Source organism: Daucus carota, chromosome 9, assembly GCF_001625215.2.
Source record: "Daucus carota subsp. sativus chromosome 9, DH1 v3.0, whole genome shotgun sequence".
NCBI classification, from domain to species: Eukaryota; Viridiplantae; Streptophyta; class Magnoliopsida; order Apiales; family Apiaceae; genus Daucus; species Daucus carota.
The window spans coordinates 44,489,808-44,616,577 of NC_030389.2; the positions used below are offsets into that span (position 1 = coordinate 44,489,808).

General features: G+C 35.1%; 23 protein-coding genes and 2 non-coding genes across 35 annotated transcripts; 12 read left to right on the forward strand and 13 right to left on the reverse strand.

The window, feature by feature from the left end:
* The first annotated feature begins 6,913 nt into the window (after positions 1–6,913).
* Positions 6,914–9,410, forward strand: LOC108201965 (aldehyde oxidase GLOX). The gene is made up of 2 exons (XM_017370314.2): positions 6,914–7,855; positions 8,059–9,410. The coding sequence occupies exons 1-2, from the start codon at positions 7,314–7,316 to the stop codon at positions 9,230–9,232; spliced, it is 1,716 nt and encodes a 571-aa protein (XP_017225803.1). The 5' UTR covers positions 6,914–7,313; the 3' UTR covers positions 9,233–9,410.
* Positions 9,411–10,477: 1,067 nt separating this feature from the next.
* On the reverse strand, positions 10,478–14,911 carry LOC108203097 (receptor-like protein EIX1). 7 transcript variants are annotated; one of them, XM_064084552.1, is made up of 5 exons: positions 13,261–14,911; positions 12,152–12,247; positions 11,986–12,078; positions 10,830–11,772; positions 10,478–10,701 (listed from the first exon to the last, which is right to left on the reverse strand). In XM_064084552.1, exons 1-4 carry the CDS (start codon positions 13,556–13,558, stop codon positions 10,844–10,846), a joined length of 1,416 nt encoding a protein of 471 aa, XP_063940622.1. In that variant the 5' UTR covers positions 13,559–14,911; the 3' UTR covers positions 10,478–10,701; positions 10,830–10,843. The 7 variants fall into 7 exon arrangements, with proteins under 7 accessions (XP_063940622.1, XP_017227321.1, XP_017227322.1 ...); XM_017371832.2 differs by having other exon boundaries at positions 10,830–13,110; XM_017371833.2 differs by having other exon boundaries at positions 11,986–14,911.
* Positions 14,912–22,223: 7,312 nt separating this feature from the next.
* Positions 22,224–23,258, reverse strand: LOC108201722 (thioredoxin H2). Its single transcript, XM_017370007.2, has 3 exons — positions 23,038–23,258; positions 22,789–22,911; positions 22,224–22,522 (listed from the first exon to the last, which is right to left on the reverse strand). The coding sequence occupies exons 1-3, from the start codon at positions 23,179–23,181 to the stop codon at positions 22,385–22,387; spliced, it is 405 nt and encodes a 134-aa protein (XP_017225496.2). The 5' UTR covers positions 23,182–23,258; the 3' UTR covers positions 22,224–22,384.
* Positions 23,259–28,168: 4,910 nt separating this feature from the next.
* LOC108202885 (nuclear transport factor 2) lies at positions 28,169–32,634 on the reverse strand. Its single transcript, XM_017371484.2, has 4 exons — positions 31,865–32,634; positions 31,622–31,770; positions 28,782–28,856; positions 28,169–28,703 (listed from the first exon to the last, which is right to left on the reverse strand). The coding sequence occupies exons 1-4, from the start codon at positions 32,529–32,531 to the stop codon at positions 28,338–28,340; spliced, it is 1,257 nt and encodes a 418-aa protein (XP_017226973.1). The 5' UTR covers positions 32,532–32,634; the 3' UTR covers positions 28,169–28,337.
* Positions 32,635–35,659: 3,025 nt separating this feature from the next.
* Positions 35,660–39,594, forward strand: LOC108200510 (protein PTST homolog 2, chloroplastic). 5 transcript variants are annotated; one of them, XR_010287789.1, is made up of 9 exons: positions 35,660–36,606; positions 36,749–36,897; positions 37,244–37,429; positions 37,516–37,730; positions 38,368–38,519; positions 38,612–38,759; positions 38,936–38,994; positions 39,068–39,136; positions 39,220–39,259. XR_010287789.1 is itself a non-coding variant. In XM_017368689.2 (8 exons), the coding sequence occupies exons 1-8, from the start codon at positions 36,044–36,046 to the stop codon at positions 39,313–39,315; spliced, it is 1,581 nt and encodes a 526-aa protein (XP_017224178.1). In that variant the 5' UTR covers positions 35,660–36,043; the 3' UTR covers positions 39,316–39,594. The 5 variants fall into 5 exon arrangements, 2 of the variants coding, with proteins under 2 accessions (XP_017224178.1, XP_017224179.1); XR_001802717.2 differs by having other exon boundaries at positions 38,936–39,136; positions 39,220–39,296; XR_001802718.2 differs by lacking the exon at positions 38,936–38,994 and having other exon boundaries at positions 38,995–39,136; positions 39,220–39,296.
* A 1,016-nt stretch (positions 39,595–40,610) lies between these two features.
* LOC108203047 (ultraviolet-B receptor UVR8) lies at positions 40,611–45,508 on the reverse strand. The gene is made up of 8 exons (XM_017371751.2): positions 45,276–45,508; positions 44,713–44,865; positions 44,447–44,605; positions 42,303–42,470; positions 42,058–42,189; positions 41,637–41,732; positions 41,319–41,417; positions 40,611–41,244 (listed from the first exon to the last, which is right to left on the reverse strand). The coding sequence occupies exons 1-8, from the start codon at positions 45,463–45,465 to the stop codon at positions 41,060–41,062; spliced, it is 1,182 nt and encodes a 393-aa protein (XP_017227240.1). The 5' UTR covers positions 45,466–45,508; the 3' UTR covers positions 40,611–41,059.
* A 463-nt stretch (positions 45,509–45,971) lies between these two features.
* LOC108203048 (uncharacterized protein At1g27050) lies at positions 45,972–49,523 on the reverse strand. Its single transcript, XM_017371752.2, has 2 exons — positions 49,108–49,523; positions 45,972–46,526 (listed from the first exon to the last, which is right to left on the reverse strand). The coding sequence occupies exons 1-2, from the start codon at positions 49,438–49,440 to the stop codon at positions 46,275–46,277; spliced, it is 585 nt and encodes a 194-aa protein (XP_017227241.1). The 5' UTR covers positions 49,441–49,523; the 3' UTR covers positions 45,972–46,274.
* Positions 49,524–56,243: 6,720 nt separating this feature from the next.
* LOC108203183 (homeobox-leucine zipper protein HAT5) lies at positions 56,244–58,329 on the reverse strand. Its single transcript, XM_017371963.2, has 3 exons — positions 57,753–58,329; positions 56,984–57,393; positions 56,244–56,766 (listed from the first exon to the last, which is right to left on the reverse strand). Exons 1-3 carry the CDS (start codon positions 57,871–57,873, stop codon positions 56,341–56,343), a joined length of 957 nt encoding a protein of 318 aa, XP_017227452.1. The 5' UTR covers positions 57,874–58,329; the 3' UTR covers positions 56,244–56,340.
* Positions 58,330–62,150: 3,821 nt separating this feature from the next.
* TRNAN-GUU (transfer RNA asparagine (anticodon GUU)) lies at positions 62,151–62,224 on the reverse strand. Its single transcript has one exon. It is a non-coding gene; the product is annotated as a tRNA-Asn (tRNA).
* A 2,009-nt stretch (positions 62,225–64,233) lies between these two features.
* LOC108201962 (ankyrin repeat-containing protein NPR4-like) lies at positions 64,234–66,688 on the reverse strand. Its single transcript, XM_017370312.2, has 3 exons — positions 66,002–66,688; positions 65,243–65,769; positions 64,234–65,041 (listed from the first exon to the last, which is right to left on the reverse strand). The coding sequence occupies exons 1-3, from the start codon at positions 66,606–66,608 to the stop codon at positions 64,574–64,576; spliced, it is 1,602 nt and encodes a 533-aa protein (XP_017225801.1). The 5' UTR covers positions 66,609–66,688; the 3' UTR covers positions 64,234–64,573.
* A 1,273-nt stretch (positions 66,689–67,961) lies between these two features.
* LOC108202288 (thioredoxin H2) lies at positions 67,962–68,867 on the forward strand. Its single transcript, XM_017370675.2, has 3 exons — positions 67,962–68,179; positions 68,302–68,424; positions 68,511–68,867. Exons 1-3 carry the CDS (start codon positions 68,036–68,038, stop codon positions 68,640–68,642), a joined length of 399 nt encoding a protein of 132 aa, XP_017226164.2. The 5' UTR covers positions 67,962–68,035; the 3' UTR covers positions 68,643–68,867.
* A 2,010-nt stretch (positions 68,868–70,877) lies between these two features.
* Positions 70,878–71,731, forward strand: LOC108201723 (thioredoxin H2). The gene is made up of 3 exons (XM_017370008.2): positions 70,878–71,076; positions 71,195–71,317; positions 71,422–71,731. Exons 1-3 carry the CDS (start codon positions 70,933–70,935, stop codon positions 71,551–71,553), a joined length of 399 nt encoding a protein of 132 aa, XP_017225497.2. The 5' UTR covers positions 70,878–70,932; the 3' UTR covers positions 71,554–71,731.
* Positions 71,732–74,055: 2,324 nt separating this feature from the next.
* Positions 74,056–75,051, forward strand: LOC108202225 (thioredoxin H2). Its single transcript, XM_017370621.2, has 3 exons — positions 74,056–74,251; positions 74,370–74,492; positions 74,672–75,051. The coding sequence occupies exons 1-3, from the start codon at positions 74,108–74,110 to the stop codon at positions 74,801–74,803; spliced, it is 399 nt and encodes a 132-aa protein (XP_017226110.1). The 5' UTR covers positions 74,056–74,107; the 3' UTR covers positions 74,804–75,051.
* A 548-nt stretch (positions 75,052–75,599) lies between these two features.
* Positions 75,600–76,599, reverse strand: LOC108202278 (thioredoxin H1). Its single transcript, XM_017370668.2, has 3 exons — positions 76,389–76,599; positions 76,177–76,299; positions 75,600–76,064 (listed from the first exon to the last, which is right to left on the reverse strand). The coding sequence occupies exons 1-3, from the start codon at positions 76,572–76,574 to the stop codon at positions 75,933–75,935; spliced, it is 441 nt and encodes a 146-aa protein (XP_017226157.1). The 5' UTR covers positions 76,575–76,599; the 3' UTR covers positions 75,600–75,932.
* Positions 76,600–79,056: 2,457 nt separating this feature from the next.
* LOC108202601 (thioredoxin H-type) lies at positions 79,057–80,182 on the forward strand. The gene is made up of 3 exons (XM_017371074.2): positions 79,057–79,427; positions 79,514–79,636; positions 79,840–80,182. Exons 1-3 carry the CDS (start codon positions 79,113–79,115, stop codon positions 79,969–79,971), a joined length of 570 nt encoding a protein of 189 aa, XP_017226563.1. The 5' UTR covers positions 79,057–79,112; the 3' UTR covers positions 79,972–80,182.
* Positions 80,183–80,514: 332 nt separating this feature from the next.
* LOC108202600 (ankyrin repeat-containing protein ITN1) lies at positions 80,515–83,451 on the forward strand. The gene is made up of 3 exons (XM_017371072.2): positions 80,515–81,453; positions 81,576–82,189; positions 82,744–83,451. Exons 1-3 carry the CDS (start codon positions 80,757–80,759, stop codon positions 83,383–83,385), a joined length of 1,953 nt encoding a protein of 650 aa, XP_017226561.1. The 5' UTR covers positions 80,515–80,756; the 3' UTR covers positions 83,386–83,451.
* Positions 83,452–84,107: 656 nt separating this feature from the next.
* Positions 84,108–86,258, forward strand: LOC108202602 (pentatricopeptide repeat-containing protein At1g59720, chloroplastic/mitochondrial). The gene has a single exon (XM_017371075.2). The coding sequence runs from the start codon at positions 84,302–84,304 to the stop codon at positions 86,132–86,134; it is 1,833 nt and encodes a 610-aa protein (XP_017226564.1). The 5' UTR covers positions 84,108–84,301; the 3' UTR covers positions 86,135–86,258.
* A 77-nt stretch (positions 86,259–86,335) lies between these two features.
* Positions 86,336–90,874, reverse strand: LOC108202603 (uncharacterized). The gene is made up of 4 exons (XM_017371076.2): positions 90,051–90,874; positions 87,343–87,939; positions 86,912–87,202; positions 86,336–86,753 (listed from the first exon to the last, which is right to left on the reverse strand). The coding sequence occupies exons 1-3, from the start codon at positions 90,642–90,644 to the stop codon at positions 86,915–86,917; spliced, it is 1,479 nt and encodes a 492-aa protein (XP_017226565.1). The 5' UTR covers positions 90,645–90,874; the 3' UTR covers positions 86,336–86,753; positions 86,912–86,914.
* A 5,603-nt stretch (positions 90,875–96,477) lies between these two features.
* On the forward strand, positions 96,478–99,173 carry LOC108200442 (LEAF RUST 10 DISEASE-RESISTANCE LOCUS RECEPTOR-LIKE PROTEIN KINASE-like 1.5). The gene has a single exon (XM_017368591.2). It carries the CDS (start codon positions 96,807–96,809, stop codon positions 98,748–98,750), a length of 1,944 nt encoding a protein of 647 aa, XP_017224080.1. The 5' UTR covers positions 96,478–96,806; the 3' UTR covers positions 98,751–99,173.
* A 223-nt stretch (positions 99,174–99,396) lies between these two features.
* On the reverse strand, positions 99,397–103,622 carry LOC108200185 (uncharacterized). Its single transcript, XM_017368240.2, has 14 exons — positions 103,460–103,622; positions 103,150–103,305; positions 102,911–103,009; positions 102,078–102,179; positions 101,734–101,877; positions 101,407–101,501; positions 101,198–101,327; positions 101,011–101,115; positions 100,545–100,651; positions 100,412–100,463; positions 100,151–100,240; positions 99,976–100,060; positions 99,831–99,895; positions 99,397–99,736 (listed from the first exon to the last, which is right to left on the reverse strand). Exons 1-14 carry the CDS (start codon positions 103,556–103,558, stop codon positions 99,539–99,541), a joined length of 1,527 nt encoding a protein of 508 aa, XP_017223729.1. The 5' UTR covers positions 103,559–103,622; the 3' UTR covers positions 99,397–99,538.
* Positions 103,623–105,512: 1,890 nt separating this feature from the next.
* On the reverse strand, positions 105,513–107,590 carry LOC108202041 (glutathione S-transferase U17-like). Its single transcript, XM_017370409.2, has 2 exons — positions 106,294–107,590; positions 105,513–105,953 (listed from the first exon to the last, which is right to left on the reverse strand). Exons 1-2 carry the CDS (start codon positions 106,609–106,611, stop codon positions 105,555–105,557), a joined length of 717 nt encoding a protein of 238 aa, XP_017225898.1. The 5' UTR covers positions 106,612–107,590; the 3' UTR covers positions 105,513–105,554.
* Positions 107,591–108,451: 861 nt separating this feature from the next.
* On the reverse strand, positions 108,452–108,522 carry TRNAG-GCC (transfer RNA glycine (anticodon GCC)). Its single transcript has one exon. It is a non-coding gene; the product is annotated as a tRNA-Gly (tRNA).
* Positions 108,523–109,808: 1,286 nt separating this feature from the next.
* On the forward strand, positions 109,809–113,502 carry LOC108202769 (HIPL1 protein). Its single transcript, XM_017371302.2, has 7 exons — positions 109,809–110,168; positions 110,340–110,497; positions 111,135–111,929; positions 112,016–112,232; positions 112,352–112,521; positions 112,630–112,871; positions 112,960–113,502. The coding sequence occupies exons 1-7, from the start codon at positions 110,075–110,077 to the stop codon at positions 113,354–113,356; spliced, it is 2,073 nt and encodes a 690-aa protein (XP_017226791.1). The 5' UTR covers positions 109,809–110,074; the 3' UTR covers positions 113,357–113,502.
* Positions 113,503–113,598: 96 nt separating this feature from the next.
* On the forward strand, positions 113,599–114,816 carry LOC108202770 (uncharacterized). Its single transcript, XM_017371303.2, has one exon. It carries the CDS (start codon positions 113,726–113,728, stop codon positions 114,725–114,727), a length of 1,002 nt encoding a protein of 333 aa, XP_017226792.1. The 5' UTR covers positions 113,599–113,725; the 3' UTR covers positions 114,728–114,816.
* Positions 114,817–123,111: 8,295 nt separating this feature from the next.
* Positions 123,112–125,180, forward strand: LOC108203114 (glycerol-3-phosphate acyltransferase RAM2). Its single transcript, XM_017371861.2, has 2 exons — positions 123,112–123,997; positions 124,174–125,180. The coding sequence occupies exons 1-2, from the start codon at positions 123,386–123,388 to the stop codon at positions 125,065–125,067; spliced, it is 1,506 nt and encodes a 501-aa protein (XP_017227350.1). The 5' UTR covers positions 123,112–123,385; the 3' UTR covers positions 125,068–125,180.
* Positions 125,181–126,770: the final 1,590 nt, after the last annotated feature.

The window sequence follows — 126,770 nt, forward strand, 5'->3', positions numbered from 1 at the left end:
AAATCAGCCGATTAATTTCGACTCACGATCGATTATCTATCAATTGAGATTAATTTGGCTCTTCATATAAGGGTAATTTGGGAAATATGGGCAGGACGGGCAGTGTAATCGATTGGGAAGAGTGGAAAAGGGTGGGCAGCTGGGGCAGGATAGATAGAGGTAAGAGTGGGACCCATGGCATGGTGACGTGTCAGAGCCATTGTGCAAACGCAAACATGCGTCAGGATGATCTTAATGGTGTTTGGGGAATGTAGCTTATGTTGGCCTATTTTTCCTTTTTACTCGTATATTGTTTTGTTTTGGTAATTGCAAAAGTATATACCAAACAGCCCTTTAAGGCTTTTTTGTTCTTTTACTTTATCTTTTTTAGTTTAATATAACTGAAATTAAGTAATAAATATTTATTTATAACTGCACTCATGGGTGTAGTAATAATCGAGTCCGGGCAGTGTTGTAAAAAGCGGGAATCGGACTTAATCAGTGAAGTCACGGTACAAGGATTAATCGGTGATTAATTAAATTGATTGAGGATCAATCGGTGATTAATCAGAGATTTAATCAGTTCGGCGAGCTACAGTATAAGGATTAATCGGTGATTAATCGTGATTAATCACCGACTTTCAGAACAGAGGCCGGGAAGCCTACTAATTTAAAGGGTCGTTTTGGTAAATTTAAAAAAAAATACTTCCTACTTAAAGTAACGAAGTGGAATAAAAGTGAAACGAAATTAAGACTTATAATGATTAAACTGTGGACTAAAAGTGAAAAATAAATTAAAATTTATAAGTGATTAAACTATTTAGAAACAAAATAGAAGTCGTGAAACAAAAGTTAGCATGTAATTTTATAAATATAATTATTTACATGGTTCTTTTTGTGATACAAAACAGTTTTATAAATATTATTTTCACTAAAATCCAAATTCTCGGACTCTTGTTGGTTAGTAATACGATTTATATAATTTACCGACAAAAAATAATATTTATTTAATTTAATTTACGAACAAGAATAATACGGTGAAAAGACAACCCTAATATAGCACGGAATCATAATATTCCGCTCGATTATGTTTAGAAAATGTTGGTGGTATTCTGATAATCCGTACAATATGAGTGGGAATCTGTACTAGAAATTTGTATCAATTTCTTCCTTTTTAAAAGCTAAAACACCAAAGAAATTATTTTACAGTATATTCTTGGTTCTACACATTTAATTGTTAAGTGAACTTGACAATTCCCATATTAGGCATTCGCGCATAAAAACTCAAGATGGCCAAGTCATTTTTGCATTAATAAGTCCATGAATGCAAAAAGAATTTTTTGCAATTACTCCCTCCGTCCCTATTTATCTGTCCACTTTGGAAGTAAAAATTTGTCTCTATTTATCTGTCCATTTATACTTTCAAAACTAATTAATGATAGTTTTTCAAATATATCTCCATAATTTCAATTTTCAAGGCTTGACTTATTTAAAACTTGGTTGAATTAATGTTTGTAGGGGTATTCCACCATTTTCAAGATATTAATTAGAGGTATTTAATGAAAAAGTTTATACAATCAATTATTCCTTGGTATGTGTTTTTTTTTTCCAAAATGCACAGATAAAAAGGGACGGAGGGAGTACTACTCATTGAATCTCAGTTTCTAACATGTTCTTCTCGTTGCATGACCAAGAAATTTTTTTAGGTTCGAGTATGGTGATTGGTGAGGACAAATATGTGTATTAGTATATAAATTTTTCATAATTATTTAATTTTGGATTTTTTTATATATTCAAGTCGATTATCTATTATTTCATCCGTCCTGCACCGTTGTTTATATTAGGGGACAGGAACTCGGCACACATTTGAATTCTCTTATAAAATATATTTTGATAAATTATTTTGAACTTTTTTTCTTCTAAATGAAAGTTTAATATTTTAATTTTTATACAAAAAGAAATTTTTTAGAAAAATATTGAAACTATTTTTTATATGTGTTTTAATATACGAGCCGAACAATTTAAAAAATCTATAAAAAAATGAGAGTGATAAAGAGAGTATTATCATGATTATGGACTTATGGTTGTAGAAATCAGGAACCGGAACTAATGGGTTGACCTGCGGATTCAGGATTTATCAGAGATTTTCTCAATAAATTAAAGTTTTTTAGTCAAATCAGAGTGTAATCAGTAAATTGGTTAAATATTTTATAAAAATAGGGAATTTTTAAAATCTGTTTAATCTCATGGAGATTATATCAAAATCATGTATCATTCAAAATGAATATACTATATTTCCTTTTCAGAATTTTAGTTGTGGAATGGATGGTGATGTTTAATCATCAAGAGAAGTGCAGGAAGGCATTGTTAAAATAAGTGAAAAGGATCGACCATAGAGCACCACGTAAGAGTAGTTTGAGTGTATATCTTTGCTTTAGGGAATAATTCAATTTTTCTACACCAAACTATTAGTTTGACCCTTGACAAAGTGGTGGAGAAGTCGTGTGGTGGATGATAATCATAGAGTCTCTATCGATTGTTTTATAATTAGTAAGAATCTGTGAGAATAGTTGTGATGGGTGACTAGTGTGTTCTGGTCTGCACCAAAAATTTATATGGGATTCACGGCTTCTTAATCCAATAGAACGTGTCAAATAAGACGGATGTGTGAGTATGTTTAATTATAAGAAGAAAAAAATTATACCCGACGTGTCATTTTTGTTTTAGCATCACTGACGGAATTTTATTTTCTGACAGATAAGTTTGTTTAAAATTTTGTTTAATTATGAAAATGGTTTCATTGGCGGAAGTATGCTGACAGATAAGTTTTGTTTAAAATTTCGCTTTCAGAATTTTATTTTCTGGTTCCGCCCCTGGAATGACAGCGAAAATCTGCCAAGTGAGCTGAAAATTCTCATTTGCAGGATATTACTCGAGTTCGGGTGGCTGGTGCAAGGGAGCCCTTCTGCTTCCCCTTGGCTAGTATGTTTTCTGATATTACAATCTGGTTAGTCACCAAGCAATCCACTGCAAGCTACGATGATCCGCGCAAGAGTGATCAGATCAAGAGTGATCCAGTCTATTTTATAGGACAGAATGTCGGGCTCGTAAGAGAAGTCATCTGGACATAATGTGGATAGCATCGATATGCAAGATTGTCTTTGAGTCCTCTTACTGCAGCCTTGCTATTTCTCTAGGATGAGCCGAATAGAGTATCATACTGCGTGTTGTGGCTGATTCCTGAGTTTGTTTGTTTTGCGGAAGATGTGACTATGGTTCATACATGTTTCTGTAATTTGATTACAGGCGACTTGAAAAAGTAATTTTGTTGCAGATTAGAGGATGAATTACTTGTGAAGGGTGACTAGTGCGTTCTGGTTTGCAACATTTACACCGGTTGTGCCCAGGGTCGGAACCAAGGATAAAAAGCCCTCGCTAACCCTCAAAATTTAATAAAAATATTCTTTCATAAACCAAAATTTTTAGGCAAAAATATGTAAAAATCTAGATTTAAACCCCGGCCAACCTTCAAAATTTAATTATATATTGTTTTAGTCGCTGTTATTTCGGAATTCTGGTTCCGCCACCAGTTGTGCCCGTCTTTTTTTTGTCGCAGTGATGGTGTGATGTTCGATGGATGAACATATTACCTCAGATGAATAAGTGTCACCAAAGGTCTATACATTTAAAAATGACAGCAGGAAACTATAATATCCGAAATCTTCAGAGCTGTTGTAGAAATGCGATTTTGTTTGTACTAAGTTCAAGTCATAGGTATCAAGTTCCACACAAGAATGAACAGATATAAATGATTTTTTAAGCAACCTTAAAGAGGCTGTAGAGAAATATAGCCGTAACCTTGTTCTGTACGAGAAATTGAAATTGAGATACTTTAGTTTCTGATTGTACTAAACTTCTTGATGAAGATCCCTCTCAGCAGAAGTTCGTGTTTCAAGTTATCCCCCCTCCCTCGGATCTTCCTGTTCTTTGCCAAGCTGACTTTGCAAAAGAATGCTAGATTTTCAAGTTATCATTTGTGATTTGTGAATGTTAAGTGAGTGGTATTGTCCTTTACTGCACCAAGTTAGATGCGCGATTAGTATTCGCAGACTGATTTTCTGTATCAGCCATCAGGTGTATTAGTCCTCTTACTGCAGCCTTACTATTTTTAAAAATAGGGCCAAGAGAGCTTAATATTGTGAGCTGTGGCTGACTCCTGAATCTGCTTGATTCATATAGGTTGTTTCTGTTATTAGATCCCGGGCGACTTGAGAAACTTTATTGTATTGCAGAACTGACCCATACTTACCAAACATGCCCATTGTGTACGCAAGTCAGCAAGTGATAACAGGTTATCAGTTGGATTTCACCTATTAAATTTGACGTTGACGTATCATGTTATTCATCCAGTGCCAGAATTAAATTTTTTCCAGTGCGTCGCAATTATAATTTCTTCAAATAGGCAGAGCCCGGATCATCAACACAGTTTCAGAGGAATTTATTTGTTTTGATCGCTTATAATATATTTACCTTTGCCTGCTAGAGTATCCTAAATCATAGGATTAGTATCCTATGATTTCTTGTCTGTCTTGGAAATAAAAGGACAGATCTGAAGATAATTTCATAATCACTAGTTGTGCTGCTCCTGCAGACTGTCAAAACCCGAAAGTATAAGAATGAAAAAACTGGGCACGGATGTGTTCTGAGGCAGATCTAGGATTATTCCTTCAGGGTACAAAAAGCAAAATTTCGGAAAAACACATATATATATATATGTTCAAATTTTCTGAGGACACTAATTTTGTAGAATTTAGAATGATGAAAAAATATCAAAAATCAGAAATTAGTGAGGACACATACTCCCATGTCTCTTACTAAATCCGCTCCTGACTATGTTCATGTTCAATCATTGGTTAATATCAGATATGTACTTCTGTTTTTTAGAAACTATGTGTTTTTCATCGGTCATGGCGGCTTATATGCTGGAGTGTCTGCAGAAAATTAACAAGTTGTTTTGGAGTAATCATCAAATTTCACCTATTTGAAATGCTTCTGCCTAGGTCATAATGGTTAACTTAGTAAACTTTTCAACATTTATCTGATTCTTCAAGAGATAATTAAAAATGAATACTCAGTGGACCAATACTCAACAGCATTTGCAGCTTCATGCATTTACATAATTCAAGTCATCTGTAATGAGACAGATCTAAAATAAACGCTCGCTTGAGGTCATAAAATTGCTTCAATGTCAATTGAAACAAAAACGGTGTCACAAATGCAAGCTTCATTCAATATCAGCGGTTAAAATGCATCTAACTCCTGTCTGAAATTATATTTATCTTCGATGAATTTGTCTCCATCTTTGGCATTTCATGAACACAGTCTGTACAATATCTATAGTAGCTTTTGTGCTGATGTACGGATAGCTCAGAATAAAATTTAAAATGGTGACTGAACTTTATCCGTTTTCACATTTTAGTGGCAAAGTTTTCAAATTTACAAATAGATCGCCGACATTGTATACATTCAAAGAAATGGTCAAGGGCCGCTATTCTGAGGAAAAAAATCTATTTTTCTCAAAAAACGGTCCACCAAAATGAAAAAATGGATAAAATCTGGCTACCAGTTTATATTTTACTCGATAGATTATTTGTCTGTGTTCACATAAGGATGCAAACAAAATGAGCTGTCTTAGCAAGAGGAATTGAGTCCAGCTAGTGATGAGGCTTCTTAGCAGATATGCACAAAACTGTTTTAGCAGATGTGCACAAAACTGTTCTGGCAATACTAGCATTTTTCTTCCATGTTCATGTCATCTTTGGAATTTTAAGCTCTTGTTTGTTCGGTTTTCTTGGCCTGATTCTCAACTGAAACGTATGGAAAATAGAAAAAATTGTCCTGTCTTCTGGTTATCTGTTTGTAGATTGTGGGAATTATACTGACTCCGGTAAATTGTAATTTTTAATCAACGCCGACAATAACAATGGAAATACAGAATCAAAACTCAAGTCGAATAACTTCGATATCATGTTAAGTAACCGATTCGTATTTTTATTTTTGGAGGGACAGTTGTCTGATTTAATAGTCCAACTGGGTGTGTACTGAAGAAAAGTTAATGCAGTAGTAATTTATAGTACGTCCTTAAATCAACTGTACAAGTCAATAAGTCATTACTCTGCCCATTTTGGTAGATGTTTACTTTTCCCTTCCCATCTGAAATAATCAAATTATAAATATGTCAAAAAATATGTATTTATCAAACTATTTTCTGAAATTATTTTGTGAAATTATCTCGTATCGGATTCTTCACACGAGCGATAAAGATATGAGTGAATGATGGTAATGGGATACCCTACTTGTTGGGTACCACTCTTTTTTTATATAATTTTTTCATAGCACTCATTTTAAGGATTTTATAAAATATAGTCTTATAATTTATTTTTAAATAAAAATTTTAAAAATTATATTTTTATTCAGAATAAAAAAATTAGCGTTTTTGAAACATATACAATTCCTGCCGTTTGCAACATAGAAACATCAGAGCATGAAGAGTAGTAAATAAAAATCTTGCACATTTAAAATGAAAATTTATAAAAAAAAAAATAAACGTCTAAAATTGAACAACCAACCACCACTAGTGTCCTTTTTCACAAGTCCTGTCGACCAAATTCTCCGCAATTTACTCGTTTAAAAACATCAAAAAATTTAAAATCAACTTTTTTTCACATCTTTGACTTAAAAGTAAAACTAGTAAAAATATTTACTCCGCTAGTTCTTTCTTTAATTTACACGAACACATCTGCCTAGTTACCATGCTGTAGCTGCACATGAATGGCAGCTTCCTTTTTGTCTCAATCATTGTGAATGTAGCTTTTGAGTCGTTTGACCAATAATCTCAACTCGATCTCTGCTTATATCTTCATACGTTGATTGCTATTTACAGTTATGCATCCAAGATTTACCGCGTGCAGTCTTTTATCTCTCTCCCCCATTAAGTCTTTATGTTTCAAGAACTACTCTAGTCTCTCTCTCCCCAATCTCTCTCCCTCTGTCCCTCTGTCCCTCTCCTCTCTCACAATCTCTCTCCCTCTCTCTCTCAGTCTCTCCCAATCTCTCTCCCTCTCTCTCACTCTCTCCCAATCTCTCTCCCTCTCCCTCACTCTCTCCCAATCTCTCTCTCCTCTCTCTCCTAATCTCTTTCTTTTTCTCTCTGCTAATCTCTCTCCTCTGTCTTTATCTATAAATCTCTCCCGTTCTCTGCACACTCTGCATTAATACCTGTCTCTCTCTTTTCAAGAAACCAACAAAACTGCAAGAAAATTAAATCTCTCTCCATGGCATTCAAGAACCTCTCCTACCTCATCATTCTCATCTCTCTCTATCTCTCCCTCTCTCTCTCCAAACCCCACCGCAACACCCACCCTCCCCCCACCCCCTCACCACCCTCTCCCACTTACCCTAACCCCCAAGAAACCTCTCCAGCCCTAGGCCAGTGGGCCCTACTCCAAAAATCCATAGGCATCTCCGCCATGCACATGCAACTCCTCTACAACAACAAGCTCATCATCTTTGACCGCACTGACTTCGGCCTCTCCAACCTCTCCCTCCCCTCCGGCAAATGCCGATACAACGACGAGATCATCGACATCGACTGCACCGCGCACTCGATATCTTACGACGTGGCCTTAAACACCTATAGGCCACTCATGGTGCAAACAGATTTTTGGTGCTCATCTGCCGCCGTGTTCCCCGACGGAACCCTACTTCAGACCGGCGGGTACCTCGCCGGAGCTAAAAAGATCCGGCAGTTCTCCCCGTGCGACGACGAACAATGTGACTGGATTGAACTTGAGCAGAACTTAACCGTGCAAAGATGGTATAATTTAATATTCTTGAATTTATCGTGTTAATCGAATATAATTGCATTATTATTGTGCCTTATTATTTCTTTTTACTTCGTATACTTGAATTTATCGTGTTAATCGAATGTAATTGACTTATTGTCGCTTTTTATTTCGTGTTCTTGAATTTGTTGTGTTAATCGAATATAATTGTCTTATTATTTTATTTTTTGAATAGGTATGCATCGAATCAAATACTCCCGGATGGGAGGATCATAATTGTCGGTGGCAGAAGGGCTTTTAGCTACGAGTTTTTTCCGAAAAATCAAGAAAATGTAACGTTAAATGGAGATTTTTATCTTAAGTTCTTGCGAGAAACTAGTGATTTTCAAGAGGAGAACAATCTTTATCCGTTTTTGCATGTTTTACCGGACGGAAATCTTTTTATTTTCGCGAACCAACGGTCCGTTTTATTGGATTATACGAATCACCGGGTACTTAAAGAGTACCCGGTGATTCCCTTAGCGAAAAGATCGTACCCTGCTACAGGGTCATCAGTTTTGCTGCCCTTGAAGTTAAAGGCAGGAGAGGCTTTCCCTGAAGCTGAGGTCATGATTTGTGGTGGGTCCTACGGTGGGGCCTACTTGAAGGCCCGGGTTGGTGAGTACGTGGCAGCTTCGAATTCTTGTGGGCGGTTAAAAGTTTCGGATCCGGATCCTAAATGGGTCATGGAGGAAATGCCCATGGGGCGGGTTATGCCGGATATGTTGTTGGTCCCTACCGGGGATGTGGTTATTTTAAATGGAGCGGGTCGGGGCACGGCCGGGTGGGAGAGGGCCGAAGATCCGGTTTTGTACCCAATTTTGTTCTCGAATGACGTGGAGGACCCGAAAAAAAGATTTACTGTGCTGAACCCTACTATAATAGCAAGAATGTATCATTCTGCTGCTACATTGTTGCCAGATGGTAGAATTTTGGTAGGTGGTAGTAATCCTCATATTCAGTATAATTTCAGTAATGTGAAGTACCCTACTGAGTTGAGCTTAGAGGCCTTTTCACCCCCTTATCTTGCAGCTGATTTAAGGCACTTGCAGCCCTCGATTATTTCGGTTGAGTATCCGACAGACTATGGTCAGCAGTTTTCTGTGATGTTCTCATTAGGACAGGATGTTAAGACTGGAGTGATCAATGTAGTAATGATAGCACCTTCCTTTACGACGCACTCTTTTGCAATGAATCAGAGGTTGTTAGTGTTGGATTCCTCAGACGTGCAGCAGTTGTCGGATGTTGCTTATAAGGCTACTGTTTCTGCCCCTTCATCGCGGAATGTGGCACCTCCTGGTTATTATATGTTGTTTGTGGTGAATGAGGGTGTTCCGAGTCATTGTGTGTGGATTAAGATGAATGTATAGAGAGGATTAGTCTTCTTTTTGTTGGAAAACTATAGAGTTGAACATAATTTGTACTGCAATAGTGCAATGGATTGAGGTTTGAGTTATCAGTTCATTTAATTATATCTTTATTAATTGCTTGTAATGTATTAATGATGATGTGATGAAGAATCTGTATTATATGGCATTTTACAGTTGATATCTGAACTCTGGAAACTTTAATCCTCTGGCATACAGAGTACGAGGAACAAAATTATTCATATGGTCTCCAGAGAGCCATTGTTGAGTTGAAAATTGAATTTATCAATGTGCTTAGGCAGCATAATGCAAATGAAGCCTGCATTAGTAAAGTAGCTAAAGTAGCCGGAGATCATATGCAATTATTCTGCTAATTAGGTGAATATATCAGCTGTCGGGGGGAAATTACTGGAACGCAATCCAAAAGATTGTTATAGGCAATGCATTGTAGTGTCTGGACCAGAGTTGTTGTCTTGCTTTTGATCTCAACTAACTGCAGCTCCCATTGCAATAACGGAGGGGACTAATCTGTAGCCAGTGCATCATAGATGAGTGATTTCATTTATGTTTCTGGTTTCTGTCGCTCTACGGGTAAATGGAATGATAAATTTAATAGGCAGTGGTCCAAAAATCCTGATGAAGAGGACAAGAAATAGGGAGAGAGGCTGGCGGTACTTTTAATGTCCGAGTATTAATTTTGTTCATTGTAGCCATTTACTAAACTGATTTTGTAGAGACCTGAGCAAATATTGAAAGAATTTTTAGCACAATTTTGGTATCTACCTGATTTCTTAATCATTGCAGTGATTGTAATTTGTAAGCTTGGCCTCTTGCACATTGCTCTGTTCAGATATTCGAGAGTTTCAGATAGGCATTCAATGAATCCTTTAGTTTACTACAGACTTGGGGACATACTTGCAATGACATTTTGTTTTGCCGCTTAGAGCAAGAGCCTAACAGAAGCCTTTCCGGCCCTTGTATGTTATAATGTATGCAAAAATATGAAATCGACGACTTCTGTTATCTTTTTGAATAATAGCTCTTTCTTCTTGGTCATTAAGTCCCTTCTTCCCTTCTGATTTAATGATGCCTTTACATGATTGCATCAAATTTTAGTCACTTGCAGTTGTCTACTATATCAGTTCAGTATCCTACAGACTTTGGTCAGCAGTTTTCTGTGAGATTTGCAGTTTTCAGGCGATCATCACATTATCAACGGCTTCTATTGATGACTTAAGACGCTTCTGATAGACTTTAAGGCATGTGATATCTTATTTCACAGAATTCTTCTCGCCCATTTAGCTATAAATGTTTGGATACATAAACTAGTGAATTTAGCCTGCATAGCGCGGCCTTTTATATGCAATACTCGAGTTACAGGAAACAGAACATAGATAATTAGTAGGGGGTAGAATCATCCTCCTCATGCAAGCCTGCTGCTCGATGGCAACTTGATGACGAATCTGGATTCCCTGCAGGCAGTATATAATTAAGCAGTGCAACATATTCCAACCAATTTATTACTATCAAGTGCTTCTTTGTGTGTGCTTTTGTCGGAGAGGAACTAGTTAGATGAAACCTGGTCAGTTATGGAACTTACTCCGCAGTGCATGACTACCTATATCTTCTCAAGATCCTGTTTGCCAAAATAGAAACATGAATACTAATATTTGAAAAATGCAAAGTGAAACAGAATCCCAAAAAGCCAACTGCGAAACCAGGTCCAAGTCCAGCAAAAATCCACATGTGCTCATCATCTGAATCGAGATCAGAATCAGCTTCATTGTGGTCGTTAACACTATGTGAAGCTGTGTCAGCAGCGCATGGTTTCAAGATAGGAGGGCCACAAAGTTGCTTGTTGCCAGCATAGATGGAGGGATCGTCAAGTGTCTGAAGCTGATATCCAGAGGGTATTCTTCCTGATAAATCATTAAAAGAGAGATTCATTTGGCTTAAAAAGTTTAAATATGACAGGCTGTGTGGAATAGGTCCGTGAAGCTCATTTCTAGAAAGATCAAGGAATATCAAGTTTTCCATTTTTCCAATCTCGTTGGGGATCTTTCCAGATAGATGATTACCCGCCAAATTCAAATTTAGTAAACCATGAAGATCCATCAACTCTTTGGGAATCTCTCCACTGATGTTATTCATTGATAAATCAATGGAAACCAGATACTTGAGTGTAGAGGTGTAATCTTGCTCATATCCTTTGGTCTCATCAACTATTTCAAATTCTTTTGCACCTCTTGTACTATAGTTTAAGAAATTATAAGTGATGAGACCTCTAACCATGGCACTAAAATTACCAAAACAAGAAGGAATGTTTCCTGTGATTTGGTTGTCTGCCAAGTTCAATACTTCAAGTGACTTGTGTTGGCAAAGCTGTGTAGGAATTTCACCATAGAAATTGTTGGACCGGAGTATCAAATACTTGATCTGAGATTGCTCTGCAGTCCAAGTGGGGAGGACATCGCTCAAGTTATTCTTTCCCAAATCAATTGCAATCAGCTGCGAAAAGTTTTGGAAGGTCCGAGGAAGTTTTCCTGAAAACTTGTTGTTGTACAAGTTTAAATATGTGAGACTCCCTAAAGAACCTAAAAAATGAATATTACCCGATAGGCTATTATTCATTAACACCAAATAATTCAGTTGTGTCAAATTTCCTAAGCAGCGGGGAAGCTCTCCAGTGAAGTTATTGTTGGAGAGTTCTAAATAAGCCAAAGCAGTCAGATTGCATAAGAATGCAGGAAATTTACCCGATAAACGATTATTTGAAAGATCCACACTTGTTAAAACATTTGAAGCTCCTGAAATTAGCGATAATTGGTCCCCGTGGATGTCATTGTCACCTAGATCAACATATTCAAGAGATGAGAACAAACTCGAAAACCAACTAACTGGGATGGTATCTGATATGCTTGCATTTGCCAATAGTAAATACTGAATATTTCTTTGCGTGAGAAGCCATTGCGGAAATTTCGGACCCATCTTGAGCGAATGCATATCTACAACTTGAAGCTGAAACGGAGGAACCCATTCAGAACTTATATTAGAAATCAAGTTAGAATCTGAAGAAATGGTAAAGGACAATAGCCTACTGAGGTTAATCAAGTGATACTCTGATACAAAACCCTCCCATGAATTTTCAGTAAGTGACAAATCATTCAGATTTGATAGGTTTCCAATGCATTCAGGAATTTGTCCTGTCAATCGATTGCCTCCGGCATCCAAATGTTCTAATTTTTTCAATTGACAAAATGTTTCAGGCAGACTACCCCTTAGACCCATCATCGCGATGCCGAGGTATCTAAGCTCAGTGAGATTGCCCATGTTTGGTGGAAATGGATTACTTAATCTAGTGACTGACAGATCAAGTTGGGAAAGTGATGTCAAATTTGCAATAGAAAGAGGAATTGTGCCCTGGAATTTATTGTCTGCAAGATCAAGAACAGAAAGAGCAGACAAACTTCCGATAGATTCAGGTAGGAGACCATGAAAATAATTAGACCCGAGAAAAAGATGTTCAAGGTTAGTATTGTTAAGAACCCAGGAAGGGAAAGAAGCGTGAAAACGGTTAGCAGAAAGATCAAGTGAAACAAGAGATGTGAGATTTATAAAAGAAAGATGACGAGGTATATTGCTGGGTAGAGCACAACCAGATAGATGAAGCACCGATATTGATTTAGAAAGCATGTTTATAGACGAGAACCAATCAATGGCGCTAGAAAGATTTACACCAGACAAATCTAAGTGGTGCAACAAAGAAAGCTTGGATAACCACTGGATGCTATCCATCCTCAACTCTTGATAAGAATCTTCATTAGTTTGCAAGTCAAGGTACTGCAACTTTGAAAGATTTCCTAGATGTTGAGGAACCCAACCTTCAAAATTGGAGTTTGAGAGGTTGAGATAAATCAGATCTTTAAAGGACCCAAAAAATTCTGGAATTTGAATACCTTGTGAGCTGCTGATACTCAATTCCAAGTGTGTCAAATATTTCAAATCAAGCAAGGAAGGATGAATTTTCTTACTTGTTAAAAAGACATTTCGAACTTCAAGTTGTGTGACCTGATTGGTTATGTTGTCGCAACCAATCCCCTCCCATGCACAACAATCATCTCCAACCCACGAAGATAAAGAACTCGAGTCATCGACAAGAGAATTCTTAAAGAGTAGTAAAGCTTGTTTCTCACTCTCAACACAACTTCTAGGCAAGTTGCCTCCAGCTACACTCCCAGTACCAAACTCTGAATTTGCCAAAACACCAAATGCACAAACAAGCAGGAGGAAACTGATATAATTTTGCATTGCCATAGCTATAATATACATACAAAGTATTGATGATTCTAATGAAATTTGGGAAGATGCAAAATGATATGAGGGACTAGCCAGAAAGAGAACAGTGAGCGGATGTAGAATGCTTCAACTTCGAATATGTATTTATAATGAAATTGCCAGCCCTAGTTTGAACTTTGAACGGCAAGTAATGTTGAATTAACAGAACACTAGTCTCACACAATGCTTCCTGAAATGTTGGAGACAGAGATACTGCCAACTTTTATTTTTTTGCTAAATAGAGATACTGCCCACTTGAAACTTATAACCAAAATTAGGAAAGCATGAACTTGTCAAATGTTTTCCTTGAATATCTGTCAAACTTGAAATTTGTAATTTATATCGGAACACATTCTCAGCACAAGAACATGGAAGATTTGATGAATTAGCATGCAGGTGGTAGAGATAGGCTCTTCAACTTTGAACACGGCTTTTCCATTAGAGGATAAATTCAATGGAAGACCCCTTGAACAACCGGTCCATTCCATTAGAAGCATATACAGAAGACTGGTTAGAAATTTCCACCTTAAGATTCTCTGTATCCAAATTGCCCAGCATCTTAAATTTTTTACGCTGAACACGGCATTTCAAATTTCAATGTAAAGACCTTGCCACTCTGCTTACCCATGTTCCAGCTTAAGAAAACTTAAAATCACTTAATTAATTGTCTTTTTGAAATTCGGTAAAAATTAAAATCACTTATTTGTAAATCATAAAATCTTAAAAAAAATAGACATTTAACAAAAACTTTAATCACCTATTTGTAAATTTGAAATTAAAAATATCATTTTAAAACTCGATGCAAATTACCAGAGAGAATTTCGGGGCACATCGAGGCGGCGCGGCGAAGGTCAGGAGGAGTGAGGCCAATCGAGTAGAGAAGAGAGATGGTTGATTTGATGGAGGGAATGGGAGTGGAGAGAATGGGCGGGTGGGAGGAGAGGAAGGAGAGGAAATCGATTCCGATGGAATCGAAGTAAATGAGTTTTTGTTGGAAATCGGCATTGGGAGGGGAGGGGGGAATGGAATTGGGGGGATTGGGGGGTGGGGGGAGTTGGGATTTGTGGGGTTTGGGAGGGAGGGAAATGAGGGAGGTGTTTTTGGAGGAGAGGGATGGGAATGAGAGGAGTTTTCTTCGGGGGTTAGAGATGGGGGGTTTGGGGAGGGTGTTTGTGGTGGAGAAGTGGTGACGGTGGGGTGTTTCGAGCATGGTTTGGGTTGGGAGTGTGTGTTACATGGTTTTGGGAGACTGAGGAGGGGAGTGGAAAGATAAGGTGGGTTTGGAGATTGGGTTGCAGCGGAGCAACGTTCTATCTGGAAATCTTCCAACTTTATTTTATGTGTGTCGATGCGTTTATAATGCTATCGTGGACATATATTACTATTCTATGCATGTTATCAAAAGTCACTTAATATTTGGTTGTATATGTATATTTTTATATTTAATTTTATTATATAATGATATATGTTTTGAAATTAAAAATAAATTTGAAATAACTAATAAATATCTAAAATATTTTTTGTGGATGTGTTAAATAAATTTTTTTATTTAATATATTAGATATATTTATTAAGATGACATATATTTATGATTTAGTATAAGTTTTAAAAACAACAATTCAAAAAACAAAGCGAGATTCGATTAGTGAGAGAAGATAAAAGCTTGCCCGAACTATCGATCATGCTCACATATTTTAAGAGTATTGAAATGCGTGTCGATCAGTGAAAAGAAAAGTATAGAATTAAATGGAAAATCCTGATACGATATGCATTGTAAACGAAATTCAACATGTATGGAGCCTTGTCAAAAAGGTTGCAACAATGAAAGAGGAGGGTGGTGCAAGAATAGCGTGTGTCATTGTTATTGTTAACTAGTTGAGAATCCGTGCGTTGCGGCGGCTTATAAAAATTATATTAATGATCCAATATTAATATTTATAGAATAAAATAATTTTATGACTGTCTATAAAAAATATATTAATGTTTCAAGTTAATATTTGTACGATAAAATAAATTTATATTATAAAAATCTTGATGTAATACAAATACTAATATATAAAATTGCAAAATTGGACTATAATTCATGGTGAAAAAATGACAATAAATTTATACACGTAAATAACAATTTAAAGTGTGACGAATCTTAAAATTTTATTTTTTTTGGAAAAGTAATCATGTTCTTACATTGTCACCTTCCTCCAATTTTTTTAGATTGATTGTGCACAAAAACATTTAACTTAAATATAACTACCCTCTTAAAAGTTGCTTGAACGGAGCAAACATATAATGCATGAATAATTTTTTCATGTATACAAAGTAAATAATATAAAAATTAACAACAACAAACATGTCCGATGAACAAAACAAATATTATAAAAGAATTACCAACAAACATACATCATTAATAGTTAATTTATTGACATCAACCATCGATATCCTGTCAAGACTATATTCTTTTCCCGTGTTTGGATTTGTCGACTCTAATATAACGGTCTATAACTCCATTTGCTTGCAACAACCTTTACTGTAACAGCCTTCACTTATCGTTGCAGAATAACGACACCTCCGAGTTAAAAATCGAGCAAGAGAAAGGTATTTCTAATTTTTGATATTTTTCATCCAAAAATTTCAGAAAATTAAAAAATAAAACGGAGCGATGTGAGATGCACCACCTACACGCCCCTCGCTTCTCCTTTAAAATTCGAGTAAGAGAACTATCGGGTAGATTTGTGGTATTGAGAGAGGAGGTTGTGTTTTGATGATCCAAAATACTACGATATATACGGGTATTTATAGGTGGAGAGAGACTTGTTTGCTACTCTTTCCCATAATTAAATAATCTGAACAAAATCAGATTAAAATTTTCAAGCTACTATATTCCATAAATAATCTGTCTTTCCCATAATTGAATAATCTGAAACAAAATCAGATTAAAACTTTCAAGATACTATATTCCATAAATAATCTGAAACAAAATCAGATTCTGAAACTTGCTTCTAATATACCCGAAACTAAAAAAGGTAGTTCTAATTTTTATTTTTCATCCAAAAATTCCAGAAAATTAAAAAAATAAAACGGAGCGATGTGAGAGGCGCCACCTACACGCCCCTCGTTTCTCCTATATATAAGTATATTGATGATTTGCTAATATTTTGCCATATTATCGGCATTGAAACAAGTGTAGTTTGAATAATAAAATTTCATTGAAATAATTTGGAGTCGAGAGGGTACATAATTTTGCAAACAACTGCGTGTAAAAATAATTGTGCACAAGGTGGCACACAATACATTTATAATTTTATAATACATATTTTGTGCCTCCAATACAGAGTCATGTACTCCCTCCGTCCCACCAGGTTCTTTACGTTATTTTTTGGCACGCATTTTAAGGATCCCATAAAGTATACTTACATTATATATTTATTTTTATGTGTCTTGTTTTGATTATTAAGGAGTCAAATTGACTAGACTTTTACCGCAAATTATACATATCATCCGACTCTAAAAGATTAAAAAAATTACTTTATTAGAAAAAATATATTTAATCCCCTTCAAAATCCATTTTTCGGATTTTTAAAATAACTGATAAATTTTTTTTAATTAATAGTCAAAATTTGGTCAAATAGACCATCTAATAGTCAAAAGAGGACACATAATATGAGATGGAGGGAGTATTTGTTAAGCTTTTTTGGACATCCATTTCAAATTTGTGCCGCAAAATCCATAAGTATGATTTTTTCGATTTCTCATCATTTTTACACATTCCAAAAATAGTAATTTTTAATAATATAAAGCAGTTACACTTACTAATTTCTTCCACTATCTCTATTCTATAATAATATAAACACTATTACACTCACTATTTTCTTTTACCGTCTCAAATTCATTATTAAATATAAATGAGTTTCACCACTTTACCCATTTTCAATCTAACTTTATTCATTTTTTACACTTTTATTATCTCTGTGTCCTCACGATCAATTAGAAGAGAGGGAGTAGTTGTATAACTTATTTTTAAAAAAAAAAAATCAAGACCAAGACTATGAAAAATGAGTAAAATTAGATGAAAAGTGGATAAAATGGTGGGACCTATCAATATTTAATACTAGATTTGAGATAGTAGAGGAAAGTAGTGGGTGTAATAGTTGTTTTTATTGTTAAATATGAGATAGTAGGGGAAGATAGTGGGTGTAATGATGAGAAAAACTTACTCCCTCCATTCCAAAATAATAGTCGTTTTGACTTTGTGCACGTATTTTGAGGTGTAAAAAAATCATACTTTTACACATTATTTTTGAAATTTTCTTTTTCTGGATAAAAGTTTAACATTTTTATTTTTATTCAGAAAAAGAAAATTTCAAAAATAACATATAGAAGTATATTTTTTTTGCATCTCAAAATACGTGCACAAAGTCAAAGCGACTATTATTTTGGAATGGAGGGAGTACTATTTATAGTAACGTAAAGAAATGAGAGGGACATCCCAAAATAGTAACCGTAAAGAAATGAGAGGGACAGAAGGAGTATATTGTTAAGAAATTAAGAATAAAATACGATGAATGCCTGAATGATGTGAAAGGAGCAATACATACGGAGTCCAAGCCGAGATTTTATTTATAAAAAAGTTATTAAACTCAAATCCAACTAGGATTTGCTTCCGCCTTCTAAACCCGTTTGTGTAAATAAATAGATACATTTTTAAAAACTTGAGAATGCTAGCTTCTCTCTCAGAATTTTTACTACTTTTTCAAACATTTTATTAACTTATTTATTTCTCACTCTTTATCTACTGCTTATTTAATTTAAGTAAAAAGTCATTTTTCTTAAACTTAGCCAAGCAGCCTCTCTCGTCTGGATTTCTACTTTTGTGCAAGTACCGATCTATAAAGATATGTGAGTTGCTCCCGAATAACTCACGAGCCTGTGTACGTCCTGCATCTCATATTATGTGTCTTGTTTTGATTATTAAGGAGTCAAATTGACTAGATTTTTACCGCAAATTATACATATCATCCGACTCTAAAAGATTAAAAAAATTACTTTATTAGAAAAAATATATTTAATCCCCTTCAAAATCCATTTTTCGGATTTTTAAAATAACTGATAAATTTTTTTTAATTAATAGTCAAAATTTGGTCAAATTGACCATCTAATAGTCAAAAGAGGACACATAATATGAGATGGAGGGAGTATTTGTTAAGCTTTTTTGGACATCCATTTCAAATTGTTGCCGCAAAATCCATAAGTATGATTTTTTCGATTTCTCATCATTTTTACACATTCCAAAAATAGTAATTTTTAATAATATAAAGCACTTACACTTACTAATTTCTTCCACTATCTCTATTTTATAATAATATAAACAGTATTACACTCACTATTTTCTTTTACCGTCTCAAATTCATTATTAAATATAAATGAGTTTCACCACTTTACCCATTTTCAATCTAACTTTATTCGTTTTTTACACTTTTATTATCTCTGGGTCCTCATCAAATGTATACGATCAATTAGAAGAGAGGGAGTAGTTGTATAACTTATTTTAAAAAAAAAAAAATCAGTTTAAATTTGTATTCAGAAAAAAATTAAAAATAAATTATAAAATGAGGACTCGATCAAGAGATCAACTCAAACATTTCATTACATTAAAACATATACACATACCTTTCTTGCCTTCCTTTCAATTCCAACATTTTCTTTTTGAATTCCATGGATTCTGTGTTGTATTATGATGCGAGCATTAAGGATAACATGCATGTCCTTGAGCTGATGGAACACAGTCTTAATCAACTGAAATGCTCGAAATTTCTTTGCTGATCATACAATTTATTTAGTTATTATTATATTACAATGAGAAGAGTTTTATGTAAGGTTAGGATTTTTTAATTTGACGACTATCACGCCAGTAGAATTATATCGTCAACAAAATAAAACTGTTCGTTTTAATTTTTAAAACTCAAACAATTTAATTTATTAAAGAAGTCTATAAAATTGCAGAGGAAAAGAAGGTGGGGTAATTACACTGCCACGACAAACACAAAATTTCTCAATAGCAAAACATAGATTACTAAGATTTTTTGCGCGGATTTTTTTTATATTTAACAAGAAAGAGCTTTGAACTTTCTAATTATATGGCAGTCATTTCAAATATAGAAGTTGGAAGACTATGTTAGTATGTTTGTTCTAAAGGATAGATCCTGTGTAGAAGTTAGCAAATTCGAGACTGCAATGTGATGACAGGGGGTTGCAGGTCGAGGCAGCAACCAACTGCCGAATCTGAGACAGGGGGTATTTTTAGTGAAGGTGTTCCGATTTCTAGATCAATGTCGATTAAGATGAACTTCAGAGCATGACTCTCGTTTATGATATTCATAATTAAAAAGAAGAGCATTCCGTACATATTCTTTTATCGGTTTGGCTAGTGTTTGCCCATGGGCACATGCTAAGCGCGGAAATTTTTGTATTTGGGAGATTACAAAATTTTCCGCGCTTAGCATATGCCCATGGGCACACCATAGAAAAACCGATATAAATTTAGCGCAAGCTGTTACATTCTGGATACATTCTGAGTGTATCTGTCATGACTTGGAACAAGGAGTCTTTTGATTTCTTCCAGGAACTCGGGAAGCTAATCATTTCTTTGTGTTTCGACTAGTTTTCTGCAGGGAAATATTATCTACATAAAAATCAAATTGATTCACACAATTCAAACGCCTAAATCATTGTAAACTAAATACTCCCAATTTATAGGTCCTTTTTGGAAAAAAAAATTGTCTCAAAATATTTGTCCCTCCCTTCTTTCAATACAAATTTATTTATATATTAATTGTGACTTTTTTGAAACTCAACATTATTCTCATTTCTCAATGCACTAAATCCCTATATTTATTGCGATTTTTTTGAAACACAACTCTATTCTCAATTATCAATGCACTAATTAATGTTTCTCAGAATTCATATAAGTAATAAATATATCAGAATAAATACCATATCAAAGTATTAAAGGGGTGTATTGGATTGTAATTTTAATAAATTGAAAAAGAATTTTATTGTATTAAAATCCTAAGAAATCTATATCAACCCCGCGAAATTTTATAAAAAATCCGCACACCATCATAATCACATACAATCCATTAAAATCCATAGATTAAAATCCCAATAAAATACATTGAAAAATCTCACAAAATCCATCATTTATGAAGTCAAAAAAATCCATCAGTATTTGAATACCATCATATATTAAAGGATTTATACAATCCCAATTGAATACCAACAGATATTATAACATAATTTAAAATCCTGATTAAATATCAGCAGATTTTGTAGAAAAATTTGAAATCTCAATTGAATATCTCAAGATTCTGTTACATTTTTCAAATCTCGATTAAATATCTTCGAATTTTAAGAATTCAAAATAATTCATTAAAATCTCAATTTAATACATCCTCGTAGGTGTGTGTTATTCGTGTATATAAACGAGGCTTGTGGCAATTGTCCTCCTACAGCTAAAGCAAAAAAAATCCTTCTAAATATAATTCTGTGTGACACGAAGAAAAAATGGCTGAACTGCGAATCACAGCATTACTAATGGTCGTTTTTCTTGTAATGAGTTCAGGTAGACAATTTTACACGCGCACACACATACTTATAATATCAGACTGCTCTCTCTGTTTTGAAATATAAGTCGTTTGATTTTTTTGCACGCATTTTTAAACCCTTTGACCACATATTAAAAATGGTTAATTTTGAAATTTTCTTTTTTGAATAAGAATATATGATTGATATTAATATTGAGAAAACAAAAATTTCAAAAATAATGATTTTAAACATGCGGTTAAAAAACTTAAAAATACGTGCAAAAAAGTCAAATAATTAGTATTGATTCGGTGGATTAACATGTCTATTTGTATTTTTGTATCAGACGTTGAGCAAGTTACGTCGATTTTGCTGGAAGTCCGATTCAAATAATTCCGAATAAAATTTTATGTTGCAATGACAATCCTAATATGCATTGTGTATCAAATTCAACATGTAATGACCCTTGTCTCCACGGTTGCCACAATGGAAAAGGAGGGTGGTGCAAGAATAAAGTGTGTCATTGTTTTTGTTAATTTACTAATTTTTTTTTCCATATTATCGGCATTGAAACTAGTGTAATTTGAATAATAAAATTTCATCGAAAGAGTGGATTTTTGTTAATGATTAATTTCGTGATTAGTTGAATACTCTATCACTTAACTATCTTATTATCTAATAATTGTGTTACTAAATAATTATATTATAAATTGTTAAGGATATTAGGCTTATATATTTGATTATTTGGTTTTAAATATACATGTAACTCTTGAAATACATGCATAATATATATTTTTAATATATTAATATTTGCCAAGTACCCTGAATCTTCATATTTTTATATATACCGAATTCCCGTATCCACACCCGCACTCATGCTTCATAGTAGGCAGTTGATTAGATAAAGTATGGTGAGACTGATAGGTCAAAGTTCTGGTTTGGTTTTGAGGTTAATTTGTTATGACGGAGTCTGAACTCCAACTTAGTTTGGATTCAGCATTTTGTTTTTCAGTTTATGAAGGTTAGCGAGCCGCTCAAGAACAACTTTACTATATAGGACTGACATGTTGTCAAAATCACTTTGAGAAATGCAAAAATTTACAAAAGGTTATCAAAAGTTGAACTTGGTACATGAGAATCTTATTACAAATCATCGAATATTGGCTTGGTCGGAAGAGATCTTTATTTCAAACAGCACGAATTTCACTCCTCTGCTTATTTTGTGTTTACTTGTAGTTCTATAAACTAGAAGTAGAACATGCACTTCTCAATCTTGTTCTGGAGTGCTGCCTTTTCCGCTCCAGCAACCTTATCAACTGTTTTTCCCTTCTTTATCAGTATGAATGCTGGCAATGCCTGCACAGCATACTCCCGAGCCACTGCCTGCGTGGACAACATGCATTAGCAATCTAGCATCATCATCGTTTAATTTTGTAACAAGGACTTTTAACACAGAGAGAGAGAGAGAGAGCGGGAGGGAGGGAGAGGGAGAGGGAGAGGGAGAGGGAGAGGGAGAGGGAGAGAGAGAGAGAGAGCGAGAGAGAGAGAGAGGGAGGGAGGGAGAGAGAGAGAGGGAGGGAGGGAGAGAGAGAGAGGGAGGGAGTGAGAGAGAGAGAGGGAGGGAGGGAGAGGGAGAGAGAGATGCATACTTCCAGCTCATCTACATCAATCTGGATAAATTCCACACCAACATACTTAGCAGCAAAGTCACGAATGACTGGTTCCATGGTACGACAAGGTCCACACCATGCCGCCGTAAAATGAATGACCATCTGCACAAAAACATAGAATAATACAGATAACAGAATCATCAAGCTCTGATAAATTACACTATTTAAAGTGGAACAACAGAAATTTATCAAACGATGGATACATAAAGACCAGTTTTCCTAACTGACCAGCTTATTTGTTTGTCTGGAGGACTGAAAATGGCTTCTCCATTTAGAAGAGGAATGGAATGTCAAGACCTGCCCGGACTTCTGAGGCGTGAACAATTCATTAGCTTCATTCCTTGCATACACTGCAGACTGATTAGCTCCCATCTTTCGTCTCTGTCTTTTCTTAAATTAGCAAACCGGAAAAATAAGTAACCAGAAAATTTCAAATAAATCTTTTTCTTTCCCAGTTTAGTATGATCATGAAAATGAATGCCAGGCTAATCCTTTTTATAGGATTGACAGCCATAGCGACTAAATTTAATAAATTGTATAATGGAGTAAACGATTCGATACCTTAGTAAAGTCAAAATGAGCAAAATTTGCATCATATGTAACCTTTACATTTTTTTGTCAATGGATCATACAGATTACTGGAATTGCTGGTGCAGGGTACAGGGTGTCTATTCGAACATGTTCTTTATTTCGATTCCTTTGTAACAGAATCAGCATCTGAGTTATAGAAGAATTGCAGGCCGTGAATACATTTCTGAGTACAGTATAACCAACTAAATGTTCTAGAAGATTCCCTCCAAAAATTACACAGCGGCTTCTCTGTAATGCACGATAGATGATGCAATGTACAAAGTGATATTCCATTGAGAAATTCTGGATGTTATACTATTGGTGGATGTGTTCCAGGTTCATCATCCGTTGCCTCAGTTGCTTCGTTGTTTGAGAACATAATTTGAGGTACGTAGCACCAGGCCCGGCCCAGAGGGAGGACATCCAGGTCGACCGCCCAGGGCCCAAAACGTTTAGAGGCCCAAAATTTGTATAATCCATGTATTGTTATTAGTATACATCGGTCCAGTAAGCCTAATTCTATCCTAAGTGACTACGTCCGTACCTAAACTAATAGTTCTATCAATCATGCACTCACACTCACTGATAAATGTCATCAAGCATTTGTTTAGATTTTTTTTACATCCAATACACACACTAAATCGGCAAAATTATTTTTCGTAATTTGTTGTTATTTGCATTATTGTTAAAATTTGAGTGTTTTAAAGTTATTTTCTTACTGAAGTTGACTAAAATTTGAGTTTGCATTGCTACAAGTCATATTTTATCAAATTCAATGAAGTAAAAAAAATTAGGGTCTATTTTCTCCTTTCGCCCCTGGGCCCTCAAAAGGTGTGGAACGGCCCTGCGTAGCACTGCAGCATACTCCGAGGACTATCATCAATTGAGTAAGCAATGAAACAAAGTCATAACACCTTGAACATTAAAGAAAACGTTTCAGCTCAATAAGTTTTATAAAAAAAGAGTATGTAACTTTTCATAAGCGTTAAGTCTGAATAATTTTTGTATATAAACCAGTGATTTGGTCATTGTTCTCCTACACCAGAAGTACAAAAATACATTCTGCATATAATTCTATAACACAAAGCAAAAAATGGCTCTCCGAATCGCGGCATGACTAATGATCGTTTTTCTTGTAATGAGTTCAGGTGAACATTTTTACGCACACATATTGATATTGATAAGTTGATACAGTACCCACCATTTCTTTACACTTTTCTTTTTTAAATATCTCATCTAATAATTTATGTTTCAAAACTTACTAACATAGTAAAATTTTATAATATAAAAATTATATATCCCGTTATCGTTCTCCTCTATATACATTAAATTTTAATCAGTCACATCACTATCCTCACTTTTTTTATTTTTATATATTTTTATAACCTCTATGTCCAACGCAAATATAAATATTTCTCATCCTGTTTTTTCTATTTTAATATATTTTCATATTTTCCGTGTCCAACTGTCGACATCTGATAGATCGACATGTTTATTTGTATTTTTATCATCAGATATTGAGCGAGCTACCTCAGCCGAAGCCGACGACTTCATGGGAAGCCCAACTCAAGTAGTTACGGATACGTATCTACTCCCTCCGTCCCAGTTAATAATATACATTGGGGGACGGGGGTGCGGCACGGACTTTAATGCTTCAATATAGTATAGTTCTGTAAATTATTTTTAAGATTTTCTTTTTTTGTATAAAAGTATAACATTTATATTTTTATACAAAAAAAGAAAATCTTAAAAATAAGTTGTGGAACTATGTTTTATAAGAGCCTTAAAAAGCGTGTCGAGCAGTGAAAAAGAAACGTATACAATTGACTGGGACAGAGGGAGTATGTTGCAAGGACAATCCTCTTCCTCGTGGTGGCTCATGTGACGAATCAAAATGTCTGGTGGCCTGTAATAGGGATTGCGGTAATGGAAAAGGAGCAATGTGCAAGCAAAATAAGTGTCATTGTAAATGTTAATTTTTTAACATTCTTCCATATTATCCATGTCGGAACTATGTAATTTGAATACAAGTTTTATAAAAAATTGTTAATCTCGGATAAATGATACTATTTATGAGGTAAAACAAGAGATATTTAATAACACGACAGATATGTAGATATCAGTTTTTTTTAACTGACCGACTTATTTGCGAGAAAAATCTCAAAATATCACTTATTAATGCCGGATAATCGAGTAGTTTGATTTTTGGAAAAAGAAACACTACATTGTGTTGCGTTCAGGTCTGAAAAATCCTGCAAATTGTCACACGATCTGGCATTTTAATGTGAAACGCTAAATGAAATAGCGTTCAGAGTTTCAAAATGCTAGATGATTTGGCGTTAATTAAGAAGTGAAAGATGGATAAACGCAACATACTCTAACGTGTTGGATTAAAATGTGATATTTGTGATCAGCTTTTCCGATAGAAGTATTTAGCGCCTTATTTTAAAAAATGAAAGATTTGACCAACACCCTTATTTGTCTCTTTGGAAAACTGAAAATAGCCTTTCCATTCAGAGGAGGAATGGAATGTCATTTATCCCACTAGAAGCATACACAAAAGACTGATTAAAATTTTCAAATAAGTTCTCTTTTTTCCGGCTTAATGATTGTGATGATTTGCAAGATTCTGTCCTTAATTAAAACACGGGCTTTTTCTCTCTACTGCATGAAACATAGATATTCCTTTGTTTAAGTACCAGATAAAAAAAAAGATATGCACCTCTTTTCCATAATTCATATCAATTACCAAATATTTCATAATAAATACAAGATCAAAGTATTAAGTATGTGTTATTAGTGTATATAAACCAGGCTTTTGGCCATTGTTTTCCTACCGCTAAAGTAAAAAAATTTCCTTCCACATATAATTAGATATAACACGAAGCAAAAAATGGCTGACCTGCGGATCACTGCATTACTAATAGTCGCTTTTCTCGTAATGAATTCAGGTACACATTTTTACACACAGCACACACATACGGATAATATCATAATACTCCCGCTGTCTCAAAATAGGTGTCAATTTGACTTTTTTCACGTAATTTAAGCTGCACAAAAAACATATTTAGACATAGTATTATTTTTCAAATTTTTTTTTTCTAAATAAAACTTTAACATCTATACTTTTATTCAAAAAAAGTAAATTTGAAAAATAATGTGTCGAAGTATGTTTTTTTAACATCTTAAATGACGTGCAAAAAGTTAAATCGGCACTTATTTTGGGACGGAGGGAGTATTTTAGTAATTAGCCTGGATTTGGTAGATTAACATGTTTATTTGTATTTTTTATCAGACATCGAGCAAGTTACGTCAGCCCGAGTCGACTTAACGAGAAGCCCGGTTCAAATAGTTTCGAATAAAATTCAATGTTGCCATGACAATCCTAACATGCATTGTAATCCAGGTTATAAATCGGAAAAAGATTGTGATAAAGCTTGTCGCGATGGTTGTAGCAATCATAAAGGAGGGTTTTGCAAGAATCATAAGTGTCATTGTAAATGTTAATTTGCTGATATTCTTTCGTATTATCGGCATTGAAACTAGTGTAATTTGAATAAATTTTTCGTCGAAATAATTTTTGAGCGATGAGGGCATACTTTCGCAGACAACTGAATGTAAAAATAATTGTATGGTGGCACACAATACATTTATATAGATATATTATGACTTGGATGCAGAGTATTATTTTTCTCAGGAGTGAATCATTTGTTTGATAATATGAACAGGAACAGAATGTCTGGGTCGTGCATTCTTAATTCTATAATTTATTAAAATAAATTAACAATAAGGTACATGTCGAATTTTAATAGAGTCAGAGCCAAGTTTTGATTTTGGATTTGTTTTCAGAAAATTTATAATATAATTTTAATTGTTCAACAAAAATAATGAACATGTGTATGAGGACGATTCAAAATATTTTGTGTTACTCAGCAGGGAACATAACACTGTCAAATGGAACAGAGTTCATCGGCAGAGGAACCCCCTAATTATTATCTACTTCTTGACAAGAGAGGATTCCCCCCCTAATTATTATCTACTTCTTTACAAGAGTTCATCGGGAGAGGAATGCCCCCTAGTTATTGGGGCCGTTTGGGCAAGCTTAAAAAAAGTGATTCCGTGCTTAAAGTAAAGAAGTGGATGAGAAGTGAGAAGTAAATAAGTTAATAAAGTGTTTGGAAAAGAAGCAGAAGCTGTGAGAGAGAAGCTAGCATTCTCAGCTTCTTAAAAGTGCTTCTACTTATTTAGACAAACAGGTCAAAAGAAGCAGAAGTCAGAAGCAGCTTCTGATTCTTTAAAACAAACAGGCTCATTATCTACTTCTTCGAAGACCAGTTATAGGAAGTTGGCTTCTGCTTTACTTATCCATTTGTGTAAAAAAGCAAAAATACTTTTTAGAAATTATAAATGTTAGCTTTTCTCTCGAAACTTCAGCTTCTTTCCCAAACACTTTAATCACTTCCCCAAACACTTTAATCACTTCTAAGTCTTAACTTGCTTCTAACTTCTACTTCACTTTTTTACTTAATCAAGAAACACTTATTTTAAACTCACCCAAACAGCACCATAAGCTCACATTTTAACGATACGCCATATAGTTTCTTAGTGAGGACAAGGGAACTAGCCACATTTCAAGCAAAATCTCTACGTTGAAGTAACATTCTAACTAGGTTGAACTAACAATCTGGAACCAGTCTACGAAAATTTTGAACTGGGTGTGGCTTTGGTGTGATTTTATCCACCCTTTGACATAATTTTCATAAATCAGACCGAGATGCGATTCTTGCAGTTCAATATAAAGTCATTGCTAAAAAATCTCTTTTACCAAACAAGTCCTCCATTGATTGAACTACACAAAAGGGTCATGAGTGTTACCACTCATCGACAGCAACCCATGTTCGATCCATGTTTCACACAAAAGCAAAACATGTTTCATGACAGAAAAACGAGTAGGAAGGTCAAGATTCTGATGGAACTGCGGGACCATAGTTGGAGTTGGAAGCGGCACCCCTACCGCCTCCCCTGCTGCCTCTATTGCTATAATAATTGTTTCTGGGATAGTAATTTCCAGGCTGGTCGTTGTACTGATTGCGTCCATTCTGGTAAGGCCCGCCTCCCCTGCGAGCACCCCCACCACGGCCATTGGAATAGCCCCTACGAGCACCCCCGCCACGTCCACCTCGTTGGTTTTGGAACTGCCTCCGCGTATTAAACTGTTGCTCCTTTGATTCCACGTCTCTAACATTTTGTTCCCATTCTGGCTGCGGTTGGACCGACTCTGATTGAGCTGGTAGCTCTGTCGAGTTTTCAACCTCATACTCATTCTACAAAAGCAGAAGATTAAAAAAATGGCAAGCACAACACTTCTATGGACACAAATAATTCCGAAACAGAAGCCATACCTTCTGCGATCCATCAACAAGACCACCCTGATTATCAGAAGATCCATTCACTTCATGATTTGCTAATTCTTCATCCTGAAGACATTGACAGGCAAGAAAATAAAAAATCATATATATCAAATATATATATAAATGACAAGCCAAAACAAATTCATAGGCATAATTGTTATTGTCTAATGATATTTATTGCTTTAACATGACACGAATGAATGTCCAACCAGTATAACAGAGGTTGTGGGACAAAATATACGAGCCATAAAACGTAGTGCATATGAGACCAGAATTAAAGAATAGAATCAAGAAGCTGCAGACAATCATCCATTTGTGTACTTAGACTTGTTTTAAGTCTGAAAAGGATTAATAGCTACTGTTGCCTCTGCTAGCAGCGAATGTTAAAAAGGAACAGAAATCCCGAGATAAGCACTATATGCACTATAAAAGAATTAAATTAGATTGCTCATCGGTGTTAACAGGACTTTTGAGATAAGCACTATATAAACCAAATAGTAAGATAAGATTGCTCATTAGTGTAACTATAACCCCCAAAAAAATGCGCAAAGCAAATTCAAATTAAACGATCAAACATATTTAACAGATCCACGGATAATAGCCAGGTAAACACCAAAGAACCAGATGAGATAAAATTAGTATTTGACTGTTTGTATGTTTTAAAGTATTACTCGATGAATGCAGTTATATCAGAGAACATTACTCATGGATTGGGGACTAGCAAGGGCAGACCAGACTGAGGCAAGATGGTAGAGCAAACAGTGGGTCAAAACTAGGCTTAGAGTTTCATACTTTTCCAAATTTATTTCTTCTTCCTCCAGTTCCATCAAGGAAGTACCAAGGAACCAGATGACAATATGACATTGGATCGGTATTTCACTGTTTGTATGTTTCAATGTATGGCTCCATGAATCCAGTTATATAAGAGAACACAACGCATGGATCATGGACTAGCAAGGGTAGACTGGAGTTTAGGCAAGATGGTAGAGCAAACAGTGGGTCAAGACTAGGCTTAGAGTTTTATACTTCTCTAAAGCTCCTCCTTCCTCTTCCATTTCCAGCAAGTTCACCACATCATACATGTATATCGTAATGTTTTCTTGAGATTAATTGATATTACTTAAAAGTCAATTCACAACTACTAATGCTTAGTACAAGAAACAAAATGATGTGAGGGTTTTGCCAAGTTATAAAGGCAGCTCCACCATGACAAAGGTCATGGTTCAATTTCTTTCTAGATCTTCTTATTCTTTTTACATTTCTAACAAGCTTACCACATCATACATATATATACATGCTTAGTACATAATAGCATGAGGTCAAGGGTTTAGCCTACTTGTAAAGGCAGCTCTCCAACATGACAATGGTCATGGTTCATCGATTTCTCGCTACCCGTCGTCCCCTCCCCTTGTATAAAAAAAATATATAACTTACTCAAAAAAACACAGTTTTCAAGTCAGCACCGCAGCAGCTATAAGCAAATTGAGTCTGGATGTAGCTATACAAGTGCAGTCCCAGATTTATGTTAAATACCATTAAACCCACTAAAGCCTCAACAATATATTCAGGCCAACAAAAATACTTATATCAAAAGACAAAAGTCACTCTGAATATTTGTGAAGATAATTGAAATCCAAACTAATGAGAAGAGCAAGAAATAAAAAATACTATAACTTAAGGTGCCAATATACTGTGACTCACTCAAATTAGTGCCATACTCAAGTGAGATATAAAGCAGTCAATAGGCCTCTTGGGGAAATTGCTTTCCCTATCATCGACATAGATACACCCTATATAACTTTTTTTGGGTAACCGTCAGAGTATACAAATATCTCCAAAAAAAAATTCAAGACCGGGATTACAAAAGATTTTGTTAGACCTTGTTTCCTTTAGTTTAGTCAAAATTTGAAGAAGGAAAAAAGATGAGGCCGAAAAAGAAAATGCAAGAGTATGTTTAACAAACAACTAAAAATAGTTTTAAAAAAACATTTCAAATTGTTAGAAGTAACAGGCAAGAAGCTTCATACACATACTACACTACACCCATCAATCAAAAATACTAGTACAAAAGTGCCTTTCAACAATACCCTGTTGTCCTGGCAAAAATGGTGAGGGCTAAGCTAGTATATAATAAGAAAATGAGCAACTGTAGCTACTTCAGCTAGAGCACACACACTGTGATAGTTATAAATCCAAAAACCCAAAAACAGCAACATGGTAGGTCACCTATCTCATTACCTATTAATAATATAAAATAATGGATCCTAGTGAGTCCTAGTGATTTAGAGAATCTATTTTCAGTGTCAACTCCAATAGCAATCCCTATTTTTTTGTTAACTATTATTATTTTAATAATAAATTTGAGAGAAAGAAGGTGAAAAAGGAGGGAAAAGTTAAAGAAAGGAGGGAGACGAATTTTTTATTCATAAATATTTAATAGGTAATGACTAGAGGTTACCTAAAAATAGGTAATGGTTAGAAAATTTGGGGATGTGCTGGTGATTTAGGTAATCACTAGAATAGTGTTGAGAGTAACATTTTTTTGATACATTACCTAAATATGAGTTTTGGAGCACATTTAGGTAACCTATTGTACTTGCTCTACAATTAGCTGCCAGATAGGTTATATTTGTTTAACAAAATTTACTGCTTACGATTTTTTTTTTAAAAAAAAACCTCTTCATACAAAAAAATGTATTAATTACATATAAGTCATTGACCTTCACATGAGAACTATACTAAAAATTCATCTTAATGCACAATTGCACATGTATAACTTCACTTGAGCCAACAAATAACTTTACTTAAATAAACAAGGACAAAGTTGTCACCTTTTGTTGATACTGCACATCAAACCCTTCCCCTTGAGCCTGAAAGGACCCGTAGTTTCCAGCTACCTCAACTTGCGCTTTCATCTCCGGCATTGTTGTAACATAAGGAGAAGCCATAATCTTCACAAGCTTCTCTTTCAACAATGCATCTGCAACAACATCACGCACAATTCATTTCAAACACAAAACACAAATAAAACATTCATCAAAAGAATACGAAAACTAAACCAAATAAAACTTTACATGTCACATCCGAACCCGCCTCAATAGGCTGATCAGCCCCCGAAATCCAAAGCTTAGCATGCTCAACACACTTCTCCAACGCATCCTTATGTGACAAACCTGTCTCAACCGGCCTTGAAACAACCAAACTCCCAACTCTCGAAATCATATCCAAATCCTTCTCCCCAAGCAAATCATTCCCCACATCCTCATCCGTCACATGATCATAACTCAAACAACACCCTCTCTCGTGACTCCGCGTCAACAACAACCTCTCAAAATCACTCAAGCTCTTCACATCAAACAACCCCGCAAAGTAAACCAACTTCAAAACCTCCTCAATCCCAAAATCTTGACCACCCATCTTGCCAGAATCACCAATCCCCTTCTCCTCCACCACATTCTCCTCCCCATTCTTGATCTTGACCCGTATCGCGAGATCGATTTCCTCAGCCACAGCAGCTGCCAACGGCTGCCTCATCTTCTCCAGCTCCTCAATCGCGATAATGACGGAGCTTTTCGACTTGTACACCTCTTCTTGCTCCTTATTCAACGGCTTCTTCTGAGCAATTGCTTCTTCCATTTGGGCGATGCGATTGAGCTTCTTGCGCAGCGCACGGAGGCGTTTGTTGATGAAATTGAGAACTGGGCCGTCGGACACGTCGGAGCTCGTCGCCGTCGCCGCCATTGATTAGGGTTCCGAGACGAATTGAGGAATTAGGGTTTTGAAAATTAGGGTTTGGGGGTCGAAAAGGGGGTTTTGTGATCAGGTGGGGATAAAAGGGGTTTTTTTTATAGAGGGGCTTGGTAATAAAATACTCCCTCCGTCCCATTTTACTTGTCCCTTTTGAAAAAATAACGCATCTTAAGAAAATGTTAGGTGGATATCTTGTTTTCATACATATCCCTAATAAATGTAATAAATTAGATAGAGTTGTGTATATATATCCTAGTCAAACATTGGAAGTTGTTACATTTTGAAAAAACATACAAAAAGTTGCTTTGAAAAGAGAAGTGGACAAGTAATTTGAGACAAAAAAAAATTTCAAAAGGGACATGTAAAAGGGGACGGAGGGAGTATTAGATAACTAGGTGGTGTATACTTCTTGTGGTAATATGAAACGATTGGATTTGCAAATTTATGTTTTGAGAAAAAACACGTCTATTAAGAAAATATAGTTAGTTACATATAGCTAGTTAATAAGTCGCGCGTTACGATAGCTTATAAAAAATTAGTATTTATAAGATAAAATAAATGTGTGACAATCTATAAAAATTATATTAATGATTTAAAATTAATATTTGTAGAATAAAATAAATTTTATATCATAAACATCTCGATGCAATACCAATATATAAAATTACAAAATTGGATTGTAATTCATGAGTGAAAAAATGAAAATAAATTTTTACATATAATTAACGATTTAAAGCATAACATATCTTAATTTTAGTTGTGCTTTTTTAAAAGGAATCATATTAATCACTACTTTTGAAACACTACTTATTAGACATATACATCATTCCCTAAATGTAAAAAGTATATGATTCTTTAACAGAACTGATTGATGACATTTAGCCATATAAATTGACTGACCAATAAAAAAGACAGTAAACTTGCAAGAACATAAGTGCGTAAAAGTCAAAAAAATATTAAGATGCAATTTTGAAACCGACCTCAGTTTTAATATGGATAAATATTATGTTCTAGTTATACGAACATTAATCATGTCGGGACGTTTGAATTCCAATTCATGCAAGTGTATATTATGCAGGTGTATATTAGTGACTCCTTCCTCCAATTTTTTTGAAGTGATTGTCTGCAAAAGCATCAATTTAAATCAATGAGATAGCCGTCTACTCCCACATCCAACAAACACTCTTACTCTTGTCAATCAATAATCTCTATCGCCATTCAAATATCCATCAAACCATATTAATTTTTTTATGTATTAAACCATATAAACATCAAAAATATTAATTAATTATTTGATTTTTATTGCATCAGACTATTCTAGAGTGCACGAAATAGTAGAAAATTTAATCTGTGAAACCACAATTCATATATATATATTTTCATATCATCCGAATTTATGTGTAAATGATGGACATAATCAAAATTCGAGAGTAACATGAAACGCAGACTGCTCCTACCGTACGTAAGGACAGGAGTCAAAGCAATGAGGTCCACTGAATCATTCAGTCATTCAGTCGACCAAGGAGGTGACGAGCTCCACTAATATATTGTAGGCCCATGACACCTGCGAGAAAGAGATGTATGGTTAATGGTTCCACTTTTATCACAATACATTTCTAGTACAACGATTCTATGCCCATTTTTTGAGTTTCTAATCTTTTTCCCTTCCTGTGACAAAACATTTTTAAGGCTAAAGCGTGATTCATGCTAGCCTATTATATGGTAGAATATTAAAATGGTGAGAGAAATATAACGGTATCCTAATAATTTTCTTAAATAATATTGTTATGCAGAATTGTCGAAATATAATAGAAGATTTATTTGAGATCTTTTTTTCTATTTTAAAATTTTAGTTAACTAGTTCTCAACATAATATTAGAGTTCGATGGGATTTTGAGTGATGGAAATATTGAAATATAATAAAGATCCATCTAAAAACCGGTCTAACATATTAAAAATTTAAAATTTTGGACAGACTGGTTTATCTAACCGTCTCTGTAAAACCGGTTTCTATTAAATCTGATTGCATCAATGCAGTTTCTCTGATTTCTAAGAAGGATTACATACACAGTGATCTGGATTGTGTGCTAGTTGACATTAAGTATCTGGTAAATTTGTCGGGATGTAAAAAATTATGTTAAATAGTATTCAACTCATTAAATGTTCAAGAATGACAAACCGATCATTATATGTGGTTTATTTTTCAGCAAAATTGGTTAAAACTTAAAAATATATATTTGTGGTGAAAAATGCAAGTAATGAAGTGCATGCAAAACATCCGTCGAAAAAAAAAAGTGCCTGTAAAACAAAACATGGACGCACATTTCTTATCCTATAGCAACTCATGGAGTACCAAACATAAACCAAATACAGATGCACATAAATTGCCTCCTGCCTCAGCGACAAAACTATACTTACAATTTACAAATGAAATATTGTTGTCTTTATATATGAAAAGATACAGAGAGACCATGCTAGTTTTTAGCTCAGGAGCTTTCAACTTAGGTACTGTTTGGGGTTGCTGTTGCAGACAGCAACAACAGCTTTTTGCTGAAAAGCATGTGAAAAACTGTTTGGTAAATCTAAAAGCAGCTTTTCCGAACAGCAGCTTTTAGCTGAAAAGCTGCGGTTAGAAAAAGCAGGTCCTCCCATGCTTTTGGAAAAAGCTGCTTTTCAGCTTTTGCAGAATGCTGTTATAGATTTCATTATAAAACCTCACCAAAATCATTATTATTTTTATATTATAACTCAAAATAAGTAAATATTAAAAAAATTACTCCCTCCGTCCCACCCATTTCTTATCAAATGGGTTGGGCACGGAGGTTAAGAAATATGTATAAAGTAGTGGAAAAGAGGAAGAAAAGTGAGTAAAGTGGTGGGACCCATTGATTTTTAATGTATAAAAAGAATATAGTGGAGTAAAAGTAGTGTGAAAAGGAAAGAAAAGTGAAGAAGTGGTGGGACCCATTGACTATTTTTAGTAAGTTTTGAAATGTAAAGAATTGGATGGGACATCCCAAAAAGGAAAGTGTAAAGAAATGGGTGCGACGGAGGGAGTATCAAACAGTTCTCTGATTTCTACAACAGCACTTATTTTATCAGCACTTTTTCTGACAGCACAGCAATTTTTAACTTACTCGTTTTATAAATCTCTCTCCTCCCTCCCTCTCTCTCTCCATCTCTCCCGCTGGATAAATCTCTCTCTCACTTTTTATATAAATCTCTCTCTGCGTTTCTCTTTCTCTCTCAATTTTTATATAAATCTCTCTCTCTCAGAATGTACTACAGTAAATAGGGTACACAGAGAAAGAACTGCAGTGAATATAGTACAGACAGGTTACAGTTCCCGAGAAGCCTTCTTTCATTTCATAAATGGGAGTTCGTGGGTTTCAAGAATAGTATCATTTGTTGCTTCACTCTTCCTCCATCTTGAAAAGATTCAAACCCATGTTTTGTACTTACTTTATAGTGTCTCTAGGTGTTTGACGAAATGCCTGACAGAGATGGTTACTAAAATTGTGGCCTCTCACTGGCTTGTTCCTCATTTCTCTGTGACCCATTTGAGTCTTCCTGTGATTTCTTTCATGGGTTTTGGGAATTATGGGGGGAGGAGAGGTGGGGTATCTTTGGTTTTGAGGGGGTATGGGGGTTCTTTAGGGTTCGTGGAGGGGAGAGGGAGAAAGGTTGAATCTTGGTGGTGTTTGTGTAAAGGGGGGGAGGGGATTGATGGGGAGGTGGGATTGGAGGCTGAGATTTTGGAGTTTATGAATAAATCGGAGAAGCCCGATAAGTTTCCAACTAAGAAGGAGCTGATTGATGGTGGGAGGATTGATTTAGTTGAGGCTATTATCAAGACTGGTGGTTGGCTTTCTTTGGGATGGGAGACTGATGATGATGAATGTGACGAGTTGGAGGAATGTACAGTGAAGGATAGTGAAAGTGCTGACTTTGATATTGTTGATTTTCAAGAAAGAGTTAAGAGTCTGCAAGGGAGAATTTCCTTTCAGGAGGATGAAGTTGAGTCTATGTATTCGTCTCAATCAGTTTCGTCGTCTGGTAGATCAGTGTGAGGTTTTTATCTAGATTTGCCGATTTGCATATATATATATTTTGGCTAAAGCATGATTATTATTGCAAAATCCTTTTAAATCTGCTCCAAAATGGTAGAAGTTAATTAGAAATTATTTTGAGATGATTCTTTGGTTCAGAGATGTCGCTGCTGAGGATAACTCGGGAATCATGGGTATTCTCAACCGATTGGAGAAAGATAGAATTATGTCGTTGGGAACAAGTACTGGGCACCAAAGTAAAGGGTCTAGTGAGAATGGAGATCATTTAGGGTACTCCAGAGATATGAGTGAGTCATTGCTATTTCTATTGCCATGTAAAATGTGGCTATTCCATCTTGATTCTATAGTGATACTATATACCAGGACTGTATATATATTATATGCAGCACAGCAGCAGTATGCCCCATATATGTATAATACTTGTGAGATACGTGTGAATGTTAACGATTATTACAATAGCAACACAACTATACATGAAATGCCCCATATATTCCTCCTGCTATATCTTACCTATTATCTGTTTCTCCAGTCTCCTTAATGATTGAATCTTGATAGGCAATTGTTTTAAATTCCTCTTTTAAAATGATGTGTGTCTTTTGGTTCTTGTCATCACATCTTTTTTCTTTGTAAAAGGTAAGACGGAAAACATCAGAGCCGGATCAGGTAGCCCAACTAAAAGAATGGTTAATAATTTAGTCAACGATATTAGCAGCAATGGATCTGTATCTGGCGTTGATGATGTAAGATACTCGGGCAACCCAAATATGTGGAGAACTTGGAGTAGGGAACGAGCAGGCTTGAAAGATATGGAGTTTGAAGGTCAGTTTCCAAATTCCAAATGTACTTATTAAGTGCGGTATTATATTTGATCAAATCCTCTTTCTAACTGGTTTTTCGTTTTATAGCTGCCGAAATTTGTTTCGATGAATGTCAATTCCAAGGGAAGGATGGCCAATCAGAAGACATTATACTTTCAATAACTGATGGTACGACTGAAGCTTTAATTGAAACGAGTGAGCTTAATCACATACAAATTCAAACTCGACTTCAGCAAATGGGACGTGAGCTTGCCTCTACACTTCACTTCTTAAGGTCCCAAAGCAAAGATCTTACACATAAGGTGGCAAAATTAATTCTAGTTATTCTGGTTTATCAAATTGATGTTATTATCTTATAGATTCTATTTTTTTCTATAATATGAAACCTAAACATTTAACTATGTCTTATTGTCACACTTGCATAATATTATACATTTCACATAAAGTTATATTGATTAATGGTAATAACCAACAAACTGAGAGTTTATATTGATGATTATACTAGGCAGATTATAGTTGCCTTATTGGAATTTTTATTAATTTTCAATTCTGCAGTAATAGTATGTGCACTTGCATCCAGCCATCACCATTTAAGCGTTGAATAGATGCTAGCTAATATTAGTCTCTCTTTTTTTAATCTGCTGAAGCAAAAATCTCACTGCAAACTATTCCTTCAATTTGAATCTTAAGCACCAAAAGAAATTTTGCATAGTACTGTGCAATGCTGTTTATTAAGTACTACTAACATGCCTATACAATATTGTCTGTTGGTAAAGATCATGAGGGGGAAATAATTGTAGAAGTTGTAAAATTGCTGTAAGCTTGTTGCATAATGATAGTTCAATTGATAGTATGTGTAGTAATGTAGATGTAGATTAATTGATGTAAGTTTGTTTCTTAATTTGAATGTTGATCACTCTGTCGTGTTCTGAACCCCAGGATCATATTCATGGAAACAACTATGGAGAGTTGCAGAAGATTTATGATACATGGGAATTTCATGAAAATGATGTCATAAATGCTCGGGCCAAGTTGCGGTCTATTCGTGCAAAGTTAGCAATATTAGAAGGGAAGATGGCTCTATCTATAATGTATGGGATAACCTATGGTCATTTGGCAAATCTTTACATGACTATGCTCAATTTGATTAATGTGCATCACATTCTTACAATTCAACTGGCAGTGAATCACAAAAGATAGTTGAAGAGAAGCAGAGGAGGGTTGATTGTGCCCGGAGAGCCCTTCAACTTCTCCAGAGCATTACCATAATTTGGCCTAATTCAGCCTCGGAGGTTCTGTTGACAGGATCTTTTGATGGTTGGACCACTCAGGTACATTTCATCTACATATAATAGTCTCATATTGGTTGAAGTAGTTACTTTATTTCTATAAAACAATTAGGAAGGCTTCTGACTTGTGTACTAGGATTGATTTTCCCTAATCATATATTTCTTAAAGTAAAAAGGTCGCAAAATTATAACAAATTCTTAATTCCGAAAATTTGAAGATTTTCTGACATCATTCTGTTGCTTACTCCTGGGAAAATGGTCATTTATTGGACATCAGGTGCTGTAAATGAACTTTGAATTCGATCATCATTATATTACCTTCCGTTACGTTCATGGTTTTTTTATAGCAGAGAAAGATGGAGAAATCAAGAACTGGTATATTCTCTGTGACACTACAACTGTATCCTGGTAGATATGAGGTAGTCCATGCACATCAGCTTAATTACCGACTCTACAAATACAATTCAGTTCATTTATTATTTTCTTTTGCAATACTTTCCAGATCAAGTTCATTGTAGATGGTGCATGGAGATGTGACCCCTTACGACCCACTGTTCACAACGACGGATATGAGAACAATTTACTAATCGTTACATGAAGATAGGTGCGTCATGACAGCAAAAGAAAATGATAAGCTAATTTAGTACTATTTTCTTGTAGTTGACAATTTTTTTCCTTTAGGACATTTGTTAGGGTCAAAAGGGAATGTTAGGTGTAGGTTTTTCTCATTATTGTAACCATAAATCAATTGTGCATAACTTTACCTAATTGTACTTGTTTTTAACCCTTGCTATGCTAGCATCTTGTAATTCTTGGTGTAATTGACCTTGTTTACATAAAGGCAGTGTAATTGTATCATTAAGAACGTCTCCTGAAACATCCTTTACTTATAGAACAAGTTCTTCCCTTTCTTTTCTTGGCAAGTTGTGGACCTTTTTTCTGATTTCACAAACTTGGTGAATGCTTTAGTCTTTGCGAGTCTGGTTCAATGTATAGCCTCGCCTACAGCTTTGTTGAGGATTTGAGGCTACATAAAGAACCAAAATCTGATTTACTGATTTTCTTTTCTTTCAATTTTGTGATTGATCTGTGGTGTCATTAATAGCGAAAGTGACTAATATCATCGTCAATTTACTGGTGAAGAATTTAATGGTGTCTGGTTGTCTGACTGCCGTGAACAACATTAAGTACCACATATATGACAAGTTATGCTTGCAAAGCATGTGAGCCCTATGCGGACATATGCACCATACAAATCTTGAGTGGTTCCATATAGATGTCTCAGGAGTCATCGCATAAAACAGAGAGTTATTCTGCAGCTTTGTTACAAATCATATTTTCGGAACATTTTCTCATAATTTGAAGTTGGTGCATGTTCTTCGCTTCAGATTTTCTCTTGCTGTACTGTTTGTCTGTTTCAGCAACACATTGGAAGTAGGAAGTTATGTTACCAAGTAGAATGTTAAAGACTTACAGAAGAAGTAGCTTAATGAAATAGTACTTATGATGGGGTGGCTTCTGGACTTGTAAGTCATGAGCAGATTATTCGTACTGTTTGTGTAACGAGTTTATAAGTCATAATTTGAGAAGTTAAGTTGAATCGTCCCAACTCTTTTTGGTGATTTGTTTTTACTTTTGAAATTTGATTTTACAAAAATGAATAGGACTACTTTAAAGATAAATATTATTATATTAATAATTTTTGTACCAATTAGTTGTAAATAGTGTATCCAAACACATAAATTAAAAGTTTAATTAACTTCTCATTTATGCCTAAATCATAAACACTTCTTTTTAATTACGTCAAACAGTTTTTGATATATTCCGATGTATTTGGCTCACATGCACTAGAGATCACCTGAGAAGAGATTTATAGTCCTGGAACTGTCCTCATGGAAATAATCACAGGCCCAATGCTTTAATCATACATAATCCACATAATGTATAACAATTAAGTCTTAGCATGCATTATAAATGAACTACAGACACCTTGACCTGGTATATGATCACCATCATTAGCCGAGGTATAAGATCTTACAAAATATGTTGGGAAATAAGTATCGATCCAGCGTTAAGTGCAACTACTTTTAGCTCTTCTCTGACTGCTTCCGAACTTTCTACATCAAGTCATCAACCACATTTACACTTTCCGTATGCAGGGTGGACCCTCATCGGGATATCAGTTGCCATGGATGATATTTGCACAGTTTTGTGGAAGGCAGTATAAATGATACAGCACCTGTTGATCATAAAACGTATACTCTCTATGTCGTATAGAATGCCAAGTTCTTGGTCAAGTATATGGATGCTAGGACTGGTAAAAAGATCCAAATGTGGCTACTTTAACACGGTGAAGCTGTCCTTATAACATATGTGAATCCACTGCCACAATAAACTCTTATGGAAGTGTATTGCCCAGAATCTCTCTGATTGAGGCTCACAAATTGAGGCGTAGTTTGATCAAACGTGCTTCCAAGCCCAAGCTGACCATGTTCACCCCAACCCCATGTCATGATTGCACCATCCTCTGCATAATGAATTTAATGATTTATAAATAACATACATCGAAGCCATATAACACTTTCTATTAAGAAATCTTACCTTTTACTAAGGCTGAGTGCTCAGCTCCTGCTGCAACTTGAAGAATTTTCACCCCATCAAGACCCGGGACTCGCTCCATGATGATTTTATTTGGTTCTTCTGCAGAGTAACACAAATGTAGACGTTACCACCTAGATACTGACTTATCGAGAACTTCATAGCAAAATACACAACAATATGGGCGCTTGTTGATTCTTAATTTGCTATTCATTTATACCAGCCTTGCTGCAACACATATCAGAACCATTAGCTACTTAAGCTGCATTACAGGAACAAAATATATCTTATATGCATGACATTATACAAATTTGCTAAGACCTGCATTTCGAGTTGCTTTCTTCAGCATGCTTGTTTTTTGATGATCACTAAGCACTCCATGGCGAGTACCACCAAACATAAAGACTTCCCCATTACCTGTTCAAGAAATCATACAGCACTTTAACACACATTGATGTATCCAACTTGATAAAAAAGTAGAAGATATAAACAACAGTTTAAAATGCATTTATTTACAACAAATTATGACTTATGAGTAATGCTAAAGGTTCCATATTAGATCTCAAATGAGCTCCCGGATGCATTTATGATGAGACAATTTCCATATATATATATATATATTTCTGTGTTTGCCTCATCATACATCACAAATGCACTTGAGAATAAATTCCAGATTCATTTTGGGACTTGTAGCATCACTCAAAGATAATGCGAGTTCAAGAATATCACAAACATTATTTACCTGTTAATACTAGAGCATGATGCCATCCAAGAGCCATCTGGGAGAGTGATGTAGATGATATTGCACATTGGGGATAACTAATATCCGAAGTGCCAGTGAACCCTCTTCCCCATATGTACATATGACCATCAGCTAGATTTACAGAATCAGGTACACAATTATTAGTAAAAAAGGAAATTAATTTTGAATTACAACTGGCTAATGAAATATAAGCTATTTTGACAACAAAAAAAAAAAATGCTCACTAGATAATGCTGCAGTATGATCTCCATTTGCACTGATGCGGACGATGTTGCTATCCTCCAATCCACGAGTACACTGAGGAGTGCTCATATACCTTACGTTTTCATAAGGTATACCCAGTTGACCACGCTTAGCAGACCCAAATCCATATACTTGATCTCCTGAGGGACCTGCACCAGATTTCGGTTTAATATTATCTTACAGCTGGAGAAAGTAAGTCAATTCACAAGCTTGAAACAAACAAATGCAGTTTATGATCGTGTTTAAATTGAGCTACTCAATGTGAACAGGGGGATTAATATCATATACAATTCAAAAACTATGTTGTACTTCTAGCTCCTACTCATGAGATTTTGAGGCTGATAATTCTATTTCTAGTGCCGCCAACTATGAACCATTTAAAAAAAAATGTTTAAGATGGAATGACAAGTTGCTGTTTAAAGATAGCCTAAAAGTCCTCATCCGCAGCTAAACTTGTGAAAATCAATGGCTTGTAAATTCATGAACTGCCTTGGGTACAAACACTGCAAAAGAACGCAGCCAAACTCAGTAGATCAAATTTCTAACAAAGCTTTTGATGTGAATTATCAGCAGAACGTACTAAAGCTATAGAGTTCCTCACACATACCTTTTGGTATGATATCAGCTCTAGTCTCTGAGACCGGAGTACTGTACCAGACAATTTTCTTCAAAAATTATTGGGAAGCCAGCATATGAAAAGAGAAATGCAGTAACAGTAATACTATCTTTTATTTTTTTTAAAAATCCATGTCACTTCAAATTGTGTTCTCTATAACTTAGAAGCTGATATTTAATTTGAAGTTGGAGTATTCAAGTTCAGACTGACCGATTTCACCTGAACTTTACTATCTTAAGATTTCCTTTAGATAGTTGTACCATAATCTATGCATGTAGTCAGGTATCAAACACCTACCCATTTAAGACAGTCTCAATTTCTCTTTCTACACTGAAAGACAACCGGTTGCATTGAGTTTATCTGTGTCTAAATAAAAGGTATATCGAATTGTTACTACTGGACTAGGCACATTCATAATAGACAAAGGTGGATGCAACCTTTATCCTTGATATCTGATATCAATTATCAGGTATCAATTTTAAATATTATCAGATGAAAATTAATCTTTAATATTTGGCTATATGTCACGACACCAGGCTTGGTATTACCGTATCAGAGCTGTCATTTTGCCTTAAGATATATAATACACTTATCTTTAACTCCGTCTTTTTCGATCTTTGAGTTAATGTTTGAAGTAACTACTATGAACGACACTTTTGAAATAGAAGTTAAAGGACTAACTTCCGTGAACAGGCTCATTTTAATAATAAAAATTCCATGTATTCATAATTTCTGATATGAAACTGGGGACTGTGCAGTGTGCACCACACACATGCATACACACACAAGGTACTTAGGTAAAAAGATATTCCCTCTTGACGAAGGATACAGGAGAACCTTGTTAAGAAACATTTCCTGGAACAGAATTCTGTCTTTCATCTTCTTGAAAACTGCCTATAGACGAGAAAATCCCCATTTACGCAACAAAAGAAATTGTACAGTCTAACAAAGCCAGTAAATAGCGCATAGCACAATCGACTTATTGACAGGTTCATGTCGATAATAGAAACTCCAGGGATCATAATTTCTGATATGAAGTAGGGGATTAATATCATATATAATCCAAAAAACTGTAGGGTCATGTTTGTTTGAAGGGATTTTAATTCACAGAATGCTATCTGACAATTTAAAGGACTACCATCCAATAGACTAGATTCCAATCTAGTCTTAGTTCATTCTAAGAGATTATATAATTATAATGCCCAGTAAGAGAAGGTATTTTAAAACCCCCAAAAAGAACTTGAAGTGAAAAAGAAAATACTTGTTCATGGGATTAAATGTGACAGAGTAGAAATTATATATACGAAGGAACATATTCCTTCCAAACAAACACAGCCTACCTTCAGATCACCCTTCAGATGTAGAGAGTGCTAAACCTAATGCTAGAGATGCATAAGCCATAACATACCCTTCTATTTATAGAATACAATTGTGTTATTCTTTTTCTTGCAAAACTACTCATAGACAAAAACAAAAACCACATTGATGCATCAAAAGAATTTTTTATACCTTCCAACAAGGCCAGTGTATGGCGCATACCACAAGCAATCTTTTTAACATGCCTAGAAGCAAAGGATGAGACAATCAACGGAGTACACTGCGATTTCAGGTCTCCGTGACCAAGCTGGCCAAATGAGCCATCTCCACAAGTAAAAAGACAACCTTTATCTAATAAACAAGAAAACACAAATCAACAACATTATATTATAGCCTAATATAAACACAAGTACATATCAAACATCATGAAAAAACAGTGGTGAGGAAATTAAAGAAACCTGAAACAAAACCAGAATGGTTCCAACCAGCAGAAACACAGGTCACAACAAAATCTTGCAAAAATTCAACAGGCTTTGGGAGTGAGCAGCTGAGCAAATCCCCATGACCCAATTGACCTGAAGTCCCTCTGCCCCAAGTTAACACCTTTCCACCTATTTAATTCATTCATCTTCAGTAAACTACATAAAAAGTGCATATGTATATGTGATCATGTAATATATGCATCAAGTTAAAATCACCTATTCAATTCAACTACTTTCATAGTACTGCATACAAGTTGCAAATTATCTCTCTCTCTCTCTCTCTCCTGAATAGAAGTTGCAAGTTCTCTCTCTCTCTCTCTCTACTGAATAAACAAACTCTCTCTCTCTCTCTCTCTCTCTCTCTCTCTCTCTCTCTCTCTCTCTCTCTCTACTGAATAAAAGTTGCAAATTCGCCCCCCCCCCCCCCGGCCCTGTCAATGACTATATGAATAAATTTACCATCTTTTCAATTATCCAATCCAAATACTTGAACAAACATGCTCATACATCGACACACATGTATCTATAGTAGTTAGTACCTTGCAAAAGGGCAATGACATGAGCACCACCACAGGATAAATTCGAGATGGGGTGTTGAAAAAGAGAACAAGGGAGCAACTGGGGAAGATGTTCATCTTGAATTCTCCCAGTAGCTAACTGACCATCTGTACCTGCGCCCCAACTCCACACTTCTTGCTTCTCTTCTTCTTCTTCTTTTGTTGTTTCCATGCTTTGTACTTTAATCCCCTCTTTGTCTAATTTTTGCTTGTATAAACTTGTTTATATGCAACATTAAGGAATTTATTTTATTTAATCTTTTTTTCCTCCAAACTTTTACCTTTTCCTAATTTATAATTTAATAATCATTCCATCACAATTATTTTAACAGCATTAAATATTAAATACAATTCCTAAATAACAAATAAAAAGACTAATTCAATATATAAATACTAATGATATATCTCTAGCTATCTCCAACGTTGCGAAGATCTCTAACAATAACAATATCAAGAGTATTATAATAATTTTAATTATTCTTAATCATGAACAATATGGTCTTTTCATTATTGTGCAACCTTGGATTGTTGTAGATGATTTGCAGTTTGCTAGTTGTGCTCATTCATCAAGAACATAGAAAATTTGCAAACTAGGATCATTGATGCAGGAAGACCTAAGATAACAATCAGCAAATATATATATCCAGGTTTTTAACAAAAATTCTGACTGAAGGGAAGTGATGCAACTATGAAATTTGAATTGACTGCAAAATCTAAACATTACAGATTAGTACATTGCATAAAATTATGCTTTGATCGACAATAACTTTGGGAAAGAAAATCACAACTCCGAAACATAAAGCATTATCAAGCAAAACGGAACTCAATCTACTCAACTATAACATCTTTGATGTCACTCTCTCACTCATCTCAACCAAAACTAATCTTTAAACCGACATCAGCTCCGGTAAAATCTACTTTTGAAAATGCTAAAGATACATAATGTTACAAATTGTATCAAACCCGTTATCATTGACTAGATCACAATATATCATCATAGGCAATGATTTCTCTACCCTTAAATGGAATTTCTTCCAAGGATGGTCCAGGCTTAGAAATTTTCTTCTCGTCATGATCTTCATCTCTAGGGGTTACAATTGCTGGCCCAAGTCTATTATGAAATCTTCCGAGTCGACTCAATGGAACCTCAGCTCTCAATAGCTTTGAAGATCCATCTGTTCGAACCCCTTCTCTCCACTGAGGCACTGGATCGCTTGCCCTCATTACCTGCACCTACATCCATAGAACCAACAAAACTCAATCCCAGATTTGACAAAAATCAACTTTTATCTAGTCCTAGCCAAAATAATAATAATAACAATAATAAAAATAGAAAAAAGTTCATCTTTTATAAAATTATGGGAATCAACACAAATATAAATACGAATTCAGTAAAGCTAAGCTTAATGAAATTTCAAGAATTAAAGAACATGAAAAACCTCAATTAAGTAAAGGATTCACCTGCTACACACAGTGACAGTGTTATTAAAAGCGCTCATACGTGCTCGCTTTTGCTAATGCACACCAGAAGCGCTTCACTTTGGAGATGCCATTATGACTGCACTGAAGCGCTTATGGCACACTTATGTGCAGAACCGCACTTTTTATTGAATATTGACTGGGGTGTTTGACTCGGTGGTTTTTTGAAGAAACGGGTCTTTATATATTCTTTCTTTCTTCTCCTATATACTAATTCTTGTATAATACGCACATATACCGATAACATACATATACTCATAAGATTCTTGTATATATTTACTGACTTATATATATTATACACATCATTCTTCTAGTTGATATAATTAATTCAGTATGGGTTAAAATACTTGTATACTAATTTCTTTCCCGTACTTATCTGTGAGAGTAATACATACATTGTTTGTACTTGCAATACTTATTACATTATTATATATACTTGAATGTAATGCATATTAACTTATTACTCTAGTTTAGTGACTGATACTGATTAGATGCAGGATATCATACTCCTGTCCTTTTGGATTGTTAACATTTTTGAGAGAGGGCTCGGCAAGCATCTTAAGGCTCCTATATAATATAGCTTCATTGATTATTTTAAATATTTCTTTCTTCAGAATAAAATTTCAATGTTCAAACTTTTATTCTTGAAAAAAAATTCAAAAATAAGTTATGGAGTTATATTCTATGTAGGTCTTAAAATGCGTGTCAAGCAATGTAAAAAAAGTGTTAACAATACAAAGGGACGGAAGGAGTACTAATTAAACTACATTTCCTAATTTTTTTTTAATGCTAAATCCCAAGTATACTGATTTGTGATACATTCTTGAGGATCCGAATCATAATAGTAAGAAGCTGATTTTGTGAATCTTTTTTTATTTCACGAGGAACTACCCCACATTATTACGGGGTCCAAACGTCGGGTTATGGACCGCCTCTCCCCATAACCGGGTAAATCCGGACCCAACTACTAAGGGCAAGTGTGCTGAGCATCTTAAGAGGGAGTTGAACCTTGGTCCTCATAATAGCTGCCACTTGCTCTACCAATTGAGCTAATCCGTGGAGCTTGATTTTGTGAATTTTGATAAGGAAGAAGGATGCACTTCTTTGTTACTCTGACTTCAAATTATACTGTAATAGAGTAACTAGACTTGAATCTGGTGATGATGAATTTGGTTCCTTTATCATATATGACAATTTGGTTTTGCTTATGAATATCTTCTCATCTACAAATTTATAATACTTCGTGTTATATATGTATCATTATTGGCCTTCACTGAATCCACGCATTGCGCGTTACACTTATGCCCCAAGAGGCATTTCGGCTTGAGGGCGCATATCACGTTTAATAACACTGGCTACACAATATTAGTCATAAAAATTCAATCCTTCTATAATCTATAAAATTTTAAGAATCACAACAATATTAAACTCTTATGGAAATTCAAGATTTATAAGAATATAAACCCTCAATTTCAAAAGAAGAGCCACCTTTAGTTCACTACTCACAAGGATCCCATCTTTACACAACTTTAGTCCCTGATTTCCAAATGGGAGCAACCTTTAGTTAACTACTGATACAAATAAAATTTGCGCCCACCATTTCAAAAATGCAATACAATTAGGCCATAATCTTAATATAGGAGCAACCTTTAGTTAACTATTCATAAAAATTCCAACCTTCACACCAATATTAAATAATTGCAATATAATCAGAAATCAATTAAAGAAGCCACCTTCAATACACAACTCATAAATTTTCAATCTGCGCCCAATATTTCAATAATTGCAATACAATTAAGGCCCAACTTCCCAAAAAGAACATCCTTTACTACACCACTACTCATAAAATTCAATTTTTACACAGGAATACAACTTGAAGACAATCAAGACTTAACTTCGATAAAAGAATCCACCTTCAATACACAACCACTCATAAAAATCCAATCTTTACCCAGAATTTCAATCATTTGTATACAATCAAGCCATAATTTCAACATATGACGCCACATTTATCACACCCCTACTCATAAAAATCCAATCTTTTGAAAATAATTCAAGAATTACGACATGATTAAGCTCTAATTTCACTAAGTGAGCAACCTTTACCACATCACTACCCATAAAAATCCCATCTTTACAAAAAAATTTGATGATCGAAAGACAATCAAGCCACTTTTGTCACACCCCTACTCATAAATATTCAATCTTTTAAACCAAAAATAAAATAAAATCAAGAATCACAATATAGTTGAGCTCTAATTTTAACAAAAAATCAATCTTTACACAAACATTGAAATATTAATTAAAAACTTTAAAGAAAGGATCTTTAACTTACTCTACTAGAATTAATTGTGATTCCAAAAGAAGGGTCGCGAGAAGCAGCAATGGCAGCCTCAGCTGACTCACTTGACCGGAAAGTGACGTAAGCAACGCCAGTGGGGTCCATTCTGGTCCTAGAAATTGACCCATAAATCTCAAACCTTGATTTAAGGTCAAGAACAGAGCAATCTTGGGAAAGTCCGGTGACTACCACGGCGGCGGAGACTTTGGGTGATGGGTTTTCCGGTGGGTCCTCGGAAGTGACGGGTGGTAGGGGACGACGTCGTTTTGGATAGTTGTAGGGGACGTGGCGTGCGGTGTAGGAGGGCTTGTCTCTTTTGCGGCTCATGTTTTTGTTTGGTTTGATTGAAAAAAATCGAGAGGGTTGGGTTATATTTTGTGTGAGTTGACTCGGGAGTGAGTTTGGAGTTTGACTCCATTCGAAATTTCGAACTAACAAAAAAATTGGAATATCTACGAGTTCGATTCGAATTGATTTGAATTGTGTAATTTGCTTCATATTCGATTTAGGTTGGAATAGATTAATAATTTATCAGGGAAGTTTTAAAGTGTCACCCGTAATTGATAAATTTCTATTAGATTAATATTTCATATTTTTATAAAAGTATAGAAAGGCTCTTAATCCTGTACATACTAATAAGAGCAACTCCAGCAGTTTCTCTATTTGGAGTCTTAAACCAAAATATGAGGAATATGGGAAAATAATCCACTCCAACGGTATCTTAGTGATTCCCTAAATCACTAAGAGCAACTCCAGCAGTTTCCCTATTTGGAGTCTTAAAACAAAATATGAGGAATATGGGAAAATAATCCACTCCAACGGTATCTTAGTGATTCCCTAAATCACTAAGATCCACTAGCCATGTCTTATCTTTAGGTAACCTCTCTCCTCTCCTAAATCTTATTTTATAATAAATTTTGAATACAAAACATGTTCTCTCTCTTCACTCATTGCAATAATGGTAACTTTTAATAATATAATAGTATATAAGGAATGAATATAAGGAATATTGTTGAGGTGAGAATAGCTATTATTATCTTAAGTCACTAGGATCCAATATTTTATATTATATTTAAGGAATGAGCTAAGATGCTGCTGGAGATGCTCTAAGATCCACTAGCCATGCCTTATCTTTAGGTAGCCTCTCTCCTCTCCTAAATCTTATTTTATAATAAACTAGTTGAGAAACCGCGCGTTGCGGCGGCCTATAAAAATTATATTAATAATTTAATATTAATATTTGTAGAATAAAATAATTTTGTTGTTGTCTATTAAAAGTATATTAATATATTAATGTTTCAAAATTAATATTTGTAGGATTCAATAAATTTTTATTATAAAAATCTTGATTTAATACCAATACTAATATATAAAATTGCAAATTTGGACTATAATTCATGATGAAAAAAAATTAAATAAATTTATACACGTAATTAACAATTTATAGCATGACGAATCTTAATTTTATCTGTTTTTTTTTAAAGTAATCACGTTTTTCCATTGTCACCTTTCACCAATTTTTTTGGATTGATTGTACACAAACACATCTAACTTAAATAAGTGAGATAGCGGTCCATAACTACCACCCTTGCTTGTAACAACTTTTATTTTTTAATACTGTATAAACAAACTTTACTTAAAAGTTTTTTGAACGGTGCAAATAGATAATGCATGAATAATTTTTTCCTCTATACAAAGTAAATCATATAAAAATTAACAACAACAAACATGTCTGATGAACAAAACAAATATTATAAAAGAATAATCAACAAACATACATCACTAATAGTTAATTTATTGATATCAACCATCAATATCATGTCAAGACTATATTCTTTTCCCGTGTTTGGATTTGTCGACTCCAAAATAACGGTATATAACTACCTTTACTTGCAACAACCTTTATTTTTTTAGTACTATATAAACAGCATTCACTTATCGTTGCAGAAGAACGACACCTCCAAGTTAGAAATCGAGCAAAAGAACTATCAGCAGAGAGAGGTAGGGTTGTAGTATTGAGAGAAAGGAGATTGTGTTTAGATGATCCAAAACCCTATGATCTATAAGGGTATTTATAGGTGCAGAGAGACTTGTGTGCTACTCTTTCCCATAATTAAATAATCCGAAACAAAATCAGATTAAAACTTTCAAGCTACTGTATTCCATAAATAATTTGTATTTCCCATAATTAAATAATCTGAAACAAAATCAGATTAAAACTTTCAAGCTACTGTATTCCATAAATAATTTGTATTTCCCATAATTAAATAATCTGAAACAAAATCAGATTATAATTTGTATTTCCCAAAATTAAATAATCTGAAACAAAATCAGATTAAAACTTTCAACAAACTATATTCCATAAATAATTTGAAACAAAATCAGATTCTAAAACTTGCTTCTAATATACCCGAAATTAAAAAAAGGTAGTTCTAATTTTTGATATTTTTCATCCAAAAATTCCAGAAAATTAGAAAAATAGAACAGAGCGATGTGAGAGGCTCCACCTACACGCCCCTCGCTTCTCCTTTATATAAGTATATTGATTTTGAATACAAAACATGTTCTCTCTCTTCACTCATTGCAATAATGGCAACTTTTAATAATAAAATAGTATATAAGGAATGAATATAAGGAATATTGTTGGAGGTGAGAATAGCTATTATTATCTTAAGTCACTAGGATCCAATATTTTATATTATATTTAAGGAATGAGCTAAGATGCTGCTGAAGATGCTTTAAGAGTATAAGAAGGTTGATGGATCATAAGAATGAACCTCTTGGTGGGCCTTGGCAAGACGGCCTAATGGATGAGGATGAACAGTAGAAAGAAGAGCGTAGAGTTAAGTGTCGACTCTTGAGCTTGTCTCAAGAAATTTTGAGTCATGTCCAGAGTCTTGGTGAGACTTTAGCGGATAGCGAATGAGTTCTGAGTGATTGATGATTCTCAGAGAATGGGTGATAGATATATAAGAGGTAAGTTATGTCAAATAGACGTAATTTCTCTTGATTCATATCTCGTAGTTTGTATTTGATCGTTAGTTTATAGTCTTATACTCATATATTAAAATTTCCCTTTCTCTTTAGATGCATTTCCTCTTTACAAAATTCCTGTGTCATACTTTTCATTTTTTACGAGGTTATTTGAATTTTTCTATTATTTATCTTGCCTTGATCTTTCTATTTTTGAAAATGCATCAACTCTTCGATACACTACCCCGATACCAATGGCTCTCACGAATAGTATGTTTTTCATTGATATGACTATTTCAGAGGCGTATCATAATTGAAATTACGAGTTTAGTTAATTTGATTTCTTTATTTTGAGAAAATAGTTATACTAGTTGTTATTGGGGGATAGTTGAGATAAAATTCAGTTGTCTTCGATTAGTTGGCCTGCAGGGACACTTGTTGAATTTGTGACCGCTTTCAATTTAATTGAAGTTGTTCTTCGGTATCTTTTTGTTAAGTTACATTTATGATTGCATATATGGTTGCTAGTAGGTGCATATACGATGACATTTTTTTCTTCAGAAAATAGTAGTTTTGTAATTTTAATTTGAAAGGTTATATTTTTACAAAAAAAAAAAATAGAATATTTTGTAAATTTTTGTAGATTTGGGTATTTGTGAAAATACTTTAACAATTGATAAATCATAATCCATCTAACACCTAGAATCTAGCGTCCTGTTGCGGTTTTAGACAATGGTCGTGTTTGGAAGTTAGCGGTTTGGGAAAAAAATAGAGGTTTGGGGTGAGTTAGAGGTTTGACCATTTCAATCCGCTAATGATAGTGTTTGATAATTAGCGGATTGAAATAGAGGTTTGGCCCCAAAAAGCTAATTTTCAAAAAGCTAATTTGAGGAGCCTTTTGGGTTAGCGGTTTTGCTATGTGTCATAAAAAGCTAATGAAACAGCTATTTACCAAACAGTTTTACACGAAACCGCTAATTCAATTCGCTAGTCAAAACATCTATTTCAATCAGTTAGTCAAAACATCTAATTCAATCCGCTAACCGCTAACAGCTAATTCCCAAACATGGCCAATAATTCAGGGTTTTATATATTTTTTTGTTAAGGATATATAATAATTGTTGATAAATTTGAAAATAATTTTTCAGATTCTACGTTTAGGAAAATATTTTTCCCAATACTTTATAAAAATTTGTTATATATTTCACTGTCAAACTTCATAAAAACAAGTTTCTTACTATTGTAACTGAAAAAATATGTAGGTATCAAAAAATTAGTGAAGAATTATATGACTTTTACCAACATTTTTCACCGAAACACTACATCCTTATTTCAAACCGACTTACAATCTATTTCTTTATCTTAAAATTAAATTAAATTATACAAACTCTCCATGACATCTTAACATGAGATCTGCTTGACGACCATTGTGATCCAAAATATACTAGTTTATTAATACTACGTACGTATTTAAATATGAGAATTCTCCGGTTTGTTGAAATAAGGTCACTTCATTGCTAAACAGAGGGAGTTGTTGGATATATATTACTCTATAAACTCCATCTTCTTCTACAGAGCCCCCCTCAGCCTACCATGTATCTATCATCAATTTGCTTATGGGTACATAGACCATTAGACCTTGTGGTTCATTGCTTCCGGATTATCTCTTTGAATCGGTCCAGATAAAGTGATTGTGTTTTGTTATATTTTAGTTTGAAAATGTTGATGTTGTTAGAGGTTACATCATTTTATCAATATTCTAATCACATATTTCTATTAATAAAATATTTAGAAATTTGTATGCAGATCCATCATTACAGTTAAATATTGTTGACATATAACGAATTATTTATTCAGACAATTCTCTAACATTTTAAATGAAACTGATTTTCAATATAGTATCAGAGAGTTCTCAAACCAGTATTAGAGTTCAGGTCATTCGTGATACACTTTTCAATCCAAAAAATAATAATGAAATTTTGAGTGAGATCAACATGAAATTAGATTCATATTATCCATGATCCACTCTAATTCAAAAAAATAAAAATGAGATTTTGAATATAGAAAAATATTGAAATGATAGCATACTCTCTCTGTCCCAGGTTCAGGACTTTATTTTTTGACATATATTTTGAAATTTTTATAAAATATAGTTTCATATTATTATTTTAATTTTTTTCCCGAATAAAAATTTAACATTTAATTTTTATTAAAAAATATATATGTTAAGAAAACGTTCTGAAACTATAATTTACAAAAATCTCAAAATACGTGTAAACCGCAAAAGTAGATATTCTACCAGACTGGACGGAGTAATGGTGGTGTTTGACCACGGCTTAAAAGCCGACTTTCAAGTTTATAAGTTAGAAGCACTTATTTCGTACTGTTTGTATAATAATTCAAAAAGTATTTCTAAAAATCTGAGAACGTTAATTTTTATTTTATGACTTGTGCTTATTTCCCAATAAAAATTTTATGTAGAAAATATTTATTTTAAGTTCAGCCAACTGTCCGTATTTATTCCGAATATACTTTTCACGTAACCGGCCATGTCAATAAAATAAATGCATGCTGCAACATGCAGTGAAGTGAGTCTACCCGCAAAATGAACAGCAACTTCCCTCACTTTGATGCCCACCGCGTATCTGACGCCACGTCGCGTTTCCCGAGTCACCATCCGTGAGTCGTCGTCGTTGAAACAGAGTGTCAGTGGGTCCCACACCCTTCCGTGCTGTGTTGGTTTTACTCTATCTTCTGTTCATCCTTCTGCCCCCACCTTATTTCTTTATTTTATCCGTCAATGTCATCTCCCACTCGTGGCACTGGATCATTTGTCACATTTATTTTAGGTTTTCCCTCAATTTATTCTAAGCATGTACAAGTACAACAACCAATATCCTATCGATTTATCGGTGAGATCCGGAGTCGAGAGTTCGAATCTCGTTAAAATTAATTTTGTTACCACTAAAAAATTATCTTGGTTCGTTTTTTAAATTAGATCCTTATAATTAAATAATTAGTAGTCTGTTTTGGGTGTAATGTGTGAATGTTTGGGCTAAATTATGTGTTAATATGATTGCCGTGAGTTTAAACGATCTTGAATAATCATATTTGAGATAAAATTCGAGATTTGAGGTTGATTAGAGGTTTGACTATTTCAATCCGCTGTCGCTAGTGTTTGATAGGTAGCGGACTTAGATAGAAATTTTAGCTCAAAAAGCTGTTTTGAGTAGTTTTTTGGATTAAAATTTTTAGCATGTGTCAGAGAAAGCTAATCAAACAGTTATTTACCAAACAGTTTTACAATAAATTGCTAATTTTGCTCGTCAAAATATCTATTTCAATAAGATAGTCAGAACATCTAATTAAATCCGTTAACAGCTAGCCGCTAATTTTCAAACAGAGCCATTATATTTGTTTGTAACAATCTGAAATAATCATATTTGATATTTATTATTTCTTTGAAACGAGATGATTAATTATCCGATTTCACATGTAATTCAAAAATTTGAAGAACGCTAGTATAATAATCAAATGAAATGCGAATAACCCATCTTTTTCCGAGGTAAAAGCATGATTTTGTTGCCGACCAGACCGATTCGGGAGGAATATAAACACATATATCAAAGGGATAAGTAGTACAGTAATGTTTTGTGTATCAAGAAACTTGGCGTATCTGCAAATATTCCATGTCCAAAACTCATCACATGTTTGATTTCTTTTGTTTTCTGGTCAAGCTTTATGTGACAATCTGTGCAAATCTTGAATACTGTCAAGTCTATGTTAAAAACACCCTCCTCTTATTCAGCTGACCCTATTTTATCTATTTGCATTTTAATCCTCCAAGTCTTCATCTTTTTCAGTCTACCAGGTCAGCTTCTCTGTTAGAACAGACCATAAGCTTCAGACCTGGGTAAGTTTCCAGTTTTGTGGTCATAATTTGCATCAGAAATGTACATTTCAAGACGATTTTTACGGAAACAGCCTCTCTACTCTTAAATTACTAAAACAGTCGCCCTACTCTTAGAACAAATGTTAAATGTATGGCATTCATTAGCACAGCCGGAACGAGATATACTGTGTATGTTTGATTTAAGATGCCAAGACAAATCAGTTGACAGTAATTTATAGATGGGGAAATTTTGTTGAAGAGCAAATGAGAGAAGTACCAAGAGTTCCAACTTTATTCATGGTAATGAAAGGTAATTACAAACAAGCTATTCCATAACATCAGATTTATTAGCAACTACTTGATTAAGACCAGAACCAGAAGGTTTGATCATCGACGGAACTGCCCAGATTGCAAGTGTCTGCATTCAAGTCCTCGTAAGACTCGATTTCGAGCTTTGGGAGACATGGAGGTGGCAAAATCCTGCAGGAGTCATCTTCATCGTCTTGAGAGAAATCAGATGGGTCTTGATCTAAGACTCGAGAAGAATCAACAGGCTGGAATAAGGATACAAGGTTGGCATCAGCACAAGGTGGACTCTCTGAATCGAAAACATCACTCTTGGCCGAATTCGCATCCTCTTGCTTAATGACCATCACATTTTCACTGATCACATTCTGAGATATCGAACTTGTATGTGGTGGTACTTCTGTTGGTTCTGGATCATCTGAATTCGTCACATCAAGCGATTGCTTCTCTGCCCCAGGCACTTTCCCTTTAAGTGATTCAACCTAGTTGAAGCAAAATGATTGGACTTTTTCAGAAAACCAACAATGCCACACATACTTTCAAAACTCTATACATGATCGAGCAATACCAGTACCATGTTAGAAAACTGAAATACAAATTTCAAAAGTACTAAACTGTATAATCGCAAGCACATTGGCAATCCAATAAAATCTGAATAAAACACGAGCAAAATTGTAGAGATTTATAATCTAATATTACCTCAAGCCTCAATTTCTCATTTTCTTTGGAAAGCCTATCATGATCATCCCTCAGCTTATCATAACATTCTTTCAAGGAATCATAATCCTTCTCAAGCTGTTTAGTTTTATACCGAGCCCGTCGATTCTGAAACCATATCGCAACCTGCCTAGGCTGCAAACCAAGATCCTTTGCAAGCTGCACTTTCCTGTCAGGCTCAAGCTTGTTCTCCACCTCAAAGCTCTTCTCCAGATACTTGACCTGATCAACCGTAAGCCTTCGTTTCTTTTCAGGTGGATGCAAGCAAGGATCATAGTCCTCAATGCCATTCTCTTCTTTCTCCAAACAAGGTAAAAATCCCCCAAGTCTACCATTTTCAGGTGGGGAATTTTGAAGGTGAACCATAGTTGTGGTGCCAGAAGCTGAGTTTTCTGTACCAATATCACTTGCATTTATCAATGAATAGTACTAGTACTAGTAAATGTACACAATAAATAACACTAGTACTACTAATAAATGTACTCTACTAACCCAGTAACAAGAAATTACCAATTCAACAATGAGCAACAAATCAATCTCATGGGTCAAAGTTGCAAACAACTAAAATCAACAAAATAACAATTTAAAGTATTTTTTTTTGCAAGAACTGAGAATATAATTAGGCCTATTAACATGTGTTAGTGCAATTTCAAGATGTCAAGAACTACCAAACAAGTAACCACAAAAGAATTTCAGGAAATTAGGAAAAGAGGGAGGGAGGGAGAGAGAGGGAGGGGAGAGAGAGAGAGACCTTGGAAAGAAGGGGAAGACTTGGAAATCCAGAAGGAATCAAGAAACTCAGAAGAGGGTGGTGGCCTTTCACTGGAAAGCAACACATCATCAGCATCTTCATAAACTTTATCAATCTCCATAGCTTCTGAACTATTTGCTGAAACCCAGGAGCTTAAAGATAGGATTTTTGAAGCAAGAAGAGAGGGGGAGAGAGAGAGAGAGAGAGACTCAGGAGCTGAATCTGAGAGAAGGGTTTTTTCAAGGGGAGAGAGAGAGCTGAAAGAAGGGTGTTTTCAAGAAATGGAGAGAGAGAGAGGGAGAGAGATTAGAAGGGGAGAGTTATAGTAGTTGAAGGGTTATGTCTGAAAAAGGTGAAGCTAAAAATCACAGGCATGTGAAAGATGTAAGAGAGGAGTAGGAGCAGCAGCTCAGACCCATCACTCACTCCAAAAGAAGAAACAGAAAAATACAGACACAGACAATAGATTCTTCTCTGGGAAGAAGAGCTAGGCTAGGGGTAGGCTAGCTTTTTGGGATTATAAGTAGCTTTTTCTTTTTTCATTTGTCATTGAAATTTTGGAAACGATTTCCTTCTTGGGCTTCTACAAAGCCTGGGTTTTGCTTTTACCATTGTACCCCTTTTTGTCCCCCTTGCTTGGTATCATCAATATTTGTACTTATCCTTTTCTATATAGCTCATTTAAATATTATATATTCAGTGCAAAAATATTTCTGAGGAAAAATGGTAATACTCAATCGGTCCTAGGGTTCATGTCACAGCGGCACGGGCATGCCAGATTGGGCATGCCAGACTGGGCATGCCCTAGGCATGCCTTTTGTCCATTTGGCATGCTTTTTTACTAATTTTTTATATAAATAATAAAATTTATATAAATATTATATCTTATAAATATTGAAAATTTTAAATATAGTCCAACTTCATAGTTAAATATTAGATAAACTACTAATATAAGTTAGTATTGTACTAAGTTCGGTTCTTAATATTTACTAACTTTTGTTATATTTGTAAGTGCACTTTAGTATCAATCCTGTAATGATGCAGCAGTTTTTGTTATATTTAATGGAAAATGGCATGCCATTTGGGCATGCCTTTTTGTAAAATACATGTCTATAGGCATGCCAGTGAGAACTGCCGTGACATGTACCCTAATCGGTCCCCCTCATTCTTTACCATACTTTTTGTCACAATTTTTAAGACTCATTTAAAATATAATTTTATAATATATTATTTTAAATAAAATTTCAGAATAAAAGTTTGATATTTAAATTTTTATTTAAAAAATTAAAAAAATGTTATGAAACTATACTTTATAAAAATCTCAACATGTGTATAAACAGTTAACGAACTGTTACCGGGATGAAGGGAGTATGTGGTGTTGGATTACACTGTAATTCTGTAATTCTCTCGTATGTCTCCTGAGATAAACGAATTGAGTCGAGTCAAACTTTTACATATCAAGTTAGAGATTCTTTTTAATAAATTGAGATTGATCATTAAGCTTATTTAATTTTTTTATTATCCGAATCTGAGTTCGTTAAGAACTGAATCAAGTCGAGCCGAATCGAATTTGAACAAATTGTTCGCCAATAACTCGACTCTTTTACATTTCCAGTACCCCTCGTATGCGCAAAAAAATTTAACATTAAACTATCTTGTGAAAATTTGAGTTATATCTCCATGTCACCCGTTTAACAAAACGTGAAAAAGGTAAATGGATAAATTAACAATGGAACTGACATGTACTCTATTTAATCATATAAAAGAATAAAATTTGGAAATCATTGTCCGAAAATAAAATATTATTTAAATTATCGAAGCGGATCGAAAACTCGAAGAAAATCGCCACCGGTGCCAGTAAAAAAGTGTTTCGACTGACCTGGACTGAAATTTTCTTGTTTGACTAGGGCTGTAAATCGATACGGACTATCCGGTGTCTCGGCTCATATCCGGCTCGAAAATATGATACATGTCTCATATCCGTTTTGAGAACGATCCAAATCTGGCGAAAAAATTAAGTCCGTATAATATATGATCCCGGATACGAGCACACCTATACCCGCTCAGCTTCGGTCTCATATAATTTTTCATGATATGATCCTACCCGAATAACCGAATATGATCCACGGTTCATATTCGATTCAAACTCATATACATATTATATTTTAACACCATCATATTTGCAAGTAAATAGTCATCATTTTATAAAATTTTAATATCTTATTTAAGTTTATATCTTCATAAAATATGATTTATTAATGTGGTCATGCTTATTATCTTCATATATATTTAATAAATGATATATACCAAAATATAACTATAAGTTTAAATTAAAATTATTATACTTTATAATATTATGTTTACTTAGAATAAATGATAATTATTTGAATAACTAAAATAATAATGATATTTAATGTTAGTGGATCATATCCGGCTCATATTCGATGGATCATAAACTACCCGGTAAAAAAATAGAAAATGCGATACTGGATCATATCCGGCTCAGATCCGAATCTCAAATACCAGGGATCGGTTTATATCCGGATAAAACGATCCCGGACCCAAATCTGGACAAGCTAAAAATAATATGATCCGGTACTTGAGCAGAGGGGTACCCGGGATCACCCGGATCATTTTACAGCCCTAGAGTTTGACTGATATTAAGGTGGTCCATGCAGTAAATGAAATCGTACTTTAGGTGAGTAAAAGGTAATATCATGGTTGATTCATGGTCTGCCTTATTTTAGTAAATTACTTTTGAGTTTAAATTTTTTTCAAAAATCATCCTTAAAACATGTAATTTTGACCTACAATAATATGAGAAATCTGTTTTTGGGTGGTGGTTAATAAATTTTAGTGTAAAATTCAGTTACTCGATTAAGTATCTGAATAAATATTTATAATTCAGTTGAGTCGAATTGAAATAAATACTCGATCAAGTACTAAGACATAAAAAATGAAATTATTATAATTTTTAAAAAAAAATATTGTGTACTAAAAATAAGATGACGAAAAAATATTATTCTAATACTTATTTGAGAATGGATAAGATGATTTAGGTGTTTGTTTATGGATTTTAAGCCCAACTTCTGGTTTATAAGTTAAAAACATTTATTTGTATCGTTTGTGTAAAAAGTCAAGAAGCACTTACAAAAAAGCTATGAATACTATTTTTGTTTCAGGACTTCTACTTATTTCCTAAACACTTTAATCACTTATAAGTCTTAACTTGTTTCTAACTTCTACTCTACTTTTTATTTTAAGCAAGAATCACTTATTTTAAGTTCATCCAAACGGTCCCTAAATTTGATGTCAATAATTTTTTAATGGAGATAATTGACGATGAGGTGGTGATCGGTAGTGTTGAATAGGTGATTGGTATTAAAAAAATATTATAAAAAATAATAAAATTATATTTCATAAAAAATTCAAAATGCGTGAAAATAGTGAATGACGGGAGTGAGAGAGTAGGAGGGTAGATGAGTAAATGGAAGGAGGAGGAAAGAAAGGGAGTAAAGTGGAAAGCAAGGTCTCATCAAAGGTCAGTGTCAATAGTAGAAATGAGTCACCCATTTCCCTGTTTAAAATTTCTCCATGGACCTACTCTGTTTTTTCTCTTCGAACTTCCCGCTATGCTCTTTGTCTTTTTTCATCCCCTCCTCTTTTCTCCTTTCTCACTTTCGTTCGTGCACCTCCGTTTTCACCTCCTTTTGTTTTTCACCATAGCTCTTGGGTTTTAAGTTTTAACTTTATTTTTTTAGTGGGTGCCGGTTTTTTAAGATATTTGTTGAGATGGAGAGTTTAGAGGACATTGTTGTCGCAAAAGTTTTTCTGAAAATTATATTGAGTGAAATGGACAATGCGAATAGTTAAATAAATTTGAGAACAAATGAAAAATGGGAGTCGAATTGAATTTGATATGATTTATAATGAATTCTTATTATGAGACACTTGAATGTTAGTCCCTTAATTTGATATGATTTATATTTAATATTAATAAAAAATTAATATATATATATAGACAAACGTGATAAAAGCAAATAGGGAAAATATTAAGAGACGGAGGAAGTAATAATAGTCTTATTCTTCTCAAGATTTTGTGAACAATTAGTACTCCAGAAGATTTTGTCTTTTATATTTATTCTTAAAATTAAGATTAATTTCTTTCGATTAAAAAAAAACAAAAAAAGAGACACGATATAAGAATCTTTCGTATAGCTATCGGACCAAAACCACCATAAGCAAAACTAAGGTTAATTGTACAGATACAGATGAAATTTATCCAACCCATTTATACATGTCATTGTTGTGTGAGCCCAATGAAGCAATTCTTTGTGGAGGCCCGTAAGGTCCAAACAAAATTGAGTACAATAAGAACATATGGAAAAAAGAAAAGCCCGCTAGAAGGAGGGCTTGAACCTCCGACCTTGTGGTTAACAGCCACACGCTCTAACCAACTGAGCTATTCCAGCTATTTGTTACTTTGTATTTGAATAGTTAATTTCACAACATCTTTTAAATCAATCAAAGTTTTAACAAAGATGACAAAGTTAATTCTAAACTTAGGACCAATACATTTCAAACTACCACTTTATAACAATTAATCGCGTTATAAGTCACAATTTTAAACTCAACCAAACAAGCTTGTCATACGACGAAAGAAACTTAAGTTGAAAAACTTGCATGATCTCCCATTGTATACACATTAGTTCATTCTGTAGTACCTCCCAGGGAGTCTGAGGTTCTTCATTTAGCACTTCCCAGTCACATTCGACTTCAGATCTTTTAATTCCCGGACATAACATCCAAACTTGGCAATATTTTCTTAATTTCTTTGCGGACATGTTGTAATTAGTTTGTTCATTCTGTAGTACGGTGTAGTTCCTTGCTTGTCCCTTCGTATCAGAAGTTTATTAATTTCTTCACATTCACGCGACAAGATAAATTTAATCACCTCCTTATGGTCCTGCTCCACAGCTATGTGAAATATGTTTTTCCCATTCTTATCTCCAGTCTCCCAAGAATCTGGAATTCTGGATAATATTTCACAAGTTCTTTGATCACACATTCATGTCCCTGATATGCTGCTATTCGAACTTCATGCAGTACAACACAGAATCCATGGAATTCAAAAAAGTTTTACAACTGCAAAGAAAGGCAAGAAAGATCTTATTATATTATTCAATGTAATAAAATTATTGGATTGATCTTTTCATTATAGTCCTCATTAACTGGTTTGTAAAGGAACATTCTTTGCTTTTTGGTAAGATAATTGAAAGGAAACATTTTTTGCTTATTTTAGATAAATTTAATATTCTGTGCTTGATTAATTCTTTTTTCCATCAGAAATAAAGCTGAGAACACAAATATACTCCCTCCATCCCAAATTAGATGAGCTCGTTGACTTCGGACACGCACTTTAAAGTCCATTGACCGCATAGCTACATTACTTATTTTTGAAATTTTATTTTTCTAAATAAAAGTTTAAATATGAAATTTTCATTTACAAAAGAAAAATTAAAAAAGTAAATTTCAGAACTATACGGTCAATGCACCTTAAGTTACGTGCCCAAAGTCAACTAACTCATCCAATTTGGGATGGAGGGAGTACTAAAGATCATCACTTTTCACTTTCTATACTTTATCACAGAAAGGTAATATGAATGAAATAATTCTTTATTGAAATTACAACACACCTTACACTAATAATAAAACAACTTTTATTCATATACAGATGATGTAAAAGCTAAATACCCATCAGAAAGCCATTTCTTATTGATGATTAAAAAGGTTCTAATAAACTGTAGAATCAGAACCTGTAATCATCTGTACCATTATAGTTAGCTACTTGTTAAATATGTAATTGACAATTAATTTCAAAATCGAGGTTTTGCCTGAACAACTGCTGCCTAGCTAGCCTGAACCTGAATCTCTATATATTTATAACAAGTTCAACGCAAACTCGGATCCTTACAAGTTAAGCTAACCAAAATCTGTAAGGTACTCAACTGGTATAATTGGCCACTTTAAATGTACCTCCCTGTACCAAGTGATATTCTGATAAGTGGCAAGAATGTTGCAGCTGAATGATCCAGTATGTGGTAGAGTTAAGTGCAGTGGATCATCGACATTAGTCTCAATACAAAACCGGGTGAAGAACCAGATCAATTAGTTTTCTGACTCTGACACGTCGGGTCTCAGAAGTAGAAACTTGATTCGGTTATTCTTCTGAGATGTGAAACTATCAAGATGATCCGTAAAAACAATATATACTTTGAACTCATAGATGATCCATGAAAATCTCAACTTAAAATTCAATAAAATATGCTACACTCATTCAAACATTGTATATTTTGCAAACAACTTAATCTAAAATATACTTGAAGTTAAAATAATTATCAGATTGTTGTCTACTTATAATTAATTATTACCATTATACATTATAAAGTATATAAAATAATTAGTAAAATATAAACAAGTTTATACATTCAAAATCATCACTTGAATATTGCATAAATGTAAGAAAATAATAAATTGATCAAATTATACAAATGCACCAGGTTGACAAACATGTGAATATGTGAAACAGGTTTACAAAGCTTACATGAGCAGTATATTTTAAATAATTCAGTTGTAACCAAACAACTTGAGCAGCTATATCTTTTGGCGTCCAAACAATTTTGTCTTTCCAAGTCTCCGAAATGACCAAAGAATTAGAACACATATCTTCCAACAAAACATGTCAAACCACACATAAGAAACAAAGAGAAAGAAAAGAGAAGAGATGACACAAATACTAATGGCAAGGGGTCGTGAGTAATCTAGCACAGCGTTCCCGTTATGAATGCCAGCATCATTGCCAAACTCGAGAGAATGTTGAGAGTACCAGAAGCCTGGAACATCGTTGCAGTAATTTTATAATTATCAGTGAACATTATTGTATAAAAGTAGAGGAATAGTGATGAAATTGAAAGTAAGAGGGCTATTGCATCTGCAATTATAAATGTCTGAAAGGAAGCTTTTTTTAAGAGCATCGGAGATCCTTGGTTTTCTCCTTCAGTCGAATTAAAACCACCTGGCATGGCGAATCCTGCTGTTAAGGCCACTGTGGTTATTAATGCAGCCACTATGATATGAGTGTTGATTATTTTTTCAAAATTTTTGGCTGGTGGCCTCTTTTTGTTTTCCTTTATTTTCTGAATCAACTGAACCTCTTTAGGAGTTTTTAAATAAAACCAGAATCCGGTTCTCTTAGCTTTAGCATTAGTAAGCATTGTTCTCACTAGCACCTGCAATGCACTATCTTCATAAGTGAACAATATGATGAAATGTAAATTATCCACAATAAAAGTATCAACAGCCATAACTAAAAAACATCTCAAAAGTAATAGACAAGCGAAAGTATATGTCAAATATAGTTTGATGGCACTGGGTAGTCAGAAAAGAAAAGAACTGAAACTCCACTTTCATGAGCAAGGTCAGCAACTTACCTGATCAGCTAAAGTGTCAAGTCCGTTGTTTAGAACGTCTAATGGAGTGCGACCTTTTGAGTCTTGCACCATCCAGTCAACAGTCCTTAGGTTCATGAGTTCCTCGACATAACATCCCAGCTTGGCAATCAGATGGAGAGCTGTATGTCCTTTCTTATCCCTTTGAATCAAAAGGTCAGTGATTCCTTCACGACCTTGTGATAATATAAATCTGATCACCTCCTTCTGGTCTTGCCAGATAGCTATGTGCAATATATTTTGACCACGACTGTCTACAATATCCAAAGTGTCTGGATAATATTCCAAAAGTTTTTTCATCACATTAACATTTCCTTCATATGCTGCTACATGAAGAGGTGTTCTTTCAAATAGAGCTACTAGGTAACCCACAGATTTGTCTACACGTACAAGATCTTCAACTATGGCATGCAGGTCGTTAAGTGCTACATAATGAAATACTGTCCACCCGTGTTTGTCTGGTACCTTTATGAGAGCCTTGTTCCTTTCCAGTAAAAGTTTTACAGTCTCTGGAATAAGCATCAAAATGCAGTTATACATAAATATATAAGTTTTATCAAGTGATTTTAATATATCAAACATTAGGATTGTAACACTAGTGTAATAAGGCAGAGAAAGAATTGGATCTAAAATAAAGCAGGGCAACAATATGAGCATAATTAACTAATTGCAACACAATTGTAGTAAATTAGTATGCATTAGTAAACATGTTTAGCGTATATGTATCATTTATGTCTGTACCATGTCCAGCATCATTCATTGTTGCACCATGCAAAGCTGTAGATCCATGAGGACCCTCAAAAGTTAGGGATTCAGAATTATCAAGAATTGTTCTAACTATGTCACTGTAACACCATAAAGAAGCCAAGCAGAGAGGAGTTTTGCCATGCTTATTCTGAGGATACGAATGGCTCGGGTCTTCAGTTACTAGCAGTTGAACCAGGTTGTTGTGATTGTATTGTACAGACAGGTGCAAGGCAGTTTCCGCTTCCTTATTGAGTGTTCTAATCAGAACTTGTTTGAGACTTAGTGATGACTTCCTGAAGCATATCGGTTGTGGAGGCAAAGACTTTGCTGCAACATCAAAGAGTGCTACAACCACTTCATAATGCCCTTGTCTTGCTGCCAGGTGAAGCCCGGTCTCGCCTCTTGAGTTGGTCTTTAGCAGTAGTGATTCATCATCACTCAGAATATGTTCCAGGCATTTCACACTCCCGTGTTGGCATGCAAGATGAAGCACATTATTTTTCGTAGGAGTCAATTGGTCGTGGAGGCTAAGCTTGTGCTCCATCTCCTTAAGGACATCAATGTTGTCCTTAATGAGAGCATCATATAACACAGAATCCATGTAATCTGAACAAAATTGAAAAGCAAGGCAAAGAAAAACAATTTGAATGTGTATATTTTCTTGATACCTTGTCGTCTCAGAGTCTGCTCTCCATAAATAGTGGTATAAAGGACCAGATTGTCACTCACGCTAGTTGCGAAAGAAAAAGCAACGAATAAAGAAAATAGAAACAAAGCAATTTGAGACAGGGAGAATAAAGAAGAAACAAAGACAAGAGCAAAATAAAAGAACGGTTTTTCTTATGGTGTGCCCATGGGCACATGCTAAGCGCGGAATATTTTGTGCTTGGATCATTTTGGTTGGCTCTTATCTCATGATAATGGTGGACCCCCTGCAAATACACCAACCACACCAATCAAAATCTCCCAAATACAAAAATTTTCGCGCTTAGCATGTGCCCATGGCCACACACTAGCCAAGCCGAATTTATATATCTCATATCTCTTACTAATTTTAAGCTAGAAATAATGTTCTATTAAGAACTACTAAAATTTTGAATTTAGCCCGATTTTTGGTTATCGATTTTGGGATTCAGTTGGGTTGGTGCATTGCCTAGCAACCGATTCCCCCACCGAATGCACCAGCTTAAGTTGCAACTTTGATATGGAAGAACTTAAAAAATTAGCATCAACAGTGACACTTATCATTCATAAAACTAATGATCTGGATCTTCAGTTGTCCTTAATTGCGGAATGAGGCAAATAGTTTTATTATGCTGCACTTTTAAGTGAGAAAAAGTGACTATGGGGGCAATTCTACAACCCTTTCTATTATAATGCGCAGTGCAGCACAAGATTAATGCACCTGAATATAACATTAAGAATTTGCCAAAGGAATATCATCACATCCATTGCATCATTGATCGTGCAGTACAGAGAAGCCCGTGTGTTATTTATAGAGCGAATCTTGTAAAACGTTTAGCTGGCTGCAACAATGCAGATGTTGATTTAGATTATGTTACTTAAAGAAAACAATCTTTGTATAAGTTGGATCAAAATAGAAGTACTGCAAATGAAAAGGAACTGGAATAAAGGAATTGTTCGAACAGAATCTTGTATTAATGAATAGACCATGAGGCTGTGTAGCTTTTATTTTCCCTTCTTTTTCATTCCTGTCCTCTGGAACATCATCTTTAAGTATCAGTCAAAGAAACAACACTGAATCTGTTTAATTGTAAAGAGATATGTAGCATCGTAACTTGGAACATGGCGAATACTTCTCTTTAATAAGCCTTGAGTGGAAAAATAAAAACGTGAAAATTAAAAAAATTAACCTGTTATAAAAAACATGTAAGAAAATTCCCACTAGCACTACCAGTCCTATAAAAGGGGTTAGCTTGTGCATTCGTTATCATCATCAAACTTAAGCGAGAAAGAAGAAAATTACTTGAAAATTCTTAGCTACTTCAGTACCAAAGGGAAAAAAAGATGGGAGGTAATCAATCTGCTGTGCATTCTTCCAGTGGAACCGATGGGTTTATCATGCCTAAGAAGTCTGGCCAGGTCTTAACATTCCGCTCCTCTTCTAAATGGAGAAGCCATTTTCAGTCCTCCAAACAAACAGATAAGCTGGTCAGTTACAAGAACTTATCTTTACATATATATGTTTTTTTTATATATTTCTCTTGTTCAACTTCAAGAAGTGTTATTTATCAGAGCTTGATGACATTTTATTATTTTATGTTGGTCTGCAGATGGTCATTCATTTTACGGCTACATGGTGTGGACCTTGTCATACTATGGAACCTGTCATTCGCGAGTTTGCTGCTAAGTATGTTGGTGTGGAATTCATCCAGATTGATGTAGATGAACTGGAAGTATGCTTCTCTCTCTCTCTCTCTCTCCCCCTCCCTCCTCTCTGTATTTGTTTAAAGTCCGTGTCTTACGTATGTTGTTCATGCAGGCAGTGGCTCGGGAGTATGCTGTGCAGGCATTGCCAGCATTCATACTGATAAAGAAGGGGGAAACAGTTGACAAGGTTGTTGGAGCAGAAAAGGCAGCACTCCAGAAGAAGATAGAGAAATGCATGCTCTAATGTATAGAAGTCAGTAGGTGGTATCATACTATAAGTAAACGCATTAAGCAGATGAGTAATATCTGTGTTGTTTGAAATAAGGATCTCTTCTGACTAGGCAAACATTCTATTATTTGTAATAATATTCTGATGTACCAGCTGCAACTTTGGATGAGTTTGTAGATCAAAATATTTGAATACGACCAGTTAACGACATTTAGTTATTAGATGTGCATACTGATTCATGACTTCTAAGCCTGTACCACCGCATTTTCTGCAATCTAATTGAAAACGTTCTTCTTCAGAAACAACTATGTCAGCTCATTAACAAACTTGTAAAAACAAGTTCATGAAATGGCTCGATATGTAGCCTCATGAACAAGTTCAAGAACATGTACAAACTCATATCATAATCTTATAAGGCTAAATGACCTTAATAAACTGAAAAACAAAGTCCTGAATCCAAACTAACTTGGAGCTCAAAGTACATTATAGCAAATTAAGCTCAACCAGACCAAAACTCCGTTTGATCAGCTTGTTTAGAACCCTGGTGCTGCTCTTTTTATATCAATCCTGCTCTTTTTGGATGTGGCATCACCTATCAGTATCACCATACTTTATTAACCAACTCCCTAACAAGCTATAGAGTTAATAATTATTTAGACATTTAATATGCCGTTAATGTTTCATTATCGAAACACAAAGAAATGATTGGCTTCCCGAGTTCCTGAAATCAAAAGACTCTGTGTCCCAAGTCATGACAGACATGTGTACAGATATATAGTGCGAACAAATGTATCTAGATCCATGCTTGGGGAACCACATTTACAAAACAGCTAGCACTAAAATTATATATAGCCAACTTCTACAAATCTCTTACTAATTTTTGTCTAAAAGTCAAGTTTTAAAAAAAACTACTGAATTTTGGAATTTAGCCCATTTTACATTGAAATTTGGAGTTAAGCCGGGTTGGTTTGTGGATTGCCTAGCCACGGGTTCACTACAAGAAAAGCGCTATTTTCGACCGCTGTTTCGACCGGATCTGATCGAAAATAAAACCAGTCGAAAATAAGAAATTCGACCGTATTTCGTCGAAAAACAATCCGGTCGAAATAAGAAATTCGACCGTATTTGGTCGAAAACAATCCGGTCGAAAATATGTTTATTTTCGACCGCCTATATTCGACCACGCACCAGAAATTTTCCCGCGCATGGATTTGGTCGAAAATAAGCTCCGGTCGAAAATAATTCTGGGCGGGAAATTTGCCGCACTTTCAGATTTCAAAAAATTCAAGGGCGCTACTGGTCGGAATTATATTTTACGTTCTGCCACCGAATCCACTAGCTTCAAGTACATAATTGTACCAGCTTGTGCATGCAATCACAGACTAGGAGTTGAAATCATGTTACACCTAAATTGTTGAGTTGAAACTTTTACTCAAATTACAGTAAACTAAGGAATCTGGATCTTCAGGTGTCCTTATATACGAAATGAGGCGGCTATCCTTGTTTGCCACTCTGTTTCTGCGCTTTAAGTGAGAAAAAGTGACGCTGGGGGACATTCTACGGCCTTTTCTATTCTAATGCACAGTGTGCCACAAGATTAATTAACCTGAATATGACATCTAGAATTTGTCAAAGGAGTATCATTACGTCCATTGAATCATTGATAGTGCAGTACAGAGAAGCCTGTGTGTTATTTATGGAGCGAATCTTGCAAAACGTCTAGTTGGTTGGACTGGGAAGGTAATCAGAGCCTGCAACAGCACAGATGTTGATTTAGATTATATTACTTGAAAAAAACATGCTATATATAAGTTGGATCAGAAAAATACTACTGTAACTAAAAGGAACTGGAATAAAGAATTAAAATTGTTCCAACAGAACCTTGTAATGACTAGACCATGAGGCTGTTTGGCTTTTCCTTTCCCTTTTTAAATCATCTGTGAAAGAAGCAACACTGAATGTGTATAAATGTAAGGAAATACATTGCATTGTAAGTTAAACATGGCGAATACTTTTCTTTAATTGGACTTGAGTGGGAAAATGATACGTGAAAATTTAAAATTTTAAATCATTATCAAAAGAATGTAAAGAAAAGTATAGGTGATGCAAATCTTTGCAAATATTGACTGTCACTCATGGCACTGAATCATATACTCAGGTATACAATTTATTAAGTTTCTCACTCGCGCTCCCAGTCCTATAAAAGGGGCTAGCCTTTGCATTATTTATCATCATCATACTTAAGCGAGAAAGAAGAAATAATATTTGAAAGTTCTTAGATACTTCAATATCAAAAATAAAAAAGATGGGAGCTAATCAATCTGCTGTGCATTCTTCCAATGGAACCGGTGGGTTGATCATGCCTAAGAAGTCTGGCCAGGTCTTAATATTCCGCTCCTCTTCTAAATGGAGAAGCCATTTTCAGTCCTCCAAACAAACAGATAAGCTGGTCAGTTACAAGAACTTATCTTTACATATTTATGGTTTTTATATTTCTCTTGTTCAACTTCCAGAAGTGTTATTTATCAGAGCTTGACGATATTTAATTATTTTATGTTGGTTTGCAGATGGTCATTCATTTTACGGCTACATGGTGTGGACCTTGTCATACCATGGAACCTGTCATTCGCGACTTTGCTGCTAAGTATGTTGGTGTGGAATTCATCCAGATTGATGTAGATGAACTGGAAGTATGTCTCTCTCCCTCCCTCTCTCTCTCTCTGTCCCTCATCCCCTCCCTCCCTCCTCTCTGTATTTGTTTAAAGTCCGTGTCTTACGTATGTTGTTCATGCAGGCAGTGGCTCGGGAGTATGCTGTGCAGGCATTGCCAGCATTCATACTGATAAAGAAGGGGAAAACAGTTGACAAGGTTGTTGGAGCAGAAAAGGCAGCACTCCAAAATAAGATTGAGAAATGCATGGTCTAATGTATAGAAGTCAGTATGTGGTATCATACTACAAGTAAACACATTAAGCAGATTGGTAATGTCTGTGTTGTTTGAAATAAGGATCTCTTCAGACCAGGCAAACATTCTATATTCGTAATACTATTTTCATGCACCAGCTGCAACTTTGGATGAGTTTGTAGATCAAAATATTTGAATACGACCAATTAACAACATTCAGTTATTAAGTGTACATGCTGATTCATGACTTCTAAGCTGTACCACAGCATTTTCTGCAATCTAATTGAAAACGTTCTTCTTCAGAAACAACTATGTCAGCTCATTAACAAACTTGTAAAAACAAGTTCATGAAATGGCTCGATATGTAGCCTCATGAACAAGTTCAAGAACATGTACAAACTCATATCATAATCTTATAAGGCTAAATGACCTTAATAAACTGAAAAACAAAGTTTTTAATCCAAACTAACTTGGAGCTCAAAGTACATTATAGCAAATTAAGCTCAACCAGACCAAAACTCCGTTTGATTAGCTTGTTTAGAACCCTGGTGCTGCTCTTTTTATATCAATCCTGCTCTTTTTGGATGTGGCATCACCTATCAGTATCACCATACTTTATTAACCAACTCCCTAACAAGCTATAGAGTTAATAATTATTTAGACATTTAAAATGCCGTTAATATTTCATTATCGAAACACAAAGAAATGATTGGCTTCCGGAGTTCCTGAAATCAAAAGACTCTGTGTCCCAAGTCATGACAGACATGTGTACAGATATATAGTGCGAACAAATGTATCTAGATCCATGCTTGGGGAACCACATTTACAAAACAGCTAGCACTAAAATTATATATAGCCAACTTCTACAAATCTCTTACTAATTTTTGTCTAAAAGTCAAGTTTTAAAAAAAACTACTCCCTCCGTTTCTATTTACTTTTCTCGTTTGATATGTCGGGACTGTTCATAACATGAGACAAATTACTAATTTACGTCTAATCTATAAAAGTAAATATAGTCATGAGTGATCTTGTTGGATTCGTACTAATGAGTATTTTAATATGGTGAAGTTTTTATATTTATTACTAATACAAAATTAAAGATATTAACGATCAAAAGTGTGTGCTGGCAAACGTGATAAAGGCAAACAGGAAAAGTATTAAGGGACGGAGGGAGTACTGAATTTTGGAATTTAGCCCATTTTACATTGAAATTTGGAGTTCAGCCGGGTTGGTTTGTGGATTGCCTAGCCACGGGTTCACTACAAGAAAAGCGGCTATTTTCGACCGAAAATTATTTTTGACCGTATCTGGTCGAAAATAAAACCAGTCGAAAATAAGAAATTCGACTGTATTTGGTCGAAAAACAATCCGGTCGAAAATAAGAAATTCGACCGTATTCGGTCGAAAACAATCCGGTCGAAAATGGCCGGTCGAAAATATGTTTATTTTCGACCGCCTATATTCAACCACGCACCAGGGATTTTCCCGTGCATGGATTTGGTCGAAAATAAGCTCCGGTCGAAAATAATTCTGGGCGGGAAATTTGCCGCACTTTCGGATTTCAAAAAATTCAAGGGCGCTACTGGTCGGAATTATATTTTACGTTCTGTTACCGAATCCACTAGCTTCAAGTACATAATTGTACCACCTTGTGCATGCAATCACAGACTAGGACTTGAAATCATGTTACACCTAAATTGTTGAGTTGAAACTTCTACTCAAATTACAGTAAACTAAGGAATCTGGATCTTCAGGTGTCCTTATATACGAAATGAGGCGGCTATCCTTGTTTGCCACTCTGTTTGTCTGGGCTTTTAGTGAGAATAAGTGACGCTGGGGGACATTCTACGACCTTTTCTATTCTAAAGCACAGTGTGCCACAAGATTAATGCACCTGAATATAACATCTAGAATTTGTTAAAGGAATATCATTACGTCTGAATCATTGATCGTGCAGTACAGAGAAGCCCGTGTGTTATTTATGGAGCGAATCCTGCAAAACGTCTAGTTGGTTGGACTCGGAAGGTAATCAGAGCCTGCAACAGCACAGATGTTGATTTAGATTTATATTACTTTAAAAAAACATGCTATATATAAGTTGGATCAGAAAAATACTACTGTATCTAAAAGGAACTGGAATAAATTAAGAATTGAAATTGTTCCAACAGAACCTTGTAATGACTAGACCATGAGGCGGTTAAGCTTTTCCTTTCCTTCTTAAATCATCTGTGAAAGAAGCAACACTGAATCTGTATAAATGTAAGGAAATACATTGCATCTAAGTTAGAACGTGGCTAATACTTTTCTTTAATTATTGGACTTGAGTGGGAAAATGATACGTGAAAATTTAAAATTTTAAACCGTTATCAAATTTTTTTAAAGAAAGTATGTGTGACTGTGTCACTCAAGGCACTGAATCAGATACTAAGGGATACAATTTATTAAGTTTCCCACTCGCGCTACCAGTCCTATAAAAGGGGCTAGCCTTTGCATTATTTATCATCATCATACTTAAGGGAGAAAGAAGAAATATTATTTGAAAGTTATTAGCTACTTCAGTACCATAGAAAAAAAGATGGGAGCTAATCAATCTGCTGTGCATTCTTCCAATGGAACTGGTGGGTTGATCATGCCTAAGAAGTCTGGCCAGGTCTTAATATTCCGCTCCTCTTCTAAATGGAAAAGCCATTTTCAGTCCTCCAAACAAACAGATAAACTGGTCAGTTACAAAAACTAATCTTCACATATTGGTTCATTATATTTCTCTTGTTCGACTTGAAGAAGTGTTATTTATCAGAGCTTGACGATAGTATATTTAATTTTATGTCTGTTTGCAGTTGGTAATTCATTTTACTGCTACATGGTGTGGACCTTGTCATACCATGGAACCTGTCATTCGCGGCTTTGCTGCTAAGTATGTTGGTGTGGAATTCATTCAGATTGATGTAGATGAACTGGAAGTATGCCTCACTCTCTCTCTCTCTCTCTCTCTCTCTCCCCCTCTCCCCCCCCCCCCCCCCCTCCCCCCCCCCCCCTCTCTCTTTCGCTCTCTCCCTCCCTCCCTCCCTCTCTCTCTCTCTCTCTCTCTCTCTCTCTGTATTTGTCTAAAGTCCGTGTCTTACTCATGTTGTTCATGCAGGCAGTGGCTCGGGAGTATGCTGTGCAGGCATTACCAGCATTCATACTGATAAAGAAGGGGAAAACAGTTGACAAGGTTGTTGGAGCGGAAAAGGCCGCACTCCAGCACAAGATTGAGAAGTGCATGGTCTAATATTTACAAGAACCAAGTAGGTGGTATCATACTACAAGTGAACACAATAAGCAGAGGAGTAAAATCTGTATTGTTTGAAATTAGGTTCCCTTCTGACCAGACAAATATTACATTATTTGTAATAATATTCTCATGCACCAACTGCAACTTTTGATAATTATTTGTAATTTTTTGCATTTCCAAAAGTGATTGTAAACTTATATGCTATACATAAGACTGAAGATCAAAATATTCGAATACAAGTTGATGACGAGGCTTGATAAGTTTCGGCATTTATGCACTCTCTACACTCCAAAATTATTTTTTAAACTTTTACATACTCAAATTACAATAGCTAGTTGCAATGAATTTTTAACTAAACCATTCTCTTGTAATATTTAGGTTATTATGAGTTTGTTTCATCGCTTACTGATTTAGTTATAGTTTGGGTTTACAAATGAAAATGCAGAGGTAAAAGCTTCGAATCCAGAATTAACGAATCTGGATCTTCAGGTGTCAGTGAATTTGGAACCAGCAGATGGGCTATTGTTTGCCACTCTTTTCTTGTTTGTCAAATAGATGAAAGTGATAGGTTATGCTGTGCTTTCAATTCAGAAAAGTGCTTCTGTGGATCTTTCTCCAAGTTCTTATTCTGATGCGCCGCAACTTTGATGCAACTGAATATAACTTCTGGTTGCTGATTAGTACAGATTTAATGTTTGTGATGACCACTAACACTGGCTGCGTGTAGTGTTTAAGCTTACACTATAAGAAGAAGCATCTTTACCAAATTAAAAAAAAAAAAAGAAATCTGGAATTGCAGGCTGCCATTTTTGTTTCTCAGAAAAAATACAGTAAGATGCTGTTGTACAGATTAAAAGTTAGAAGCACTCAATCATCGTATAGGCTTAAGAAGTGACCGTAACCTGCTGTGATCCTTATTAAAAGCCGACAACTTTTTCAAGCACCGTTAAGAAGTGCAATAATTTACAACAGGTTCTGAAATGTTGCTGTTGGTACATACGAATATTTTTATGAATCATAAAATACTAGCCTGGTCTGCAGAGGTCATTATTTCAGGCTAACACAGATTGAACTGCTTGCTTATTGTGCTTTCTTATAAAATGATATCGGGTCTAACGTTTATATATTAGACCATGTGTGTCTCAATTTTCTTCTGGAGTGCTGCCTTATCTGCTCCGACAACCTTGTCAATTGCTTTTCCCTTCTTTATCATTACGAATGCTGGCAATGCCTGCACCGCGTACTCCCGAGCCACACCCTGCATAAACCACATGATCAAGATATTAGCCTCATGCATCTGACTGTAAAACATGGCTTAACTAGGAACATGAAATGAAAAAAAAAAAAAAAACAGGATTGCTGAAGCATACTTCTAACTCGTCTACATCAATCTGGATGAACTCCACAGCCACGTACTTAGCAGCAAAGTCGCGGATTATAGGTTCCATGGCGCGACAAGGTCCACACCATGCAGCTGTGAAATGAACAACCATCTGCAAAAAAACATTAAAAGAATTATTTTGTCAAACTCGGATAAATTAAAAATCATGAATCACAGCACCGGATTAGCTCTGTAACTGACCAGCTTATTTGTTTCTTTGGAGGACTGAAAATGGCTTTTCCATTTAGACGAGGAACGGAATATCAAGACCTGGCCAGTCTTGTTAGGCACGGACAATTCATTGGCTCCATTAGAAGCAGACTTCTTCATCATGAATGACTCATTGGCTTCATTTGAAGCATACACAGCAGACTGATTAGCACCCATCTGAAAAAAATTTCTTATTTCCTGCTTTGTTGGATGACGATAAAGAATGCACAGGCTGAGCCCTTTTATAGGACTCATAATGCCGGTGGGAAACAAACAATTTGTATAATTGAGTATCTTATTCGATGCCTTTAGTGAAATCAACAAAAGCAAAGATTTGCATCATCTGTACTTTTCCTTGTGCTTCGTGTGATATTGGTCAAACATTTAAATACTCACGCACTCGTGTCCTCAGAGTCCGAAAGGAAACATGTCTCAACAAAAGAAAAGGATACTAAATTCAGACTTATAATATGATATACTAGTGTTTTCTTTAAGTAATATAATCGATATCTGCGTTGTACAAGAATTGCAGACCGTGAATTCATTACGAGTCCAACCAACTACATGTTTTAAATATGATTCTCTCCATTAATAGCACAAGGGCTTTAAATTTGAATCATATTCCCTTCACAAATTCTAGATGTTATGTTGATGTGCATAAAACTTGCGCCGGCGCGCAAGAATAAAAAGTTGCAGAATGGCTCTAAGATGCACTTTTTGTCACCAAAATGCACGGCAGAACCGTATATCACTTTGTTCACAAGTAATGTCCAAAATGCGAGAATTGGGAGAAATGACCCAAAATATCACTTATTAACGTTGGATTATCCGGTGTTTTGATTTTTAAAAAAAAAAGTTACATCGTATTGCGTTTAGGTCTGAAAATTCTTACAAAATGTTACACAGTATGACGTTTTAGTGTGAAACACTGCATGAAATAGCGTTTAGGGTTTCAAAACGTTAGAGGATCTGGCGTTAAAAGTGAAAGATGGATGAATGCGGCATGATGTAGTGTTTTAGATTGCAAAGTGATATTTAGGGTCATCTTCTCCCGTAGTGATATTTAAGGTCTTATTCGGTTATTCTTGAAAAAAGTGACAGATTGAGCCAACACCGTCACTTTGATCTATATATAAAAAAAAAGAGCGGCAAACAACTTAAGATTATAAATGAGTTGGTTACTTAATTTAAGGACTTGTACCTCGCGAAGCTTAACAGAGCAAGCGATACCAGCTAGCACATAATTACAAATCAGAATAAGTTTGAGTTCACCTATCATCATACTCTATTATTCGGAAAACAACCATTCAGGCATTTGAATTGTACGAATCAATTCGGATGTTTTGTGTTCAATTTTCCCAGGCTGAAAGTCGACAAGTACCGCTTGGCCTCCCAGAAAAAATTATTGAAGACTCAAGTGTATATAAGTTTACCACCTTTCTGTGCCCTGATTGCATGCAAGCTGCGGGATCTAGTAAGAGGCATGAGGCCACGTGTCCTCCCTGAAAAAATTTGATATTTTTTCGTCATTCTAAATTTTACAAAATTATAGCAATGCCCTCACAAAATGTAAAAATATATTAGTGCTTTCTGAAAATTCGCTTAATGCCCCCAAGATTTGAATCATGAATCCGCCCCTGCATGCAAGATGGTAAACTTAAGGGATCTGAATCTTCAGGTGTCCGTGAATTCGGAACCAACCGGTGGACTATTGTTTGCCACTCCTGTCAAGTGAGAAAGATGAGTGCTTCTGGGGGAACCTTTCTGCAAGCTTTTATTCTGATGCGCCGCAACCTTAATGCACATGAATATATAACTTCTAGAATTTGTCAACTAGGGAATAAAATTTTGCCCATTGCATCATTGATTGGAGAGAATCATTTGTATTCAACGGCCTGCAATCTTTTTATACAACGCAGATGTTGATTATTTTACTTAAAGAAAGCATGCTAAAAAGATTTTAATTAAACAAAATACTGTATATAAAAGAAATTGGAATAAAGTGAATGCTCCAGGAGAAACCCTGTAATCCTGTACTATCTTTCCAGCTTCACAACATGAATAGACTATGGCGAGGCATATTCGATCAGACCAGACCAAATATATCAATTTGCAAATCCAGTCTTCGGTGAGGTCTGGTCCGAAATGGTGAAAATACAGACCAGACACTCTTTTCCTCTCATTTCTTTGCATTTTTTTGTATTATATGTCACACATTTTAAGGTGCATTTACATAGTTTCATAATTTATTATAAAAAATTTCTTTTTATATAAATATTTAAATATTAATTTTTTATTCAAAAAAAATTAAAATAATTTATGAAAGTATATCCTATATATAAAAGTTTTAAAATGTGTTAAACAACCTAGGTAGAGAGATGGAGTATATATTAATAGTGCCACTCCATAATTTACGAATTTTAGAGGCATAAAATTAAATTCCGTCATAATTAAGTAATCCTAACTAATATGGCGAAAATATTTGTATAATAGAGATGAATAAATAATTTAAACGAATAAATTTTGTATGACCAAGTACATGTGATGCAAATCTTTGCCACTGTTGATTTCACCATGGCATCGAATCAAATCTTTGCTATCATACAATCGATTAATTTTCCCACCAGCACTGCTATGAGTTCTATAAAAAGGGTCAGCCAGTGCATTCTTTATTGTCATCAAGCAAAGCAGGAAATAAGAAATTTTTTTCATCAGATGGGTGCTAATCAGTCTGCTGTGTATGCTTCAAATGAAGCCAATGAATCATTCGTGACGAAGAAGCCTGCTTCTAATCGAGGCGATGGGTTGTTCATGCCTAACAAGACTGGCCAGGTCTTGAAGTCTGCTCCTAATGGAGCCGGGTTGTTCATGCCTAACAAGACCGGCAACAAGACTGGTCAGGTCTTGAAGTCTGCTTCTAGTGGGGCCGATGGGTTGTTCATGCCTAACAAGACTGGCCAGGTCTTAATATTCCGTTCCTCGTCTAAGTGGAAAAGCCATTTTCAGTCCTCCAAACAAACAAATAAGCTGGTCAGTTACATAATTAATCCTGTGCTGTGCTCTGCATAAATTGTGATTTATCCAGTAATAAATTTTTTTTTTATGTTTTTTCGAAGATGGTGATTCATTTCACAGCTGCATGGTGTGGACCTTGTCGCACCATGGAACCTATAATCCGCGACTTTGCTGCTAAGTACGTGGCTGTGGAGTTCATCCAGATTGATGTAGACGAGTTAGAAGTACGCTAATTTTTTTCATTTCACGTTACTAATCCATATTCCCTGATTGGGTGCGCTCAGTGGAGAACAGTTTTTACCGTGAGAATTGTTTTGCACTTTCTAAGAAGTGCAGAACAATTGTTCTCACAAATAAAATGTTCTTACTTGAATCACTGCCTTGATTAATGGGCGAGACTAATATCTAGTGCCTGTGGTTTATGCAGGCTGTGGCTCGAGAGTACGCTGTGCAGGCATTGCCAGCATTCATACTGATAAAGAAGGGGAAAGCCGTTGACAAGGTTGTTGGAGCAGACAAGGCAGCACTTCAGAAGAAGATCGAGATATATATGGCCTGAGTCCTGACATATGAATGTTAGACCGCGATATCATATTATGCGAAAACAATAAGCAAAGCAGTACAATCTGTGAGCCTGAAATAATGACCTTTTCTAATTAGGCCAGTATCCTATGGTTTGTAATAATATTTTTGTGAATGATTGCACTTCTGAACCCTGCTTGTAAAAAAAGTTGGCTTTAAATAATGATCGGAGCAAGTTTTTACATTAATTTTGGACTACTTTATTCAGAAGTCACGGCTGTAGTTTTATTTCTTAATCAAAGATAATCAAACTCAACCGATCATCATAATATTTCCAAAATTTCTTCTAATAAATTTTAGTTTTAGTTTGATAATGAAAATTGATAGGCTGATAGCCTTATTTTCTGTACTGTCTACAATTCACGTGTATTTCATTTTTTTTTTTCAAACAGAGAAAAGAATAGAACCATGAACAGAATATTAAATTTATCATAAAATAAGCAAAGAATGTTTCTTTATGTTTGATTCTTTTCTTCTGTTCCAGATGTCATCACTCTCACAAAATAAAGAATGTTTTGGAGGTAAAATTAGCTCTGTCTTTTCCTTATCAAACTCGAAAACAAAGGAAGCAAAGGATCCATGTCCTCTGATACTTTCGACAGCTTGTATTACCAGCATCGTCGTCAGTGACAAGCTGTTTCTTACAATGCAGTTCCGCCACTATATATAGGTATCGACACTGTAGAACTAAATCAACCTAATAGGCCTTACTTTTCAATTTATACACTAAAATATTGATCACGCGTTCAAGAACTGAATCACATGAATTCAGCTGTCACCAAGGAAAGCATCATTGAAGTAGGACTCGAGGAGGTGGAGCACGGCCATAGTGTCAAAATTCAAGAACTGAATCACATGAATTCCGTCTTGTATAATGCTGTCACCAAGGATAACATTGAGGTCCTCCTGGAGAGTGAGCACAGGCTTGCTATCGACAAACAACTGACTCCTACAAAGGACACAGTACTTCATCTAGCAAGCCAATACGGTAGCATAAACTGTCTGGAACACATGTTAAGTGTCCATAAGTCCCTTCTATTACTGATCAACTCAACTGGTGAGACTGCACTTCACCTGGCAGCAAGAGAAGGACACTTCGAAGTAGTTCAAGAGCTCCTTGATGCAGCCAAGTCTTCGCCTCTAACAGCTGAATCTTCGCAAAACACATCATTAACTGCACTGCAAGTTCTGATTAGAACAACCGACATGGAACGTGAAACGGCCTTGCACTTGGCTGTAAGATACAATCACAAAGAGGTGGTTCAACTGCTGTTAAATGAGGATCCAAGCCATGTATATCCTCGGAATAAGTATGGTGAAACTCCACTCTACATGGCTTCTTTCAGGTGTCATGTAGATATAGTAAAAACAATTCTTGAAAATTCTGAATCCCCAACATTTGGTGGTCCTAATCAAAGAACTGCTCTGCATGCAGCACTTTCCCATACTGGAGGACCTGGTACCATCTCTCAATTTCTCCGAATTTGTTTGCTAATGCATGTTAATTTTTTTAACATACTAATTTATACCTTTGTTAATAAAACTTTGCCTTTAAAGACTAATATGTATTCATTATTAAAGCCCCAAGGGTTACTGAAGTCCCCAAGGAGCCCGGGCAACCACTCGAGGCCATATTCATCCGCCCCTGTGTTTCAGCATGCGTGAAACTTCTATTAGAAAAGGACAGAGGTCTCATCAAGAAAGCAGACTGCTACGGATGGACAGCATTTCATTATGCGGCACATAATGATCTTTATAGCATAGTTAAGGATCTTGTTGCTGCAGACAAATCTGTCGGGTACCTAACAGATTTGTATCATGGTAAAACAGCTCTGCATGTAGCAGCATATCAAGGCAATTATATTGTGATGCACAAACTTGTGCAATATTTTCCGGATTCCTTGCAGACGGTGGATTGGCAAGGGAGAAATATATTGCACATAGCCGCGGAGCAGGACCAAAAGAAGGTGATTAACTTTATCATGTCACTTAATTATAAGGAACTTAACAAACTTATGAATCGAAGGGACAGGGAAGGAAATACGCCTCTCCACCTCGTTGCCAGGTTCGGATGTTATCTCAAGAAATTGATGGTGCTGACGAAGGGAAGTGACTGGGATGTACTGAATAACGAAGGTCTCAGTCCGTTGGATGTGATAGATGATGTACCTATCGATAGTTATACGGCTGGTCATGTAAGTTCCTCATCTAGCTTGCAAAATTTGAGTTTGTTGGAAACGTGTGTCTGTTGGAATATAATGATCCTAATAAAAAGCCAAACGTTCAGTTGCATGGAATGAAATGGGAGAGAATGGAATGAAATTTGTATTCTAAATTGGGGAATTGAGAGTGATTAGAGAAAATGTCTATAATTTTCATTTCTTCAATCATTCCATTCCAATTATTTGAACTCTTAAATCTAATCCGCATGTTTTGGAATGAATGCTCATTTCACTTCAATATCATACTCTCTTCTTTCTCCATAAAACTTCAATATAATTTTTCATTCCATCCTCTTCTCACTCTATTCCATCCAAGTGAACACAACCTAAGATTTTTAGGAGAACTGGTCACTTAACATGGCCTCACTCAATATAATTTTCTTAAACACCGAAGAATACTATACTGAACCAGACTTTGAAACTAAAGTAAACACAGTTATTACTTATTAGTATTACAGAAAGACTACTGCTTTCACACAAGCAGTTACAAATCTACATCAGCTTTACCTCTTTTCTCTACATAACAGAGGATGATAAAAGGACGACTGTACGCAGCCAAATTTCAAGGGCAGTACTTACCGCTGCAAGACGTGGAGATAGAGATGCATGAAGTGAAGATGAAAGACCCAGAGAAGCGAAAAAACAAGAGGCAAAGAGTGAAGGATTTAACAAGCCGTTATGTCGAAAAATATGAAAAAGCCATCAATACCCATATTATAGTGGCTGCATTAATAGCCACGGTAGCCTTGACAGCAGGTTTCGCCATGCCAGGCGGTTTTAATTCTACTGAAGGATCCAAATACGCAGGATCTCCAATGCTTCTACCAAAGGCTGCCTTCTGGATATTTATAATAACAGATGCCACAGCCTTGGTACTTTCGATTATATCATTATTCCTCTACTTCTTGACAATATTGTACAAAGAGGAAGGCATTGTTGGTCAATCCATGTTCTGGCCCTCTTGCGTTCTCAACGGCTTATCCATTGTGGCAATGATGGTGGCTTTCATGTCAGGGACTTTCGCTATACTAGCAGCTCATGCATTACCACTGGCTATTATTGTTTGCCTCGTCTCTTTTCCTTTCTTTCTCTTTCTCTTATATGCATTTATTTCACTATACATTTACCAGGTAGCCGAGTACAAGATGGTTGTGTTCGGGACCTGGTAAAATTTATCTCCTTCTGTCTCATATTCAAATAAAGAAATCTTACAATCATAATTGTAATATTATTTATCATTGGTATGAAACAATTCTTATATAATTTATAGTTTATATGTTTGTTTGAAGAGGATAGCTTTAGTAATATAATGTTAATTTTCTTTAACCACATATCAGATTCTACCTCAAACTCAAAGAATCTGGAAATGTCAGACCTAGTTATAACTCACCAGAACCTCAAATGACACTTTCAAATTTCTTGAAACTCTAAAATCATCAATGATCTCGAAGGAGTATAACAGAACTCTCTGAATTCATGTAATTGCAGTCACGCAACCTAGCAAGAAAACACAGAATTAAGTAGCATTACATATCAAGCACACCTGCATTGCAGAAAACTGAGACCAACCCATCCACAATATTAAAGAGCAGAAATTTAGCAAAAAAAAATATTAAAGAGCAGAACAATTAACAGATATTGAAATTGCTGTATTACCCTGAATCATAAATAACAATCTTAGAAATATCATAAATGTACTCGCTATTTTCTCCAGCATTGCAGTGATTATCCAAATAGCTTTTTTAACCAAATACCAGGAAGCAAAGGAAAAAACCTTCGAATTTTCTTTTGTTTTTCTATAAAACACTTTAAAAAGCCTTACTGAGTACTATCCTTAAGTTCCATCTGGCTTTTTGAAGACTATATTGTCATGCTTGGCTTATCTTATATTTAGAAATAAGTCACTTATTCCTGGAAAAAATACGTAAATGTGAATTTTTTCCCGAAATGAATTCTTGTTTTTATGAAACAAAGGGGCAGAAACAAGTAATCTTACTTGTGGCTACAAAACCAGGTAACAGGCTAACATTTAGTATGAAGTAATAAACTGATAATGTACCAGAAAAGCTGAAGTACTAACTGAAAATGGCAGTTTCAGTAATTTCACCAAACATTCCCTCCACTTCACACTCTCCACCACTACACAAGCCTCACAAGCATCATTCTCATCTCCTCAATCTCCTAACTAACTTGAATTCCTTGTCTGAACTCAAACAAATCCAAGCCCATACTCTCCGGACAACCTATCCGAATTTCCCGGACACCCTTTTTCTCAATTCAAGAATCTTCCATTCCTCTTCTTTGCTTGATCTTGACTACACTTTTCGCCTCTTTTCGCAGTTTCGAACCCCCAATTCTTTCATTTGGAACACCCTGATGAGGGCTTGTGCTAATAGTGAGGGCAAGAAAGATGAGGTGTTTGGTTTGTATAGAAGGATGTTGTGTGATGAGGGTTTTGTGATGCCTGATAAGTATACTTTTCCAATTGTGCTTAAGGCCTGTGCTTACCTGTTTTCGATATTCGAAGGCAGGCAGGTGCATTGTCATGTGTGGAAACTTGGGTTTGGATTGGACAGCTATGTGAATAATAGTTTGATTCATTTCTATGGGTCTTGTGGGTGTTTGGATGAGGCCTTGAGGGTGTTTGAGGAAATGGGGGAGAGGGGTGTGGTTTCATGGAATGTGATGATTGATGGGCTTGTTAGAATGGGGGAGTTTGATGAGGCGGTGAGGTTGTTTCGCGAAATGCAGATGGTGTTTGAGCCGGATAAGTACACGATGCAGAGTATGATTAGTGGTTGTGCTGGTTTGAGGTCGTTGGCTTTGGGGATGTGGTGTCATTGTTATGTTTTGAGGGAGTTTGATAGTGAGGCGGGTGAGGCGGTTTTGCTGTGTAATTCGTTGGTGGATATTTATTGTAAGTGTGGCGCGGTGGAGATTGGTAGGCAGGTTTTTGAGAGGATGAAGAAACGTGATGTTCATTCGTGGAATTCGATGATTCTTGGATTTGGTATGCATGGAAAGGCTGAGGAAGCTCTGGAATGTTTTGATCGTTTGGTTCGTGAAGAAGGGTTAGTGCCTAATTCTATCACATTTACGGGTGTATTGGCTGCTTGTAACCATAGGGGTTTGGTTGTTGAGGGTCGCAGATGTTTTGACATTATGGTTAAGGAGTACAATATTAAGCCGGTACTAGAGCACTATGGTAGCCTGGTTGATCTTCTGGGTCGGGCAGGACACATAGATGAAGCGCTTGATATTATTGCAAACATGCCCATGAAACCTGATGCTGTGATCTGGAGAAGTATCCTTGATGCTTGTTCCAAGAAAAACGGAAGTCTGGAGCTAAGCGAAGAAGTGGCGAGGCAGATCTTTGAATCTGAAGGTGCTGATTGCAGTGGCTCGTATGTGCTTCTTTCCAGAGTCTATGCAGTAGCTAATCGATGGAATGAGGTTGGTTTGGTAAGAAACTGGATGACTGACAAGGGAGTGAAGAAAGAGCCTGGTTGCAGCTCTATAGAGATGTATGGTATTTCTCACGAGTTCTTCTCTGGAGACACATCTCATTCCAGAACTAAAGAAATATACGAACTGCTTGATGTCATAGATAAACGACTAGAGGCGATAGGGTATGTCCCTGATGTTTCACAAGCACCAATGATAGATGAACAGGAACTTGTAGATGGCAAAAGACATTCACTTAGGCTGCATAGTGAAAGGCTTGCCATTGCTTTCGGGCTCTTAAACTTGCCACCAGGAGTGCCAATACGAGTGTTTAAGAACCTCAGAGTGTGCAACGATTGTCACAACGTGACCAAACTAATTTCCAAAATTTACAACGTGGAGATAATTGTCAGAGACCGTGCTCGATTTCATCATTTCAGAGATGGGTCATGCTCATGTATGGACTATTGGTGACAAACTGTTGTTCTGTTGTAGTAACGTATCAAAGATAGTCACTTGTAGCTGAATCGGAGGTAAGCCTGAACTCATTCTATTTGTTACTCTATTCTGCTTAATTATAAGTTTGAACACTTTATATTGTTATTTCATAGAACAATAGTATATACTGTCCACCACGCCATAGGTTCAAATAAAAAAAACGAAAGAGTTTCCATCTGTAGACACAAATAGTTCAATTAAGAAGGCCCTCACAAGAATTTACACAGCAATCACTCCAGTTTTGCAACATCCTTCATAAAAGGGAAAAAATGAAGTATTACAAGCAGGAGATAGAGGCCATCATACAATCAAACAATGTGACAAGTATTACTTTTGTGTTTGTAATGCAACATGAAACATACATAGCTTCCACCATTATTTGATCATTTAGCGTTATTAACTCGTACATCAAAAGAGATTACCAGATACAAGCCTCTGAAAATCATCCTCCTCTTTCAGTAGGGAGAAGAAGCCTGCTGTAAATTGTAGAGAACAAGACTTCGACTTGTCTTTATAATTTTGACAGCAAAATACTGATTCTAACCTAATGCACCTCATAAATGAAAGCCTCTAGTTTTTACCAAGCCTCGAGCCACTGTTACACCAAAGATCAAGATGAGATACATTAGAGGAACCGCTGTCAGATTAATAAATCATGCTCGAGATACTTTAGCTTAGTTCTAGGTGGAACATTATAGTGCACCTATATCATGATTAAAACTATCTAGTAACTAGATAAGCATGAAAGCTCACCTTTCATGAAGATTGAACTACAACGACATTCATAGTCACATTATTGGGAGGAAGATGCAATGTAAGTGGGTAAAGCTTTCCATTCAAAGGGCTCCGCGAACACACAGTAATACCAGTGAGGCCAGTCTCTTCCTCCAACCTCTTCGTTAACTCATCGACTCCAGTACCCTTGAAAGTAATTACAAGCTCATCCAAATCCTCGTCTACATCCCCAAATTCATTAGAAATGTGATAAAATATTAGCCTCCCGTCTCCTCTCTTTGGTGGCGAACTTACAAATGAATCAGCCGACTGCATTCCAACCAAAAAGGTATGGTCAATTACATATTTAAATTTCAATCCAAGATACTATTTAAGTAATTTATAATATCATTTTTTTTTAGAATTGTACTAAAGGAAATCATGATTATGATGAGAATTCAGATCTGAACCTCAGGTCCGGAGAAACTGGCAGGAGTATTTGGCGTGCTAGATTCAGTAGAACCAAAAGAATCAGAGTGATCAGCAATCAACTTCTGCATAGGCTTTGGCGGAACAATCTCAAGAACATCAATGTACCAGAAAATCCAATCCTGAGTAGCTGACCGCTGAGGAATGTCATGAGTAATAGAGTTTCTCCACGGTGGAAGTCCCCCATTAGCCCGAAGAAACTGACCATATCGAGTTCTGAACTTCACTTGGTTATCACCATCTCGAAGAGGCTCCCATTCAACAGAAGAGTCCAGCCTGTCTGGCATAGTCTGGAGAACCTTCTTCCCTGTCACTCCAAGCAGGAACGGCTGATTAGAGGCTGTCAGATACTTATTGTAACAACTCTTGAGACGAATAATATTGTGATTGTTGTGATCAGCTGGGAGGAACTCGACAGTCCACTTCGCAGCCTTAGTGAAACCATGCTTGTCCTGAGTGACAGACTCTTCGTCATCCTGAGCAGTTAAGTACTTCCCGTGGCTGCTACGGATTCGAACCACCTTTGCATTCTGGAAGAAATCCATTGCAGGTACTTGTTGAAATGAAGTAGCTCGACTCTGGTAACAAAATTGAAAATGTGTTTAGTTGCAGCAAATAACGAGCTAAAAACAGACTGATGCAGTGCTAGATATCCCGAATTGGAATTTATTTATTTTTTCCTAATCCCGAATGATGTGGGGTGACAATATCAGACACGCGTATTAAAAACAAAATATCGATGACCATTTGGAAAATTACACGTAACAGATAATACAGATAAGGACGGTAAGAACACGGTATTGTGATATGCGTGTGTGGATTACGTGGGAAGATTAGTCAATAACAATAATGTTTATAGGCAGAAGCAGCCAAGAAACTCATGCATTGATTGTGATTTGTTGCTTATATTATTTGCCTAACCGATAATTACTTGATTAGAGTCATCTGATTACTAATTTATTGTGTATGATGATTTTTTTTATTTGTAGGTCCTATTGTAGTCAATTTACAGTTTTATGCATGGGCTTATTACTTTCTCCCTTTTTCCACCTCCTACTAGTAGTGTTTTCGGGTGCGGGAGTCGGGACAACAATTTCTTCCTCTTTTCTCGATGACAAGAAATTTTAAATTGCCAAAATACAAAACATCAATTTTATCATGTTCAGTTATACAAATCTCAACTATTTATAATTGTACACAAAAATCAAAATCTACGAAGTTTATGACTGTAAATAAATCTTATTCATTTTTGAACATAAATAAGTCTTGATTTTCTACGAATGTAGACGATAACTATCATATTTATCGAAATTTATTTACAGACATAACATGAATTAACATCCATCACAGTTATGATACTTAAGTCTCGATTTTCTACTAATATAAACTCGATAACTATCATATTTATCACAATATATAGATATGATAGGAACGTTTACTAGCATTAATTATAATAAATATTTTATTGTAGAGCGATAACAATCATATTTATCATATTATACGCGGATTCCGAACACATACGAGCATCGATATCTACAGGAATTTTATCAAAATCATAAAGTAAATCCGAGAAAGTTACATGAATGGTCTTCAACAAAGTGCATTGTTATTCCATGTCCGATTTGGTAAAATCTAAGACCACAACGTAAAATGTTTGTCTATATCTTCACTTTCTATCTCCTATAGAATCCAACACACACCATCAATTACCAAACAAGAACTACTATTACACACCTTTTCAACTAGTGGAATGTTGTGTAAGATTTTAGTGGGGATTGTGAATGGTGGTGATGGGATTTAAGTATCCTCACTTTGTGGCCATTAGGTTTTTCAACTAGGCCATTCTCTCTAGTGGAGCCGCATTGTTCTGCCCCACGTTGGATCCATTTTAAGTTTTTAACCCCATACTTCTAGAGTTTAGACACAGGTTAAACTCATGAACTGATGGTCAACGCGGTGGTAGTGGACCTAATGGTCACGCCCAAATCCTTAGAAAATGTAAAACATTGGACTTGTTCTTTGTATTTTATTTGTGTTAGCACATGGCTCCTACATAACCTCCTACGCTTCTCGAGTTCGAACTCGAGTTTCGACTTTTTAACATGATTATAAAATCGGTATTAAAAATTAAGCAGTTGATCTACCGATTTAGAATTTATCAAAAATGTACCAAAGAATTTTCAATAAATCAAAAAAACTTATTCAAATCAGAGTTTCAGGTTCAGTCTCAGACTCGATTTTCGACTTTTTGATGATAAATAGAATATGAAAAATGTGTTTTACAATTTTTATGGAAATATAAATTTAACGAGAGTCATATTCAAGAAAACTGAAATACGGAGAATAAACTCTTATCACTTCGAATTTCGGAATGGAAACACGATAAACATGTAAAGTCAATTAAGCTCAACAAGTTGCTAAAATCTATTAGAAAAAAGTGGCAATCAAATGACTCCTCAAAAATATATATTAAAATACATTATTAAAATAGATTAGATCACGGCACACGTAATCTCTTACTTGTTGCTAACATGCTAAATATCGCCGGTAAATTCCTCAACGGAAATGACTTCTCCTCTAGTCTTAATCTCCGACTCTTTTTTGACAAAGCTTAATTTCTAATTAATCTAATCTTATGAATTAATAATCACACGTATATGCTCAAAAAAAAAAGTTAAATAAAACGCACCTTCATAGAAAAGAAACGAGCCGGAGAATTATTAGCGGAAACATTCGATATCGGGGAGCCGAGTCCATCCAAGCTCGAAATCTCATCCGAAACCGAAGAAAAACTCGAAACCATCGATAAATAATCGTTCAATTGCTCATCTTCGGGCACATCAACCCCCTCGACATTCCATAAAACCCAATTATTCGTCGAACCGCTATGCGGATTATCATGCGTGACCGAATTTCGCCAAGGCACCGTGCCACCATTCGCACGTAAATATTTCCCCCCGAATCCCCGAATTTTAACCGAAAATCCGTCCCTTATTGGTTGCCACTCGACCGCGAAGTCTTTAATATTTTCGGGCACGGTTTGCATCACTTTATGCCCCGTCATGCCTAGAAGAAACGGAGAACTCGTCGCGGTTAAGTAACGCCCGTAGCAACTTCGAAGACGGACCACGTGGCTGTTGGTCTCGACGAGCTCGACGATCCATCGAGCTTTTCGGGTTGATCCGTTGCGGCTCTGACGAACGGATTGTTGATCTTCATCGGCAACTAAGTACTTGTCTAGGTGGCTCCTTAGTCTTACCGCTTTTTTGTTGAAGAACTCCATGTAGAACTCCAAATTTAGAAATTTTCCGTCAGAACAAAATTTTTGTTTTCTATGTTATCACGGTATAAGTATAATCAAAGAGATGTGGTACGAAGTTGTGAAAGAGGGAGGATGAAACTTCTTAGGAGAGTGGCATGGTCTGAAAATCAAATAGCAGTGAATGCAACGCCTACTCGCTTTAAAACGTGAAAATAGAGAATTATTTCGCTTTTATAATGGGTGGATTTTTGGAAATATTTTAATAATCTTTTTTATTGCACGATATCATATGTTAGTTTATGTTACTAGTCTATCCGCAAGATTTTTAACATTAAACATTTGATATCTTTTTATTAGTCTTTAAAATTTTGAATATTCCGTGAATAATATCTGGGGGATTATGGTCAAACATTTTGTAGATATGAAAAATAAATGATATATTCATCGTAAATTTATAACATCCTCCAAGATTTTAAAAGATTTATAATCATTATCCATTAGCTAAATAGATGTGTAGATAATTTGCTGCAAATCATCCGGTACTGATTCAGGATGACATCATGTAAGCTTCATATCATAGATTTCAAATTTTATAAAATAATTAGTGAAGCTAATTTCAATTTTTACTATTTGTCAAAAAAAAATTCAATTTTTACTATGTTTTATCGGTTATATTATAAATTATGATATTTAAATTCTGTACTTAATTGATTAAGCCTTATAAATTATTGGGGCTTTTTGGGAAATCTTAATTTTCAGGAATAAGGGGTGTGTATTTAACTGGGAATTTGGATTGTTTAATCTATGAATTTCAATAGATTGACTGTGATTTTGATTTTGTGCGGATTTTTGATAAGATGTTGCAGAGTTAATAGAAATCGTCTACAATTTAAGCATAATACTTCAAAATCTCATTGATTTTGATGACATAATTTAAAATACCAATTGAATACCTCCAAGATTTTAGTGGATTTTAAACAATCTGAACTGAATGTCTTCGGATTTCATAAATAAAAAAAATCTTTTAAAATCTCAATCTAATACATCTTCTAGATCTTATTTATGATAAAAAGTATATAAAACTCTATTTCTTATCTTAGAAATAACTTTATCTTTTTTTTCAAATAACGAATATGAAACACCTTTTTAACATTATATCAAAAAAATTATAAAAAGATACATTTTTTGTTAAGAAAATTGAGGCTTATTTTTTAAAATAACTTATTGCCAAACAGACACATTATATCGATTTGATCTCAAACTTAATTAATCACTACATAAATTAAAAACAAATATGATATATTAAATATATTATTAATTTAACATATTCGATAAAATATCACAGTCAAAATTATCGGTTAATTCCTATTATCAGTTTTAACTTTTAAGACAGTCTCAACTCTCAACTCTCGGATCAGTGGGTCTTTAACCCTGCTGAGAAGCGTAGAGACCATCACATGCAATTTGCCAATTTGTACAAATGCAGAGACTCTTCTATACACGCTCTAGAAGCTAAAATTCGTACAGTTTCGGACCAGGAAAGAGCCGGTCTAGTCCGCGTTTATTAAACTCACAAGACTCGCACAAAAGACTTTTATTTTGTATTTTACTTCGCAACTACGTCTTAACTATATATCCATATTATATTTTTGTATTAGTAGGGCTCACTTACTTCTGTCTTACGTAAATAATACGAAGTCTTGATCGTGAAAAATATTACTAAGAAATTGCGACTGAATTTTTTTGAATTTATTTTTCGGGTGTCTTAATCGAGATATTTAATTATTAATCTGGGTTATTCAACTTATATGCTAGTGATTTGTTTTTTCGATGTTAGACAAAGAAAAGACGTTAACATTTGTGAATATTAAAAAATTTGGTAATAATAATGTCAAAGTGTCTTCTACCGGAGATCAGAGATTAAGTAATCGAGTGATGTGTTTATGAGAGGGGTTGTTTAGTTTGGGGTTAAGCTTTGATTTTGTGCTAAAAGCGGGGTTTCTCAACTTATAAAGTCACGAACAGTTTAGTCGTATCATGTTTGTATAAATCATTTATAAATAAAAAATTTATTTACTTAAAGAAATTAAAAATCTTAACTGTTTAGTAATTAATTTTTGTTCGTGAAATATTGATTTAAAAGACATGCAAAGGGCCATTTTAAAAGAAAATTATTACGTTTTAGTTTTATATTAATTATATTTATACCCAATAAATTGTATATAACAAAAAAATTATGTAAACACATAAATTAAAAATTAGCTTTGATTTATAAATAACTTATTAGTTTACTTCATAAATTTTTTTTGAAATTAAGTCAAATAAGCCATTACTATAACTCTCGATTTGATTTTAGAGTTGTAAACTATTCATGAATTCAAGTCTAAAGTTTTAGACCTTGCAAAAAAATAGAAATTCGAAATTCTAGAGTTTCACATTTATGGATTAAGTCAAATAACCCCGTACTATAACTCTCGATTTGATTTTAGAGTGGTAAATTATTCACAAGATTTTACCTATTCAAGTCTAAAGTTTAGACCCTTGCGAAAAAAAATTCGAAGTTCTAAAGTTTTATATTTATGAATTTTTTTAATATTCGTACTGACTTTCCGTTGATAATTGTTACTTTTTAACGTATATTAAAACATATATCACATATATCGAAGAAATATTTTGATTGATTGTAATTCTATAAATAATGTGAATTTCGTGCATTTACATCAATTTTATAATTAAAATATTTTAAATTATCATGTTAAATCCTTGAAATTTCAAGACATTTAGGATTTATTACACTACTCGTAAGAAAATAAATAATACTTAATTTTCAAAAATATGGACTTTTTTATATTATACAAACTGAAGCAAGACACTGTTTGGTGCAAGTAAAGGGCAGCATACACAGAAGGCACACAAGTGAAGAGAGTTTGTAGAGAATGAGTGATGGCAACAGTCATGCGCGTTGTGTGGAGCATGCTCCAGTAGCAAGAGTCTTCTCTTAATTCTATATTTTCCTAAATGCCTTTTAATATGGTGTGCTCAATGCAGGTTTGCGTACAACATTGCGGGAGCCTAACTTTCTTTTTTAACCAAAAGCGAATAATTCAGTCAAATAACGAAACTCGGTTGGGACAAACTCCCGAACGGTTAATTACAACTTGATTGTGAAATTTAAATTAGGTGTTAACAAGCTCAAATTATAATAAGAAAATATCCTAAATTGAGCCGGAGGATTTATTTTATTTGGTGGAAATCCAAAACTGAATTAGTACCCCTTCGCCATTAACTATAAGAATGGGTGATCATATATTTGTTTCATGGCATCTCCAACACATTAATTATATAATCCAAATCATAATTTAAAAAAAGATATTATAAAAATTAATTTCAACTAGAGATGTCAATATCCGTCCTGATATAAATTCGATCCGTAAAACATAAATTCGGGTTCCATACAAAATGTAACCTTCGAAAATAAATACTAGACAATCCTTCACCGAAAAATCATATTAAATTTTCCTGTCAGGGTTCGGGACGGAATGTCACCTAAGAAAATAAAGTGATAAATTAATTTGTGGCTTGCGTGTTTTTTTTTTGGAAACAAAAGCAAATCTCATTAATAAAAAAGGTAAATATACTGGATTATTCAGGGTTCAGGCCCATGTTCATGGCAGCTTTTCTCAGTCATCTTTATCCTGTTCGGGCCCAATAGTACTGGACAACACATTTTTTTCAATTTAAAGAAAGTTATCCATCAGATTCACACATCAAGAATTTATGAGAAATATAATAATTTCTGTACTTTAATCATTCACAAATCGTCTCGTCCGAGTAGTCTAGCCAAATACTACAACACTTAAAATTTATATTTTTCTCAAAATCAAAATAAACAAATAAATATTAAAGAAAATTGTATCAATTTTGTAAACCATCTATCATAATTAAATAAACAAATAAAAATTAGAAAATTCCATCAATTTGGTGTTCAAGTAATTATAATAAAACTTTATCATCTCTCGAATCATGTTATGTTTTCGTATAATTCTTAATTATCCATTAGAAGGCCGAACCGAGGACCTAGGAACGACGGAGGATAAGCTTTTAACCATTGATCTATCCAACCGTGCACTGAGCTATACATCCGTAAATATTAAATGAAAGAAATTTTAAAAAATTTAATTTTTGACTGATGACCCTATAATTCACCTATATATTTAAATGTCAGAACCCAAAATCTTCTTAAAAAAGTTAAAAAAATACTTCCATATTGAGAAAAAAACTAGTTGATGGAGTACCATTATTCAAAGGAAACGACCTACTCTAAAAATTCAAACAAACTGAAGATGATGAAACAGACACTTTACAAGGTCCCACCAAAGCAATGAATAGCTTCTGATATGAACAATGAACACAGTCACCTTTTTTTACCAAAGTGATTCATACATAGTCAAAATAAACAATTATACAACCCTTTATAATCATCTTAGTTTTGTCTTCATCCCCATAATCCTCTCCACTTCACGTGCCATTCTCTCTTTTCTCTCCTCCTTGAAACTAACCACACTCCCAAATATTGGCTCCTTCCAATTTCTAGGCACCTTGAACATCATCTTTACAAATATAACCACCCTTTTTTTCACTTCACATTTCTAACCACCTTAAATCTCGGGCGAACATGTTGTGAAAGGGCTGTTATGTTCGCCCCTGGCAAGGGAGAACATAACAGAGGAGACATTATATGTTCGCCCCCCACAGGGGCGAACACATAAGGGCAAGAATTTGATCTGCATTGATTATGAAATACTCGCACAATTCTCTGTGCCTTGGTGAACTAGAAAAACTTGCACCTTTGCTGGTTTTTTTGTTTCTTTGATTTATTTAAAAATGTACATATAATGGATTTATTTTATTTATTAAAAGATGTACATATAATTGGTTGTTTTGTAAATATTGAAATGATAATTGAGTAAATTTGTTTTAGTTGAATTGGCATATAATTTGAATATTTGTTTTAATATTTTGTCTAGTCAATTTGCGATTTATAAGTTGAAAAGTGATACATTATTTGTGATATTATACTTTATATTATTATATTATGTAATTATATAATATAATATTATATTATATAATATTATAATCTATAATATTTAAATATTTAAATATTACAATCTATAATATTTAAATATTACAATCTATAATATTTAAATATTACAATCTATAATATTTAAATATTACAATCTATAATATTTAAATATTACAATCTATAATATTTAAATATTATAGCTTAAATATTTAAATATTACAATCTATAATATTATATTATATAATTACATAATATAATAATATAAAGTATAATATCACAAATAATGTATCACTTTTCAACTTATAAATCGCAAATTGACTAGACAAAATATTAAAACAAATATTCAAATTATATGCCAATTCAACTAAAACAAATTTACTCAATTATCATTTCAATATTTACAAAACAACCAATTATATGTACATCTTTTAATAAATAAAATAAATCCATTATATGTACATTTTTAAATAAATCAAAGAAACAAAAAAACCAGCAAAGGTGCAAGTTTTTCTAGTTCACCAAGGCACAGAGAATTGTGCGAGTATTTCATAATCAATGCAGATCAAATTCTTGCCCTTATGTGTTCGCCCCTGTGGGGGGCGAACATATAATGTCTCCTCTCTTATGTTCTCCCTTGCCAGGGGCGAACATAACAGCCCTTTCACAACATGTTCGCCCGAGATTTAAGGTGGTTAGAAATGTGAAGTGAAAAAAAGGGTGGTTATATTTGTAAAGATGATGTTCAAGGTGCCTAGAAATTGGAAGGAGCCCCCAAATATTCACTCTTGTGGAGTATCACTTCAACAACCTAGGCAAGCTACCTCAAATCTTACCATACCCAACTCAAATCTAGATCAAGATTTCCAAAAAATTCAGATCTAAACTTGAAATCTTGATTTCCCCTCTCATTTGATCACCATTTCCTTATATTTTTGTCCTTAATTTGATATATCGAATATGTTTCGTCTTTCGTATTCTGAAAAATCATAATGCCATGTTCTTGAATTTTTCTGTTCAAGATTTTCAAAAAATTCAGATCTAAATCATTTCTCTGGAGCAACTTGAATCTACCACATTGTCTTAAAATCATATTTTACGATATGATATACCGGGTAGGTTTGATTTGGTTTGGTTTGGAAAATTGGAAGACCATGTTCTTGATTTTTCTGCTCCTCCTTGCTACCACTACTACTCAAGGATGCACAGCACCACCAGTGAATTCATGTCCACCATTCACTACCACAATTCCATATCCATTCTCAGCTTCACCAGGCTGTGGCCACCCTTCATTCCCAATCAAATGCTCAGCTCCACAGTCATCTCTCTCAATCAACAACCTCAGCTTCTCTCTACTTCACTTTGAGCTGAACTCATCTTCTCTTCTGCTAACTCCCCGACCAAACCACAAAAAACACACTTGTCTTCCATCTCTCTCCACCATTCCTGACCTCCCCATCAATCTCTCCCAAACCCCATTCAAAATCTCTGATTCTTCTTGCTCTAGGCTCTCTCATCTTCACCAGTGCTCACCTCCAAGTCTGCCAAATTGTAGCCTTTGTTCTTGGGAATGCAAGCTCATCAAAAACCCACTAAATCTTGTTCACAACTGTGCTCCACAGCCTCACTCAATGTCTCAGCAAGATTGTCAGCCTGATGTTCTTGGATATCTTGATAATTTCTTGAAAATGGGCCTTGAAGTTGAGTGGACTCAAAACCCTAATCAAGAAAATCAAGCTGAAAATCAAGATTCATACTTTTCAAGCTGCAATACTTGTTTAACAAACAAGGGTACTTGTGGATACAACACTACTGACCCAGAAAAGCCCTTCATTTGTTTCAGACCAAAGCCTAAAATCTCACAATCACTACTACATCAACAATCATTTCCTCCTCACAAGGTCACAATTTTATCTCTATCTTTCATATTTATATGCATTTTCATTGCAATTACAATAGGTACTTTTGTTTTTCGTGCGAAAAAAATCACATCTTTGCAAAATCAAGAAGACCCTACCACTCAATTTCTTCATCAGCACCGCTCAGCTAGTCTACTGCCACCTGTGTTTACTTATGATGATCTCGAAATCTCGACAAATTATTTTGACCCAAAAAGGAAAATTGGTGATGGGGGGTTTGGATCAGTGTTTTTAGGCCAACTTGCTGATGGTCACATTGTAGCTGTTAAGCATTTGCACAAGCAAAACTCGAAAACCAAGTCATTTTGTAATGAAATTTTGATTCTTTCGTCGATTACTCACCCGAATTTAGTTAAGTTACATGGCTATTGTAGTGATCCTAGAGGGTTACTTTTAGTGTATGATTATGTTTCTAATGGTACATTAGCTGATCATCTACATGGTGTTTATAAAAAGGGCTCTTTGAAGTGGATTGTTAGAGTTGAGATTGCTTTGCAAATTGCATTAGCTATTGAGTATTTACATTTCTCTGTGTTGCCACCTATTGTACATAGAGATGTGACTTCAACAAACATATTTGTGGAGAAAGATATGAGGGTGAAAGTTGGAGATTTTGGGCTTTCAAGATTGTTGATTTGTCAAGAAAATGGGGTGATGCCAGGTAATGGACTTAACGGACCGGGTTCGGGTTGTGTTTGGACTGGCCCACAAGGGACACCGGGGTATTTGGATCCTGATTATTATCAGTCATTTAGGCTTACTGAGAAGAGTGATGTGTATAGTTTTGGTGTGATTTTATTGGAGTTGATTACTGGTATGCGTGCTGTGGATTCTAGGCGAGAAAAGAGTGAAATGGCATTGGTAGATTTAGTTGTGCCGAAGATTCAAATGGGGTTGTTGGAGGATGTTGTGGACCCGGTTTTGGCGGGCGATAGGGTGGCGATGGAGGGTGTTGGTGCAGTCGCAGAGCTGGCTTTCAGGTGTGTTGCAGCAGAGAAAGATGATAGGCCTAATGCTAGGGAGGTGGTGGAGGAGTTGAAACGGATACGGGGATGTTCACGTGGGATTGTCCGGTTGGGGAGTTCGACCAATGTGGTAGTTCCTGAATGTGGTCCTATTGTTGTTTGAATCTTCGAAAGTAGGACAATTTCAGATTCATTGATGTATTTGGCCTGTTGCGTTTAGGAACTCTTTTCCGAATGGCAGACAAAACTTTGAGAGACTTCCTATTTATAAACTTGCGTATGCATCCTTTTACTGAAGCATGAGTTGTCGACTTTCAACACATCGAAAGGAAAGGATATGATAATTGTGGAGTACTGTTTAGCAGCCGGCGACGAAGAAAGATGATAGGCCACATGGGGCTGTTGGTGTTTGAATGCTGGGGAGGTAATTGAGGTTAGATCTCACTGGAGTTGTGGTTTTAGTATGTACATATGAAATTTTGAACTGTATTTTCCCCACAGTTTCTGACTTTTGTTACTATGGTCCATCACAAATTTATTCTGGGGATGTAACTTGTCTACTATATAATGAAGTATATCGCTCTCAGGCTTAGATTTTTCTTTGTCCTCCCATTGCAGTATAATGAATATCCCTAGTGTGTTGCTTTATAACTTAGAATAGATCCTGCTGAAATTTTTGTGGCAACAGTGTCTATACTCTTTCGTGCAGCGATCACGTCTGCAGACGGCCATCTCTATTTCATGTAGCGATTAAGTCTGCATACTGCATATAAGTGTAAAATTTTACATTTAAGTCAATAGATTGCATATAAAGCAACAGTGTCTATACTCTTTCGTGTAGCAATTGCATATAGGCGTAAATTTTTACATTTAAGCCAATCTTTGAAAACCACTGTGCTCTATCTCGATAGAGATTGAGGCATACAAGAGATTTATTTAAGAGACATGAGATTAACAAAATACAAATTTTATGCTGTTTGTTTGGGGTGATACTTTCGCGGCGTATTCATCTGCTAGAGCTTCCTTGCTCATCCCCAGTCCTGCATAAGCCTTCTCCTGATCGAAAGCGCATGCCAACTCTAGGGCCTTGCCTTTCTCCCCTGCAGCTGCAGCTTCCCTACTCATCCCCATTTCTGAATAAGCCTTCTCCTGAGACAAAAACTCATATGATGAGTGTTTCTTACGCTATTGTCTTCAATCCTCCTATACAAGAACTGTTCTGATTGACATGAAGAAGTCATACCAGAAGGTACCACAAAAATGGGGCTGCTTCCCTCTTCTTCAACTGTATCTCAATCCCCGAAATGGCTGTAATGTAGTGAAATTAGAGTAAGAACTAGGCCTTTCGTTTAACTGGGTCAGAATCGAAGAAAGATTTATTTGCTTACCCTCCTTCGCTCTTCCAGTATTTAACAACATTATATACCGAATTTCATTTAAAACGTCAAGCTGCTCATCAGATGCCCCGATCATCTAGCACACATGAACAAAGACGGCATGATCAAACAGAACCAGAAGATAATAACAGTATAGATGTATTCATATTTATCTGGTTCCTACTACCTTACAGTTACTGGCGTTAAAAGCTGAACCAAGCAATTCTAAAGCTATTTCATAGTCTCCCTTTCCGTACCTATACATTGCTTCTGCCAGCTGAAACGATAAGAAGTAAAGTTTCAACAACAATTGAACAAGAACAACAAAAATTCAGAACTGCTTGGTTGCCGTTTGCTTAGTTCTTGAATATGCATATGCTGTATACAGTAGTCATACAGGGGTTCAAAGGACACGACAAAGCAAAAACAAAAACGCGAAGCAACAAACCTCAATTCCTCTCTGCATTATTTGTTGCTTCTTTGTTGTCATCCCAGACATTCTGCAGGAAACAATACATGACACTTTAGTGAAGATGAAACACAACTAATCCTTATGAGAGAGTCAACAATATGTGCATAACCTGTTCTTTAGGCTCTCAAGCAACTCTTCAGCCTCAGACAGTTTCCCAGTGCATGCTAAGGCCCACAATATCAACAAATCCAGGTGCCACTCAAGATGCCAGTATTGCTGAAATTTTTTGCGCGAGTCATAAAATAAGTAAACTCAGTAATTATAGCAGGGTCCGTGGAATTGGAACGAGTAAAAGAGAAAAACAGACAAGTACAAAAGGAAATAACATAAATATGCGCTTTAAAGCTGTGCTACACAGCCTTGTCTGGGAGAGTCGAGCCTGAGTATAATCTAACTGTCAGATTCTTAAAATATACAAATTCTTGGAAGAAGGTGAAGTGTCCAGTTGCAACATGAAGGATCAAGTCGGATCCCACACTTATACCGTGTTGTAACTCCCATGGATATGACCGAAAAACTGATGAGTTCAAGTAACATATGTTCTAAGAAAAATATTTATGAAGATAGCTTCTTACTTTATCTGTCAGGTAAGTTGCTAAGATCTTTAAACTGTCGCCAAACTCAGTTATTCGACCTCGTAGATAGACCCGCAATAACAAGCCAAGAGCATTCAAGAACACCTGCATATCAGAAAATTACAGCTCTCCTTTACATTGTTTACTATACATAGTTTTAGAAATCTAACTACATACTACTAGATACCTCTGCAGGTGAAGCATCACATCTTTCTAATTCCTTCCAAATGAAACAATCATAAACCTCTACAACTTTTTCGATAGATGATTGACCTTCCAAGTAACAAAGCGCGACATGCCACCAGTTGTGAGTAATCCTGGAAATTAAGTTCCTTTAGACATATTTAACACAAACCTTGAAATCTATGGTCGATGCTCGTTCAAGTTAAATGATACATGAAAGATGATAGAGCATTCCACGAATGTGAGTGATCTTTCATGAATTCCACTGCTTCTTTGAAGCGACACTCGAACTGAAGTACATGGCAGATCTGTAAACAAATACCCAGTATGAGATCCTAAAGAAGCCAATGTACTAAAAGAACTATTGGAATCAAGAAATGAGAAGGCCTGCCAAGCCAATACGAGTAAATATGGCAGTTCATCAAACATTTAGATAGAGGTACTCTTCCAGAAGTTACTAAACACCATCTTAAGTACACCTAATAGTGTGATTATGATAAGCATACAGGCCTGATAAATAGCAATGAACTTTTTACTCACAGCGTGATGCACCCATGGATCTTCCTCGTTGATCTCGAGCCCTTTTCTTGCTGCCTTTTCTGCATCAGCCATCCTACCAAGCTCTAATAAAGGAAAGGCAAGCATTCCATATATGTAATCTTCTTGTTCATTTACAGGTAAAACCTATTGTAAACAAACATTATACCAGAAGTGAAAGTTGTGTTAGATATCCAAAGCTACAATAATATGGTGCAGGAATAAGTGATTATTTATTATCTGGTTTCTTAGCCAGCGGGAAACAAGTTCAATCAAAATGCATTCAAAGCTCAAAAGATATTGTTAGATTCTTGATTATATGGCAACTGCTAAGAATTAAGTGATACCTGTTCGACAAGTTCCAAAGATAGATCAGGCCGACCCATGTAAAAGCAAAGCACTTGAGCCCTCTTCAGGGAAACCAGATCTTTAGGGAAATCATTCAACAGCTAGACAGGCAAAAAGAAAAATGGAGTCATATACAAATGATTTGAAATGACAGACAATGAAACCACAGAACTTTTGCATGAAAGTCATTACACATATACCAAAAAAAATATGGTTGCTTCTTGAACTGAAATTTAAACGCTTGATAATTCATAGATGCCAATCACAGCAGAAACTTAACAAAAATGGAAATCATGGAGTTCCCGATCAGTGGCAAAAGATGCCAAGCACAACAGAAACTTACCAAAAATGGAAATGATGAAGTTCCCGATCACTGGCAAAGATGCCAAGCACAACAGAAACTTCACAACAATGGAAATGATGGAGTTCCTGATCAGTGCAAAGATGCCAAGCACAACAGAAACTAAACAAAAATGGAAATCATGGAGTTCCCAATCAGTGGCAAAGGTGCCCCTAGTGCTACAAGACTTTTCTATATGAACAATCAGAAATATTAAGATAACAACTACACGAAAATCAACATATCTGATTCTGGGACATGGAAACTGATGATGAATATCAAGTCTATCTCAACAATATGAAGCTTAAAATTAACAACTTCACAATATCAATTGCTTTCAGTACTATTGCAATAACAAGAGCAGAGTTTCCTTAATCGTTTAGATATCCAGATAGACCAGAAACTAACATCAATAATTAGTCGGTGTCCACCAAATGCTTGTATGGTTATACAATCAAGAAAAGAAATTGCCGAAAACTAAAAAGGTAGAACCTTGGAGTGTAGATTGACAGCAACATCATCATCTCTATCAGGGGTCATCAAATAACTAACAGCATCAAAAACAGCTTTCTCATAAGAAGTAGCATGATCCTGAAATTTAACACATAAGGTCAATCTAAAAACACTCCAAAAAAGTCTACCAAGAACACTTTTTTTATTGATTAAGACATCTTTCAATAGCAATTTATATGAACAACAGACATATATAAAGAAGGAAAGAAAGAAATTACTAGGTGAGCTTTGGAAGCTTGAAGATGGGAAGATGTTAGAGATGGATTTGAAGAGGAAGCATAGAAGTGGGCTGTCAAGATATTGGCCAAAACACAACTTGGGTCTTGTTCAGAAGCTTTAACAATCACTGATCTCTCTCTTCCATAGTTAAGCACCTCCATTAATACAAAACCCATTAGTAAATTACATACAAATTCACAAAGAAAGAGAGAGAGAGAGAGATAGAGAGAGAGAGAGAGAGATGGGGGAGAGAGGGAGGAGGGAGAGAAGGAGAGAGAGGGGGGGAGGGAGAGAGAGAGAGAGAGGTACCTGATGATAGTATGCATTGATGAAAGAAATGCAAGAATCAGAGGAAGTATGAATCTCATAGCCCCATCTATCTAATCTTATCTGTCTCTGTTCTGACATTGTAATGAACTGATCTTATTTTGGAGACTCTGGCTTTTGTTTAACTGACTCTTGAAACAAACTTCTAAGAATGAGGCAACTCAAACACTATGTACTAAAATGGAAAATGCTTGGTGCACATAATTGTGTACAAAAACATGTACATAATGACACGTGGTGGATTTTAATTGGATGGCCCCCTGCATTTACACCAACCACCCCAATTAAAATTCACCACATCACTTGCCACATCATTATGTACAAAAATTCTGTACACAATTATGTGCACCTAGCACTACTCACTAACCAATATATACATGTGTGAATTGTGATTAATGATTGTAGCCTTGTCTGGGGTCTGGATCATGACACAATTCTTGTGGATATCATAACATAAAATGTGATAAGTATAAATTTGGCAGATTTTGGACTTAGAAAAATATGATACAAGTGTTAAAATCAGTGCTTTACTCATGGTATATTATTATCGGAGAAAATGGTCCCAAATATCTATTTTCAATCTAAAACATTAGATCGTGTAGTAATAATCCCTTTTTCACTTCTTAAAGCGGGATCTTTTAGTCTTTCCAAGACTTAAATACTATTTCATGTAGCATTTCAATCTAAAACTCTAAATCGTGTTATGTTTTGTATTAATTTTAGACCTAAACATAAAATATTAAATTATTCGGTGTTAATAAATGATATTTTCGACCATTTTTAACAACTCTGATCAAATTATTATTTATCATAATCAGAATACTCGAGTTTACATATTTTCATAATGCATCTCTCCCCAATCATGATATGTAATCATTTATCCGATCCATAATATGTATCATGAAAATCTGTATTACATTCGGAACATATTGTTTTAGCCTGAAATTTGATTCGTAATAAAAGCTACTCGTACTTGAATCCGAATTTTAAATGATGTTAACACTTAACATAAAGCAGAAGAGTCGTTGTTACAGCAAGAACATGACTACATCAAACACAACGACGATTAACGGATCATCACAATATGTCTCTATAATAGATCATCACAATAATCTTTGCTTAGCAAAATTAGGAAATTTTTGAGTATACTCTATTGCATGAATTTTTTTTTTACAAATATGGCTTATAGCCTTACAAATGAGTATCTGTTCTACTAAACTCTCGGGGTGAGTTAGGATCGAACCCAGGACCTGGGACGACAGAGGACAAGCTCTTTACCACTGAGCTATCCAACTGTGCGCCTATTGCATGAAATTAATCACTAAAAAACGTCTGAAAATGCAAGATTGTGTTGCGTTTAGGTCTGAAAATCACTACAAAACGTAACATCATATGAAATAGCGTTTAGGCTCTCAAAATGCTAGATCGTACAACGTTAAGGAGGAAAAGAGAGAAAACGCTACATGATCTGACGTTTTAAACAAGTGATAGGTCGAGATCATCTTCTCCGACACTGGTATTTGGAACCATTTTCTTCAAATTTGTGACACTCAGGGCCAACACCCCTAGTAAAACAGGCTGAAAGTTCAAATATCATTTTAAATTAGATGATTAAAGAAACATTGTATTCGGTGGCCGAACGAATCGAACCTTATGCTGAATTTACTACTAGGTCTGAGTTATCGATTTCAGGTAAAGATACAATATTCACAAGATTTATACTAGTCCATATCAGTACTTTACACAAGAAGGAACATGGGCTTGAAAACCATGTCTGAACTACTTGCATGAATCTAGATTGTATCAAGAATCAAGTTTTCGAGTGCCAGTAACTATCATACGCTATCTGTTCCATTAAGTACTAAGATCCCAAGAAGTTTTTTTATCTTCAAATCGAACCAAATCTGATATGCCAGTATGTCTCACTCGGAAGTTGGGTCTAAGACGGTCTGAGAATTTTTTTGTAAGATGGCCGAAAATTATGAAAATTATAATTATCAAACAGATAGAGAACAGGTTAAATTGAGAATCTTCATGCAAGAAAACACGAGTGAAATTGAATATCATCGGATTTTTATTATATTGTCTGATTAAATACATAGGCATAGGCCTTTAACGTCGATGACAGTTTGAGATAAACATTTAGAAGCTCTATCACCTTCTCAGTCCCTGGCACGATATTTTTAACAGCATCGTTGGAACGAAACCTGTCAGACCATCCTACCAGAACCGGAGTTTTTGTCATGTCAAGAAAGCACACATCAGACGTTAACTCGATAGCTGTCAGCCAACTCAAGAAGCTTCCAAGAACAATGTCGAGGTATCCAATACTATCCCCACCAAAGTAAGCTTTACCTTTGCTGCATTTTACAAATACCTCCTCCAAAAGCATCAAGCCTTCGATGATTTTCTGTTTCACCACTAACTTTTTTTCCTCCTGTCGTGTCAGTTTGAACTCTGTAGCTAGTGGAAACCACTTCAAAGATGCGGAGATTGTAATTTATTAGTATCAAAGGTTAAACAAGTGCTTAAAAAGTCCGTGATTAATCTTGATCACTGATTAATCGCTTAACAGTGACTCACTGACTTTGATTATAATGGAATTGTGTATAAAATCAATTTTATAAAAATTAGTCAAGAATCTGCAGAAGTCGGTCTTATGAGATTGATAGATCAAAATCAGCCTGATAGGTAAAAATATTATAATCTGTGGGGAAAAAATAAAAAAAAATCAAGAAATATCTCATTTTTTCCTCACAAACTGATACCAAATTCAGAAATTTGACGATTCTTTAACTGGAGAACATAAATAATACCTTGTCATCGATATAGGCTGCCCAAAATCGAGCTTCTGCACGATCAAGGGAATCAGAGGGTAGAATGCACGGACCACTAGTCCACACCTCATCGATGTACTGAACTATCACAAGTGATTCAGATACAGACCTATTGCCATGAATAAGAACCGGAACCTTCTTCTTTACAGGATTGGCATTCAGGAGGAGTGAGCTCTTAGAACTGAGATTCTCCTCGAGGTACTCGTACTTGATGGACTTCACGTTGAGGGCGATTTGGACCCTGTTAACGTAAGGGCTTGCACATCTGCCTAAAAGCTTAACATCACTTGTTGACATTATTAGTTATCATAAATTAGCAGATTTTAACAAATGTTTGATCTTTAAATTGAAGTCCATACTTGCAAATTGCGGTTCGTGACTGTGCAAAACAGATTATTTGCAATGCAGGTCCAGCAGAGAGCTTAGTTACCCAAAGAGAAGTATTTTACGTGAAGTTCAGATTCACAGATTCACCATATGTGTCAGCTTGCACTAATTGGTATTGTGAAATTTGATGTGTAAAACACTAAAAAGAGAAGCCATGAATTCTGAAACCAGGAAGAACAAAAGACCAATTTTTCTATTCATCTAACAATTTTGTGTAGTGCAATATTATGCAATACTAAAATTTACTATGCACAAGTATGTCTTCCACACATTTTTTGTCACTTCAAATTATCCGCAGAAAAATCAAATAAAGCCCGGAGAGTATGAATCTATTAGACCGGCTGATGAATCTGCACAACCGTGATGGAGCGAAAAACTGATAAAACCTGAAAATTCAGCCTTTTAGTTTTAGGAAACACATGCTTCTATGCTTGCTTGATTAGTTTCAGCAGGCTTCTCAGTAGATTCATAAAAAAAATATTAAAGTTGAGAATCCTTTGACAACCTAGTAGCTTATGGACTTAATATTTTCTGGGCTTCCCCAGAATCACAGAAACTTTATACCATCTTAATCCATGATCAGCCAAGCCAAACAAAATCTAGGCACATAGTTCTTAATCTGTTACTGATGAATTTACTATGATGTATGCAGTGATGCACATGGACACTATAATTGACAAATAATGATCAAAACAAGACAAGAAGTCATGTGTGATATGGAGCTGTGGACCATGTAGTAAAAGTAAGAGGAGGTTTCAACAGGGACACTTGTAAAGTCAAACTAACTTAATACAGCATGGTCAGTGGGTTAGTAGATGAAGACAAAGATGCTTACTTTTCCCCACCATTACATGATCTACAGCAGTTCAGATTCAAACTACAGAAGCATTGTATTTGTTCTTTTTGGTAAGAAAAAGTATTGCAGCCTGCAATACATAATCTGATGGATAAGCATTATCATATGAGTCATATCTATATGCAAATACGTAGACGGAACCATGATTTCGAAATAACTAAGACTAAATGTATTGTGATATTTCGATTTTTTTGTCAAGTTAAAATTTCAGTTTTTTTTCAAAAACAATGTAATCATATATGCAACCTCAACGCCATTACCGTGAAAATCAAATGTTTTCAACCAGCGTTCCAACCTCATTTGTAATTTTGACCAATTTTTTGAAAATAAATCTGAAAACATGAATATTTTTAAAAAATTTCCCAAAAATTTTGCATCTAAGTAGACTTCATTGCTGATTGTTACCTTGAAGGCTACTATGTCAATATTGACTAAAGATTTCGTCTATGAGGCTAACAAAAACACCACAACCATAGATGTTCAAAAAATCCGAAATCTGAAATCCGATCTGATCTGATCTGGAAAAAAATCTGAAAAATCCGATCCGAAAAAAACCCGGTCTGGCCCGGCCCGGCCCGAGGGCCTAAAACATGCCTAATATTTTCAAAAAAACCCGGATAAAATCCGGATTTTTGAAAAATCCGGGCTTTTTATAACTAAACCAGGCATAGTATTTTTGGAAAAGCCCGGCCCGGCCCGGCCCGGCCCGGCCCGATCTGGTTTGAAAAAAATTCGGATTTTTTTGGCCCGTTCTGGATCTGTGCATCTCTAACCACAACACATGAATATTAAAAAGTGAAAAATTACCAAGAAAATTTCAACACATCTTTAGGACTTTTTAACCAACACTTCAGAGTTTTGTACATGGGAAAAAGTGAGAATACGCAAAAAGAATGCACCAGCCGGGAATCGAACCCGGGTCTGTACCGTGGCAGGGTACTATTCTACCACTAGACCACTGGTGCTGTTGAGTTGTGCACCATTTCAAAACTACAAGACTTAGAACTACTCCCCCGTCCCATTTAATTTTATACGTTTATTTTTAACTGCTCGACACGCATTTCAATGCTTTTATAAAATATAGTTCCGTAATTTATTTTTGAGATTTTCTTTTTCTGTATAAAAATATAACATCCAAACTTTAATTCAGAAAAGAAAAATTTTAAAAATAAATTGCACAACTACATTTTGCAAGAGTATTAAAATCCGTGCCGCATCCCCGTCCCCTTAATGCCATTTGTTAACAAGAGAAATCATCTGTGTGCACTGCACCAACTCTATACGGATTATTTAAGTAGCTAGAGATTCAATTATTTGATTGTGATAGTGGCAGCACATAATACTTTTATATTAAGAACATGATCATGTCATAATCTTTGCTCTAATCTTATTTAGCTTTTGTCCCCATATCCAATTTTATATTTCCAGAAAGATTACAGACCACCACATCATTGCATTTTGTATTTCATACAACCAGAAACAATATTACATAGTGGACTTCCTCTTTGCAAATTGTTTAATTTTCGACATTTTAGTCACTCATTCTAAAATTTTATCTTTCGAAAAGAAAAAATTATTTAAAATGAGTTGAGCACAATTATTTATCAAAGACCGGGATATAATATGTACACCGATATTTTAGTCACTCATTCTAGAATTTTATTTTTCGAAAAGAAGAATATATTTAAAACGAGCTGAGTACAATTATTTATCAGATACCCAGAATATAAAATTTACATGTATTTTTGGACAACTAGAAACAATAGTACATGGTGGACTTCTTCTTTACAAATAAATATTAAATTGTGTAAACAGATAAGCCTGAGCCTCAACTTTTTCAACACTTTTCACATAGCTTTATCTAGACATTTCAAAACCATCAGCTTCAAGCAAGTCTAGCCAACTATTACCAAGATTTATCAGTTAGATATGCCTTTATTTCTCAAGTCATAACTGCCCCTACCCACTGAAATTTATGAGACACTAGTCAACTTTTGAAACTTTGTTCATTTCTTGCCCTTAGCACACTTTTTCTTTATATTGGCTACTAGATGTTCTCAACCATACATATGAAATGAAGAATATCTCAAATGAGAGAAATTTGAAGGACACGTAAACAAACAGAGTCGAGTCGAGTTTATTTAATGAGTCGAACTTGACATTTTGCTTTCTTTATTTTTGCTACTAAATGTTCAAAAAGCCTACATATGACATAAAGAATATGTCAAACAAGGTAAATTTGAAGGGTACTTAGACGAATAGGGTCGAGTCGAGTTTTCCATAAATAAGCTCAACTTAGACTTTTCTGCTGATACGACTGGAACATGAAGGGCTGAACATGTTCTGAAATTCATTATTATAAATATTACATTATAAATACTACTCCTGCCACCAAGAGTTTTAAATTTGTGTCTGTTTAGGCTGTCTGTACTTGCTGAGTCTCCTCATGTTGAGGTTACAGATGAGAGAATAGTATTGATCTTCTTGTTCTTATTCACTCTTGTTACTTCTTTAGTAATGGAAGGTGCTTTCAACTTTTTCTTCCTGTTTTGTCTCTGCTTGCTGCTTTTGCCTTATCCAATATCATCACTCCCTTTGTGTACTGATCTTGGTAAGCCTCTCTCTCTCTCTCTCCCCCTCTCCCCCTCCCCCTCCCCCTCTCCCTCTCTCTCTCTCTCTCTCTCTCTCTCTCTCCCCCCCTCCCTCCCTCTCTCTCTCCCTCCCTCTCTCTCTCAGTCTCTCTCTCTCACAAATTATGTTTTCTTTGATTGATATGGAACAGGAGCACCTTTTTCCCCACAGAAGCCTCTAACTTTCTGTCCATATAGTGGGAATGTCTGCTGTGATTCAGCTAAAGATTTACAATTGCAGAAGCAATATGAGGCAATGAACATATCTGATACTGCCTGTGCTTCTACTGTGAAATCAATCCTATGTGCAGTAAGTTCTTATTTCACATTTTATAAATTCTATAAATTTGGTTGTTTGGTACTAGTTTTCATGATATAAATTGTTATGCCAAGGTAAAAATTTAACCTTTCTAATATATGCAATGCAATCTGATCCTAGCAGCAATTAACTCATACTAATCCAACCAGATTAGACAAAGCATGAGAGTTTTATATTTGTCAAGTGACTTAAAATCAGAAACATTACATTCTTAGATAGAAAGGAAAGAATTGTGTGAGTTGCAACTCTGAATGTTGGAAGGAAGTAATCATAGCTCATTAGGCTAGTCATTGGGTGATCCTATCTTATCGACAAGTAATTTTAGAAGGCGTATACATATATTGCCTGTTATATAAATTTTTACTCAAACCGATACCAAAGATCATGGTCCCCTGGTACATGCAATATAAAGGTTCAAACCTGTCTAAGAAGAGAAATGGTCTGAATTTACTTCTTGAATGTCTCAGCTGCATTACCCGAAACAACTAAAACATCTTTCGTTTGTGTCATCATCGATATGGGCTTAGTTCATGTCATGTTTTAATGTTCTTGGCCAAGTTTATATATCACAGCACTTCTGGGAAAAAGGTTATATATAGGAAACTTAAATTGCAGCATCTTTGTGCAGACATGTGATCCATTCTCAGCAGAATTATACACTGCTGGATCCAGATCTCGTCCAGTTCCAGTCCTTTGTAACTCAACCGGTTCAGCAGGCTCATCATCAAAACAGGCTACAGCGAGCTATTGTTCATCAGTATGGGACACTTGCCAAGATATCTCTATAAAAAATTCTCCTTTTGCACCTTCACTACAAGGGGCCGGAACGCCTCAGAATTCCACTTCGTCGACATTGACTGATTTATGGCAGTCAAAATCTGATTTTTGCGACTCATTTGGTGGTTCTTCTGGGGATAATTCTTTATGTTTTGAAGGCAAGCCAATTTCCCTTAACAAAAGTGAAACTTTACCTGCTCCTAAAGGCATGTGTCTTGAAAAAGTTGGAAATGGAGCTTACCTCAATATGGTAGCTCATCCAGATGGCTCTAACCGTGCCTTCTTTTCTAACCAGCCTGGTAAAATTTGGTTAGCCAAAGTTCCTGAACAAGGGTCTGGAGAAAGTTTAGAACTTGATGAGTCTAGTCCTTTTGTAGATTTAACTGATCAAATTCATTTTGACACAAGCTTTGGAATGATGGGAATGGCTTTTCATCCGAACTTTGCACAAAATGGTCGTTTCTTTGCCTCATTTAACTGTGATAAGGTCTCCAATCCTGGATGTTCTGCAAGGTGTGCTTGTAATTCTGATGTAGGTTGTGACCCTTCCAAGTTACCTTCAAGTTCAGGTGCTGATGCACCGTGCCAATATCATATGGTAGTTGCGGAGTACAGTGCTAATGGTACAGCATCAGATCCTTCACAGGTAGACTTTAAATTAGCATTCACTTTCCATTAAGGTTTTTGTTCAGAATTTCCTAATTAACTTGATTTCTATATAATTGGTTCTAGGCAGAAACAGCAAAACCGACAGAAGTGAGAAGGATTTTTACAATAGGACTTCCGTCGTCAACAAGTCATGGTGGACAGGTGCTCTTTAGTCCTGCAGATAAGTACATGTACATCATGACTGGAGATGGTGGCCTTAAAGGCGAAGGGCATAACTTTGCCCAAAACAAGAATTCTTTGCTTGGAAAGGTCATGAGGATTGATGTAGACAACTTACCTAGTGAGTCTATCACTTGTTTACATATTCATAATTAAAATACTCATGCTCGACTTGATATTGCCACTTGTTTATATAATTCCACGTCACATGTTAATCATTATCTGTCTTGGATTGTGTAGCTGAAAGTAATGCAGATTTATGGGGAAATTATTCCATCCCACGGGATAATCCGTATTCCAAGGATAAGGAAGCACAGCCAGAAATTTGGGCAGAAGGGCTAAGAAATCCTTGGCGTTGTAGCTTTGATGTGGAGAGGCCTTCTTACTTTGTTTGTGCAGATACTGGCCAGGTTCGGATGATCTTAATTTTGTTAAGCTCTTCACTTTAAGTTCGTGTATGTTATTGTTTATACTTTACAAGAAAACAATGAGCTTAAAGTCATGACTTATTTCTGCAGGATCAATATGAAGAAGTTGATATCATCACCAAGGGTGGAAATTATGGATGGCCAGCTTATGAAGGACCCCTTCTTTATGACTCCAAACAATCTACCACCAAAAACAATACAGTAGATGTCATTAACCCAATCTTCCCTGTAGTTGGTTATAGCCATTCTGACGTGAACAAGAAGGAAGGATCTGCAGCCATATCAGGCGGGTACTTCTATCGCTCTACAACTGATCCGTGCATGTATGGAAGGTAAAAAAAAATCAAGCACCTCAAACTCCTTAATATAAAAAACCAGCTCTAAATCACATTCTCACAATGAACCTTTCGGATGTCTCAGTTATGTGTACGCAGATTTGTATGCTGGCAACGTGTGGACAGCTGCTGAAACACCAATAAACAGTGGAAACTTCAGTGCTACTTCAATTCCCTTCAGTTGTGCCAAAGATTCACCTATGAATTGCAGCACAGTTCCTAACAGTCGTTTAGCTGCTTTAGGCTATATTTTCTCATTCGGAGAGGATAACAACAAAGACGTTTATATTTTGACAAGCACTGGAGTTTACAGAATAGTTCAACCAAGTCGCTGTGATTTCACCTGCTCAAAGGAAGTAAAGACTTCTTCACCTCCAAATACGCCCCCTTCATCTTCAAACGGTCATCACACCTCAATCCAATATCTGTTTTCAAAGCTCTCGTTGATTTCAATCTCGTTACTGCTGGCATTTTCTTTATAAGGTGTGACTGATTAATTTTGTTGTACGCTATTCTTATGCTGGAACCTGGGATATATGTTACAGTTTTGCTTGCTGCACATTCAGTTCTCATTTTTTAGTTGATGAAGGCCGAAGTGCCATATACAAAGCTTCAATTTATTTCTGAACTATGAACAAAATTGAGGTTGCATTGTGCAACCAACAGCCAAAACATAGCTAAAAGACTGAAATATGATTTCCTTAATCAGCTCTGTAACGCGAGAAACTAGCAATCTCCCAGCAACTAAAGTCCCACGAGCAGTAAAATGTAAGAACACTTCCTGTATTCTGTAGAAACTTTTCAAGAGGACACTTTTCACAATATTCCCCAGACCTCACTTTTATTCCACAATGACAATGCCAACTAAGTTGGCTAGTCTAGTATCACATCACTATATATACCCTATATTCTTCACATCTCTTCTTCTGTCCCAATCTCTTCCCTCTGTAGCCATAGACATGAAGCTGCTAAATCCTTCCAGCATCATCCGATACTTTTCCGTCTCACTTATCTTCCTCCCTTCTTTCATTTCATCCCAGACCTGCCAAAAAACATGTGGTACTCAACCTGTGAGATACCCTTTTGGCACTGGCCTAGGATGTGGAGATCCACACTTCCAAACATATGTAAACTGCAACAATGATCAACTCACTTTCATCTCGAAAACTGGCTGCTACCCCATTACCTCCATAGACTATGATAACCAAGTTTTGTATATTACTGATCCCTCCATGTCAACTTGTTCCTGCACACAGCAAAGCAAGGGCTTTAGCCTAGACTGGAACGCTCCATTTAGCTTCCACGACGACACTGTTTTTGCTTTACTCGACTGCTCAATATCTTCTTCACCTATATACAAATCCATCAATGGTGAAAAGAACTCATCACTTCCACTATGTGATTATCAGGGAACATCTGTCTGTGATCATCTTTCCTCTTGCCAAGCTATCAGCAGGCTCGACATTCCAATCTCTACGTGCTGTGTTTACACACCTGTAGACCTTGGGCCAGCATTTGACATGAACTTGGAGAAACTGCAGTGCAATTCTTACTCTGGTTTATATGGATTTTTAGGCCAAGAAAACAACCCGGAGAACTGGAAATATGGGGTGGCACTCAAGTATAAGTTCAATTTTAACAATAAATATCCAACAGACTGTGATCAGTGTGAGAAGAGCAGTGGAGTTTGTGGCTACACTGAACCATCTAACTTATTTTCGTGTAATTGTCCTAGTGGTTTCAACACAACAATAGATTGTTTCGAGGGAGAATCTTGGAGCAGTGCTTTCAGACTCCTACCATTGCAGATTATCACTTTCTTGGCATGTTTTGTTGGATCAAGATTGTTGTAGATTGCGCTAAAGTGTCTAGGGCATTCACTTTCCATTGTATGTTTTCTGTTCTGAGATTTCTGCATATTGAATCGAAAATCCTTCATGCACTCCATTATTTAATACTAGCATGGAAAAATCATAAACTGGCTTTGATCAAGTCCGATTAACGTATAATCTGTTTTGCCAAAATCTCATCATCCGACTTGCGCCTACTGTGGCCGTGGAATAGATTTATCAGACCTATTGACAGGACCAATAAGCTCTGTTAAATAAAATTTAGTACATGCAAAAGCTAAGATGGAGCATTGTACTCCTGGCATCTGCAAAATTGAAGTCTTTTAGGCCTTAAAGAACTGTCTGTATACAAATAAGATTCTGCAAGTGATTCTTTATTTCATTGGACTAAAACTATGGAATAAGATGCCATCTTTTGAGCACTTTCATAGTGGAAGAATCAATATCTCAACTTTATAATTTGTTCTGTTTTTTGTTTGTTACCCGACTTCAGGAAGCTCCTTTGTGATAAGGAAGGCTTTTATCAATCCACCTTTTATTTCGGAGTCTTTGGCATCATTTTGCAGTCTGGTTTGCAGATCTGCAGATTCCGGGATAGTACTCATCTATCACTGATGTCTACACAATTATGGCATTATATTTTTATCCTATATAATTGTTCACAGCAAAAGAAAAAGCAAGGCATCAACAACAAAATAACAAAATAGTTGAGCCTGTACTGTTTTCTTTTTGACGGGGAACCTTTAGAAGTAAACCCCAGGTCTGATTCTCATAAAATTAGAGTTTACTGAACCAGAGTTTATATGATTGTTCTGTTTGTGACTCTCTCAAATAATAAAGCCATCTGATATATGTTCCGCACTCAATGCACCCCTCTACAACTGATCTGATATAACTTAACAAGTGTTTTTTCACTCATCGGAGGTTGATACCAGCCAGTGATAGCTTGGACCTTGTGATTGAGCTCCTAGAGCTAACCTTGAGTTTGCTGTAACTTGAGCTAGGATTCCAGCAGCTCTTTGACATGCTGTGTTAGGCCTATTCTCCAGAAATAGGCTCAAAGTAAGAGCAATACCTAAACGATTCCGGATCATGACACCAACCAGGGAACTTAGGCATCACCAACACGCGAGAGCTACAAAATCATCTGTCTGTCAGAGCAGAAGAGATAGCATATTAGCATGGGATAAGTAATACAATCGACTAAAGGACAATAAAGATGATCAGTAATTCTTTCTTAATAATAGGACAAACACACTGATTAAATCTATGTACTCCCTCTGTCCCGGTCAATTGTATACGTTTCTTTTTCACTGCTCGACACGCTTTTTAAGGCTCTTATAAAACATAGTTCCACAACTTATTTTTAAGATTTTCTTTTTTTGTATAAAAATATAAATGTTATACTTTTATACAAAAAAAGAAAATCTTAAAAATAATTTACAGAACTATACTATATTGAAGCATTAAAGTCCGTGCCGCGCTCCCGTCCCCCAATGTATACTATTGACCGGGACGGAGGGAGTAAGTTGAAATTGTATTCTTAACTATTACAGGACAACTAATTCTGTCTCATTATGTTACAGCTATTATGATAGTATAATGAACACTTTGTCTTATGACATAATACTCTTCAATGTTTTCATTCTGCCTGCCAGAACTCAACTCTATGGTACTGTAATACGTATCCAGTGCAACAGAATCCCGCATTCTTGATGTACAAGGGCGGAACCAGGAGGATAATCCAGGCTGAAGTCCCTGCTGAACCAGAAAAATCGATGATTTTTTTTTTTTTTTTAATCATGTCTTTTCCCTCAAAATTAACAGATTTCTTCATATGAGCCTCAACTGATTTCATCAATAAATTCATACGTTTAACTTATTCAGAATGGGAATTCGATTTTATTTAGTATGCCTAGACGAGACAGACGATAGAAACTATAGAGAATATCTGCATGACTGCATACTGTTTAAAATAAATTTCATTAATTATTCATTTTCATAATTTGACTTGCCAACAGAAAATTACAGCTTAAGATTTTGAAGTCTTAGAGATGATATTTGATCTATTTTCCACACCTGCTCGATCTAGTACATAGTCTAAACCAGATGAGTTAATTGACCAGTCACATTTCAGTTTAAGAATAAAGATAATTAATCAGGGCATGATTAATTAAACTGAAAATGAGATTCATGAAAAACTCATTGTAGATCTTGATTAAACAATTAAGATTGTCTTGATTAATTAAGCAAGTATGTTGTAGATTCCAATTTTATCACATCCTCATTTGTGCAGATTTGTTATTATCTTTTTACAAAAGTAAGTGCTTGTTTGGTATCATGTGGGAAGTAATTTCCTACAGAAACTTCAACTTCCCATCATTTCTAAATACCATTTAAATACTATAAAATTGTTTGATTGACATATTAGGTAATATACTTCCTGCGTTTATTTTTGTAGGTTTAACTTCCGATCTATTATATTTTAATAATCCTAATGTTTTTATTATAATTAAATGATAAATAATATTATTTGATAATAATAATAATCATAAATATTTATATGAATTTAAAAATTACTCCAATCTTTTTGGGAAAAAAATAGTCCATACTGATAACTACACAAAAATATAATTAATAGATTTTTTTTTATTTTTTATATAAAGTCGTTAAACTAATTAATTATTCAAACGTATTTTGAGACTATATATTAAATTTTTACACTTTTAAAATTTTGGCAAAAAAATATTATCAATACGTATTTTCTCAATATTTTTTTATTAAATACAAAGAATATATTTTATACTCTTAATGAAGAAATATAATTCAACAATAATATTTTGAGTTAAATATAATGATGATGATGATAATAATAATAATATTATTAATTTTATATTTTTTTAAATTTAACTAATTATTGTTATTATTATTATTATTATATGTACTAATATATTATTTAGTGGTGTATGTATTTTCAATCATATAATATACATAAATTAGATCTATCGGAACTTCCTAGGTATTTTAAATACCCGACTAACTCCCTGTCGAGGCGTTTAGGCAGAGGAGTAGTATTTTCATCATTTTTCAGAAAATTTTCACTCATGTGACTTTGAATTTCCGACATCCTTAGTGGCTCAGGCAATGATAGGATAATATCCTTCAGAGCTCCTCCAATGTCATCATTTGCTTCAACACTTCTCCTATATGAAATCTGGCTCAGTATTCCAACAGCATGAATCAACCGTCCTTGATTCAGATTAATTTCAGCTTCCGGATTTCTTTTTGAATGTCTAGACAAGCTGTCATATGATGTCCCCACCTCTAATAGAATTGGCCGCCGTATCACATTATTCCCACCTGCATTGTCAATGAAAAATCTAAAGAAATTTTGTTTTTGTTGTTTTTCTTTTCTAACCTCTGCCGCTTTTTATAATAGCATATTACATCATTTTTAAATTTATCTGAGATGTAAATTTATTTGATTCGTAAATAACAGATAAGAGCACAACTTCAATAATGAAATATAACTTAAATTGTGTGTGTGAGAGTGTTTTTGTTCTTATATTTCGCCCCCAGTTTATTAGATAGATATAGATTGAGGAATTGTTTTTCCCTTCGATGGAATTCCCAACAGCTTTAGAAATCCGGTCCTAATAATATTGTAAAACAAGTAATCTATGGTCAATTATATATGGCTCATACGGTGTGAATTTACTCTCCTCAAATCCGGTTTGAACAAACTCTTTCATTACGTAAAACCTTGCAACTTCACTTGTTATCATAATAAGTAGAACAATGACGCTACTCCACTCGATTAATAATAAATCAGGTCGTGGATTAATAATAAGTCATGTTCACCTTGATTAGAATGGTGGATACCAAATTGATAACATTGGAAAACAAAATTTTAATATTCAAATTATGTGATTTTTTACCGTTGCACGACATTATGTAATTCTGTGAATATTGTGATGAACATGATGATGATGAACGGGTGGAGAATGGTTGTGAGGTTATCAGGGTGCTGGATTTGGAGAATCAGATCACGAGTTTGGTTTCTAAGATGGGGTTTGTGTTGATTTCAGGTGTGGGGTGGTGTATATATATTATTTTTGTTGATGTGTTGTTATTTGAGGGCCTTCAAACAAACATTCAAATTAAATTTTTTTGTCAAGCTTAAAGAAAATTTAATGCTTTTTTATTTTTACTATTCACTGATTTTTATACCATGACTAATTACTAAATGCTTCTTGATTAAAAAAAATAAAAAAAAAGTCTAATTTTTTAATTTTTTATTTCAAAAATATACAAAGAATTTTTAATTTTTACTATTTCACCCACACATCCCCTGTTTTCTTGTGGTTGAAGGAGTTCAAGATCTTAATGTGCCAGGACGCTCAATTCTTCAAAGCGTGCTGTTAAAATCCTATGAATATTATGATGAACATGATGATGATGAACTGGAGGAGGTATATTATGATGAATATGATGATGATGATGAACTGGAGGAGGGTTCAGAGTTATTCTGGATTTGGTGACACATCTTCAGTATTGATCAGGTGTGGGGTGATGATATATATACTGGGATTGTGCCCGCCACGAGCTTAAATTTTAAAAAATTCTGTTTTTGCAATAATTTATAATTTAATGTTGTATATAAATTATTGTTAATAGTATCGGGGATTTATAGATTTTATAGAAATTACGTGTAGTTTGTTTTTTTTAATAATATCATGTATGATTTTATGAATTAAATTCCAAGGTGATTTTGATATCAAGAAATATATGGTACAGTCGATAAGAAAAAAAGTTTAATTTGCAAATCCCGACTCGAATGGCCGATACAACTTTACTATTTTTCAAAGATAGATCACCAACCAATATTTGAGAAAGCCAAGTCCAATTTGTCCATTTTGTTTTCAAACAACCCAGCCCAATTTATTTTCAAAATATGCATTTCTCTTTGCCAAGATCTGTACTCGGTTAATGCTGAACTTTTTGTGCTTCTCAGCCAACACCTTTTTAAAAAAAATCGATATTTTATGAATTACGTTATATATGTTAAATTTTATTATGTAAAAATTTTAAAAATGAAATTCTTTAATATAAGAATTTATATAATAAAAATGATTAGTATTTTTTTCATAACTCAATTTATGTGTTAAAAATTTAAATATCCGTTAAATATAGACTGATGTAGTAGGTAAATTCAATGTTTTAAATTTTATTTAAATGTTAAAGTATTATATTTAAAGATGTCCTGATGATATGTTAATAATTTTGAATGTATTTTGAATATACTTGTATTTTAATTCATTAACTGAATAATGAAGTATAACCTCAAAGTAAAGCATTTAAACTTGTGGACATTTGTTTTTTGTATCAATTAGATGATGTTCCTTTTCGGACAGAAAAAATCAAATAATATAGTTTCATAAGTAAAATTATATTCTTAAAATGGTGGTATTGAATTACTTTGACTTTTACTATCATTTTTATTCTTGAAAGGCATAATGCAGAGGAATGAATATTCTGGTTGCTTGCTTGGGCATAAATGTTTTTAATCATTTTTGTAAATTAGTAGTAATTGAGCAAGAGTCAATTTCCTCTTTGCATATTTAGGTAAAAGTGAATCTCTTAACTCTCACATCTTCTCAATTCTAACGTCTTAGAGTATGTAATTGTGTCCAATAGCTTAATCTCCTTCACTCTATTTCGATAATAATGCTTATATCTTGTAATCTTGTTTCTTTGCTTTCTTATCTTGTAATCTTGTTTCTTTGCTTTAAGTATGGCTTATGATTTGAAGTTCCCTGTTGAGTTCTTGAAAGCCACAATATTTGTCCAGTATGGTAGCCTCCCGCACAAATTGATACTCCCTTATTTCTTTTTCTTTTATTTTACGATGTCTATTGCTTAAATAAGCACCAACGGTTTGTTCCTTTTCAGTTTCTTCTCCATGTTTTTGTCGATCGCTTTGGGGATTCGTTGCCGGATATTGTAAATATTTAGACAATGGATGGAGAGAATTTTCCAATCAAATTCTTAGCAGAGGATGGGACTTTTTCTGACATGCATGACTTTTTCTGACATGCATGATCTTTTGACAAAGTTGTTCCCTAAACAATATCAGTTTTTTTTATATCAAGTACCTCGGAGGTCCTAAATTTGAAGTGTTTCTGTTAGATGGAGATTATAATTTAGGCATATTTGGTATGTGTTTTGACCTTGTTACATTTGTCCTAAGTGTATATATTGTAATGACATGTTCTTCCTTTTCTTCAGGAGTGCGAGTGCTTGGTTTTTTTCAATGCATGTTTATTAAAATATTTGTCAATTTCTCAAGCAAGTGGAATCTTCTGGTAAAAAATTTGTAATAATTAAGTTTTAATCCATTGGTAAGGATAATCATCGATCATCGGTGTATATATATATAAATGAGGATACCGGAGGTTTGGTGGCTAAAAAATAATAATCATATATAATTCTAAGTAGTTAAGAAATAGAAATTTTAAAAAAAATATAATAACTAAATTTATGGAATTCTAAATCATTAAGAAATAAGAATCTTAAAGAAAAGGAGATAATTCTAAACACTTAGAAAATAGGAATCTTAAATGAAATATAATAATTAAATTCTACGAATTATAAAAAAAATATAATTGTTAATTTAAAAAAATCATAACTTTAAAAGAAATATAGAATTATAATCCAAAAATCAGGAATGCTAAGGTTGGTATTGGTTTCTTCTCTGTGATTATCAAGGAACATCTGTCTGTGATCATCTTTCCTCTTGCCAAGCTATCAGCAGGCTCGACATTCCAAAGTCTCCCACGAGCCTAACCTCTGATACCATGTTAAGTGACCAATTCTCCTAAACCTCAAAGTGTTAGGAGGAGAGCATACCAGGATCATATTCTAACACAATCTCTACGTGCTGTGTTCACACACCAGTAGATCTTGGGCCAGCATTTGACATGAACTTAGAGAAACTGCAGTGCAATTCTTACTCGGGTTTATATGGATTTTCTGGCCAAGAAAACAACCCGGAGAACTGGAAATAAGGGGTGGCACTTAAGTACAAGTTCAATTTTAATAACAAGTATCCAACGGACTGTGATCAGTGTGAGAAGAGCAGTGGAGTTTGTCTACAACGTTGAAGCCTTTTAGGCCTTAAAGAATTGTCTGTGTACAAATAAGATTCTGCAAGTGATTCTTTATTTCATTGGACTAAAACTATGGAATAAGATGCCTACTTTTTTGTTTGTTACCCGATTTGAGGAAGCTCCTGTTGTGATAAGCCTGTACGGCGTTTTTGAGAATCTGATTCTCATAAAAATAGAGTTTTCCAAAGCAAATGCTACTGTAAAATATAACCTTGGTTCAGATTCTGCATATTTTTTTTTTTCTGATTTTAGCAGATTACTGAACCAGAGTTTATATGATTGTTCTGTTCGCGACTCTCTCAACTTATAAAGCCATCTGAAATACACCCCTCTACAACTGATCTGATATAACTTAACAAGTGTTTTTTCACTCATCTAAGGTTGATACCAACCAATTATAGCTTGGACCTTGTGTGATTGAGCTCCTAGAGCTAACCTTAAGTCTGCTGCAATTTGAGCTAGGATTCCAGCAGCTCGTCGATATGCTGTGTTGGGCCTATCCTCCAGAAATAGGCTCAAAGTAAGAGCAATACCTAAACGTCTACGGATCATGACACAGACCAGAGAAATGAGGAATCACCAGCACGCGAGAGCTACAAAATCATGTGTCAGAGAGCAAAAGAGAGAGCATCGGATAAATAATAAATCGACTAAAGGAGATGAGAAGGTCATACTAGTTCATTGGAAGCACCACCTGGAACTTACCATAAATAGTAAATTCTGGCCTTTATCATGCACAGAATTAGATAACAAAGATGATCAGTAATTCTTTCTTAATAATAGGACAAACTCACTGATTAAATCTATATAAGTTGAAATTGTATTCTTAACTAGTACAGGACACCTAATTTTGTCTCATTATGTTACAGCTAATATGATAGTATAATCAACACTTTGTCTTATGACATAATACTCTTTAACCTTTTCATTCTGCCTACCAGAACTCGACTCTATGGTACTGTAATACGTACCAAGTGCACTAGAATCCCGCATTGCTTAGGTGGAAGGTTCTGATGTTACAAGGGCGGAACCAGGAGGAGGATAACCCAGGCTAAAGCCCCTGCTGAACCAGAAAAATTCATATTTTTTATTTATTTTTAATCTTTTCCCTTAAAATTAACAGATTTCTTCATCTGAGCCTCGACTGATTTCATCAATAAATGCATATGTTTAACTTATTCAGAATGGGAACTTGATATAATTTAGTACGCCTAGACGAGACAGACGGTAGAAACTATAGAGAATATTTACATACATTCCTGTCCTTGATACCTCCTCCCCTGATTTAATAATATTGTGTTTCTTAATCTCTTCGCCTAAATAGTTTGATGATTTTGTTTCGTATTACAACCCTTGCATGCATTGCGATTAACAAGCTCACGATAAGATCTATATATAGGCTTGAGCCTCATGCAAAATGAAATTCAAATAAATTTCTATTAGTTAGATTAAATCTAGTGTTATCACTGTGGCGCGATCCTTTTAATCAAAGATGGCTATGACAGAGTTTCCAACAGTTGAGAATTGTTCCTCAGTTGGCCGCGAAAAGGACACAGTTGTTGCAGACTTAGATGGAACCTTGCTACGAGGTCGTAGTTCATTTCCTTATTTTGCCTTGATTGCATTTGAGGTTGGAGGAGTTCTCAGGCTTCTGTTTTTGCTCTTATGTTCACCGCTTGCTGGACTTTTGTACTACTTTTTCTCGGAGTCTGCTGGTATCCAGGTTCTCATTTTTGCAACCTTTGTTGGAATGAAAGTTTCTGACATAGAGTCCGTGGCACGAGCTGTGCTGCCAAAGTTCTACTCAACTGACCTCCACCCTGAATCATATCGGGTGTACTCATCGTGTGGAAAACGTTGTGTTCTTACAGCAAATCCAAGAATCATGGTGGAATCATTTCTGAAAGGCTTCTTGGAAACTGATTTAGTTTTAGGAACTGAGATAGGAACCTTCAAGGGTAGAGCAACCGGATTTGTTCTCAAACCAGGAGTCCTTGTGGGGGAGAACAAGGCCAATGCCCTTCGAAAAGCTTTTGGGGATGCTCAGCCCGAGATAGGCCTAGGGGACAGGCATACTGATTTTCCTTTCATGGCATTGTGCAAGGTTTGTTACATAATGTCTCAACTCGACTTTACTAATTACACGTTCCTGCGAACTTAAAAGTATGCAACCTGAATTAAAATTTGAGTTCTAGGTAGAAAATTATGGAGTTTACTAACTAAAAGCAAACCAGAATCTACTCAGACTTTACTAACACTAATGTAACTCTTGAAATGCAGGAGGGCTACGTAGTGCCACCGAAGCCAGAGGTTGAGGCCGTGAAAAATGAAAAGCTCCCCAAGCCGATCATCTTCCATGATGGTCGTCTAGTCCAAAAACCAACACCCCTAATGGCACTGATCACCATCATATGGATACCAATAGGCCTAATCCTTGCCATTCTGCGAGTTGCTGCAGGAGCATTACTCCCCATGCCAATAGTCTACTACGCATTCTGGGCACTAGGCGTCCGAGTGACCATCAAGGGCAATCCACCCCCTCCTGTCAAAAAGTCCAATGGAAAATCCGGAGTCCTCTTCATCTGCTCCCACAGAACCCTCCTAGACCCCATATTCCTCTCCACAGCCCTAGGCCGAAAAATCCCTGCAGTCACCTACTCCCTCTCCAGGCTCTCCGAGATCATCTCCCCAATCAAAACAGTCCGCCTCACCAGAGACCGTGCCTCAGACGCCTCAATGATCAAAAAACTCCTCCAAGAAGGAGACCTAGCCATCTGCCCTGAAGGAACCACCTGTCGCGAGCCCTTCCTCCTCAGATTCTCCGCCATGTTTGCAGAACTCACAGACGAATTAGTCCCCGTGGCAATGGAAAACAAGATGACCATGTTCCATGGCACAACAGCCAGAGGGTGGAAAGGCATGGACACCTTCTACTTCTTCATGAATCCTAGCCCGGCCTACGTCGTTACCTTCTTGAACAAGTTACCTAAAGAGCTGACATGCAGCTCAGGGAAGCCAAGCCATGAAGTTGCAAACTACATTCAGAGGGTGATTGCAGCTACATTGTCTTATGAGTGCACCACTTTCACAAGAAAAGATAAATACAGAGCAGTTGCAGGGAATGATGGCATAGTGGGAGATAACAAATCAGCCAAGGCTAACAAAGTCAATTAAGCATCTACTTATTTTTGTTACAAGTTTCATATTTGAAGCCCAAGAGGCTTGATTTGTATGGCTACCAAGAAATTGGTTTTGAATTCAGATAAATATAGTTACCGTTTGGCTAATTTTATTAAATCCATTCCGATAGTAATGTCCGATAAAATTTAATACTCCCTCCGTCTCGCTCAATTATTTACATTGGGGAGGGAGGCTCAGCACGCATTCTAATACGTAATTGTAATGGAAAATTTGTTTATTTTGTGCAGTTGCAGACCACGATGGACCCATACACTGCGTTTATTAATAATGAACCGCATACGTAAATTGATCCATTCATAATTCAGCATCATCAGTCGAAACCAGCGTAAATTATTACTCTGGTCCAGTACTCAGTCTGCACTCTGCAACCTCTTCTTCGTGATATCATTTTTAATATTATAATTTATGAGAGAAAGAGCTGATGTGTTAAAATTTATCGAAGACATCTATCTGATAGGATAATGACAATAGACTCGGAGTTGTCGTAAAATATGCATCAATTGATGAATTTTGATGTTAATTAACGGAATGTATGCGTCACTGACTTAAACGATCGGTTTCATCTATTTTGAGTTTGATGACCAACTTGATATATTGAGCATACTTCAATGACTCATTTAATTATTAACCCGATAACCAAACAAGTCCAAATGCTGCTGTGCCAAACAAGTCCAAATGCTGCTGTGCCAGACAACCAGCTCCTGTTTTTTGTATTAGTTGCACTTAAGAGCTTAAACAATCTTTAATCCCCACTAATAAAACCAAACCACCAACCATAATATACTCATGTAAACCTTCCATTCAACCCCACTAAACATGATTCATTACTTTAATACAGATTATAAGTTGATTTTCAAACAGTGTGTTTATTTAAGTTCATGTAAAAACAAAACCCATCTGGAAAACATGGAAACTGTCAGTCTGAGAACATGTCAAGTGTTGCATTTTTTCTAACAAAGAGATTTGACCTAGGCTTAGTAACTTAATTAAGAGCAATGCTAAGGATCGCGAAAAGGTTTCCGAATTCTTTTTTGAATACAAAGTGGCGTGATTTAGTTCGTATTATTCATGTGCATACACAAGACTCTTGGTAATTAAGATATATGTCCAATCAATTTTTACTATCTAAATATTCGGGAACAAATTCGAGAACCATTCTGGGCCGAATTTTTTCTTAAATTCGAAGTGGCGTGATTTAATTCGTGTTATTCATGTGTATACACAGGACCCTTAATATTTAAGATACATGTCCAATCAACTTTTGATATCTAAGTATTCAGGAACAAATTCAAGAACCATCCCGAATTCCCTAGCATTGTGTATACACAGGACCCTTAATATTTAATACATGTCCAATCAACTTTTGATATCTATGTATTCAGGAACAAATTCAAGAACCATCCCGAATTCCCTAGCATTTCTCCACAATTTCTCCTTCATTGTTGATTACTACCTCCATCCCAAATTAAATGATCTAGTTGACTTTGGGCACGTAACTTTAGGTGCATTGATCGTCTACTTCCGAAATTTATTTTTTTATTTTCTCTTTTGTAAATGAAAATTTCATATTTTAATTTTTATTTGCAAAAATAAAATTTTAAAAATAAGTCATGTAGCTATGCGGTCAATGAACTTTAAATTGTGTGCCCAAAGTCAACAGGGTCATCTAATTTGGG

What these genes read in the sequence shown, in the direction of transcription:
- LOC108203048 (XM_017371752.2), bottom strand. Translation starts at nt 49,440, where the DNA reads ATGAGCCGCAAAAGAGACAAGCCCTCCTACACCGCACGCCACGTCCCC. An exon ending in TCACAATTAATTCTAGTAGA is followed by an intron (nt 46,527 to 49,107) that starts GTAAGTTAAAGA and finishes CTATGGATGTAG; the next exon opens with GTGCAGGTAATGAGGGCAAG.
- LOC108201723 (XM_017370008.2), top strand. Translation starts at nt 70,933, where the DNA reads ATGGGAGCTAATCAATCTGCTGTGCATTCTTCCAATGGAACCGGTGGG. An exon ending in CCAAACAAACAGATAAGCTG is followed by an intron (nt 71,077 to 71,194) that starts GTCAGTTACAAG and finishes GTTGGTTTGCAG; the next exon opens with ATGGTCATTCATTTTACGGC. An exon ending in TTGATGTAGATGAACTGGAA is followed by an intron (nt 71,318 to 71,421) that starts GTATGTCTCTCT and finishes TTGTTCATGCAG; the next exon opens with GCAGTGGCTCGGGAGTATGC.
- LOC108202278 (XM_017370668.2), bottom strand. Translation starts at nt 76,574, where the DNA reads ATGGGTGCTAATCAGTCTGCTGTGTATGCTTCAAATGAAGCCAATGAG. An exon ending in CCAAAGAAACAAATAAGCTG is followed by an intron (nt 76,300 to 76,388) that starts GTCAGTTACAGA and finishes GTTTTTTTGCAG; the next exon opens with ATGGTTGTTCATTTCACAGC. An exon ending in TTGATGTAGACGAGTTAGAA is followed by an intron (nt 76,065 to 76,176) that starts GTATGCTTCAGC and finishes TGGTTTATGCAG; the next exon opens with GGTGTGGCTCGGGAGTACGC.
- LOC108203114 (XM_017371861.2), top strand. Translation starts at nt 123,386, where the DNA reads ATGGCTATGACAGAGTTTCCAACAGTTGAGAATTGTTCCTCAGTTGGC. An exon ending in CTTTCATGGCATTGTGCAAG is followed by an intron (nt 123,998 to 124,173) that starts GTTTGTTACATA and finishes CTTGAAATGCAG; the next exon opens with GAGGGCTACGTAGTGCCACC.
- LOC108202602 (XM_017371075.2), top strand. Translation starts at nt 84,302, where the DNA reads ATGGCAGTTTCAGTAATTTCACCAAACATTCCCTCCACTTCACACTCT.
- LOC108202288 (XM_017370675.2), top strand. Translation starts at nt 68,036, where the DNA reads ATGGGAGGTAATCAATCTGCTGTGCATTCTTCCAGTGGAACCGATGGG. An exon ending in CCAAACAAACAGATAAGCTG is followed by an intron (nt 68,180 to 68,301) that starts GTCAGTTACAAG and finishes GTTGGTCTGCAG; the next exon opens with ATGGTCATTCATTTTACGGC. An exon ending in TTGATGTAGATGAACTGGAA is followed by an intron (nt 68,425 to 68,510) that starts GTATGCTTCTCT and finishes TTGTTCATGCAG; the next exon opens with GCAGTGGCTCGGGAGTATGC.
- LOC108202769 (XM_017371302.2), top strand. Translation starts at nt 110,075, where the DNA reads ATGGAAGGTGCTTTCAACTTTTTCTTCCTGTTTTGTCTCTGCTTGCTG. An exon ending in CCCTTTGTGTACTGATCTTG is followed by an intron (nt 110,169 to 110,339) that starts GTAAGCCTCTCT and finishes GATATGGAACAG; the next exon opens with GAGCACCTTTTTCCCCACAG. An exon ending in GATCCGTGCATGTATGGAAG is followed by an intron (nt 112,872 to 112,959) that starts GTAAAAAAAAAT and finishes CGGATGTCTCAG; the next exon opens with TTATGTGTACGCAGATTTGT.
- LOC108203097 (XM_017371829.2), bottom strand. Translation starts at nt 13,558, where the DNA reads ATGTATATTATAGCTATGGCAATGCAAAATTATATCAGTTTCCTCCTG.
- LOC108202041 (XM_017370409.2), bottom strand. Translation starts at nt 106,611, where the DNA reads ATGTCAACAAGTGATGTTAAGCTTTTAGGCAGATGTGCAAGCCCTTAC. An exon ending in CAGCCTATATCGATGACAAG is followed by an intron (nt 105,954 to 106,293) that starts GTATTATTTATG and finishes GCATCTTTGAAG; the next exon opens with TGGTTTCCACTAGCTACAGA.
- LOC108202601 (XM_017371074.2), top strand. Translation starts at nt 79,113, where the DNA reads ATGGGTGCTAATCAGTCTGCTGTGTATGCTTCAAATGAAGCCAATGAA. An exon ending in CCAAACAAACAAATAAGCTG is followed by an intron (nt 79,428 to 79,513) that starts GTCAGTTACATA and finishes GTTTTTTCGAAG; the next exon opens with ATGGTGATTCATTTCACAGC. An exon ending in TTGATGTAGACGAGTTAGAA is followed by an intron (nt 79,637 to 79,839) that starts GTACGCTAATTT and finishes TGGTTTATGCAG; the next exon opens with GCTGTGGCTCGAGAGTACGC.
- LOC108202603 (XM_017371076.2), bottom strand. Translation starts at nt 90,644, where the DNA reads ATGGAGTTCTTCAACAAAAAAGCGGTAAGACTAAGGAGCCACCTAGAC. An exon ending in CTCGTTTCTTTTCTATGAAG is followed by an intron (nt 87,940 to 90,050) that starts GTGCGTTTTATT and finishes TTTTGTTACCAG; the next exon opens with AGTCGAGCTACTTCATTTCA. An exon ending in CCAGTTTCTCCGGACCTGAG is followed by an intron (nt 87,203 to 87,342) that starts GTTCAGATCTGA and finishes GTTGGAATGCAG; the next exon opens with TCGGCTGATTCATTTGTAAG.
- LOC108202885 (XM_017371484.2), bottom strand. Translation starts at nt 32,531, where the DNA reads ATGGCGGCGACGGCGACGAGCTCCGACGTGTCCGACGGCCCAGTTCTC. An exon ending in GGCGGGTTCGGATGTGACAT is followed by an intron (nt 31,771 to 31,864) that starts GTAAAGTTTTAT and finishes ATGTTGTTGCAG; the next exon opens with ATGCATTGTTGAAAGAGAAG. An exon ending in ATGTGCAGTATCAACAAAAG is followed by an intron (nt 28,857 to 31,621) that starts GTGACAACTTTG and finishes CAATGTCTTCAG; the next exon opens with GATGAAGAATTAGCAAATCA.
- LOC108201965 (XM_017370314.2), top strand. Translation starts at nt 7,314, where the DNA reads ATGGCATTCAAGAACCTCTCCTACCTCATCATTCTCATCTCTCTCTAT. An exon ending in AACTTAACCGTGCAAAGATG is followed by an intron (nt 7,856 to 8,058) that starts GTATAATTTAAT and finishes TTTTTTGAATAG; the next exon opens with GTATGCATCGAATCAAATAC.
- LOC108203183 (XM_017371963.2), bottom strand. Translation starts at nt 57,873, where the DNA reads ATGGAGATTGATAAAGTTTATGAAGATGCTGATGATGTGTTGCTTTCC. An exon ending in GTCTTCCCCTTCTTTCCAAG is followed by an intron (nt 57,394 to 57,752) that starts GTCTCTCTCTCT and finishes ATATTGGTACAG; the next exon opens with AAAACTCAGCTTCTGGCACC. An exon ending in ATGAGAAATTGAGGCTTGAG is followed by an intron (nt 56,767 to 56,983) that starts GTAATATTAGAT and finishes TGCTTCAACTAG; the next exon opens with GTTGAATCACTTAAAGGGAA.
- LOC108200185 (XM_017368240.2), bottom strand. Translation starts at nt 103,558, where the DNA reads ATGTCAGAACAGAGACAGATAAGATTAGATAGATGGGGCTATGAGATT. An exon ending in ATCCATGGGTGCATCACGCT is followed by an intron (nt 101,502 to 101,733) that starts GTGAGTAAAAAG and finishes ATTTGTTTACAG; the next exon opens with ATCTGCCATGTACTTCAGTT. An exon ending in TTAACGCCAGTAACTGTAAG is followed by an intron (nt 100,061 to 100,150) that starts GTAGTAGGAACC and finishes CATGTGTGCTAG; the next exon opens with ATGATCGGGGCATCTGATGA.
- LOC108201962 (XM_017370312.2), bottom strand. Translation starts at nt 66,608, where the DNA reads ATGGATTCTGTGTTATATGATGCTCTCATTAAGGACAACATTGATGTC. An exon ending in AATGAATGATGCTGGACATG is followed by an intron (nt 65,770 to 66,001) that starts GTACAGACATAA and finishes TGCTTATTCCAG; the next exon opens with AGACTGTAAAACTTTTACTG. An exon ending in TTGACACTTTAGCTGATCAG is followed by an intron (nt 65,042 to 65,242) that starts GTAAGTTGCTGA and finishes AGTGCATTGCAG; the next exon opens with GTGCTAGTGAGAACAATGCT.
- LOC108203047 (XM_017371751.2), bottom strand. Translation starts at nt 45,465, where the DNA reads ATGGAAACAACAAAAGAAGAAGAAGAAGAGAAGCAAGAAGTGTGGAGT. An exon ending in CCATTCTGGTTTTGTTTCAG is followed by an intron (nt 44,606 to 44,712) that starts GTTTCTTTAATT and finishes CTTGTTTATTAG; the next exon opens with ATAAAGGTTGTCTTTTTACT. An exon ending in GCACTCAGCCTTAGTAAAAG is followed by an intron (nt 41,245 to 41,318) that starts GTAAGATTTCTT and finishes TTCATTATGCAG; the next exon opens with AGGATGGTGCAATCATGACA.
- LOC108201722 (XM_017370007.2), bottom strand. Translation starts at nt 23,181, where the DNA reads ATGGGAGCTAATCAGTCTGCAGTGTATGCAAGGAATGAAGCTAATGAA. An exon ending in CCAGACAAACAAATAAGCTG is followed by an intron (nt 22,912 to 23,037) that starts GTCAGTTAGGAA and finishes GTTTTTGTGCAG; the next exon opens with ATGGTCATTCATTTTACGGC. An exon ending in TTGATGTAGATGAGCTGGAA is followed by an intron (nt 22,523 to 22,788) that starts GTATGCATCTCT and finishes TTGTCCACGCAG; the next exon opens with GCAGTGGCTCGGGAGTATGC.
- LOC108202600 (XM_017371072.2), top strand. Translation starts at nt 80,757, where the DNA reads ATGAATTCAGCTGTCACCAAGGAAAGCATCATTGAAGTAGGACTCGAG. An exon ending in TTCCCATACTGGAGGACCTG is followed by an intron (nt 81,454 to 81,575) that starts GTACCATCTCTC and finishes TCATTATTAAAG; the next exon opens with CCCCAAGGGTTACTGAAGTC. An exon ending in ATAGTTATACGGCTGGTCAT is followed by an intron (nt 82,190 to 82,743) that starts GTAAGTTCCTCA and finishes TCTACATAACAG; the next exon opens with AGGATGATAAAAGGACGACT.
- LOC108202770 (XM_017371303.2), top strand. Translation starts at nt 113,726, where the DNA reads ATGACAATGCCAACTAAGTTGGCTAGTCTAGTATCACATCACTATATA.
- LOC108200510 (XM_017368689.2), top strand. Translation starts at nt 36,044, where the DNA reads ATGGTTACTAAAATTGTGGCCTCTCACTGGCTTGTTCCTCATTTCTCT. An exon ending in GAAAGATATGGAGTTTGAAG is followed by an intron (nt 37,430 to 37,515) that starts GTCAGTTTCCAA and finishes TTCGTTTTATAG; the next exon opens with CTGCCGAAATTTGTTTCGAT. An exon ending in AAGATGGCTCTATCTATAAT is followed by an intron (nt 38,520 to 38,611) that starts GTATGGGATAAC and finishes TTCAACTGGCAG; the next exon opens with TGAATCACAAAAGATAGTTG.
- LOC108202225 (XM_017370621.2), top strand. Translation starts at nt 74,108, where the DNA reads ATGGGAGCTAATCAATCTGCTGTGCATTCTTCCAATGGAACTGGTGGG. An exon ending in CCAAACAAACAGATAAACTG is followed by an intron (nt 74,252 to 74,369) that starts GTCAGTTACAAA and finishes GTCTGTTTGCAG; the next exon opens with TTGGTAATTCATTTTACTGC. An exon ending in TTGATGTAGATGAACTGGAA is followed by an intron (nt 74,493 to 74,671) that starts GTATGCCTCACT and finishes TTGTTCATGCAG; the next exon opens with GCAGTGGCTCGGGAGTATGC.
- LOC108200442 (XM_017368591.2), top strand. Translation starts at nt 96,807, where the DNA reads ATGATATACCGGGTAGGTTTGATTTGGTTTGGTTTGGAAAATTGGAAG.